General features: G+C 46.3%; 3 protein-coding genes across 3 annotated transcripts; 1 reads left to right on the top strand and 2 right to left on the bottom strand.

Moving 5' to 3' along the window:
- Positions 1-6,732: 6,732 nt before the first annotated feature.
- LOC149466109 (uncharacterized) lies at positions 6,733-10,691 on the top strand. The gene is made up of 5 exons (XM_089672831.1): positions 6,733-6,872; positions 7,278-7,373; positions 7,729-7,899; positions 8,115-8,193; positions 8,617-10,691. Exons 1-5 carry the CDS (start codon positions 6,855-6,857, stop codon positions 9,729-9,731), a joined length of 1,479 nt encoding a protein of 492 aa, XP_089528957.1. The 5' UTR covers positions 6,733-6,854; the 3' UTR covers positions 9,732-10,691.
- A 15,729-nt stretch (positions 10,692-26,420) lies between these two features.
- Positions 26,421-47,511, bottom strand: LOC149466108 (uncharacterized). The gene is made up of 9 exons (XM_089672763.1): positions 47,461-47,511; positions 42,717-42,843; positions 41,835-42,020; positions 41,625-41,748; positions 41,270-41,508; positions 38,886-39,003; positions 37,827-37,921; positions 34,111-34,210; positions 26,421-31,106 (listed from the first exon to the last, which is right to left on the bottom strand). The coding sequence occupies exons 2-9, from the start codon at positions 42,792-42,794 to the stop codon at positions 29,965-29,967; spliced, it is 2,082 nt and encodes a 693-aa protein (XP_089528889.1). The 5' UTR covers positions 42,795-42,843; positions 47,461-47,511; the 3' UTR covers positions 26,421-29,964.
- Positions 47,512-67,057: 19,546 nt separating this feature from the next.
- On the bottom strand, positions 67,058-86,137 carry LOC149466107 (uncharacterized). Its single transcript, XM_089672849.1, has 9 exons — positions 86,049-86,137; positions 83,057-83,125; positions 81,236-81,327; positions 81,058-81,148; positions 78,657-78,751; positions 77,470-77,521; positions 76,003-76,082; positions 75,496-75,604; positions 67,058-72,969 (listed from the first exon to the last, which is right to left on the bottom strand). Exons 2-9 carry the CDS (start codon positions 83,079-83,081, stop codon positions 72,128-72,130), a joined length of 1,386 nt encoding a protein of 461 aa, XP_089528975.1. The 5' UTR covers positions 83,082-83,125; positions 86,049-86,137; the 3' UTR covers positions 67,058-72,127.
- Between the last annotated feature and the right edge of the window lie 37,703 nt (positions 86,138-123,840).

The following is a 123,840-nucleotide window of genomic DNA, read 5'->3' as shown; positions in this document are numbered from 1 at the left end:
GACTTCTGGAAAAATCAGTGAGCCAATCACACCATCAGTAAATTACATTTCAGGGGGACATTCTGGTATATATTTGTGATTTTGCAGTGACAGGTAGGAGGCACATACATACCCTCCCCGTGCCGCCATTCGCGACCTTGGCTGTCAATCACCGGGTCCCAGCTGGTGATTCCCCGCTGCCACCTGGCTATCTCCAAAGATTTCTGACGGGGGAGAGACCTGTGTGTAAACAATACAAATCTCTCCCGTCAGCTCCTACACGCTGCTTTGTATGGCTCTGCATAGCAGCATGCGTGCAGTGAAACGCACACAGTTAACCCTTTGATCGCCCCAGATGTTAACCCTGTCCTGCCCAGTGTCATTAGTACAGTGTCAGTGCTTTTTATTAGCCCTGATCACTGTATTGGTGTCACTGGGGATGTCAGTGACACCCAGTGAGTTCCGCCGCAGTGTCAGAATGCTGCCTCAGTCCCGCTATAAGTCGCTGATCGCCGCCATTACTAGCAAAAAAAAAATCCCAGTATCTATACCGCCATTTGTACACGCTATAACTTTCACGGAAGTGGAGGGGAATGCTTCGGCCCGCTTTGGTCCACTGCAGGTGATGGCGTTCCTGGTGTGATCGTGCTGGTGGATTCGGAATAGGATCTGAACATCTCTGAGCTCATCCCTACACAGGATTTGAAAGTTAGTGACGATCACCGTAGTAGTGCCAACTACTAAACTGATTACTGGCTTCCATAGCGGTCTTTGGTGTATGGAATATGTATACTTACCTTGGTTCAAGCTGGTTTAATGTAAGTTTACAAATAGGATCACCTATAGTTCAGTTTTAAAGAGTGACTCCACTTTTGTTGGGAAAAAAACCTCTGTACATTGGGGGGGACCCTTCTGGGTGATCTCTGTACATTGGGGGGGACCTCTCTGGGTGATCTCTGTACATTGGGGTGACCCCTCTTGGTGATGTCTGTACATTGGGGGGACCTCTCTGGGTGATCTCTGTACATTGGGGGGACCCCTTTTTGTCATCTCTGTACATTGGGGGGACCCCTCTGGGTGATCCCTGTACATTGGGGTGACCCCTCTGGGTGATCTCTGTACATTGCAGGGACCCCTCTGGGTGATCTCTGTACATTGGGGGGACGCCTCTGGGTGATCTCTGTACATTGGAGGGGACCCCTCTGGGTGATCTCTGTACATTAGGGGGATCCCTCTGGGTAATCTCTGTACATTGGGGGGGACCCCTCTAGGTGATCTCTGTACATTGGGGGGGACCCCTCTGGGTGATCTCTGTACATTGGGGGGAGCCCTCTTGGTGATCTCTACATTGTGTGGACCCCTCTGGGTGATCTCTGTACATTGGGGGGACCCCACTGGGTGATCTCTGTACATTGGGGGAACCCCTCTGGGTGATCTCTGTACATTGGGGGGACCCCTCTTGGTGATCTCTGTACATTGCGGGGACCCCTCTGGGTGATCTTTGTACATTGGGGGGACCCCTCTGGGTGATCTCTGTACATGGGGGGACCCCTCTGGGTGATCTCTGTTCATTACAGGGACTCTTCTGGGTGATCTCTGTACATAGGGGGGGACCCCTCTGGGTGATCTCTGTACATTGCAGGGACCCCTCTAGGTGATCTCTGTACATGGGGGGACCCCTCTGGGTGATCTCTGTTCATTACAGGGACTCTTCTGGGTGATCTCTGTACATTGGGGGGACCCCTCTTGGTGATCTCTGTACATTGCGGGGGACCCCTCTGGGTGATCTCTGTACATTGGGGGGGACCCCTCTGGGTGATCTCTGTACATTGCGGGGACCCCTCTTGGTGATCTCTGTACATTGCGGGGACCTCCTGGGTGATCTCTGTACATTGGGGGGACCCCTCTTGGTGATCTCTGTACATTGCGGGGGACCCCTCATGGTGATCTCTACATTGCAGGGACCCCTCTGGGTGATCTCTGTACATTGCGGGGACCATTCTGGGTAATCTCTGTACATTGGGGGGGACCCCTCTAGGTGATCTTTATACATTGCGGGGACCCCTCATGGTGATCTCTGTACATTGCAGGGATCCCTCTGGGTGATCTCTGTACATTGGGGGGACCCCCTAGGTGATCTCTGTACATTGGGGGGGACCCCTCATGGTGATCTCTGTACATTGGGGGGACCCCTCTTGGTGATCTCTGTACATTGCAGGGACCCCTCTGGGGATCTCTGTACATTGGGGGACCCCTCTGGGTGATCTCTGTTCATTACAGGGACTCTTCTGGGTGATCTCTGTACATTACGGGGACCCCTCTGCATAATCTTTGTACATTGGGGGGGACCCCTCTGGGTGATCTCTGTACATTGGGGGGACCCCTCTGGGTGATCTCTGTACATTGGGGGGACCCCTCTAGGTGATCTCTGTACATTGCAGGGACCCCTCTGGGTGATCTCTGTACATTGGGGGGGACCCTCTGGGTGATCTCTCTACATTGCGGGGACCCCCTGGGTGATCTCTGTACATTGGGGGGTACCCCTCATGGTGATCTCTGTACATTGCGGGGACCCCTCTGGGTAATCTCTGTACATTGCGGAGGACCCCTCTGGGTGATCTCTGTACATTGGGGGGGACCCCTCTGGGTGATCTCTGTACATTGCGGGGACCCCTCTGGGTAATCTCTGTACATTGGGGGGACCGCTCTAGGTGATTTCTGTACATTGTGGGGACCCCCTGGGTGATTTCTGTACATTGGGGGGGACCCCTCATGGTGATCTCTGTACATTGCGGGGACCCCTCTGGGTGATGTCTGTACATTGTGGGGACCCCTTTGGGTGATCTCTGTACATTGTGGGGACCTCCTGGGTGATCTCTGTACATTGGGGGGGGCCCCTCATGGTGATCTCTGTACATTGCGGTGACCCCTCTGGGTGATCTCTGTACATTGGGGGGACCCCTCTTGGTGACCTCTGTACATTGCAGGGACCCCTCTGGGTAATCTCTGTACATTGCGGAGGACCCCTTTGGGTGATCTCTGTACATTGGGGGGGACCCCTCAGGGTGATCTCTGTACATTGCGGGGACCCCGCTTGGTGATCTCTGTACATTGGGGGGACCCCTCTGGGTGATCTCTGTACATTAGGGGGACCCCTCTGCATAATCTTTGTACATTGGGGGGGACCCCTCTGGGTGATCTCTGTACATTGGGGGGACCCCTCTGGGTGATCTCTGTACATTGGGGGGACCCCTCTAGGTGATCTCTGTACATTGCGGGACCCCCTTGGTGATCTCTGTACATTGGGGGGACCCCTCATGGTGATCTCTGTACATTGCGGGGACCCCTCTGGGTAATCTCTGTACATTGCGGAGGACCCCTCTGGGTGATCTCTGTACATTGGGGGGGACCCCTCTGGGTGATCTCTGTACATTGCGGGGACCCCTCTGGGTAATCTCTGTACATTGGGGGGACCGCTCTAGGTGATTTCTGTACATTGCGGGGACCCCCTGGGTGATTTCTGTACATTGGGGGGCAACCCCTCATGGTGATCTCTACATTGCAGGGACCCCCTGGGTGATCTCTGTACATTGGGGGGGGACCCCTCATGGTGATCTCTGTACATTGCGGGGACCCCTCTGGGTGATGTCTGTACATTGTGGGGACCCCTTTGGGTGATCTCTGTACATTGTGGGGACCTCCTGGGTGATCTCTGTACATTGGGGGGGCCCTCATGGTGATCTCTGTACATTGCGGTGACCCCTCTGGGTGATCTCTGTACATTGGGGGGACCCCTCTTGGTGACCTCTGTACATTGCAGGGACCCCTCTGGGTAATCTCTGTACATTGCGGAGGACCCCTCTGGGTGATCTCTGTACATTGGGGGGGACCCCTCTGGGTGATCTCTCTACATTGCGGGGACCCCTCTGGGTGATCTCTGTACATTACGGGGACCCCTCTGCATAATCTTTGTACATTGGGGGGGACCCCTCTGGGTGATCTCTGTACATTGGGGGGACCCCTCTGGGTGATCTCTGTACATTGGGGGGACCCCTCTAGGTGATCTCTGTACATTGCGGGACCCCCTTGGTGATCTCTGTACATTGGGGGGGAACCCCTCATGGTGATCTCTGTACATTGCGGGGACCCCTCTGGGTAATCTCTGTACATTGCGGAGGACCCCTCTGGGGGATCTCTGTACATTGGGGGGGACCCTTCTGGGTGATCTCTGTACATTGGGGGGGACCCCTCTGGGTAATCTCTGTACATTGCGGGGACCCCTCTTGGTGATCTCTGTACATTGCAGGAACCCCTATTGGTGATCTCTGTACATTGGGGGGACCCCTCTGGGTGATGTCTGTACATTGCGGGGACCCCTCTGGGTGGTCTCTGTACATTGCGGGGACCCCTATTGGTGATCTCTGTACATTGGGGGGACCCCTCTGGGTGATCTCTGTACATTGGGGGGACCCCTCTTGGTGATCTCTGTACATTGGGGGGACCCCTCTGGGTGATCTCTGTACATTGCGGGGACCCCTATTGGTGATCTCTGTACATTTGGGGGACCCCTCTGCGTAATCTCTGTACATTGGGGGGACCCCTCTGGGTGATCTCTGTACATTGCGGGAACCCCTCTGGGTGATCTCTTTACATGGGGGGACCCCTCTTGGTGATCTCTGTACATTGGGGGGACCCCTCTGGGTGATCTCTATACATTGCGGGGACCCCTATTGGTGATCTCTGTACATTAGGGGGACCCCTCTGCATAATCTCTGTACATTGGGGGGGACCCCTCTGGGTGATCTCTGTACATTGGGGGGACCCCTCTGGGTGATCTCTGTACATTGGGGGGACCCCTATTGGTGATCTCTGTACATTGCGGCGACCCCTATTGGTGATCTCTGTACATTAGGGTGATCCCTCTGGGTAATCTCTGTACATTGGGGGGGACCCCTCTGGGTGATCTCTGTACATTGCGGGGACCCCTCTGGGTGATCTCTGTACATTGCAGGGACCCCTCATGGTGATCTCTGTACACTGGGGGGACCCCTATTGGTGATATCTGTACATTGCAGGCATTTAGCAAACTTTGTTGCAGATTCCTACCCTTTGTTATTGTGAAGAAAGCTGTTTGTGTCTCTGTGTCCATTTGCGGAGTGAATCTGTATGGGAGTCATTTCATAATTATCAATCATCTGCTGCACCTGCAGGGCTCTGAGGAAAGCGGCAAGGTCTGCATCCCTTTAGACATGATTTTTCCTTTGGCAGTATCTCACCTAAAATGTATATTTTTATTGCAGGGGATGCCCCAAATCTGACTTGTATCTTGGTACAGACTTCTGGAAAAATCAGTGAGCCAATCACAATATCAGTAAATTACATTTCAGGGGGACATTCTGGTATATATTTGTGATTTTTCAGTGACAGGTACATGCATACCCTCCCCGCGCCACCATTCGCAGCCTTGGATGTCAATCACCGGGTCCCAGCTGGTGATTCCTCGCTGCCACCTGACTATCTCCGAAGATTTCTGACGGGGGAGAGACCTGTGTGTAAACCATACAAATCTCTCCCGTCAGCTCCTGCACGCTGCTTTGTATGGCTCTGCATAGCAGCATGCATACAGTGAAACGCACACAGTTAAACCCTTTGATTGCCCCAGATGTTAACCCCTTCCTGCCCAGTGTCATTAGTACAGTGTCAGTGCTTTTTATTAGCCCTGATCACTGTATTGGTGTCACTGGGGATGTCAGTGACACCCAGTCAGTTCCCCCCCAGTGTTAGAATGCTGCCGCAGTCCCGCTATAAGTCGCTGATCGCCGCCATTACTAGCAAAAAAAAAAAAAATCCCAGTATCTATACCGCCATTTAGAGACGCTATAACTTTCACATAAACCAATTCATTTACAGGTATGGGGATTTTTTTTTAGCAAAGACAGTTTGGCCGAAATTTATGACAAAATTAAATTTTTAATTTTTTTTTACTGGACATGTTGAATAGCAAAAAGTCCAAAATATTGTTTTTTTTTTCTAAATTGTCGGTCTTTTTTATAGAGCAGAAAATAAAAAACGCACAGGCGATCAAATACCACCGAAAGCTCAATTCGTGGGGAAAAAAGACTTAAATTTCATTTGGGTGCAGCGTTGCATGATCGCGCAATTGTCAGTTAAAGTACCGCAGCGCCGTATTACAAAACATGTCCTGATCAGGAAGGGGGGGGAAATCCTCTGGGGGGGGGGGAATCCTCTAGAGGGGGAGGGGGGAAATCCTCTGGAGGGGGAGGTGGGGGGAATCCTATAGAGGGGGAGGGGGGAAATCCTCTAGAGGGAGGAATCCTCTAGAGGGGGAGGGGGGAAATCCTCTGGAGGGAGGAATCCTCTAGAGGGGGAGGGGGGAAATCCTCTGGAGGGTGGGGAAATCCTCTAGAGGGGGAAATCCACTGGGGGGGGGATCCTCTAGAGGGGGAGGGGAGAAATCCTCTGGAGGGGGGGAATCCTCAGAAGGGCGAGTTTTTAATTAAGAATAAACTTTTATGTTGAAATTCACAATATTATAAATTTGCCTGCAATATGCAGATTGCCCACTAGATCTCAGTAAAACAAATCAGACTCAGAGCATTACAGGCAAACCTGTTAATTGGTGCTGCCCTGCCACCTGCTGGCTAGCGTGGGAGTGGCAACGCAAGCAGGAAAGCCGGCTGGAACGCAGATCCCGGAAGTCTGATGGACCGCAGAACCCGGAAGTCGGATGGAACGCAGAAACCGGAAACCGGCAGGAACACGGAAGCCTGATGGAACACAGGACTAACACGTGATATGTGCTCTTCATTGCATTCAGCAGCCTGTTTCCGGTGCCTTGCAGCCCTGGGAAGTGAATGAAGGGAGATTTTCATGTAAGATCTCGGTTTTCTTTGCCACCTAAAAAAAAGAATGTTAACATTTTTTATGAAGGTTTTTTTTTTTAAGGAGTATCTCAATATAGGTGTACATGGGGGAGGAGAAAAAGGGTAGCGGGTGATTGGTAGGGGCCCTATTATAGATTATAATTAATTTTGATTAGTAGGATGGGCCGCAATTGTGGGAGGTCACAGTTCGACAACCAGGAGCCACATGGGGTCAGTTTTTGCCCCGCCATTGCCCACAATGCATTGGTGCCACCTCTTTGGAGGAGATAGGCAGATGTTTCTTCATTGAGGCGTTGCTGAAAAATTGTATCCAAAGTCCGATAGAGAAGACGTCTACCCGGTTTGTAAAATATGTTTTTACTGTCACCATTCTTATCTGATGTTTCTGTATAGGTGGAGAACCTACGAATGCCAGAGATGGACAAAGAGAACTTTTCAGAGAGGATGCTAAGCCAGACAGTGGAGGTCATTCACCTGCTGACCGGAGAGGTGAGGAGGATTCTGGGAGGTCACATGACATCACTCTTATCTCCCAATAATAAAACACAGACCTGACCGGAGAGGTGAGGAGGATTCTGGGAGGTCACATGACGTCACTCTTATCTCTATTAATAAAACACAGACCTGACCGGAGAGGTGAGGAGGATTCTGGGAGGTCACATGACGTCACTCTTATCTCTATTAATAAAACACAGACCTGACCGGAGAGGTGAGAAGAATTCTGGGAGGTCACATGACGTCACGCTTATCTCTGTTAATAAAACACAGACCTGACCGGAGAGGTGAGGAGGATTCTGGGAGGTCACATGACAATAATCAGGTAACATTGTCTCTGGATATACAGGAGTACATAGCAGTGAGGAAATCCAGCAGCCTTCCCTGTGTATCGAGTGGATGGAGCAGGACTCAGAGCCCCATCATGGGTCCTCAGCCACCCTCTCTGACACCTGAGACGAGAAACGTCAAGAAGATCCTCCAAGTTGCCAATAACATTATTCATCTGCTGACAGGAGAGGTGAGCAGTGCCGAGATTTACATTACGAACAGCAAAGGATAGGCTAGTAGCTTCCTGACTGTTTACCACGAGGCGTTCTGGAGGCTTGCCTTTCATGCCAGCTGCTTTTATATTTTGCTCTAAAACTATCCAGCGCTCGTTATACCCTTTTTTCTATTTAAACGTAGTAGCTTCCTATATGGTGTCAAATTGTCCTTGTCTGTATATTTATGTAGGTTTTGGGTTGTTTAGAAGACCAGGAGAATCTTTGTGAAGATGTGGTGATAGTGGAACAGCAGCCCTCAGCCTCGCTTGGTAAGAAAATTGTTGCTTTTGCTTGTATTAAAGACATTGCTTCCTTGACAGAATGGAAATTGTCTTCCTGGCTTTTCCTTCAACATTCATAGACAGTTAAGGCAGCTTCCATAGGTTAGCTTGGAGACCAAGCTCTTTACATGGAATACAACGCTTCCTCTCCTTTGATGGATTTTGATGTTCCCAAAAATGCAATGTCACCATAGTTATTATCTATCTCTATTCCGAGTTCTGTGATGCTAGGTCAGAATTCGGAGATGTTATTTTTTAGCTCTGAGTTGAGCGACTTTTGGCTTTTCCTCACAAACCATTTAAGAATTTGTATTGGTTTTAGGTGGCCCCAGGACTGTCGTGACTTCTTGAAACCCAAGTTTTTCTATGTATGGAATTTCCCTCTAACTGGTCTTTATTTCCTTTCCACAGATCATCCCAAGAGCAGACATAAACTCGACGGACTGCACATTCAGGTTAAGCTACCTCATGTCCATAAGCAGAGTGAATGCATTAACCGACCCCACCGAGGATCTAAATCACCGGAACAGAATGAGAGATCTACATTTTCACAACAGAGTGGTCAAAAGAAAGACTCCTCTCCAGGCTTGGACCCCAGCAAATTCCAACGCCATGAATTATGTGCTCCGGAGCTTTGTGATGTAGGGACAGAGGCCTCAGCTGATGATTGTGAGGACCTAGAGTTCACCATGGTTCAGATTAAGGAGGAGCTGCAATTGTGGGAAAATAGGGAAGGACTTGAAGACCACCTTGCCAAAGCTGAAACCTCAGTGCCCAAAGGCATTCCTCGATGCCAGTCTTCTGAAAATGGACCAACAGGTGTAGACTGTGCCAATGTAAATAGTCAATCTCTCTCAGATACAGAGGTTGAAGATTTTGGAGGTCAGTGTAACCCTATATCTTCTCCAACCATACCCAATGCCAAGACCTATAACTGCCCCGAGTGCCCAGAAGTATTCAGTTGTCGCTCAGAACTTTTCAAACACCAGAGCCACCATCGAGGGTCACCGTTGTTCACTTGTCCGCTGTGTGGGAAAAACTTCACCAGCAAATCCAACCTTGCCAAGCACCAAAAAATTCACACCGGGGAAAAACCCTACTCTTGTCTAGAGTGCGGCAAGTGCTTCCGAGAGAAGCACTACCTCGCCTCACACCAAGCCGTTCACAGGGGGTCACAGTTGATCGTGTGCCCCCAGTGTGGCAAAGGTTATACATCAAAGTCAAACCTTGCCAAGCACCAGCGAATCCACACGGGGCAGAAACCCTTCGGCTGCTCAATCTGCGGCAAGTCCTTCAACCAGCGCTCTGTGCTTCTTGCGCACCAGCGGACGCACACCGGGGAGAAACCATTCTCATGTAACCTGTGTGCACAACGGTTTACTGACAAACTGCAACTGGTGCGTCACCAAGCCACACACTCAGAAGAGAAACCATTTTGCTGCAATGAGTGTGGCAGAAGTTTTATCCGGAAGGACCTCCTTATCAAGCACCTGGCCGCCCACTCAGTGGACGATTTAGCTGATTAATGTTTTGAAAACAATTTTTTTTGTTCAAAAACTTTTAAGGCCATATACATTTTGCCACATTTAAAGCCATTTCAGTGTTCAACTACTTGTGCACGCTATTGCCTATGATGTAACCATTTGGGTCTGAATCAGGAAAAAAATACCCGGTGGTCTACAGGGAGCGTCTGCTGTTCAGTGGATTGTGCCATCGAACATTGATGCAGCAAAGGGAAAAGGGCACAGACACATCACTTGTTGGGATATCAGACCCTGGATTTGTCTCCATTGCAACAAAAAGATGTAAAGAAAAAACAATTTTGGATGTGTATGGGTACTTCAGCCAATTCCCGATATACAACTTCCACAAATTTCCCTTTTTATGTTGGACAAGATCTTACACAAGAACTCTCATGAGCATTAACAAATTTAGTACAGGTTTACACGTTCCTGTGGACATACCCTGAAGGAAACAGTATTGAAATGTGAAGAAAATAAATCCCTTCTTTATTTCTTGCTCCCCAGCTTCTGTGCTCCTCCCTCTGATAGAAGCCTGATTTGTGGGCGTTACTAATGTTGAGGCCAGTTTCTACCTCTCTCTATTCAGTGAACGTGCCTGGCGGAAGAGGTTGTGTCAGCTTAGAGGACTCCCACCCAGTTTCCCTTTTCCATCCCATGGTTGCTCGGACCCAGGCAGCCGGACGGCACAGGGTAAAGGAACAGTGTTGCTAGGACACAGGCATCATTGGTTGTTATGGTGCAGGCAGCTGGACAAGCATGACGCTGCATCCTAGAAACTAATGGTGCTGTTGTGCCTTGCTGCCTGTGTCCTAGCAACCAGGGAAAGACAGTGGGGGTAGAACAGGTGAGCTGAAGCCCCATTCCTTGCATACCTAGTGATGGCGCTTGTCTCAAGGAAGGGGCAATATATAAAATGTTTGGTGAGATTCTTTTAATTGAAAAAATAAATATTTCTGGAAAATGTTTTTTTGTTTGCTAGCTGTGTGCCAGTGTTATGATGAAACGTAGCAGTGCTGGAGGACCTGTAAAGCTAGCGTTACTAAAGTTCCATCATCCTACACTTGCTATCTTGAGTTTTTACACAGCATGCAGAATTCAGACATAATTCAAGATGGCTCTACTGCTATACATCGAACTGTAGTAGTCACCAGTCTTTGGGCTGTGGAATGACTGGAGACATTTTTGCTCATGTTGCCCATGCCGTTGGCTCCAGGTTGGTGGACGTTGGAGAGAATTCCATTGCCGTCCTCTATACTGTGGTTGCTGCCATGCCAGGCCAACATAAGTAATCTCAGTATGGTATATGTCCTAAAGCCTCAAGCTTCTATCCCTCGAGGCTTCCACCGCCAACATCTGCCTACAAAAACAGTCCTCCTCCTGCAGGAAAGCAGAACCCTCGTGTAATGGCTGCATTGCATGGGTGGAGCTCAAAATTCCAAAACTGGAGTACTTAGTATTGGTGCCTTGACCTGACGCAATGGTCATTTTTTTGGGAAGACTAACCCCTCTAAGCGAGCCAGTCCAAGCAATTACATTGCCAATTCAAAGTTGTGTCCCTTAAAGCTTTATTGTTCCTCTTGTAACCGAAAATCCAACTTTGAACAGCCATTAAACAAAATTTGAGTTTATTTTTGCTAAATAATTTTTGTTAATAATGAGTCAATTTGTTTGCTGACCCACCAAATATTCAACATGGAACTGATTTGGTGGCACAGTCGACTTCCTGTTTAGGAATTCCATGGCTAAACGTACGCCAATGTCACGTGTTCGTCCAATATTGGAGCCACTGTGCATGTCTGATATCTAATGGTGGGGGGGGGGAGCATGAGATACATATTTTGCATATTAATTTTAGTTCTTTTATATAAGATAATGACGTCTCTGTAAATTAACAGATTCCTTCCTGGCTCCTCATATCTCCCGGGGCCCCCTCGAGGTGAGATTTCACCAACAGTATTCACAGTTATGCCTGTCTACTTTGGCTGTTACAAAAAGTAAACGATCATGTCGCTCTTCCCTAATGGATTGAGTAGGGTGGTGAGAGCAGCCTAGGAGTGACACCTTCAATTCAAATGTGAGAGGGGCGTTGACACAAAGTACCACTGGGAAAACTCCACTGAGAGATGTTTGTGAGAGATGTAAGAAGGAAAACTCCACCGTGTTTCTGAGAGATGTAAAAGGGAAACTCCACCGTGTTTCCGAGAGATGTAAGAAGAAAATCTCCACCGTGTTTCCGAGAGATGTAAGAAGGAAAACTCCACCGTGTTTCCGAAAGATGTAAGAAGGAAATCTCCACCGTGTTTCCGAAAGATGTAAGAAGGAAACCTCCACCGTGTTTCCGAGAGATGTAAGAAGGAAACCTCCACCGTGTTTCCGAGAGATGTAAGAAGGAAACCTCCACCGTGTTTCCGAGAGATGTAAACCGGAAAACTCCACCGTGTTTCCGAGAGATGTAAGAAGGAAAACTCCACCGTGTTTCCGAGAGATGTAAGAACGAAACCTCCACCGTGTTACCGAGAGATGTAAGAACGAAACCTCCATCGTGTTTCCGAGAGATGTAAGAAGGAAAACTCCACCGTGTTTCTGAAAGATGTAAGAAGGAAAACTCCACCGTGTTTCCGAGAGATGTAAGAAGGAAAACTCCACCGTGTTTCCGAGAGATGTAAGAAGGAAACCTCCACCGTGTTTCCGAGAGATGTAAGAAGGAAAACTCCACCGTGTTTCTCAGAGATGTAAGAACGAAACCTCCACCGTGTTACCGAGAGATGTAAGAACGAAACCTCCACCGTGTTTCCGAGAGATGTAAGAAGGAAAACTCCACCGTGTTTCCGAAAGATGTAAGAAGGAAAACTCCACCGTGTTTCTGAGAGATGTAAGAAGGAAAACTCTGTGTTTCCGAGAGATGTAAGAACGAAACCTCCACTGTGTTTCTGTCAAGGTGCTACCTTTTCCCTGAGGTTATGTTACTCCATGTGCTGGCGTTCATCTTGGATTCTGCTGTGCATGATGGGAGTCCTTTTTATGCCTTCAGGTCTCTGAGGTCCACCCCCCAGAGGGGCGTGGCTGATGACATATAAGCCTGTGGCCCGCACATGCTCTTTGCACTTGTGTCTTTGTGTTACTATTACTCTGTTCTGACTCTCGTGACTCTCCTGGTATTCTGATTCGGCTTGTGACTTGACTATTCTTTGTATTCTCCTTTGATCTGACCCTCTGTTGCTGAACCCGGCTTGTGACCTGTGATTCTCGTCTGCTGTCCTGTACTGTTTTGTCCTGTTGTTGTTGACCCCGGCTTGTCTGACTACTCTTTTGTTTCTTCCACCAGCTACACGCCATTGGCGGCGGCCATTACCGCAGCTGAGGTGTCTCGGGGGCCACGACCTGGTTCCTGGCTGCGTCAAGTCCATCCCCACCATCAGGGGCCCTGGTGAAGGGCAGCCTGGGACTTAGACTCCGCGTCCTGAGGGACTCCGGTCTGTGGGTGGTGGTTGTCGTCAGCCAGTGCGTTACATTGTTAGGCCTGCCTGTCCGTTCCTCGGCTCCTGCCCTGACATTACACAAGTGCCATGAACCCTGACGGTGCAGGCACGCCTTCGCTCCCAACGCTAGTCGCCAGACTCGATCAACAGGATCACCTGTTGGATCAGATCGCTCAGGCGTTGCAAACTCTGCTTGCACGCACTGCACACCTTGCTCCTGGTGCTATTAGGCCGGTAGTCACTCCAGTGGTCTCTCCCGCTGCTTCTCCGCCTATTGCGTCCACCACCTCGGTGGCTGCATCAGCGGCACCCAGAGGTATGACTGGCTCTGCCCCTCTTCCACAGCGCTTTGGGGGTGAGCCGAGTCAGTGTCGTGGGTTCCTCAACCAGGTGGGTATTTATTTTGAATTAATACCCCACGCCTTCCCGTCTGAGAGGTCAAAGGTTGGGTTCCTAATTTCACTCCTCTCAGACAAGGCCTTGGCCTGGGCAAATCCCTTATGGGAGAGGAACGACCCGGTGATTCAAGGTTTTTCCGGTTTTGTCGATGCCTTCCGTAGGGTATTCGACGTACCGGCTCGTTCCGCCTCGGCGGCCAAGCTGCTCATGACCATGCATCAGGGTTCACGGACCGTGGCCGAGTACGCCATAGAGTTTCGTACCCTGGCGGCAGAGGTCGGTTGGAACAATGAGGCTCTGGTGGCTGCGTTTTCCCATGGTCTTTCTGACACACTGAAGGACGAGATTGCAGCCAAGGAACTGCCTGTGGTGTTGGAGGAGCTCATCTCTTTCCTGATCCTGATTGACACCAGGCTCAGGGAGAGGCCTTCACTCAAGGAACGCCTGCGGGGGCCTTCCAATCGACTGGCACCTGTGTTTTCTGTCCCACCCGTTCCTCCCTCTCCTCTTACGCCTCCTGGAAATGGATTGTCTGGTGGTGAGCCCATGCAGCTGGGGTTTGCTCGCCTTTCCGAGGGGGAGCGGGCCGCTCGGCGTCGGGAGGGTCGCTGCCTGTACTGTGGTCTTGGTGGGCACTTTCGGCAGTCCTGTCCGGTCCGTCCGGGAAACGCTCGCACCTGAGATCCTGTCGGGGACAGATCTTGGGTGGAGTCTCCTCGTCCCCGGCGTTCCGCAGAGATAAGCCACTGATCACCGTTGTCCTCTCTTGGGCGCAGGGCTCGGTGACGGCCCAGGCGTTGGTAGATTCTGGGGCCAGCGGGTTGTTTATGGACAGCTCGTTTGCTGCCCAGCACTCCATTCCCCTGCAGGCTCGAGTTACCCCATTGGTTCTCGAGGCGATAGATGGCAGGCCCCTGCAACCACCGCAGGTTACCCACGAGACTGTGCCAGTGGAAGTAGCTATTTGGGCTGTTCACAGGGAGTTGGCCTGTTTCCAGGTGATTTCTTCTCCGCACTATTCGGTGGTTTTGGGGTATCCCTGGCTCCAGATGCACAATCCAACCTTCAATTGGCAAACAGCCGAGATTCTCTCATGGTCTCCACAGTGTGGGGCCGGGTGCATCCGTGGGCCGGTTAAGGTGTTGTGTGCCTCCTCGGACTCTGCGTTGCCCTCTGATTATGGGGAGTACCAGGACGTGTTTGATAAGGTACGCGCTGGTGCCTTACCTGCTCATCGTCCTTACGACTGCGCCATATCCTTGCAACCCGGTGCCACTCCTCCGCGTGGCAGGGTGTATCCTCTCTCGGTTGCGGAGAATAAGGCCATGGAGGAATACGTTGCGGATGCGCTTTCCCGGGGGCACATTCGTAAGTCTACTTCACCAGCAGGAGCGGGCTTTTTCTTTGTAAAGAAGAAGGGTGGTGAATTGAGGCCTTGCATCGATTATAGGGGTCTTAATCGAATCACCACTAAGAATGCCTACCCGATTCCCTTGATTACTGAGTTATTCGACCGCCTTAAGGGGGCAACAGTCTTTACCAAACTTGACCTTAGGGCGGCGTACAACCTCGTACGGATCAAACGGGGATGAGTGGAAGACCGCGTTCAACACCAGAACCGGTCACTACGAATACCTGGTGATGCCCTTCGGGTTGTGTAACGCGCCCGCAGTTTTTCAGGAATTCATAAACGATGTCTTTCGTGATTTGTTGCAGCAATGCGTGGTAGTTTACTTGGATGACATCCTGGTTTACTCTGCCTCCATGGAGTCCCATATCCAGGATGTCAAGCAGGTGCTGCAACGATTACGTGAGAACGAACTTTTTTTGTAAACTTGAGAAGTGCGAATTCCATCGATCCCAAGTTGCCTTTTTAGGCTACATCATTTCTGCGGAGGGATTCTCCATGGACCCTCAGAAGGTTTCGGCGGTTCTGCAGTGGCCTCGTCCCAATGGTCTTCGGCCCATTCAGCGCTTTTTGGGTTTTGCCAACTACTATCGGAAGTTCATCCGGAACTTCTCCACGCTGGCAAAGCCTCTCTCAGACCTAACCAAGAAGGGCAGTAATCCTCACGAGTGGCCACCCGAGGCCATCGTAGCGTTCGAGGCTCTGAAATCCGCCTTCGCGTCGGCTCAGATACTGTCTCATCCCAATCCTGGATTGCCCTTTGTCCTTGAGGTTGATGCATCCGAGACGGGAGTAGGCGCTCTCCTGTCTCAACGTCGGTCGCCCGATGGACCCCTACTTCCCTGTGGGTTCTACTCCAGGAAGCTTTCCTCTGCAGAGTGCAACTACCAGATTGGAGATCGGGAGTTGTTGACAATCATTCTGGCTCTCAAGGAATGGAGGCACCTGCTCGAGGGCTCCGCGGTTCCGGTCCTCATTCTTACCAATCATAAGAACCTGACTTATCTTTCGGAGGCCAAAAGATTGACACCCCGCCAGGCCAGATGGGCTCTGTTCTTGTCACGCTTCAACTATGTGGTTTCATATTTGCCTGGTTCCAAGAATGTCAGGGCTGATGCGTTATCACGGCAATACTCTGAGTTGTCCAGGGAAGACTCTGAGCCAATCTCGGTTATTCCTCCAGATCAGATCCTGGCTGCCATTCGCACCAGTCTGACCTCTCCTCTTGGGGAGCAGATTTTGGCGGCCCAATCTGATGCTCCCCCCGGGAGGCCGGAGGGTAGATGTTTTGTACCCGAGGGATTGCGCACCCGCCTGCTGCGTACCTACCATAACGCCAAAACTGCTGGGCATCCGGGGAAGAACCAGCTGTGTTGGGTCGTCTCTCGCTTATTCTGGTGGCCAACCCTCCGACATTGCCTCTTATGTAGCGGCATGTTCGATCTGTGCCCAGAATAAGTCTCCACGGCATCTCCCTTTGGGTCTTCTGCAACCCATTCCCAATGGGGAGCGTCCTTGGTCACATCTAGGGATGGACTTTATTGTAGACCTCCCGGTGTCTGGGGGTCATACGGTCATCCTCATGATCGTCGATCGGTTTTCCAAGATGTGCCATTGCATTCCACTCAGGAAATTACCCACAGCGCAAGAACTGGCCACGGTCTTTTCCAGGGAGATTTTTCGCCTGCATGGGTTGCCTAAGGTGATTGTCTCGGACCGCGGGAGTCAGTTCGTGTCCAGATTCTGGCGCGCCTTCTGCTCCCAGTTGGGTATTAGTCTCTCCTTTTCCTCAGCCTACCACCCGCAGTCCAATGCGGCTGCGGAGCATTCCAATCAGGCCTTAGAACAATTCCTTCGATGTTATATTTCAGACCATCAGGACGATTGGGCCGATCTCCTGCCTTGGGCAGAGTTTGCCAGGAACTCGGCGGTCAACTCCTCCTCCGGGATGTCGCCCTTCATGGTCAACTATGGGTTCCAACCCGTAGTATTACCTGAGAGGTTCTCACCACAGGACATTCCGGCTGTGGAGAACCATCTTGCTGCCCTGCGTTCTTCATGGGGGCAGATCCAGAGGGCCTTGAGGGACTCAGCTCAGTGCCAAAAGTTCCAGGCTGATCGCAGACGGTTGCCCGCTCCTTCATACCAGGTCGGCGATCGGGTGTGGTTGTCTACTCGCAACCTCAATCTTCGGGTGCCCACACCCAAACTAGCTCCCCGTTTTGTCGGTCCTTTCCGCATTCTCCGCAAAGTGAATCCGGTGGCCTATGCCCTTGCCCTGCCGTCTGGGATGCGGATCTCCAATGTCTTTCATGTTTCCCTGTTGAAACCTCTGATCTGCAATCGCTTCACTACCTCTCGGCCCCGTCCTGTCCGGGTTGACGGTCATGAGGAGTATGAGGTGAGCCGGATCCTGGACTCTCGATTGGTGCGTGGTCGATTACAGTTCCTGGTTCATTGGCGCGGTTATGGTCCTGAGGAGCGTTCCTGGGTTCCTTCCGCGGATGTCCATGCTCCTGCCCTCCTCCGCGCTTTTCATACACACTTTCCTCAGAAACCTTTTGTTGAGCCGCGGAGGGGTCCTTGAGGAGGAGGTACTGTCAAGGTCCTACCTTTTCCCTGAGGTTATGTTACTCCATGTGCTGGCGTCCATCTTGGATTCTGCTGTGCATGATGGGAGTCCTTTTTATGCCTTCAGGTCTCTGAGGTCCACCCCCCAGAGGGGCATGGCTGATGACATACAAGCCTGTGGCCCGCACATGCTCTTTGCACTTGTGTCTTGTGTCTTTGTGTTACTATTACTCTGTTCTGACTCTCGTGACTCTCCTGGTATTCTGATTCGGCTTGTGACTTGACTATTCTTTGTATTCTCCTTTGATCTGACCCTCTGTTGCTGAACCCGGCTTGTGACCTGTGATTCTCGTCTGCTGTCCTGTACTGTTTTGTCCTGTTGTTGTTGACCCTGGCTTGTCTGACTACTCTTTTGTTTCTTCCACCAGCTACACGCCATTGGCGGCGGCCATTACCGCAGCTGAGGTGTCTCGGGGGCCGCGACCTGGTTCCTGGCTGCGTCAAGTCCATCCCCACCATCAGGGGCCCTGGTGAAGGGCAGCCTGGGACTTAGACTCCGCGCCCTGAGGGACTCCGGTCTGTGGGTGGTGGTTGTCGTCAGCCAGTGCGTTACATTGTTAGGCCTGCCTGTCCGTTCCTCGGCTCCTGCCCTGACAGTTTCCGAGAGATGTAAGAAGGAAAACTCCACCGTGTTTCCGAGAGATGTAAGAACGAAACCTCCACTGTGTTTCTGAGAGATGTAAGAAGGAAACCTCCACCGTGTTTCCGAAAGATGTAAGAAGGAAAACACCGTGTTTCCGAGAGATGTAAGAAGGAAAACTCTGTGTTTCCGAGAGATGTAAGAAGGAAACCTCCACCGTGTTTCCGAGAGATGTAAGAAGGAAAACTGCACCGTGTTTCCGAGAGATGTAAGAAGGAAAACTCCACCGTGTTTCTGAGAGATGTAAGAAGGAAAACTCAACCGTGTTTCCGAGAGATGTAAGAAGGAAAACTCCACCGTGTTTCCGAAAGATGTAAGAAGGAAAACTCCGTGTTTCCAAGAGATGTAAGAAGGAAAACTTCACGGTGTTTCCGAGAGATGTAAGAAGGAAACCTCCACCGCGTTTCCGAAAGATGTAAGAAGGAAAACTCCACCGCGTTTCCGAGAGATGTAAGAAGGAAAACTCCACCTTGTTTCCAAGAGATGTAAGAAGGAAAACTCCACCTTGTTTCCGAGAGATGTAAGAAGGAAACCTCCACCGTGTTTCCGAGAGATGTAAGAAGTTGCATTAAAAAAATTGCACTGCAATTTTTTATATGAGCGGAACTAGGTCAGTCCAATGTAAGAATTTCTAAAATTCTTGGGCAGTGCAGGATACAACCCAACCAGATGGAGAGCTCATTTGTAAAAAAATTATTCCCATGTCTTCTTCACCCCATCACTGTGGAGTCTATAGATGACATAATGTAGAGAGATGAAGCCCCCAGGAACAGAGGTGTGAATAACTGGCAAGAGGCTGTAGTGCTGCTCGAAGGCATTCTGAAAAGTCCTGCTTGATTCAGATCAAAGGAAAAAGAGGCTATACAAAAATGTTTGCTATTGCTTAGGCTCACTTATAAAAAATATGTATTTGCCCGCTTTACTGAGGACAGCTCTGGTGCTAGAATAACATGTAAAAGTTAGTGACCTGCCCTCAGCCCCAGCTCCTGAGTGCACCTAACAGCATCAACTATCAGAGGCACATATAGTAGCTGGTTCCATCCCTTGTAATTAGAAGCTGGTAGACAAGAGTTGTCAGTAGTATTGCCCTGGTGGCATTGGGGTGGGACTCAAATTTCGAACTGGTGTTGTTCTCAAAGTATGTCAATCCCAATAATGGGCCAACAATATTTCACACAGGAGCCTGTCCAATAATAACGATAGAAAACATTGAAATAATCATGCCCAGTCCCAACAGGTTCAGGAAATAAAACGGCTCATACGTGTAAATAGAATTTAATAACCGCCAAGTTCATATATAACACTTCATAGTAACACCATCAGGGAGGTCAATATATTCAGGAACGCTTCCACAGAGTCGGATTTTGGCCACCAGTGGCGGTTCCTCAAGGGAAGTCAAGATTTCAGCCGCTATGGCTGCTCACAGTAAGCTGGAAAGTCTGTGCGTCCATGTGTGGGTCTAGAAAAATATAGTTCCCGTCCTTTGAACAGTAAAAAATTCCTTCCTTTAAAGGGTAACTCCTTGGTCTAGTAAATCGTACCGTAAGGCGTGGCAGCAAAATCAACTTGATAAATACATTTTATTACCTATTTTGATCCTGATTGCCCATGTAGGCTGTTGATGTAACATTTATGTGTTGCTAAAGTCATGTAGTGTAAACAGTGGGGAATGGTAGACAGCCACGCCCCCTCCACAAACAGTAGGGAACAGTAGACAGACACGCCCCCCCACACACAGTAGGGAACGGAAAACAGACACACCACCTCAACAAACACTAGGAAATGGTATACAGACATGTCCATCCACAAATACCAAGCAACGGTAGACACGCCCCTTCCACAAACAGTAGGGAACTGTACACAGACAGGTCCCCGGCACAAACACTAGGAAAGGGTAGACAGACACGCCCCCTCCACACAGTAGGGAAGGGTACACAGACACATCCATCCACAAATATCAAGCAATTGTAGAAACGCCCCCTCCACAAACAGTAGGGAACGGTAGACAGACACTCCCCCACCACAAACAGTAGGAAAGGGTAGACAGACATGCCCCCTCCACACACAGTAGGGAACAGTACACAGGCATGTCCATCCACAAATACCAAGCAATTGTAGACACGCCCCCTACGCAAACAGTAGGGAATGGTAGAGAGACACACCCCCCGCCACCAACACTAGGAAATGGTAGACACACGCCCCCTCCACACACAGTAGGGAACGGTACACAGACACGTCCATGCACAAATACCAAGCAACGGTAGACACGCCCCCTCCACAAACAGTAGGGAAGGGTACACAGATACGTCCATCCACAAATACCAAGCAAAGGTAGACACGTCCCCTCTACAAACAGTAGGGAACAGTAGACAGACATGCCCCCTCCACACACAGTAGGGAAGGGTAGACAGACACGCCCCCTTCACAAACTCTAAGAAACTACATAGTCACACCCCCTCCACAAATACTAGAAGCCAGTAGACAGACACGCCCCCTTCACAAACTGTAGCGAGGCAGACCATGACTACCAAACCCTGAACAACAGTCACATGGGGCATTTGTAATTGATATGGGTGACAATTTCACTGCCGCCACCTTACGATTGGCCCTCCTACTTCCAAAGGCAAGTTGGAAAGGAAACAAAACCACAAAATATTCATTTGCAACAATTACTTTAGAGAAAAAAAAAGGGTGGGGTATGTCCAGAGTAACAAAATGCTCCTGCTATACTGGAATGGGTTAACATTATGACCAGAACCATGTGTTTTCTAAACGTTCTCCGTCTGGCAATCGCTGTGCGAATTTCTCGGACCAGAGGGGCCAGAGGGCAACATCATGATCTGAGGGAAGTGCTGTAAAAATGAGCCAAGAGCATGTGGAGAGGAGGGGAATGGTGGCTTCTCGGGCACATACTGCTTGTTCATTCTGTTAGGTTCTCCTACGGAGTACTTTAGTGGAGTGAAATGATTTGGTAGGCAGAAAAGGAATTCCTGACTTCAGGTGTAAGGAGGAGAAGACCCTAGCCTCAAGGACGAGAAGGTGGGGAATTCCGTCCTCGTGTGTGAGTAGAAGGAGAATTTCCCAAGCCTCAGGTGTGAGGAAAAAGAAGTGAATTGTCTACAGTCAGGTGTTGGGAGAAGTAGAGGGATTTTCTAGCCTCAGGTATGAGGGGAAGGAGGGGGTTTCCCTGGTCTAAGGTGTGAAACGGATAAGGGGGATCCCCAACTCCCAGGTGTGAGGAGGGGGCTCAGGAGTTAGTAGAAGGAGGTGATTTCCCTAGCCTTAGATGTGAGGAGAAAGGGATTCCTTCTCCTCACACCTCTTTGTAGGGAATTCCCTTCTTTATTCTCACATCGGGGGCTAGGGAATTCCCCTCCTCCCAACACCTGAGGCTATGGAATTCTCCTCCTCCCAACACCTGAGGCTACGGAATTCCCCTCCTCCCAACACCTGAGGCTAGGGAATTTCCCTCCTTCTTCTCACACCTGAGGATAGGGAATTCCCCTCCTTCTCCTCACACCTGAGGCTAGGGAATTCCCTTCCTTCTTCTGACATCGGAGGCTATGGAATTCTCCTCTTCCCAACACCTGAGGCTAGGGAATTTCCCTCCTTCTTCTCACACCTGGGGATAAGGAATTTGCCCTCTTCTCATCACACCTGAGGCTAAGGAATTCCCCTCCTTCTCCCAACACCTGAGGCTAGGGAATTCCATTTCTCACACCTGAGGCTAAGGAATTCCATTTCTTGTTCTCACACGTGTGGTTAGGAAACAATCCTCCTTCTCCTCACACCTGTGACTAGGGAATTCCCCTCCTCACACCTGAGGCTAGGGAACTCCCCTCCTTCTCCTAACATCTAAGAATCTACTCCTTCTCCTCACAACTGAGGCTAGGGAATTTGCCTCTTTCTGCTCACACCTGTGGCTAGGGAATCCCCTCCCCCCTTGTCACAACACCTAAGGCTAGGGAATTCCCTTCCTTCTTCTCACACCTGTGGATAAGGAACTCCCCTTTTTCGACTCACACCTGAGGCTAGGGAATTCCATTCCTTCTTCTCACACCTATGGATAGGGAATTCCCCTCCTCCCAACACCTGTGTCTAGGGAAGTCCCCTCCTCCCAACAACTGTGGCTAGGGAAGTCTCCTCCTGCTCACACCTGTGGCTAGGGCATTTCTCGCCTTCTCACACCAGGGGATAGGTAATTCGTCTTCTTCTCATCACATCTGAGGCTAGGGAATTCCATTCCTTCTCACACCTGAGGCTAGGGAATTCCATTCCTTCTTCTCAGACCTGTGGTTAGGAAATAATCCTCATTCTCCTCACACCTGAGACTAGGGAACTCCCCCTTCTTCTCACACCTGTGGATAGGGAACTCCCTTTCTTTGACTCACACCTGAGGCTAGGGAATTCCATTCCTTCTCCTCACACCTGAGGCTAGAGAAGTCCCCTCCTCCCAACACCTATGGCTAGGGACCTATGGCTAGGGAAGTCCCCTCCTCCTGCTCACACCTGTGGCTAGGGAATTCCCCTCCTTCTCACAACACCTGAAGCTAGGAATTCCCTTCCATCTGTTCTGTTCACATCTGTGGCTGGGGAATTTCCCTCCTCCTCATACCTGTGACTAGGGAACACCCCTCCTTCTCTGCACACATGTGGCTAGGGAATTCCCCTCTTTCGCTCACCACCTGAGGCTAGGGCATTCCCTTCCTTCTTCTCCACCTGTGGATAGGTAATTCCCCTCCTTCTCCTCACACTTGAGGCTAGGTAATTCCCCTCCTTCTCCTCACACCTGTGACTTAGGAATTCCCTTCCTCCTAACACCTGTGGCTAGAGATGTCCCCTCCTTCTTCTCACATCTGTGTGTAGAGAATTCCCCTCCTCCCAACACCTGAGGCTATGGAGCGCCTCTCCTCACACTTGTGGATAGGGAATTCCCCACCTTCTCCAGACACCCTTCTCCAGATTCCCTTCTGTCTTCTCACACCTAAGGCTAGGGAATTCCCTTCCTTCTTCTCACACCTGTGGCTAGGGAATTCCCCTCCTTCTCCTCACACCTGAGGCTAGGGAATTCCATTCCTTCCTGTCACACCTGTGGCTAGGGTGATCCCCTCCTTTTCCTCACACCTGTGGCTAGGGAATTCCCCTCCTCACACCCGAGGCTAGGGAATTGCCCTCCTTCTCCTCACACCTGAGGCTAGGGAATTCCCCTCTTTTTCCTCACACCTGTGGCTAGGGAATTCCCTTTCCTGTGCCAACACCTGTGGCTAGGGAATTCTCTGCTTCTCCTCACACCTAAGGCTAGGGAATTCCCTTCCTTCTTCTCACACCTGTGGCTAGGGAATTCCCCTCCTTCTCCTCACACCTGAGGCTAGGGAATTCCATTCCTTCCTGTCACACCTGTGGCTAGGGTGATCCCCTCCTTTTCCTCACACCTGTGGCTAGGGAATTCCCCTCCTCACACCCAAGGCTAGGGAATTGCCCTCCTTCTCCTCACACCTAAGGCTAGGGAATTCCCCTCTTTTTCCTCACACCTGTGGCTAGGGAATTCCCTTTCCTGTGCCAACACCTGTGGCTAGGGAATTCTCTGCTTCTCCTCACATCTGAGGCTAGGGAATTCCCCTCCTTCTAACACCTGAGGCTAGGGAATTCCTCTTCTTCGCCCAGAAACTGAGGCTAGGGAATTCCCTCCTTCTCCTCATACCTGTGACTAGGGAATTCTCTGCACACGTGGCTAGGGAATTCCCCTCTTTCTCCCACCACCTGAAGCTAGGGAATTCCACTCCTGCTCCCATACATGAGGCTAGGGAGATCCCCTCCTCACACCTGAGGCTAAGGAATTTCCCTCCCTCTCACAACACCTGAGGCTAGAGAATTCCCTTCCTTCTCCTCACAGCTGAGGCTAGGGAATTACCCTCTTTTTCCTCACACCTGTGACTAGGGAATTCCCCTTCCTCTGCCAACACCTGTGGCTAGGGAATTCCTCTCCTCCTCACACCTGAGCCTAGGGAATTCCCCTTCTCTTCCCAACACTTGAGGCTAGGGAATTCCCTCCTTCTCACACCTGTGGGTAGCAAATTCCCCTCTTCCTCATACCTGTGACTAGGGAATTCCCCTTTTTCTGCCAACACCTGAGGCTAGGGAATTCCCTCCTTCTCACACCTCTGGGTAACGAATTCCCCTTCTCCTCATACCTGTGACTAGGGAATTCTCTCCTTCTCCTCACACCTGAGGCTAGGGAATTCCCCTCCTTCTCCCAGCACCTGTCGGTAGCGAATTCCCCTCCTCCGCATACCTTTGACTAGGGAATTCCCCTCCTTCTCTGCACACGTGGCTAGGGAATTCCTCTCCTGTTCCCAACACATGAGGCTAGGGAGATCCCCTCCTCCCACCTGAGGCTAAGGAATTCCCCTTCCTCTCACAACACCCGAGGCTAGGGAATTCCCTCCTTCTTCTCACACCTGAGGCTAGGGAATTCCCCTCCTTCCCTTCACACCTGAGGATAGGGCATTCCCTTCCTTCTTCTCCACCTGTGGATAGGTACAGTCAGGTCCATAAATATTGGGACATCGACACAATTCTAACATTTTTGGCTCTATACACCACCACAATGGATTTGAAATGAAACGAACAAGATGCGCTTTAACTGCAGACTGTCAGATTAAATTTGAGGGTATTTACATCCAAATCAGGTGAACAGTGTAGGAATTACAACAGTTTGCATATGTGCCTCCCACTTGTTAAGGGACCAAAAGTAATGGGACAATTGGTTTCTCAGCTGTTCCATGGCCAGGTGTGTGTCATTCCCTCATTATCCCAATTACAATGAGCAGATAAAAGGTCCAGAGTTCATTTCAAGTGTGCTATTTGCATTTGGAATCTGTTGCTGTCAACTCTCAAGATGAGATCCAAAGAGCTGTCACTATCAGAGAAGCAAGCCATCATTAGTCTGAAAAAACAAAACAAACCCATCAGAGAGATAGCAAAAACATTAGGCGTGGCCAAAACAACTGTTTGGAACATTCTTAAAAAGAAGGAACGCACCGGTGAGCTCAGCAACACCAAAAGACCCGGAAGACCACGGAAAACAACTGTGGTGGATGACCGAAGAATTCTTTCCCTGGTGAAGAAAACACCCTTCACAACAGTTGGCCAGATCAAGAACACTCTCCAGGAGGTAGGTGTATGTGTGTCAAAGTCAACAATCAAGAGAAGACTTCACTAGAGTGAATACAGAGGGTTCACCACAAGATGCAAACCATTGGTGAGCCTCAAAAACAGGAAGGCCAGATTAGAGTTTGCCAAACGACATCTAAAAAAGCCTTCACAGTTCTGGAACAACATCCTATGGACAGATGAGACCAAGATCAACTTGTACCAGAGTGATGGGAAGAGAAGAGTATGGAGAAGGAAAGGAACTGCTCATGATCCTAAGCATACCACCTCATCAGTGAAGCATGGTGGTGGTAGTGTCATGGCGTGGGCATGTATGGCTGCCAATGGAACTGCTTCTCTTGTATTTATTGATGATGTGACTGCTGACAAAATCAGCAGGATGAATTCTGAAGTGTTTCGGGCAATATCTGCTCATATTCAGCCAAATGCTTCACAACTCATTGGACGCCGCTTCACAGTGTAGATGGACAATGACCCAAAGCATACTGCAAAAGCAACAAAGAGTTTTTTAAGGGAAAGAAGTGGAATGTTATGCAATGGCCAAGTCAATCACCTGACCTGAATCCGATTGAGCATGCATTTCACTTGCTGAAGACAAAACTGAAGGGAAAATGCCCCAAGAACAAGCAGGAACTGAAGACAGTTGCAGTAGAGGCCTGGCAGAGCATCACCAGGGATGAAACCCAGCGTCTGGTGATGTCTATGCGTTCCAGACTTCAGGCTGTAATTGACTGCAAAGGATTTGCAACAAAGTATTAAAAAGTGAAAGTTTGATTTATGATTATTATTCTGTCCCATTACTTTTGGTCCCTTAACAAGTGGGAGGCACATATGCAAACTGTTGTAATTCCTACACTGTTCACCTGATTTGGATGTAAATACCCTCAAATTAAAGTTGACAGTCTTCAGTTAAAGCACATCTTGTTTGTTTCATTTCAAATCCATTGTGGTCGGTGTATAGAGCCAAAAATGTTAGAATTGTGTCGATGTCCCAATATTTATGGACCTGACTGTAATTCCCCTCCTTCTCCTCACACCTGTGACTAAGGAATTCCCTTCCTCCTAACACCTGTGGCTAGAGAAGTCCCCTCCTTCTCACACCTGTGTGTAGAGAACTCCCCTCCTTCTCCCAACACCTGAGGCTGCGGAGCGCCTCTCCTTCTCACACTTGTGGATAGGGAATTCCCCGCCTGCTCCTGACACCTGAGGCTAGGGAATTCCCCTCCTTCTCCTTACACCTGGGGATAGGGAATTCCCCTCCTCTGCACACCTGTGGCTAGGGAATTCCCCTCCTCTCAACACCTGAGCCGAGGGAATTCCCTTCCGTCTTCTCACACCTAAGGCTAGGGAATTCCCTTCCTTCTTCTCACACATGTGGCTAGGGAATTTTCCTACTTCTTACACCTGAGGCTAGGGAATTCCCTTCCTTCTTCTCACACCTGTGGATAAGGAACTCCCCTTCTTCGACTCACACCTGAGGCTAGGGAATTCCCTTCCTTCTCCTCATACCTGTGGCTCTGGAATTCCCCTCCTTCTCCTCACACCTGAGGCTAGGGAATTCCATTCCTTCCTGTCACACCTGTGGCTAGGGAGATCCCCTCCTCACACCTGAGGCTAAGGAATTTCCCTCCCTCTCACAACACCTGAGGATAGGGAATTCCCTCCTTCTCCTCACACCTGAGGCTAGGGAATTCCCCTCCTTCTCCTCACACCTGAGGATAGGGAATTCCCCTCTTTTTCCTCACACCTGTGACTAGGGAATTCCCCTTCCTCTGCCAACACCTGAGGCTAGGGAATGCCCCTCCTTTTCCTCACACCTGAGGCTAGGGAATTCCCCTCCTCCTCCTCACACCTGAGGATAGGGAATTCCCCTCCTAATACCGGAGGCTAGGGAATTCCCCTCCTTCTAATACCTGAGGCTAGTGAATTCCCTCCTTCTTTTCACACCTATTGGTAGGGAATTCCTCTCCTTCTACTCACACCTGAGGCTAAGGAATTCCCCTCCCTCTCACAACACCTGATGCTAGGGAATTCCCACCTTCTCACACCTATGGCTAAGGCATTCCCCTCCTTTTCCAAACACCCGAGGCTAGGGAAATCCCCTTATTGTCACACCTGAGGCTAGGGAATTCCCCTCCTTCTCCTCACACCTGTGGCTAGGGAATTCCCCCCCTTCACACGCCTGAGACTAAGGAATTCTCACCCTTCTACTCACACTTGAGGATAGAGAATTCTCCTCCTTCCCCTCACACGTGCCTAGGGAATTCTCCTCCTATCACCTGTAGCTAGGGATTCTCCTTCCTCTCCTCACCTGAGGCTAGGGAATCCCCTCCTTCTACTCACCTGTGGCTAGGAAATACCCCTTTCTTCCCCTCAAACCTGAGTGTAGGGAACCCCCTCCCATCTTATTCCTGAAGCTAGGTAATTCCCCCCCTTTTCCTCATACCGCAGGCTCGGGGATTTTCATTTTTTCTCACACCTGAAGGTGAGATTACTGGACTCACATGTGAGGAGAAGGGGAATTTCTAAGCCTCAGGAGTGTGGAGAACAAGGGAGGTTCCCTAAGCCTTAGATGAATGAAGGAGGGGGATTCTATAGCCTCAGGAGTAGGAGGGGGATTCCTGAGGATCAAGTAAGAAGTGGAAGGGGAATTCCCTAGATTCAGGTGTGAGGAATAGGAGGGGGATGCTTTACCGTCAGGTGTGAGGAAAGGAAATTCCCTAGTCTCAGGTGACTCTAGGTAAGGTACATGCTACCTGTTCATTCTGTACATGACTCTCTTGTAAATACATGCTGCTTGTTCATTCTGTGTCAGGCTTTCTTGGAGACAGATACTTGCTGCTTGTTCATTCTGTGTCTGGCTTTCTTGGAGATCAGTGCATACTACCTCTTCATTCTGTATCTGGCTCTCTCGTAGATAGGCACATACTGCCTGTTCATTGTGTGTGTGGCTCTCTTGGAGATCAGTACGTACCACCTGTTCATTCTGTGTCTGTCTCAGAGATCGGCACATACTGCCTATTCATTATGTGTCTGGCTCTCTTGGAGATCAGTACATACTACCTGTTCATTCTGTGTCTGGCTCTCTTGGAGATCGGCACATACTGCCTATACATTGTGAGACTGGCTCTCTTGGAGATCAGTAAGTACTACCTGTTCATTCTGTGTCTGGCTCTCTCGGAGATCGGCACATACTGCCTATACATTGTGAGTCTGGCTCTCTTGGAGATCAGTACGTACTACCTGTTCATTCTGTGTCTGGCTCTCTTGGAGATTAGTACGTACTACCTGTTCATTCTGTGTCTGGCTCTCTTGGAGATCAGTACGTATTACCTGTTCATTCTGTGTCTGGTTCTCTTGGAGATCAGTACGTACTACCTGTTCATTCTGTGTCTGGCTCTCTTGGAGATAGGCACATACTGCCTATACATTGTGTGTCTGGCTCTCTTGGAGATCAGTACATACCACCTGTTCATTCTGTGTCAGTCTCAGAGATTGGCACATAGTGCCTATTCATTATGTGTCTGGCCCTCTTGGAGATCAGTACATACTGCTTGTTCATTCTGTGTCTGGCTCTTTTGGAGATCAGTACATACTGCTTGTTCATTCTGTGTCTGGCCCTCTTGGAGATCAGTACATACTGCTTGTTCACACTGCTATTTCGTTCTGTGTCTGGCTCTCTTGGAGATACATACTGCCTGTTTATTCTCCAGACACTCCAGTATTCTTCCTACAAGTAATGTGTGTGCCTGGTTATGAGCTGCTGCTATTTATTTTCTTTCTGGCACTTGTACAGTGCCAAACCCCAAAAGGTATTTTATGCGATTCTTCCCGTGTAATAGGAGGATCGGCAACAAGCTCTACTAAGTCGCACCCTGTTTGTGTTTGTTTTTGTGCAGTGCATATCAGTAAAATGTGTTGTATAAGCCTTAAATGAAATTCTGAACCCTTCAAAGATCCTGTGAATTTCCTACAGCCATTGTAGTGGTGTCAGGTAAGGATCTGCTGCCTGTTCATTCTGTGTTTGGCTCTGCAGCATTGCAGTTCAGTATGTTATAGTATAGAAGAGCCAGAAAAAAAAAATTGTGAGCTTGCCAAGGCTCCTAATCCTCTCCTGGCAGGTTAATGAAAGATATACCTTCTATAGCCAATCACGTGTGGGATAAAGGGGAATGCTCTACTATCGGCCTAAGTGCTTAATAATCATTCTGCTTTTGATTCTCCTACTGTGGAAAACATGCAGTGCATGAAACCCTGTATACAAATATGTCCCTTCCAAAGGCTTCTGCATACTACTACAGCTGCTTGTATGAAAAGTTGGGGACACCCTTGTCTAAGGTGGCATGCAGCCCGTTCATTCTGTGTTTGTTTCTTTTACAGTGCACATTGGTACATTTCAATATATAAAAGCTTGTAAAAAAAAAACAACAATTTCCTGTCACGGCTCCTTGTTTGCTCCTGGCATTGCAAGGATGTGGTCATGAGCTAAAATTGTTCACGGCCTAACTAACCCGTGTGAAGTCTCTGATGGACGACTAGGCCGGAGTTACTGCTAAAGCACTTCCCACACTGCATGCAACTAAATGGCTTCTCTCCCGTGTGCGTCCGGTGGTGCAGGAGGAGGTTGGCCTTGCGGTTGAACACTTTGCCACACTGGAAGCAGGCGTATGGCTTCTCCCCCGTGTGGATCCGCTTGTGGCGGATAAAGTTCGACTTGTCGTTGAAGCTCCTCCCGCACTCCTGACACTCAAAGGGTTTTTCTCCCTTGTGGATGCGCTCGTGCGTCACCAGCTGCGAGTTGTTGGCGAAGCACTTGCCGCATTCGTGACAGGCGTAAGGCCTCTCCCCCCGGTGCGCCATTTGGTGAAGGAGCAGGCTTGACTTGTCCACAAACTTTTCCGGGCACTCCGGGCAGGAGAACTGCTTGCCGCCAGAATGGAAGAGCCGGTGGCGCACCAGCTCGGCCTTGCTGGTGTAGCGCTTGCCACACTCTGCGCAGCAGTACGGCTTCTCGCCCGTGTGCGTGCGCTCGTGGATTAAGAGGTTGGCTTTGCGGTTGAAGCCCCGGCCGCACTGGTCGCAGGTGTACGGCTTCTCGCCGGTGTGTATGCGCTTGTGGCGGCCAAAGTTTGACTTGTCGTTGAAGCTCTTGCCGCACTCGGCGCAGACGAAGGGCTTCTCGCCGCGGTGGATGCGCAGGTGCGTCACCAGGTGGGAGTTGCTCTTGAAACTTTTGCCGCACTCCGTGCAGCCAAAGGGCTTCTCGCCGGCGTGGAGCCTCAGGTGCACCATGAGGTAGGAGTTACTGCTGAAGCACTTGCCGCAGACGGAGCAGACAAACGGCACCTTGCCGCGGTGCAGGCGCTTGTGGATCAGGAGGTCGCTGTTGTGTGCAAAACACTTCCCACACTCGTTGCACACATGTTGCTTGATGGCGGCTCTCGCCGGCACGTTGGCCCCGGGGTCCACGTCTCGTAGGTATTTTCCGTACGGGTTGAGGCTGAGGTTGGGGGTGTACAGTTGGATGCTGGAGTTGACGTTGCTGGGAGCATGGATGCTTTGGTAAAATTCGCTGTGTTTCAGCTGGTAATTGGATGGGAAGGGCGGACGGCGGTAGAAGTCCGAAGGATGAGCCCCGTTTCCAAAATCTGTGCAGGAAAAAAATGAAAGAGAAAACTGTAGATTTTGTAAAAATTGTCCATTGCTGTTTTGAAAGGGGATGCTTTTGTCTCAGGTTACATGCTGCCTGTTCATTCTCTGGTTGTTCCTCACTTAGGACAAGTCAGTACAATGCAATACACCAGGCAACAAAATTTGATTTTCTGATCTCTTTCAGACATCCTGCAGACGTTCACACAAGCGGAGACCTCGACCTACCCCATCCTGCTTGAAATCTGTAGATTAACCACTTCTGACATTTCTCTCACACATTTAACCACTTCCTGTCCGGCCCATGTACAGTTGTGTTCAAAATAATAGCAGTCAGACATCACTAACCTGATCAATCACTGTTTTTGGTAGAAATGATATTTCTACATGGCAAATAATTTACTAACAGGTGTAGTAGAGTAATAGAAATCCAACAGACCCAACAGTCATGACATGCATGCTGCTGATTCTGTGTCATTGAATCGCTCATTGAAAGGGGCATGTTCAAAATAATAGCAGTGTGGAGTTCTATTAGTGAGGTCATTCATTCTATGAAAAACAGGTGGCAATTATTGCCCCTATTTAAGGAAGGAAGGCAGCAAATGTTGTACATGCTGGTTACAGTGCATTTCTCTCTGAAATTCTGAGGAAAATGGGTCGTTCCAGACATTGTTCAGAAGAACAGCGTACCTTGATTAAAAAGTTGATTGGAGAGGGGAAAACATATAAAGAAGTGCAGAAAATGATAGGCTGCTCAGCTAAAAGTAAGATTGTTCTTTTTGGGTCTAGTGGCCGGAGACAGTTTGTCAGACGACCCCCAAACACTGAATTCAAGCCACAGTACACTGTGAAGACAGTGAAGTATGGTTGCGCAAGCATCATGATATGGAGATGTTTCTCATACTATGGTGTTGGGCCTATTTATCGCATACCAGGGATCATGGATCAGTTTGAATACATCAGAATACTTGAAGAGGTCATGCTGCCTTATGCTGAAGAGGAAATGCCCTTGAAATGGGTGTTCCAACAAAACAACGACCCCAAACACACCAGTAAACGTGCAACATCTTGGTTCCAGACCAACAACATTGACGTTATGGAGTGGCCAGCCCAATCCCCGGATCTTAATCCAATAGAAACCTTGTGGGGTGACATCAAAAATGCAGTTTCTGAGGCAAAACCAAGAAATAGAGAAGAACTGTGGAATGTAGTCCAATCATCCTGGGCTGGAATACCTGTTCACGGGTGCCAGAAGTTGGTTGACTCCATGCAACACAGATGTACAGCAGTTCCAGAAACAGTGCTTATACAACGAAATATTCATTAAGTCATTCAAAGGAAAGCAAAATCTTCAAACATTTTTCAGTTTATATAATGAATGTTTGAGTTTGTAAAGAAGAATACAAACACTGCTATTTTTTTGAACAGTCTAATATTCACTTTTCTTCAATTTTTTTAGAGGAACAACACAAATTTGATCTATTTTTCCTCATGTTTTGATTTGGAATAGAATGTGTAGTGTTCCCAATGCATTTGTGTGTATGGAAATAAAAGCTATTAGAAGGATTTGAGCTTTATTCACTTTTTTCAACACACTGCTATTATTTTGAACACAACTGTATATAAACGGCCGGATGGGAGCAGTGCAGGAGCGGGTTGCCATTTATAAATGGCGCCCGCAATTACAGCCTGTGCGTGCTCCCTGTGAGTGCGCGGAACCACGGTCCAGTGCCCACTGTGTCCGGAGAACACCGATCACTGTACGGGACCTCTGTGTGAGGTCCCGTATCATGTGATCCCTGATTGGCCAATCAGTAATCACATGAATAGTAGCAAGCAAGATGTCACTTCCTGACATCATTGCTTACTACGTGTGAAATATTTGAATAATCACAGAGGTCACATGGTACAGGGCTATTCACAACAGCCTTGTACCATGTGACAAGCTGTGACCAATCACAGCTCACACAGTATTTCTCAATGGCTGCAGGAATGCAGCCAGAGAGAAGGTGAAATGATTGCTTTTACAGCCTTTAAGGGTGTAAAAGCAATCAGTGTTAAAAAAAAAATAAAAATCTTCATAACCTCCCACAAGTAGTACAATGTCACTATGTACTGCTAGGGTGACAGTATGTTGAAAAAAAAAAAAAAAAACCAAATAATATAAAAAAAAAATAAAACTGTAAAAAAAAAGTATAAAGTTATAATTTTCGGTTATAAATTTATTTAGGTTATTTTTTTTTACTAAACAGATAACTGAATACATTTTGGCCAATATTTATGAATAAAGATTATTTAGTTGCCAAATTTTATAAGAAAAACACTTTTTTTTCAAAATTTTTGGACTTTTTCATTTATATAGCAAACAAATAAAAATATCAGTGGTGAATAAATAAAAAAAAACTATAATATAAAAAAAATAAAAATGTAAAAATAAATGTATAAAGTTATAATTTTTGGTTATAAATTAATTTGGGTTATTTTTTTTTTTTACTAAACAGATAACTGAATACATTTTGTCCAAGATTTATGAAGAAAGATTATTTATTTAATGTGTTTTAAGAAAAACACATTTTTTTAAAATTTATGGACTTTTTCATTTATATAGCTTCAAAAAATGTTCTGGATTCTTTCTTGAATACACTGAATATAACTGGATATAACATTTATAGGTGAAGTTGATCCAGGGAATATCTGATTGCCTCTCGGAGGATCAGGAAGGAATTTTTTTTTCCCTGCAGGAGCAAATTGGATCGTGCTTTGCTGGGTTTTTTGCCTTCCTCTGGATCAACTGTGGGTGTAGGATTATAACTTTTTTTTTTTTTTTCTATGGTTGAACTGGATGGACTTTTGTTTTTTTTTCAGCCAGACTAACTATGTAACTATAGCAAAAAAAAAAAATCCCAGTGGTGAATAAATACCACCAAAATAAAGTTTTATCTGTAGTGACTGAACAGGGAGAATCTGGGACTGTTTTTCCGGATTTAGTCTTTTTTTCCTCACCTGTGATGATCTCTGTAGGAATTTCCTCCTCCTTACAAAGCCTTTCATCCTCTTCATCCTCCTCTTCAACATCAATCACGACGATGTTCAGGTTTTCCTCCTAGATGTTACACACAAAATAGATACATTGTGAATAAAAAAAAAAAAATGTGCAACTTACCACCAGCAGTACACGTGGGAGCATGATGGTGGGCTTTGGCACATACAGCTGACATCACCATTTTATGTTTAGAGAATGCTCACTTGGTTCCCCCACTGCGGTGTCACTGACAGCTCCCGGTCAATGCTTTTGATCGATAATCTATAGAAGTGGTCTCCAAACTGCGGCCTGGGGGCCAGATGTGGCCCTTTGCTTTGCCTTTATCTGGCCCTTGGAGCACTATTCCACCAACTGACACCAATGATGGGGCACTATTCCACCAACTGACACCAATGATGGGGCACTATTCCACCAACTGACACCAATGATGGGGCACCATTCCTCTTACTGACACCATATATGGGGCACTATAATCTATAGCAGTGGTCTCCAAACTGTGACCTGGGGGTCAGATGTGGCCCTTTGCTTGCCTTTATCTGGCCCTTGGAGCGCTATTCCACCAACTGACACCAATGATGGGGTACCATTCCTCCTACTGACACCATATATGGGGCACTATAATCTATAGCAGTGGTCTCCAAACTGTGGCCTGGGGGCCAGATGTGGCCCTTTGCTTGCCTTTATCTGGCCCTTGGAGCTCTATTCCACCAACTGACACCAATGAAGGAACATTATTCCTCTTATCGACACCATATATGGGGCACTATAATCTATAGCAGTGGTCTCCAAACTGCGGCCCGGGGGTCAGATGTGGCCCTTTGCTTTGCCATTATCTGACCCTTGGAGCACTATTCCACCAACTGACACCATATATGGGGCACTATACAATGGGATATTATTCCTCCCATTAAAAACAATGATGGGGCAGTGTATCAGGGCATTTTCTCCTTCCACTGGCCACAGTCTGACGTCCTCCCAGAAAGCGCCTTCCCGAGCACCCCCAGCGATCTCCTACGGACACAGCTGATCACATGATTAGGTTAAAGGCCAATAACAGCGGCCTTTTACTGCGTGATCCAATGACACAGCAAATCACCCAGTAAATACAGTTGCCGGTTATCTGAAGCACTTTCCTCACGCTGTCACAGAGCAGATCGCCCTGATTAGTGTCCTGCAGTGCTACCCACCAGTGCTGTCAGTCAGCGCCGCCCGTCAGTGTCGCCCATCAGTGCTGCCTATCAGTGCAGAATCATCAGTGCTGCCTATCCGTGCCACCTCATCAGTGCTCATCCGTATTGCCTATCCGTGCCACCTCATCAGTACCCATCAGTGCCACCTCATCAGTGCTCATCCATGTCACCTCATCAGTACGCATCAGTGCTGCCTATCCGTGCCCCCTCATCAGTGCTGCCTATCCATGCCACCTCATCAGTGCCCATCTGTGCTGCCTATCCGTGCCACCTCATCAGTGTCCATCAGTGCTGCCTATCCGTGCCTCCTCATCAGTGCTGCCTATCCGTGCCACCTCATCAGTGCCCATCTGTGCTGCCTATCCGTGCCACCTCATCAGTACCCATCAGTGCTTCCTATCAGTGCCCATCGGTGCCGCCTATCCGTGCCACCTCATCAGTACCTCTCAGTGCTGCCTATCCGTGCCACCTCATCAGTGCCCATCAGTGCCGCCTATCCGTACCACCTCATCAGTACCCATCAGTGCTGCCTATCCATGCCACCTCATCAGTGCCCATCCATACTGCCTATCCATGCCACCTCATCAGTGCCCATCAGTGCCGCCGATCCGTGCCCATCTGTGCTGCCTATCCTTCCACCTCATCAGTGCCCATCAGTGCTGCCTATCCGTGCCACCTCATCAGTACCCATCAGTGCCGCCTATCCGTGCCACCTCATCAGTGCCCATCAGTGTCGCCTATCCATGCCACCTCATCAGTGCCCATCAGTGCTGCCTATCCGTGCCACCTCATCAGTGCCCATCCGTGTTGCCTATCCGTGCCACCTCATCAGTACCTATCAGTGCTGCCTATCCGTGCCACCTCATCAGTGCCCATCCATGCCACCTCATCAGTGCCCATCAGTGCCGCCGATCCGTGCCCATCTGTGCTGCCTATCCGTGCCACCTCATCAGTGCCCATCAGTGCTGCCTATCCGTGCCACCTCATCAGTACCCATCAGTGCCGCCTATCCGTGCCACCTCATCAGTGCCCATTAGTGCTGCCTATCCGTGCCACCTCATCAGTGCCCATCATTGTCGCCTATCCCTTCCACCTCATCAGTACCCATCAGTGCTGCCTATCCGTGCCACCTCGTCAGTGCCCATCAGTGCTGCCTATCCATGCCTCCTCATCAGTGCTGCCTATCCGTGCTACCTCATCAGTGCCCATCTGTGCTTGCTGCCTATCCGTGCCACCTCATCAGTACCCATCAGTGCTGCCTATCCGTGCCACCTCATCAGTGCCGCCTATCCATGCCACCTCATCAGTACCCATCAGTACTGCCTATCCGTGCCACCTCATCAGTGCCCATCCGTGCTGCCTATCCGTGCCACCTCATCAGTACCTATCCGTGCTGCCTATCCATGCCACCTCATCAGTGCCCATCAGTGCCGCCTATCCGTGCCACCTCATCAGTACCCACCAGTGCTGCTTATCCGTGCCACCTCATCAGTGCCCATCCGTGCTGCGTATCCATGCCACCTCATCAGTGCCCATCAGTGCCGCCGATCCGTGCCACCTCATCAGTGCACATCAGTGCTGCCTATCCCTGCCACCTCATCAGTGCCCATCAGTGCTGCCTATTCCTGCCACCTCATCAGTACCCATCAGTGCCGCCTATCCGTGCCACCTCATCAGTGCCCATCAGTGCTGCCTATTCGTGCCACTTCATCAGTACCCATCAGTGCCGCCTATCCGTGCCACCTCATCAGTGCCCATCAGTGCCGTTGATCTGTGCCACCTCATCAGTGCCCATCAGTGCTGCCTATCCGTGCCACCCCATCAGTGCCCATCCGTGCTGCCTATCCATGCCACCTCATCAGTGCCCATCAGTGCCGCCGATCTGTGCCACCTCATCAGTGCCCATCATAATGGGGGGGGGGGAGGAGTACCCGAATTTGACAAGTACCTGCTCCCACTTCTGTCCAAGGCGATCGGAAATGGGAGTTGTCCTCCCTCCCCGTAGTCTTCTGGGACACGTGACAGGTCCCAGAAGACTACAGGGCCATTCACAAAGCGCAGCACTTCTCGCGCATGCTCAGTAGACACCCGGCTGTGAAGCCGCAAGTTGTCACAGCTGGGTGCCCACACTGAAGATGCCGGCTCCGGGGAGAGAAGATGGCCGGTGAAAAGAACCGTGATGAAGACACCGCTGGACCGAGGGTCAGGTAAGTGGCTGTATTTTAAAAGTCAGCAGCTACAGTTTTTGTAGCTGCTGACTTTTTTTTTCTAGGTAGAACTCTGCTTTAAATTAGAGTTTCCTTTGTAAGATTTCTGTGCCTGTGACACGAATCTTGAGGTTGAATCTCCTTGGCAGGGACACAGACAATACAATTCTGACAGGGTGGGGGGTCCTAAAACTTCAATGCTCCGTCTAAAAATTTGAAAAAAATTGACTGGAGATCCACTTTAAGCCCCAATTTACATGTTAAAAAGCAGGGCGGCACCTCTTTATGTCTCTTGTAGGGCGTCTCATTTAGCAAATACTCTTCGGGATAAATAGGGTCAATATATCTCTCTGGGGTATTGCCAGCACTCGAATCTGGAAAAAAAAAAAAGCATTAAACATACATAAAATAGCGGACTCTTATCACATTGATACCCGTCTGTACACTTAAAGTGGTTGCACGAAATATGAACAAAGCACACCCCTCTGAAATGTGTACTTGTCTCAGTCCAGAGCACAAAGTGTCATTTCTGCCTGCTGCCTCCTTTGCTCTGCTATCAGCATGAGTCACTTTCTGACAAGCATTTCTGACACCAAGAGGAAAAAAGGTGACGCAGGAGGGAGCTCCAGCACACAGCCTGTGATTGACAACTTCAATACTGTTCCTGTGTGCTGTGTGAAGGTAAGCGGGGGGTGTCCCTTCAACCAAACAGCTCTCACTGAGCTCTGAAGAGTGTAACTTCAGCTCCCTGCCCCCCGCTTTCTGACAAGCTGTATCCATTCTGCACACTAGCATGGAGAAACGCTGGCAAAAGTGCTGGCTACAAAAATGCTGGTGATAGCATTTTTAGTAGCGTTTAGGAGCCTTAGCGTGTTATTAGCAAGGACTGAAAAAAAAATTTAAAAAAAGCTGTTTAGTAGCGTTTAGCGCATTTTTCTCCCAAAAACTCTACAAAAAACATTTTTTTCTGCTCCTAAATGCTGAAAAACGCTGTTAAGAAGAATGCAGGGGGAGGGGAGCAGAAGTTACACACGGCATAGAACAGCGAAAGCTGATTGGAGAGAAAGGACACCCCCCCTCAACACAGCACACGGGAGCAAAGCTGAGGCTGTCAATCACAGGCTGTGTGCTGGAGCTCCCTCCCGTCACTTTTTTATTTTTCTTTTGGTGTCAGGAAAACCTTTCAGACATGACTCATACAGATAGCAGAGGAATGAGGCAGCAGGCAGAAATGACGCTCAGCGCTCTGGATTGAGAAAAGTACACACTATAGAGGGATGTGCTTTGTTCATATTTCACGTCTGCGGTTTACAACCACGTTAAGTATTCCCTACTCACCTGTGCTGATATAATTCCCAATCTCCTCCTCATTGCCTTGCAGGTTATTTTCGGAGTACGTTTCCTCCTCCTCCATTCCCGGATCGGAGTCAATTGTCCAAATATCAGAATGTTCGTTCTACACGAGGCAAAAAAAGATTTAAGGCCATTTGGACCGGAAATATCACATTAAATTAAGGCGAACTAAGCCACGCCCCCTCAGTTAAAAAAGCCACACACCCTCAGCTATAAATGTATAGCACTGCGTGTCCTGTCTTCTTTCACAGTACACTTTTTGTTTTTTTGTGAATGGGTAGAGGTACCATGTACCCCATACTCATTCCCATAGGGGGGGCCCCCTTATTAACCACTTGCCGTCCGGCCGCTGTATATAAACGGCCGGACGGTGGCAGTCCATTATGGACTGTGCGCGCTCCCTGGGAGTGCGCAGCACCGCAATCCGGTGCCTGCTGTGTCCACCGGACACAGTGGAACACCGATCGTCGTACGGGACCTCTGTGCGAGGTCCCGATTATGTGATCACTGATTGGCCAATCAGAGATCACATGCAGAGTAGTAAGCAAGATATCACTTCTGACATCATTGTTTACTATGTGTGAAATCTGTGAATGATCACAGAGAACACATGGTACAGGGCTATTCACAACAGCCTTGTACCATGTGACAAGCTGTGACCAATCACAGCTCACACAGTAGTTCTCAATGGCTGCAAGAATGCAGCCAGAGAGAAGGAGAAATTATTGCTTTTACAGCCTTTATGGGTGCAAAAGCAATCAGTGTAAAAAAAAAAAAAATCTTCATCACCCCCCACAAGTAGTACAGTGTCACCATGGTGACACTGTACTGCTAGGGTGACGGTATGTAAAAAAAAAAACATAAATAATAATATAGTAAAATAAAAATGTAAAAACAAAATGTTTACAAATGATAATGTTTGGTTATAAACTAATTTTGGTTATTTTTTTTTGTACTAAAAAGATAACGGAATACATTTTGGCCAAGATTTATGATGCTAGACTATTTATTTGAAATTTCATAAGAAAAACACTTTTTTCAAAATTTTTGGACTTTTTCATTTACATAGCAAAAAAAATAAAAATCCCAGCGGTGAATAAATACCACCAAAATAAAGCTTTATCTGTCTAAAAAATTCATATGGGTACAATGTTGCATGACCGCGCAATTGTCATTCAAAGTGTGATAGCGCTGAAAGCTGAAAATTGTCCTGGACAGGAAGGGGGTGAAAGTGTCCAGACTGGAAGTGGTTAAAGGAGGCTTCCAGATTCCCATTAACCCCCTGCCAGCAGACCCCCACAACCACCGGCCAGGGTTGTGGGGAAGAGGTCTTTGTCCCCATCAACATGGGGACAAGGTGCTTTGGGGGGGGGGGCACCCCCCCATGTTGAGAACAGCCTGGTATGGTTCAGGAGGGGGGAGCCCGCTTGCTCGCCCCCCCCCCCCCTTTCCTGACCTGCTTGCATGCTCGGATAAGGGTCTGGTATGGATTTTTGGGGGGGGACCCCCATGCCATTTTTTTTTAATCTTGGCATGGGAGTTCCCCTCAAAATCCATACCAGACCCGAAGGACTTGGTATGGATGGGAGGGGGGGACCCCACGCCGTTTTTTTATTTATTATGGTGCCGGTTTTTAAATGTAATTACTGCTTTTTTTTTTTCTTCACTATAGCTCAGAGATTCAGCTGTCACTTTCCCCCCACCCCAGCTAAAAGAAAGAAAGTTTTTTTTAGTTTATTTTCCGAGTTAAGAGAAACAATGTTTCCTTTTAGTTACTTAAAAGAAACAAAGTTTCCTGTAACTCCGGGGATAGTGACAGCTGATTCTGTGAGCTATAGGGAAGAAACAAAAAAGCCGGCAATTGCATTTAAAAATCGACACACAATTCGTATTGTGAAAAGAATTTGTAAACCGAGGTATTATTTTCAATGGATTTTCATTCGTAAAACCGAGGTACGCCTGTATTGGTAAACAGGACAAATGGAGAGAGGGAATCTCCCTGATGGGGGCACAGACAGCAATAAAAACTAACAGGGGTTCCAATCCCTCTCCACTCTGTCCAAAACTAAAAAGTTTTGCCTTCAGTTAGACTGTAAGGTTTGCTTTTGCTATTAAAAGACAAATCAGGGTCATAAATGGGCAAAACCAGGAATGGAAAAATTGAATACAAATGGCTCACTCCACATTAGCAAAGAACGTGAAGTTACTAAAACTGGAGCAGACAGAATCTGCAGCCGCTCTGCATAGTGACCAATCAGCTTCTCAATTCAGATTGTTCAGTTAAGCTTTGAAAATGAAAGCTGGAAGCCGATTAGTTGTCATACACAGCTGCTCCGGTATTAGGAAAGTCCCCTCATTGTTTGATATACCTCAGAGATCGTTTTTTGAAAGCATGGGTGATGTTCTTCAGCAGAATCCTCAGGGATGATGATTTCCTCCTGTGTGGAGTCCAGGGAATACAGAGGACGGGGACATCTCTCTGGTGGGTTCCCATTACTGGATACATCTACCTGATGGTGGTGGGGGATGGTGTGACCTTCCTGTGTGGAGTCCCGGGAATACAGAGGACGGAGACATCTCTCTGGTGGGTTCCCATGACTGGATCCATCTGTAGGAAACACACACACTGACTGAATCCATTGTTTCTATGTGTTTATCAGATGATGGGGGATCTAGGTGGACCCTCCGTACTGCTCTCTCCTTTACAACAAAGTCTCCTCTTACCCGGTGATGTGAGGGGCGGCTGATCCTCCATCATGACGTCCTTGTAGAGGTCCTTGTGTCCTTCTAGATACTCCCACTCCTCCATGGAGAAATAGACAGTGACATCCTGACACCTTATAGGAACCTGACACACACAATAATACAGTCACCATCCAGACACATCCCTTGTCTGTTACTGGATAACGTCCCAGAATTCCCGGCACCGCTCACCTCTCCTGTCAGCAGATCCATCATCTTCCTGATGAGTTCCAGAATCTTGTCATTGTTCTTCTCAATCATCACAGAGGGAGGGGGAGGGTCCTTGGTGGGGCTCTGGATCCCCCTCCATCCACCTGAGACAAGGTGGTGGCCCTTGGATGTCACACGATCACTGGAATTTGTATCAGGTACATAAACCTATATAAAGACAAACATTATGAAATTTCCTTACAAGTCAAGATCTCACCTCTCCGGTCAGGTCTGTTTTATTAATAAAGATGAGTGACGTCATGTGACCTCCCAGAATCCTCCTCACCTCTCCAATCAGGTCTGTGTTCTATTAATAGAGATAAGAGTGATGTCATGTGACCTCCCAGAATCCTCCTCACCTCTCCGGTCAGGTCTGTGTTTTATTAATAGAGATAAGTGATGTCATGTGACCTCCCAGAATCCTCCTCACCTCTCCGGTCAGGTCTGTGTTTTATTAATAGAGATCAGAGTGGTGTCATGTGATCGTCTAGAATCCTCCTCACCTCTCCGGTCAGCTCTGTGTTTTATTAATAGAGATGAGTGATGTCATGTGACCTCCCAGAATCCTCCTCACCTCTCCGGTCAGGTCTGTGTTTTATTAAATCAGATAAAAGTGATGTCACGTGACCTCCCAGAATCCTCCTCACCTCTCCGGTCAGGTCTGTTTTATTAAATGAGATAAGAGTGATGTCATGTGACCTCCCAGAATCCTCCTCACCTCTCCGGTCAGGTCTGTGGTTTATTAAATGAGATTAGAGTGATGTCTTGTGACCTCCCAGAATCCTCCTCACCTCTCCGGTCAGGTCTGTGGTTTATTAAATGAGATTAGAGTGATGTCATGTGACCTCCCAGAATCCTCCTCACCTCTCCGGTCAGCAGGTAGAGTATCTTCAGGGTGAGTTTAATTATTTGCTCAGTCATGTGACTCCGATCCTTCTCCATCTTGAGACTGGGCCCAAGGCCCGGTAATAAGGACAGGTTTCTGGATAACCTATTTTGGAAGAGGACACATAGTAGGAGTTTTGGAGCATCATTGCTGAAGACTCTTTTGCTAAAAATCACTAACAGAATTAATAAGAAATGGACAGACTTCACACAGTACATTACTGTCTTCATCTACAGTACACTCTGGTGTCACCCTTGACCTGTATATTGGACGTATGTGATTTGCAGTGTAGGGGCTTTGGAGCAATCCAATGTCTAAGCAAGAGACAGATATCCATTCATTCAAGCACAGTGTTCCATCCTCTACCTTGAGTTGGACTTGCCTTGGTCTGGTTCTACCCATAAGGATTGGTGCAGGAAGTTGGCTCTCAGTATGAAGCATCTTGGGAAGGGACTTCAGTGCTGAAGAATGTCTTGGAGAGCGGGGTATAAGCTACGTTCTGGCTGCTCATCCCAGAACAGGGTAGGCAACCTCAGCCCACCAACTACAAATCCCATCATGCTACTGCCTCTAGGAGGCAGGTCTGCGGCGGTTAGGGTCTTGAAGCTCCTCATGGAGCTTGCAGTTTCATCACAGCTGACATGCCAAAGGTGCCTACCCCTGCCTTAGAAGGTACTTGAGCTACCTGGCTAACAGTCTACTAGTTCAGATTGCCAGACTCGGCTTAAAGGTCCACAGCCTGTGCCGATTGTTGATAAAAAGAGAAGTCATTTTGAAAATTTTTGGGCATCCTACACTTTAACTCTTTCTCCTTTTTTTCATTGTGACTGGTGACCAATTTGTTTTCACTCCATAAAAAGTCAAAAATTCCGCCCTAAGGTTTGAAGTATTAGTCCACTGCGGCACCTGGTGTTCCTCCTCATCTTCCATGGGTAAGAGGGTGCAATATATTGTACTGGTGGCAGGAACATTTTCAAGCCTTAACTTTCATCTTCTCCTCACGGATCTCTGGTCAACAAGGACACTCCAAAAGCCTGCACTTCAAATCTTTTCTTTTAGAGCCAACAACATTTGAGCCCCCCAAAAAACTGATCGTTAAAGACACTCTGTCACTTTGCCCATTTGGGTCTCTTTAAAGCCTACCACAGGACACCTTTTATTGACCTTTACATCATTCCGCTGTCCCTGTGGTCCCAAACACCAGATGTGTCAACTTACATGGTGTCAAAGCCTCCAGGATGTGACATTGATAGGGCCATCATCAGATGAGGTCAGGTGCTCGCTTGTACCCAAAGGGTCAGTCAATGGAAGAAAGTCAGCACTTCTTTTTTTGGTTGTTGTTTCAGTTGGTGTGGTGCTCAGTTAGTCATTTTTGAATGATACTAATGATATTTTCTACTACTGAGGTTACTTCTGTTGCTAAAGATTTTGGAGATAAGCACATGTAGGCAACCCCCTAGTGACCATGTCGCAACATTGGAGGGTTCCAGGTGGGTGACCTCCCTAGTGGCCATGTTGCAACATTGGAGGATTCCAGGTGGGTGACCTTCCTAGTGGCCATATCAAACCATCAGAGGGCTGCAGTTGGGTGACTTCTTAGTGGTCAAATCTTCATAGGGATGCAAGTGAGTGACTCCCCCAGTGGACGTGTCATAAAAACGGAGGGCTCCATATGTCTTAACATCAGCCGGTTCAAGGTGGGTGACCCCCTAGTTGCCATCTTGCAACATTGGAGGGTTCCAGGTGGGTGACCCCCTAGTGGTCAAATCATCATAGGGATCCAAATGAGTAACCCCCCATCACCACCACCACCCCCACTAGTGGTCATGTCATAAAAACAAAGGATTACAATTACAGATGTCATAACATCAGCTGGTTCCTGGTGGGTGACCCCCTAGTGACCATATTATACGATCAGAGAGTTCTATGTAGGTGACCCTCAAGCAGCCAAGTCATAACATCACAGGGCTGCAGAAAGGTGACCCCCTTGTGACCATGTAATAACATCAGAGAGTTCCAAGTAGATGACTTCCCAGTGGCCTTTGGAGGGTTCCAGGTGGGTAACCCCCTAGTGATCATGTCATAAAATCAGAGTGTTCCAGGTGGGTGACCCACTAATGGCCATGTCCTAACAGTAGAACTTTTGAGGTGGGTGACCCCTTAGAGTAAATACCACAATATCAAAGGTTTCCAGGTTGGTGGTCCCCTTGTTACCATGTCACAAAACTGAAGGTTTCCAGGTAGGTGACCCACAAGTGGCCATGTCATAAAAGAGTGTTCCAGGTGGATGAACTACTAGTGGCCATATTGTAACATTGAAAGTTTCCAGGTGGGTGACCCCTTAGTGGTAACGTCACAATATCAGAGGACTCCAGGTGGGTGACACCCTGGCAGCCATGACATCACATTGGAGGATTCCAGGTGGGTGACCGCTAGCGATTATGTCATAAAATCAGTGTCCAGGTGGGTGACCCATTAGTGGCCATGTTGTAACATCAAAGGGTTCCAGATGAGTGACCTCTTGTGACCATGTCACAACTTTGAAGGGTTCCATGAGGGTCACCCCCAAGCGGCTATGGCATAACATTGGAGGATTCCAGGTGAGCAACCACCTAGTGACCATATCGAAATATCGGCAAATAACCCCTTACTGGTCATAACACTGAACGCCCTAGGAGCAATATCATAACATTGGATGGTTCCTGGAGGGTGACCGCTTAGTAGCCATGTCACAAAATCAGAGGGTTCCTGGAGGGTGACCACTTAGTGGCCATGTCACAACATCGGAGCGTTCCTGGAGGGTGACCACTTAGTGGCCATATCACAACATCAGAGAGTTCCTTGAGGGTAACCACTTAGTGGCCATGTCATAACATCAGAGGGTTCCTGGAGGTTGATCACTTAGTGGCCATGTCATAACATCAGAGGGTTACTGGAGGGTGACCACTTAGTGGCCATGTCATAACATCAGAGGGTTCCTGGAGGGTGACCACTTAGTGGCCATGTCACAACATCGGAGGGTTCCTGGAGGGTGAACACTTAGTGGCCATGTCACAACATCGGAGGGTTCCTGGAGGGTGACCACTTAGTGGCCATATCACAACATCGGAGCGTTCCTGGAGGGTGACCACTTAGTGGCCATATCACAACATGAGAGGGTTCCTGGAGGGTGACCACTTAGTGGCCATGTCACAACATCAGAGGGTTCCTGGAGGGTGACCACTTAGTGGCCATGTCATAACATCAGAGGGTTCCTGGAGGGTGACCACTTAGTGGCCGTGTCACAACATCGGAGCATTCCTGGAGGGTGACCACTTAGTGGCCATATCACAACATCAGAGAGTTCCTTGAGGGTGACCACTTAGTGGCCATGTCATAACATCAGAGGGTTCCTGGAGGGTGATCACTTAGTGGCCATGTCATAACATCAGAGGGTTCCTGGAGGGTGACCACTTAGTGGCCATGTCACAGCATCGGAGCATTCCTGGAGGGTGACCACTTAGTGGCCATATCACAACATCAGAGGGTTCCTTGAGGGTGACCACTTAGTGGCCATGTCATAACATCAGAGGGTTCCTGGAGGGTGACCACTTAGTGGCCATGTCATAACATCAGAGGGTTCCTGGAGGGTGACCACTTAGTGGCCATGTCACAACATCGGAGGGTTCCTGGATTGTGACCACTTAGTGGCCATGTCACAACATCGGAGGGTTCCTGGAGGGTGACCACTTAGTGGCCATGTCATAACATCAGACGGTTCCTGGAGGGTGACCACTTAGTGGCCATGTCACAACATCGGAGCATTCCTGGAGGGTGACCACTTAGTGGCCATATCACAACATCAGAGAGTTCCTTGAGGGTGACCACTTAGTGGCCATGTCATAACATCAGATGGTTCCTGGAGGGTGATCACTTAGTGGCCATGTCATAACATCAGAGGGTTCCTGGATGGTGACCACTTAGTGGCCATGTCATGAAATCAGACAGCTCCAGGTGGGTGACCCCTTAGTGGCCATGTTATAACATCAGACAGCTCCAGGTGGGTGAACCCTCCTAGCAGCCATGTTGTTACATCAGAGGGTTCCAGTTGGGTTACCCACTAATGGTCATGTCATAACATCAAAGGGATCAGGGTGAGTGACCATCTCATAATATCAGGATTCCTGGTGGATAACCCCTTAGTGGTCAAATAACACCGAAGCTTTCCAGGTGGGTGACCCCCCCCAGTGGCCATGTTCCAGGTGGGTAACCACTAGTGGCCATGTCTTAACATCGTTGGGTTCCATGTGGGTGATGTCACCATGTGAGGGTCTAAGGACCCTTCAGCTGTGTGGGCGGGGCTGAGAACATCTCAGAGAAGGTACGGTGTTCCCGAAATGCCACTTTTGGCCGGCACACCATGGCGCCCCCTCTGGGTGATAAGTGGACACTCCCGACGCGCTTTGTTTTTTTGGGTTCTGAGAAGAGTATCCCTTTAAATGACAAAATGAATGAAATCTCACATAACGCAACAGCCCGGCACAAAGGAAGGGGCTGATAACTGACCACTTGGGGTAATCAAATATAAAGAGGTGAATTTTAAGTCTTTCCAGTGCCCACACAATGTGGCTTAAAGGGATTCAACATCATTCTGATATAAACCCTCCAAAGAGACTCTAGGCAGCCATTCATCTCCTTGGTGTCACACTGAGCCTCCATCTGACACACAAGCCCAGGACTTACCGTAAGGACCCTTTTCTCTGTCCCCTTCAGTCCTATCACACCGGAAGAGGATGGCTCTGCCAGAGGTGTGCTTCCTGGTTTTGCGTTCCATGACGCTTCCGGATTATGCGTTCCACGTGCTGGCTAACTTCCGCCTTCGCTTCAGACGCCGGCTGAGCGTGACTTCCGTGTTTTGCGCTCCAACTCGTTTCCTCGTTATGCGTTCCGGCGAGAACTGTCAGGGTCAGTCCCTTGGAAACAGTGGTAGCGCGTCCTTGGTTCCGGCTTGTAATCTCTGAACAGCATTTGTGAAATAAAGGGTCGCATTTTTTTGCACCCACAGCAGCAAATTGAGGATGAAAGCTGCAAATCATCCCAAATAACCTGTCGTCAGCATGAGAGGGCGGAGATAACACCCCTCTGTGCACTGAGGGATACGCCCAGGAGGATCATATTCCAGTGCCAATCCTCCCTATACGCCAGAGTCCTTCCAATACGCCCAAGTCCTCCCTATACGCCAGAGTCCTCCCTATACGCCAAAGTAATCCCTAGAAAACAGCGTCCTCCCTATATGCCAGAGTGTTCCCTATACAACAGCGTCCTCCCTATACGCCAGGGTCCTCCCAATACGCCCGAGTCCTCCCTATACAACAAAGCCCTTCCTATACATCAGAGTCCTTCCAATACCTCTGTGTCCTCCCTATACAACAGAGCCCTTCCTATATGCCAGAGTCCTTCATCCGAGTCCTCCCTATACAACAGAGCCCTCCCTATTCAACAGAGTCCTCCCTTTACGCCAGCGTCCTCCCTATACATCAGAGTCCTTCCTATACATCAGAGTCCTTCCTATATGCAAGAGTACTCCCTATACGCCAGAGTCCTCCCTATAAATCCCAGTCCTCCCTATACAACAGAGCCCTTCCTATTCGCCAGTCCTTCCTATACATCAGAGCCCTTCCTATACATCAGAGCCCTTCCTGTACATCAGAGTCCTTCCTATTCGCTAGAGTCCCAGCCAGCGTCCTCCCTATACGCCAGAGTCCTTCCAATACCTCTGAGTCCTTCCTATACCTCTGAGTCCTCCCTATACAACAGAGCCCTCCCTATACAACAGAGTCCTCCCTTTGCGCCAGAGTCCTTCCTATACATCAGATTCCTTCCTATATGAAAGAGTCCTCCCTATACATCCCAGTCCTCCCTATACAACAGAGCCCTTCCTATTTGCCAGAGTCCTTCCTATACAGAGTCCTCCCTATACATCAGAGTCCTTCCTATATGCCAGAGCCCTCCCTACACATCAGAGTCTTTTCTATACATCAGAGTCCTTCCTATACATCAGAGTAATCCCTGTTCTGGTGGTGACTGTATCATTGTGTGTCAGGTTCCTATAAGGTGTCAGGGTGTCACTGCCTATTCCTCCATGGAGGAGTGGGAGTATATAGGACACAAGGACCTCTACAAGGACGTCATGAAGGACAATCAGCCGCCCCTCACATCACCGGGTAAGATGAGACTATATTGTAAAGGAGAGAGCAGTACGGAGGGTCCACCTAGATCCCCCATCATCTGATAAACACATAGAAACAATGGATTCAGTCAGTGTGTGTGTTTCCTACAGATGGATCCAGTCATGGGAACCCACCAGAGAGATGTCCCTCTCCTCTGTATTCCCGGGACTCCACACAGGAAGGTCACACCATCTCTCACCACCATCAGGTAGAATGATCCAGTAATGGGAACCTACCACAGAGATGTCCCCATCCCTTTGGAGGTCTTAGCTACTTTAAAGAATAAGGTAATTTGGTTTTATAGACCAAAGCAACAACCCAGAACCTTGTCTTACCTGCATCAGAAACATCAAAGGCTAAATATATATATATATATATATATATATATATATATATATATATATATATATATATATATATATATATATATTGTATGTCGTTATTCAAAATGAAGAACTCAATATGGTCATGGTCAATATTGACCCAGAGGCCCTGGAACGGGAAATGGATACGAATATCAAAGAGGAGAAAAGTCCTCCAGAGATCAGCACAGGTGAGGAATAAACACTAAATCCAGAGAAGAGTCCCAGATCCTTCTTGTTCAGTCACTACAACCATCTCTTCTTCTCCCCCCTCCTCTGTCAGTAGACAGTAATGGGGGGACAGTATGTGCCCAGTGGGGGGGTCAGGAGCCATCAGCCTCTATTAGACTCCGGCTATGAGAAATGGAAGGAGGAGGAGATTCCTCCAGAGATCAGCCCAGGTGAGGAATAAAAACTAAATCCAGAGAAGAATCCCAGATCCTCCTTGTTCAGTCACTACAACCATCTCTTCTTCCACCTTTTCCGACAGTAGAGGGTTGATTTACTAAAACTGGAGAGTGCAAAGTCTGGTGCAGCTCTGCATAGAAACCAATCAGCTTTCAGGTTTTACACCCCGGTCACATCGAGTGCGGTTTGCAAATCGTAGGCCAAGTCGCACCCTACTGTCCGCAATTGGAGCGGTTATATCGGTGCGATTCCTACTTGGATGGAGCCGCACCGATTTTTAAAGTAGTACATGCACTACTTTTGGTGCGATTTGCATAGACATCTGAGGCCACATGCCCTCAACATGGGGGTGCTTTTGGATGGGGGACTTCCCCCCTCCCCCCAAAAGCACCTTGTCCTCAGGTTAATGGGGACAAGGGCCTCTTCCCCACAACCCTGGTGTTAAGAGCCGCCTGGCAGTGTCTCTAGCAGCCCACAGAACGGATTTCCCCAGGGCGCGGGATCTAAGTCCCAGCCTGCTATTCACCAGGGCCCCTGATGGTGGGGATGGACTTGGTGCAGACTGGAACCAGGTCGCGACCCCTGAGAGCGTCCGGTTGTGGTAGAGAGCACCGGCACTGGTCTGCCAGAATGGAGTCTGATGGGAAGAGGCAGGCACACTTACTACTAGTGATCCGTGCGGGATGGATGGATCGGAGGGTGAGTAAGCGTAGTCAGGCAGGCCGGGTCGGTAATGTGCGGGCAGCGCAGTACAAGAGGAGCAGGCAGAGAATGGTCGGGGTCACAAGCCAGGTTCAGCAGTTTGCGGGCAGCGCGGTACCAGGGATCAGGCAGAAGAATCGTCAGGCAAGCCAGGGGTTAATCAGGAGAATCAGGTCAGGTACAAGCAGAGATTTGCAAGAGAAATAACACAGGAACACAATCAGGAACAGAGCAGGTAAGACCAAACGGCAATTTGACATACCTGGTTCCTCGTTTAAATAGCCCGCCCTGCGCTGTCATTGGTGCCAGGCGCGTGTCTGCGATCGCGAGTGCGCATACGCGAACACCGCCGCCGCCGTGCACGCCCAGGTCCCGATGCTCGTCCGCTAGCGAGGACTGGTGTTCTGCGCATGCGCCGCCCCGGCCCGATGCCGCAGAACACTCGCGTCCTGACATTGCCCCCCCCTACGGGCAGCCGCCGGATGCCCACTTGTTCTCTCTTGTGTGGATGGATATCAAAAAATTCCCGGTTCAGCCTAGGGGCATGAACATTCTGGGCAGGTTCCCATGAATTCTCTTCCGGACCATACCCCTTCCATTTAATTAGAAATTGGGTCTGGCCTCCCCTCCTCCTGCAGTCTAGAATTGTCTCAATCTCAAATTCTTCTACCCCATCAACGTTTATGGCCTCCGGGGGCCTAGATCTCCGGTTCGGAAATGGGTCCGGGGCTGCGGGTTTCAACAAGGATACGTGAAATACCGGGTGAATTTTGAAAGACTCAGGAAGTATGAGCTCGTACGCCACCTCGTTAATTTTCCGTTTCACCTTAAATGGGCCCATAAATCTTGGTCCCAATTTCCTTGATGGGCATGTCATTTTTAGGTTTGTGGTGGCCAACCAGACCTGATCCCCCGGGTGCAGAACAAGCTCACCTCTTCTTTTCTTGTCAAAAGCTTTCTTACTGCCATCCTGGGCCTTCCGGATCGCCTCTTGTAGGACCCTATTGTTTGTTGAAAAAAAATGCAGTAAGTCTTGCGTAGCTGGCACCGAAATTTCTGGAATCGTGTCCGGTAAAATAGTCGGGTGGAACCCATAATTGGCAAAAAATGGAGATTGCTGGGTAGCCGCGTGGTTTGCGTTGTTATACGCAAATTCGGCTAGTGGTAAAAGAGCTAGCCAATCATCCTGTAGAAATGACGTATAGCATCGGAGATACTGTTCCAAGGTCTGGTTAGTGCGTTCTGTCTGTCCATTGGTCTGTGAGTGGTATGCTGAGGAGAGTGACAACTTGATTCCCAAGGTTTCGCATAGAGCCTTCCAAAATTTTGAGGTGAACTGAAATCCTCTATCTGAAACAATGTCCTTTGGGATTCCATGGAGTCTCACCACCTCTTTCACAAAAATTTGGGCTGTCTCCGCAGCAGATGGTGTGTTCTTAAGAGGCAAAAAATGGGCCATCTTGGATAGGCGGTCCACAATCACAAAGATGGCGGTATGGTCCTGAGATGGTGGAAGTTCCACGATAAAATCAATAGAAATCATTTCCCACGGTCTGTTAGTTACGGGTAAGGGTCGCAACAGCCCCCAAGCCTTGTTCCTGGAAGGCTTATTCCTTTGACAGACCACGCAGGTCTTCACGTAAGCCTCGCAATCCTTTGACATGCTGGGCCACCAGAACACACGTTGTAGAAGTTCCAATGTCTTCCGGTTCCCGAAGTGGCCAGCCAGAGGATGGTCATGGCAATGACCCAAGACTGCGGTGCAGGATTCTTCCGGTACCAAGATTCGTCCCTCTTTCCACCACAATCCTTCCTTATTCTGTAGTGGCACCCCCGGAACATTCGGAATCCTTACGGACGCTGCCTGTAGTTGGGAACATAGCTCGGTCTGAAGTGCCAGAAAGTTTCCAGACGACAAAATGGTGTCAGGTTTGTGGGGTTCTTTGGATCCTCGAACATACGCGAAAGTGCATCTGGTTTCGTGTTCTTTGACCCAGGCCTATAAGTAATGTGAAACACAAATCGCGAGAAGAAAAGTGCCCACCTAGCCTGACGTGGTCTCAAGCGTTTTGCCGTTCTCAAGTATTCAAGGTTCTTGTGGTCCGTGAAAATTAGTATTGGGTGCACGGCTCCTTCCAGTAAGTACCTCCACTCTTCCAATGCTGCCTTGATGGCCAGAAGTTCTCGATCCCCTATGTCATAATTCCTCTCTGCAGACGACAGTTTTCTGGAGAAAAACGCCACAGGATGCATCAACTCCTTGATGCCCTTCCTTTGGGATAGTACAGCCCCTACCGCGTTTTCGGATGCATCCACCTCCAAGATAAAGGGTAGCGAGGAGTCTGGATGACTCAACACGGGGGCCTCAGTAAACAACTTCTTCAGAGACTCGAAGGCTTCTTACGCCTCAGGTGTCCACCTGAAACACACTCCTTGTTTGGTGAGTTGCGTGATGGGGGATACCAGGCCTGAAAAATTCTTAATAAATTTCCGGTAAAAATTGGCAAAACCAATAAACCGTTGTACACCCTTCTTATCCGTTGGCACCCGCCACTCCAGGACTGCGGAGATCTTTTGGGGATCCATAGCCACTCCGGTGGTAGAAATGATTAGACCTAAAAAGGGAATACTATGCTGCTCGAAGCTGCATTTCTCTGCCTTTGCTTACAGGTCATGCAACCGGAGTCATTCCAGCACACTCTTGACATGACCCCTATGCTCCTCCAGAGATGCAGAAAAAACTAAATTATCATCGAGATATATGACCACAAAAATATCCAGGAAGTCCCTGAACACATCGTTAATGAAGTGCTGGAAGGTCGCGGGGGCGTTACACAGACCGAAGGGCATAACCAAGTACTCGAAGTGCCCAAACCTTGTACGGAAAGCAGTTTTCCATTCATCTCCCTCCCGAATACGGACCAGGTTGTAAGCCCCCCTCAAATCTAACTTCGTAAAAACAGATGCTGCCTTAAGTCGCTGAAATAGTTCCGGTATTAGAGGAAGTGGGTAATGGTTCTTAACCGTGATCTTGTTGAGCTCCCTGTAGTCCACACAGGGTCTCAAGGATTTGTCTTTCTTCTCAACAAAGAAAATACCTGCCCCGGCCGGAGACGTGGAGGGGCGTATGAACCCCTTCTGGAGGTTCTCCTCAATATATTCCTTGAGTACCCCCAATTCCTTTTCCGACAAGGGAAAAATTCGCCCGAACGGTACCTCAGATCCCGGGAGTAGATCGATTGGACAGTCATAGGCCCGGTGCGGGGGAAGGTTGTCAGCTCCGCGCTTGCTAAATACGTCAAGGTATTGGTGATAAGCTGGGGGAATAAGTTGTGTCAGCTCTGTGTCAGAATCTACACATAATAGTGCGCGTGGAGCCTCCGGCTCAGGTGAACAACAGTGCTCCTGGCAGTATGGCGAGTTGAACTGGAGGGTACCAGCTTTCCAATTAATCTGGGGGTCGTGGGCCCGCAGCCACGGAAGCCCCAGAATAATTGGAAACAGAGGGGATGTAATAGCATCCAACCGAAGAAATTCCCGATGAGCCCCGGAGATAGTTACACAGAGGGGTGTGGTCTCCCGGTCCACCACCCCTGACTTGATCCGGGACCCATCGGCCAAAAAGATGTTAAACCCGCATTCCTTAACCTGTAGGGGGATCTGGAATCGAGCCGCGAAGTCCAAATCCACAAAACAGCTATATGCCCCGGAGTCAACGATCGCTGTTGCCGTCACGACTCTGGGTTGCGATCTCCTGTAGGGCTACTGACCTGCCCTGAAACACGGGGTGACTGACCGGGGTTTTGGCAGGACTGCCGGCCCCGGGTGAGGGACCCGGATCTTGAGGTGCCGAAATGGCGGTGGCCAAGGTCTGGATCCGACCGTCCAGATGGGTGTAGCCCTCCTGCAGTGTCTTTACCGCCTGAGTTAGAGCCGCCAGGTGCTGACACATTTCCTGCAGCGGGGATGGTCCTCTTCCAGGCTCCGACATTTGGCCGTTTGGTACTGTTAAGAACCGCCTGGCAGTGTCTCTAGCAGCCCACAGCACGGATTTCCCCAGGGCGCGGGGTCTAAGTCCCAGCCTGCTATTCACCAGGGCCCCTGATGGTGGGGATGGACTTGGTGCAGACTGGAACCAGGTCGCGACCCCTGAGAGCGTCCGGCTGTGGTAGAGAGTACCGGCAGGGGTCTACCGGAATGGAGTCTGATGGGAAGAGGCAGGCACACTTACTACTAGTGATCCGTGCGGGATGGATGGATCGGAGGGTGAGTAAGCGTAGTCAGGCAGGCCGGGTCATTAATGTGCGGGCAGCGCGGTACAAGAGGAGCAGGCAGAGAATGGTCGGGGTCACAAGCCAGGTTCAGCAGTTTGCGGGCAGCGCGGTACCAGGGATCAGGCAGAAGAATCGTCAGGCAAGCCAGGGGTTAATCAAGAGAATCAGGTCAGGTACAAGCAGAGATCGGCAACGGAAATAACACAGGAACACAATCAGGAACAGAGCAGGTAAGACCAAACGGCAATTTGACATACCTGGTTCCTCGTTTAAATAGCCCGCCCTGCGCTGTCATTGGTGCCAGGCGTGTGTCCGCGATCGCGAGTGCGCATGCGCGAACACCGCCGCTGCCGTGCACGCCCAGGTCCCGATGCTCATCCGCTAGCGAGGACTGGTGTTCTGCGCATACACCGCCCGGCGCGATGCCGCAGAACATTTGCGTCCTGACACCTGGGCTATGGTTCTGGGGGGTCTGCGGACCTGGGGCTTATCGGAACCTGTAAGCCCCCTTTATCAATTTGTACCTCGTCATATATCAAATAATTCACACAGTAAAAAAGCCCTTCACTTGTCCAAAAAAATGCGGCAAAAGTTGGAGCTGACCGTTCACATGAGACTTCACACAGGCTAGAAGCCGTTTTCTTGCTTCGATTGTGGCAAGTTCTTCCGGCAAAAATCCTACCTCATCGTGCATCAGAGAGAGGAACCCTATTCCTCGCCGAGAGAATGTCTTTGTCTGGTCACAGTGTGGCAAAGGCTTTTGCCATCGGGCTGGGCCCGTGTCTCATCAGATCACTCATACAGGGCAAAAATCCTTTGGGTGCCCTCAGTGCGAAAAGATTTTTCGTCAGTGGTCGGGGTTGGTGGCCCACCAGAAGACACACTTGGGTTTAAAGTGATTTGTCTACAAAACATGCGAGACGTTTTTCTACAGTCAGGCCAAAATGAATGAGCACTACAAAATTCACACGGAACACAAGCCCTGCAAATGCTTGGACTGTGCCAAATGTTTTAGCCAGCCATCGTAGCTCATCTCCCATTAGAAGATTCACAGCCACGAGAAACCTTAAGCATGCTCACATTGCGAGAAGTGTTTCAAGAGGTCCACTCATCTTAAGTACCAGAGTTCATAGTAAGGAAGTTTTGGTGGTGACTTAACAGGGGCAATGAAATAAAAATAATACGGTTTACAAAGCAAAAGGGAAAATCTGATGCTCAACAGATTATTTTAAAGAAATTCCAGAAAAAAATTTTGGTAAGATTTGTCAAAATTTTGTCTTTTTACATAAGAGGCTGCTTTGGTGGTTCTCCATTTTTTTACCAAAGTTTGCCATGTTGACTGTTTTCAGGGTCGGATTTTAGAACCTAGATTTGAAGACCTTCCTCTGAATCTTTATGACCTATGGGACTTCACAATTGGAGTCATCCCAACAGTGGGGTGGAATATGTGTCCTAAAGAGTTGACTTTTTGCTTCAACTGTCTTTAAAGACTCAAGAATGATTCTGAAGGATTCCACAGAAGTCTTTTTTATGGGCTTGAGCAAGTGGGTAAACGTTCTAAATCTTGGCAAATATTATTTTATCTCAACTTGAACCCGACCTCAGGTTTCAGGTTGATCTAAAATAATATTGAATCAGATTTCGATACTCTCTACATACATTTATCTTCCTTTGAATAACAGACTCAAAATAGATCACCACCATCTTCATGTTTCATGTGCATGTCAACAAAAAAGGGACATTTCTTAGCTGTACAGTACTGGACACAGGAACATTAGTCTTTACCAGGGCTTCTTTTCTCAGAGAATAGGTGCAGGAACTCCCCACCTCTGAGTCACTCCTTGTCTACACCCCCTACCCACTTCCGAGCACTGTCCCTTGGTTCTACCCTCTACCCACCTCCCAGTACTGCCCCTTTTAGAGAATACAGGGAGCAGTTTGGCATATTTGCCCTGAGCGCTGGATGACCTTGCTCCAGCACTGCCTTCCAGATCCAGTTAGCCTCAGTTTTCTATTAGTGTCCTTAGGTGATGGACTTCTTTGCTTACCTTCATCCTCTTTCTCTCTGTCTTTGATGATTCTCTTATCAAGATTTCTGGCTGCACCATAGCCACCATGGCTCCTACTGCATCTTCCAGATCAGATGACTCCTCGCCTTTGCCTTGGGGGACTGTACCTAGACGTCGCTGGAATACTGAAGCGAGGCTGGCCTGTATTGTTGATGGAAAACATTAGATCCTACCCCAGGAAAAACCTCTGTCTTTCCACTCTCATACCCAACCTTGTTGATCCGAGGGAGATCATCACTTCGTGCTTGCATGAGGGTCTTGGGTCTAACTGTTGCCTCCTTCAAGGCTGTGCCATATGCCCAGCTTCACTCCAGATTGTTGCAACTCACCATTCTGGAAGCTCGGGATAAACAGACTTAGTCCTTGGCCCACACCATGCATCTGACTCACAAAGCCAGACTTTTTTTTTGTGAAGGCAAGCAATCCAGAAAACATTAGTGAATCTCGAAGCAATTAACCTCTGGATCTTTATAGAAGTGTCAAAGTAGTAAAGAAAATTAAAAGAACGGTTTAGAAAACGTTTCCATAGCTATACATCACCTAAGGACACTAGCAAGAATACTGGAGTCCCACAGAGTGGATGGGGATAAATTCTGCAGTGTTTACAGATATACTGTCAGCCCAGATTCAGCTAAATGCAGCAAAGTTGATTGGAAGGCGCTTCACAGTACAAATGGACAATGATCTAAAACACACTGCAAAAGCAACCCAAGAGTTTTTGATGGAAAAGAAGTAGAATCTTCTGCAATGGCCGAGTCAATCACCTTATCTCAACCCAATTGAGCATACATTTCACTTGCTGAAGGCAAAACTAAAGGCAGAAAGACCCACAAACAAAGAACAACTGAAGATAGCTGCAGTTAGAGCCTGGCAAAGCATCAGAAAGGAGGAAACCCAGTCTTTGGTCATGTCCATGGGTTCTAGACTTCACGCAAAGCATCAGAAAGGAGGAAACCCAGTCTTTGGTCATGTCCATGGGTTCCAGACTTCAGGCAAAGCATCGGAACGGGGGAAACCCAGTCTTTGGTGATGTCCATGGGTTCCAGACTTCAGGCAAAGCATCGGAACGGGGGAAACCCAGTCTTTGGTGATGTCCATGGGTTGCAGACTTCAGGCAAAGCATCAGAACGGAGGAAACCCAGTCTTTGGTGATGTCCATGGGTTGCAGACTTCAGGCAAAGCATCAGAACGGAGGAAACCCAGTCTTTGGTGATGTCCATGGGTTCCAGACTTCAGGCAAAGCATCAGAACGGAGGAAACCCAATCTTTGGTAATGTCCATGGGTTCCAGACTTCAGGCAGTCATTGTCAGCAAAGGATTCTCAACAAAATATTACAAATGAACATTTTATGAAGGATTATATTCAATTGTCCAATTACTTTTGGTCCCTTGAAAATGGGGGGTGGCTACTCTTAAGGGCTGTAATTCATAAACCCTTCCTCCAATTTGGCTTTCAGCCCATATTCAATATATAACTATAGCTTGAATATGTTTTGGTAAATACCTGAAAAAACTAAAATTGTGCCTGTGTCCTAATATATATGGACCTAACTGTACATCGCCAATCTGTTCTCTCAAATCTTTCCACTCACCTACAGCTGTGTTCAAAATAATAGCAGTGTGTTGAAAAAAGTGAATAAAGCTCAAAATCCTTCTAATAGCTTTTATTTCCATACACACAAATGCATTGGGAACACTACACATTCTATTCCAAATCAAAACATGAAGAAAAATATATCAAATGTGTGTTGTTCCTCTAAAAAAATTGAAGAAAAGTGAATATTAGACTGTTTTAAAAAATAGCAGTGTTTGTATTCTTCTTTACAAACTCAAACATTCATTATATAAACTGAAAAATGTTTGAAGATTTTGCTTTCCTTTGAATCACTTAATTAATATTTAGCTGTATAAGCACTGTTTCTGAGAACTGCTGTACATCTGTGTTGCATGGAGTCAACCAACTTCTGGCACCTGTGAACAGGTATTCCAGCCCAGGATGATTGGACTACATTCCACAGTTCTTCTCTATTTCTTGGTTTTGCCTCAGAAACTGCATGTTTGATGTCACCCCATAAGGTTTCTATTGGATTAAGATCCGGGGATTGGGCTGGCCACTCCATAACGTCAATCTTGTTGGTCTGGAACCAAGATGTTGAACGTTTACTGGTGTGTTTGGGGTCGTTGTTTTGTTGGAACACCCATTTCAAGGGCATTTCCTCTTCAGCATAAGGCAGTATGACCTCTTCAAGTATTCTGATGTATTCAAACTGATCCATGATCCCTGGTATGCGATACATAGGCCAAACACCGTAGTATGAGAAACATCCCCATATCATGATGCTTTCGCAACCATGCTTCACTGTCTTCACAGTGTACTTTGGCTTGAATTCAGTGCTTGGGGGTCGTCTGACAAACTCTCCGGCTACTAGATCCAAAAGGATCAATCTTACTTTCATCAGTCCACAAAATGTTGCGCCATTTCTCTTTAGGCCAGTCAATGTGCTCTTTGGCAAATTGTAACCTCTTCAGCATGTCTTTTTTTCAACAGTGTGACTTTGCGGGGGCTTCTTGCAGATAGCTTGGCTTCACATAGGCCAATTGTAACAGTACTCACAGGTAACTTTAGACCTTCTTTTGATCTTCCTGGAGCTGATTGTTGGCTGAGTCCTTGCCATTTTGGCTTTCTTCTATCCATTAGAATGGTAGTTTTTTGCTTTCTTCCACGTCTTTCAGGTTTTGGTTGCCATTTTAAAGCATTTGCGATCATTTTAGCTGAGCAGCCTATCATTTTCCGCACTTCTTTATATGTTTTCCCCTCTCCAATCAACATTTTAATCAAGGTATGCTGTTCTTCTGAACAATGTCTGGAACGACCCATTTTCCTCAGAATTTCATAGAGAAATGCACTGTAACCAGCATGTACAACATTTGGTGCCTTCCTTCCTTAAATAAGGGCAATAATTGCCACCTGTTTTTCAAAGAATGAATGACCTCACTAATAGAACTCCACACTGCTATTATTTTGAACATGCCCCTTTCAATGAGCGATTCAATGACACAGAATCAGTAGCATGCATGTCATGACTGTTGGGTCTGTTGGATTTCTATTACTCTACTACACCTGCTAGTAAATTATTTGCCATGTAGAAATATCATTTCTACCAAAAACAGTGATTGATCAGGTTAGTGATGTCTGACTGCTATTATTTTGAACACAACTGTATATGTTGTCCCATCCTGTCCCTCTATCATCTCCTAAATCTATGCACATTATCTTACCAACTCCTAAATCAGTGTTTCTCAACCAGGATTCCATGAAACTCTAGGGTTCCTCCAGAAGTTACCAAGGGTTCTTTGAGCAATTTCTGCCTCCCAGATAAGTACCCACTGACACCATTGATCTTTTTAGCGCTTTATAAGGGGGTAATTCTTCCCAATGACCACAAGTCTAAGGAGCATTCTTCCCACTGACCATCACACTAATGTAGATATAGTAATTTTTAGTAGGGGTTCCCTGGAAGTAGAAAGTTATTTCAAGGGTTCCTCTGTGTTGACAAGGTTGAGAAAGGCTGTCCTAAATATATCTTAAATAAAGGAATGCGCTAAAACCACAAACTATTCCCAATTTAGTGTAGAAACATTAGTGCAAAATATATATATATCTATTCTCAGTTAATATCAAAAAATATCAAAATTATGTGCAAAACTATTTTTTAGTGCATAAGTAATTAAATTTGTGAATATAAAAATTGTCCAATTTTGAATTTCTTCAAATGTCCAAACAAATCCTTTTCAAATTCAAGCGCTCTCAAAGAAATTGTGCCAAAATCCACCACCAAAGTAAAGTTGAGTAACTCACCAGAGCTCCATGCTGATCAATCTCTAGATCAGCAAAAAATGCTTTTTGCTCTGGGAGCAGATGCAATAAATCAACTTCTCAGGTGTGATGATCAATAGCTACACAATCATCCATAAGGTAGGTATCCACCACTCAATATAACAGTTCCAGGAGCATTATATCACTCTCTCTTTTTATATCTCTCCACCGAGGTCATGTTTGGGAATGAAAGAAAAAATCATGGTGCAGCCAGTTTTTTTATAAAAGTATCCAACAATTTAATAAAGATTTACACTCACAAAAAGGGTGTCTTCACCGACACCAGTATAACAGCATAAAACAGCAAATGGTATAACAGTCTCCTGCTCCCCGCACACGCACTACAGCGCTCGTGACTCAATCCTCTCCACAGACGTCAGCATCCAGCAAGCCAATATATATATACAAGTGAAACTCGAAAAATTAGAATATCGTGAAAAAGTTCATTTATTTCAGTAATCCAACTTAAAAGGTGAAACTAATATATGATATAGACTCATTACATGCAAAGCAAGATAGTTCAAGCCGTGATTTGTCATAATTGTGATGATTATGGCTTACAGCTCATGAAAACCCCAAATCCACAATCTCAGAAAATTAGAATATTACAGGCAACCAATAAAACAAGGATTGTACATAGAACAATATTGGACCTCTGAAAAGTATAAGCATGCATATGTACTCAGTTCTTGGTTTGGGCCCCTTTTGCAGCAATTACTGCTTCAATGCGGTGTGGCATGGAAGCTATCAGCCTGTGGCACTGCTGAGGTGTTATGGAAGACCAGGATGCTTCAATAGCGGCCTTCAGCTCTTCTGCATTGTTCGGTCTCATGTCTCTCATCTTTCTCTTGGCAATGCCCCATAGATTCTCTATTGGGTTCAGGTCAGGCGAGTTTGCTGGCCAATCAAGCACAGTAATCCCACGGTCATTAAACAAGGTTTTGGTGCTTTTGGCAGTGTGGGCAGGTGCTAAGTCCTGCTGGAAAATGAAGTCAGCATCCCCATAAAGCTCGTCTGCGGAAGGAAGCATGAAGTGCTCCAAAATCTCCTAGTAGACGGCTGCGTTGACCCAGGACTTAATGAAGCACAGTGGACCAACACCAGCAGATGACATGGCTCCCCAAATCAACACAGACTGTGGAAACTTCACACTGGACTTCAAGCATCTTGCAGTGTGTGCCTCTCCATTCTTCCTCCATACTCTGGGTCCTTGGTTTCCAAATGAGATGCAAAAGTTGCTCTCATCAGAAAAGAGGACTTTGGACCACTGAGCAACAAACCAGGTCTGTTTTTCTTTAGCCCAGGAAAGACGCTTGACAAGAGGAATACAACATTTGAAGCCCATGTCCAGGATCCGTGTTTTTGTGGTGGCTCTTGATGCACTGACTCCAGCCTCAGTCCACTCCTTGTGAAAGTCCCCAACACTTTTGAATGGCCTTTTCCTGACAATCCTCTCCAGGCTGCGGTCATCCCTGCTGCTTGTGCTAACACACTTTTCCCTTCCACATAACTTTCTATTAATGTGCTTTGATACAGCACTTTGGGAACATCCAACTTCTTTTGCAGTTACCTTTTGAGGCTTTCCCTCCTTATGGAGGGTGTCAATGATGGTTTTCTGCAGAACCGTCAGGTCAGCAGTCTTTCCCATGATTGTGATTCCTACTGAACCAGACTGAGAGACCATTTAAAAGGTTCAGGAACCCTTTGCAGGTGTTATGGCTTAATTAGCTGATTAGAGTGGGACAATTTGAGTCGAGAATATTGCACCTTTTCACAATATTCTAATTTTCTGAGATTGTGGATTTGGGGTTTTCATGAGCTGTAAGCCATAATCATCACAATTATGAAAAATTACGGCTTGAACTATCTTGCTTTGCATGTAATGAGTCTATCTCATATATTAGTTTCACCTTTTAAGTTGCATTACTGAAATAAATGAACTTTTGCACAATATTCTAATTTTTCGAGTTTCACCTGTATGTGAGGCGTTCAAGTCAAACCAGGACTCTTGAGTTTCTATAATAAAAGAACAAATTTCAAGGAGTGGAAACTGCATTTATTTTTCAACATAGTCCCCTGCTACATCTATACACTTATCCCAATGTTTAAATAATGCTTGGAAAGCTTTGTCATAGAAAGATTTGTCAGTACGCCTGAACCATCTTAGCATAGCTGGCTTCTCTTCCTCATCGTGTTCACCAATCCCACAGGAAAATGCATCTCTTGTGCAATTTCTCGACAGGATGTGTGTCGATTTTCCAGGATCAGGCGCTCCACGCGCTGAATGTTCATAGGAATGACTGCTGTGGGCTGGGAACCACCATGGCCGGGATCGTCACTGAGGGACGTATGACAATCTTTGAAACGTTTACAGCATTCGAATGTCTTACTGCGGCTGAGCATCTCATCACCGTACTGTGCTCGAAGTCTTCTGTTGATATTCACGGGTTTTATGCCATCGTTCACAAGAAACTTTATCACCACATGCTGTTCCATGTACGTTCCATGTTGTCTGCCTGCTTGATTAACAGTCTCTGGACTGGCCCACAACATATGTGCTGCCTATCAGTAATAGGACACCCTTGCCCCTTATTACTGCATGTAGTACCGCCACGCTAGCATCTCTTTTTAGAACTGTAAAATTAAAAGTCCCGGTTTGACTTGAATGCCCTTTACACTATATTGCCAAAAGTTTGGGGCCGCCTGCCTTTCCACACACATGACCTTTAATGGCCTCCCAGTCTTAGCCCGTAGCGTTCAATATTGAGTTGGCCCCGCCCTTTGCAGATATAACAGCTTCAACTCTTCCGGGAAGGCCATCCACAAGGTTTAGGAGTGTCTATGGGAAGGTTGGACCATTCTTCCAGAAGCACATTTGTCAGGTCAGGCAATGATGTCGGAGGAGGAGGCCTGGCTTGCAGTCTCCGCTCTAATTCATCCCAAAGGTGTTCTATGGGGTTGAGGTCAGGACTCAAGTTCCTCCACCCCAAACTGGCTCCTCCATGTCTTTATGGACCTTACTTTGTGCACTGGTGTGCAGTCATGTTGGAACAGGAAGGGGCCATCCCCAAACTCTTCCCACAAAGTTGGGAGCATGAAATTGTCCAAAATGTCTTGGTATGTTGACACAGAGCTCACTTCACTGGAACTAGGGGGCCAAGCACAATCCTTGAATAACAACCCCACGCCATAATCCCCCCCCTCCACCAGACTTTACACTTGGCACAATGCATCCAAATACTGTTCTCCTGGCAACCGCCAAACCCAGACACATCTATCGGATTGCCAGACAGAAGCGTGATTGGTCACTCCAGAGAACACGTCTCCACTGCTGTCCAGTGGCGGCGTGCTTTACATCACAGCATTCGATGCTTTGCATTGCACTTGGTGATGTAAAGCTTGGATGCAGTTGCTCGGCCATGGAAACCCATTCCATGAATCTCTCTACACACTGTTGTTGGGCTCATCTGGAGGCCACACCAAGTTTGGAGGTCTTTAGCTATTGACTCTGCAGACAGTTGGTGACTTCTGCGCACTGTGCGCTGACCCCGCTCTGTCATGTTACGTGGCCTACAACATGAGTTGCTGTTGTTCCCAGTTGCTTCCACTTTGTTATAATCCCACTAACAGTTGAGCGTGGAATATTTAGTAGCCAGGAAATGTCACAGATGGATTTATTGCACAGGTGGCAACCTATCACGGGACCACGCTTGGAGTCACTGAGCTCCTGAGAGTGACCCATTCTTTCACCATTGTTTTTAGAAGCAGTCTGCATGCCTAGGGGCTTGATTGTATACACCTGTTGCCATGGAGGTGATTGAAACACCTGAATCACATGTTTTGGAGGGCGGGGCTAATACTTTTGGCACTATATTGTATACAGTGCATCCAGAAAATATTCACAGCACTTAACTTTTGCCACATTTTGTTGTTACAGCCTTATTCCAAAAGGGATTGAATTCATTTCTTTCCTCAACATTCTAAAAACAATACCCCATAATGACAACATTTAAGAAGTTAGTTTTGAAATCTTTGCAATTTATTAAAAATAAAAAACAAAAAAAAGACACATGTACATAAGTATTCACAGCCTTTGCCGACACTCAAAATTGAGCTCTGGTGCATCCTGTTCCCACTGATCATCCTTGAGATGTTTCCACAACTTGATTGGAGTCCACTTGTGGGAAATTCAGTTGATTGGACATGATTAGGAAAGGCATAAACCTGTCTATATAAGGTCCCACAGGTAACAGTGCATGTCAGAGCACAAACCAAGCCATGAAGTCCAAGGAATTGTCTGTAGACCTCTGAGACAGGATCGTATCAAGGCACAGATCTGGTGAAAGGTACAGAAAATTTTCTGCAGGATTGAAGGTCCCAATGAGCACAGTGGCCTCTATCATCTGTAAATGGAAGACGTTTAGAACCACCAGGAATCTTCCTAGAGTGGGCCGCCTGGCCAAAATGTGCGATCGAGGGAGAAGGGCCTTAGCCAGGGAGGTAACCAAGCACCCGATGGTCACTCTGAAAGAGCTCCAGCATTTCTCTGTGGAGAGAGGAGAACCTTCCAGAAGAACAACCATCTCTGAAGCACTCCACCAATCAGGCCTGTATGGCAGAGTTAAGGAAAACATGGCACCTGCCTCGCTCTATGACTGACTATAATGCAAGGATTACGTGAACCGGGCGACGCATGTCAAAGAAAAAAATTAAAAAGTGTTCATAAATCAACTCGCGAGCCAGCTTGCCAACAACCAAATTGACCTGTCTAACAGTATGCGTTAAAAGCAGGGGTTTAGTTAGCACACATTTGCAAATACATACGTAAGCCACAGAGCCACATCAAGGCACCCTGGTAATCGGTGGTTCCTAACTCAATAAATGAGTCCCCATAGTAGAGGCACATGCATTCAATGGATAGACCAGGGGCAGGTGCACATTAGGGAGCCCACCCCTCTTAAAGGCACAGGATCAAAAAGAACACCCGGCATGTAGCACAATGGCAGCCAGGGTGCTCAGTGCACCACGGGCCTAAAAACTAATGGTGAAGGAAAACATGGCACCTGCCCCGGTCTGACTGGCTATAATGCAAGGATTACGTGAACCGGGCGACGCATGTCAATAAAGAAAAAAAATGTGCACCTGTCCCTGGTCTATCCATTGAATGTATGTGCCTCTACTATGGGGACTCATTTATTGAGTTAGGAACCACAGATTACCAGCGTGCCTTGATGTGGCTCTGTGGCTTACGTATGTATTTGCAAATGTGTGCTAACTAAACTCCTGCTTTAACGCATACTGTTAGACAGGTCAATTTGGTTGTCGGCAAGCTGGCTCGCGAGTTGATTTATGAACACTTTTTTATTATTTTTTTCTTTATTGACATGCGTCACCCAGTTCACGTAATCCTTGCATTATAGCCAGTCATAGACAGGGGCAGGTGCCATTAGTTTTTAGGCCCGTGGGTGCACGGAACACCCATGTCTGGAGGAAACCAGGCACCGCTCACCACCTGGCCAATACCATCCCAACAGTGAAGCATGGTGGTGGCAGTATCATGCTGTGGGGATGTTTTTCAGCGGCAGGAACTGGGAGACTAGTCAGGATCGAAGGAAGATGAATATAGCAATATACAGAGACATCCTTGATGAAAACATGTTCCAGAGCGCTCTGGACCTTAGACTGGGGCAACAGTTCATCTTTCAACAGGACAACGTCCCTGAGCACACAGCCCACATAACAAAGGAGTGGCTACGGGCCAACTCTGTGAATGTCCTGGAGTGGCCCAGCCAGAGCCCAGACTTGAACCCGAGTGAACATCTTTGGAGAGATCTGAAAATGGCTGTGCATCCAACCTGATGGAGCTTGAGAGGTATTGAACAGAAAATGGGAGAAATTGCCCAAAAATAGGTGTGCCGAGCTTGTAGCATCATACTCCAAACGACTTGAGACTGTAATTGGTACTAAATGGGCTTCAACAAAGTATTGAGCAAAGGCTGGGAATACTTATGTACATGAGGTTTTTTTAGTTTTAATAAATTGCAAAGATTTCAAAACAAACTTCTTTCACGTTATCATTATGGGGTATTGTTTGTAGAATGTTGAGTAAAAAAATCAATTTAATCCGTTTTGGAATAAGGCCATAACATAAAATGTGGCAAAAGTTCAGCGCTGGGAATACTTTCTGGATGCACTGTAAATGGTTGATTTAGGTGCAATCTTAGTAGCAGCAATATCCTTGTCTGTGAATCCCTTTTTGTGGAAAGCAATGATGACTGCATGTGTTTCCTTGCAGGTAACCAAGGTTAACAGAACAATGATTTCAAGCACCACCCTCCTTTTAATATAGAGATTATTGAGATATATATCTCAAGCTACCTACCTCTCAGGTAAGTCTAGTAAAGCACACATATTCCAATTCAGACTATATACATTTTTATTGAATAAAAGAATATTTTAGACTGAACAAATGCATTTCTTTGTATGAAAATGAGGCGGGGGTCCAGTATTGCTGTACAATAATTCCATATACAACCAGACACAATCCAGGACGAGTACCTGTCCAAGCATAGGCACCTCACCGGCCACCTGGAGTCTCTACAGTGAGTTCTACATCAACTGTATATCACACTTCTGATATGGAAGGGGGGACAAGCAAATGGCTACAGGAAACACTGCAGCCGTGGTAAAGTCAGAACATGCACCCTTCTTCAGCTTTGCTTCCCAGTTCCTCATGATTCATACCAGATCCATCCAAGCTGGCTTTTCTCGGTGCTTCCACTTAGGACGGCAGTTTTGTCATGTGATTCCGTGCAGGCACCCTCTGTGAGGACTACAGAAGGCGGAGCTTGGAACCTGGGAACATGCAGTGTCCTCCCAGGCTGATTCCAAGGTGTTGAGAAAATGAAGGCCAGGTCGTCTGCATTAGACCAGAAAGTTCCTTTTTTTTTTTTTTACCCCATGTAATTCATTTTTTTTATACTGAAAAATCTTATGCACAAACTGATGTTTTTTTTTAGTTACGGGCAAATGTTGGCTGCTTTGATACCCTCGACTGCTTAGATTTCTCAAAAAAGCCAGTAGTTGGAAGCTAGACCCAAGTTTCTGGCTCCGTTCTCCAATCGCTGATGGAACAATGATGTTGTAGTCCCTTCCCAACACTGTGGAACACTTGCAATCAGTGATGGAGCCCTCTATGCATGATGGTAAAAAAACGTTCTGTGTGCAGCAGCCCCCACCCCCTCATATACTTACCTGAGCCCCATCTTGATCCAACAATGTGCACGAGAGCCTCAGCTCTCCGGGGACTTTCCTTCCTCATTGGCTGTCAATCACAGAGAGCCAGAGGAGAAAGAGGGGGCCGATCTGCAGCTCTAATGGACATGCAGAGTAGAGGCTTGGGAGTGAGCCTGCTTGGGCACCCCCATAGCAGGCTGCTGGCTGTGGGGGGCACTTGGCAGGAGGGAAGGGCCAGGAGCTCTGGTGGAGGGATCCAAGAAGAGGAAGATCAGGGCTGCTCTGTGCAAAACCACTGCACAGAGCAGGTAAGTATGGACACGCAGAGTAGAGGCTTGGGAGTGAGCCTGCTTGGATACCCCCATAGCAGGTTGCTGGCCCTGGGGGGCACTTGGCAGGAGGGAAGGGCCAGGAGCCCTGGCAGGGGGATCCAAGAAGAGAAAGATCAGGGCTGCTCTGTGCAAAACCACTGCACAGAGCAGGTAAGTATGGACATGCAGAGTAGAGGCTTGGGAGAGAGCCTGCTTGGGTACCCCCATAGCAGGCTGTTGGCTGTGGGGGCACTTGGCAGGAGGATCCAAGAGGAGGAAGATCGGGGCTGCTCTGTGCAATACCACTCCACAGAGCAGGTATGTTTTTAATTTTTTTTAATTGTCTTTAATTTCACTTTAATTGGTACACTGTAGTTAAAGCCCATTGTAAAGCGGCAGTAAAGTCCACTTTGTGATTTTTACGTACAGGCGAGCTTACATGTAGGTGAAATGAATATCTCCTAAATGTGCTCCATTTAGGAGATATTCGCTCCTTTTGAGAGCCGGCGCATGAGCTCTGAAGGAATGGCATACCTGTGGCGTTCCTTCAGAGCCCTGTGCCGTAAAGAGTGACTCTTGCACGCATGCGTGGAAGAGACATCATCGTGGCTCGGCCACTCAGACAGCTGGAGCTCACAAACCCGGAAGGAAGACCGAGTGAAGATGGAAGCCCGGTCAATGGAGACAGAGCACTGCTCGAGGGATTCATTCGAAGGCAAGTCTTTCATAATGTGCTAGCATGCGATGCATACTAGCAAATTATGACATTACCTTGCAGGGGACTTTTTTTATTAAGCTGCGGTTTACTACCGCTTTAAGGCAACCCAGGACACTTGAGAACCCCATCTTATGTACACGTAAGAGGATAGAAGTACAAGCGAACCTTGGTTTACGAACTCCTCGGTTAACGAATGAAAATCCACTGAAAATAATGCCTCGGTTTATAAATTTTTTTCGCAATATGAACGGATTAATTGGTTTTCAATGCATTTACAAGTTTTTAAAAAAAAAAATCATGTCCCTGTGCAGTATTTATGCCTTTAAAGTGCACTTTATAAAGAGTTTTGAACAGATAAGACTTTTTTTTTTAACCTTTTTCTGACCTCCAGAAAATTAAATTTTTTTTCAATCACGTCCCTGTACAGTATTTATGCCTTTACAGAGCACTTTATAAAGAGTTTTGAACAGATAAGACTTTTTTTTTTTTTTACTTCCTTCTGACCTCCAGAACGGATTAATTGATTTTCAATGCATTTACAAATTATATTGTACTCATGTCCCTGTACAGTATTTATGCCTTTAAAGTGCACTTTATAAAGAGTTTTGAACAGATAAGACTTTTTTTTTAACTTTCTTCTGACCTCCGGAACAGATTAATTGGTTTTCAATGCATTTAGGAATTTTTTTTGTCCCTGTACAGTATTTATGCCTTTACAGTGCATTTTGTAAAGAGTTTTGAACAGATAAGACTTTTTTTTTTTTTTTTACTTTTTTCTGACCTCCAGAACAGATTCATTTTCAATGCATTTACGAATTTTTTTTTAATCATGTCCCTGTACAGTATTTATGCCTTTACAGTGCATTTTGTAAAGAGATTTGAACAGATAAGACTTTTTTTTTTTTACTTTTTTCTGACCTCCGGAATGGATTAATTGGTTATCAAAGCATCTTTTTTTTTTACTTTCTTCTGACCTCCAGAACAGGTTGGTTTTCAATGCATTTACAAAATTAATTTTTTTAATCATGTCCCTGTACAGTATTTATGCCTTTAAAGTGCACTTTATAAACAGTTTTGAACAGATAAGACTTTTTTTTACTTTTTTGTGACCTCCAGAACAGATTAATTGGTTTTCAATGCATTAAAGAATTTTTTTTTATCATGTCCCTGTACGGTATTTATGCCTTTACAGTGCACTTTGTAAAGAGTTTTGAACAGATAAGACTTTTTTTTTTTACTTTTTTCTGACCTCTGGAACAAATTAATTGGTTTTCAATGCATTTACAAATTTTTTTTAATCATGTCCCTGTACAGTATTTATGTTTTTAAAGTGCACGTTATAAAGTTTTGAAGATCTTGACTTTTCTCTTTTTTTTTTTTTTTTTTTTTTACTTCTTTCTTTCCTCCGGAACGGATTAATTTTTTTTCAATGCATTCCTATGGGAAACCACGTTTCGGTTTACAAATTCTTTGCAATACGAAAAGTCCCGCAGAACGCATTAAATTCGTAAACCGAGATACGCCTGTATTGGGACTGGAGCATCAAGTGATTCCAGCTTTAGGGGGGGGAAGGGAGAGTGGGAGGTGGTCTATATTTTCCAGAGATGGGCAGATGCCTAATTTGGTGGGTTTGGCATCTATTGGTTTGTAGACTACTTGCTCTAAGGAGAATCTCCCACTCATACGAGGAATATTTTTTCATTATAGCCTTCAGACTCCATGTCACTGCCCCACCTCCACTTTGGAACAGTAGTGACATCATCACCTGGAGACCTCTCCCTTCCATACGCTCAGCTAAGTTCCTCTAGCACACGTACCCATCAATTAGAAGCACAGGGATTTTGTAAAAGATGGGAAAAGATGATGTGGTTTCTCACCGAAAGGCACCTTGTTCCTCTAACATGATATCAGGTGTTTTATGACCCGTCCATTCGAATACATTTTGTAGAGTTCCTTTGATTGAACGTAGTGCTACTATAACTACCAAAGGTCGGTTGGGCAAATAGGCAAAGTCCATGCCATCCATTTTCCAAAAAAGGTATCAAGTTTGGTAAATGACCCGCCCCTCCATTTGTATAAGCAGTTATTGTGAAGAGGTCCTTCACAAAGTTCTAGAACCATGGAAGCACCACCCCATCTTCGAGAAGGGCCTTTGTGAGGAGGAGACCAGAGTACTCTTGGTTTGTTGGGTGATCTTAGCAATGTCCTGCGTCACGGATATCACAAGTCCAATAGCCGAAATGAATGATGTAAACCCTCCTCAAAAGTGGTAGACTAAGGGGAGTTCGCACATGCCTCCTTGTAGAAGCCCATTCAGGGGAACGCCTGCCCTCCGACTGGGGTAGTCCAATAGCAACTGCGAGAGACCAAATGAAAGAGGGCGCACCAGTCTAGTGTATTATCCACAGGGTACATTATTACTGGAAAAAGGTAAAAAACACATTCATCAGAGGGCTATGATGAAGAGGGATTACCCTAGAAACGCATACATTTCTGGATCCCAGACGGCGTCATCTTGGCGTTACATCACTTTGGGTCCCACCATTCATGGAGCCACGAGATGGCAGCTTGACGTACTGTATATCTTCACCGCTTGTATGTTTTTGATATTTTTCCAGTAATAAAGTACCACTAGGCTGGCACCTCCTCTTTTGTTTGGTCTATCACAAGAACGGAACTATTTTGGATGAAGCAGGAACTCACGAGAGCTACCTTTGGTTTAAGCCCGTCTCCAAAGCAGTAGGATCCTTCAGAAGCTGGAGGAAGATATGAAGGATCTTTCCACCATCAGCTATCTTCTGAGGATCTCTGTAGAACCTTTCTAGCTTCACCCTCCTCCCAAAGGATATTATAGGTCTCACACACTGGCCTTCAGAAATACATGGCCAATGATGTGACCAAAGCCTTCAATCGCCTACCAGTAAGCTTTTTTTTTTTTTTAATCGATCAAAAAAATCATAAAGGGCAACCTTCATACTTGTGTTCATGGCTCTTCCTACCCACAGGGTCTCGCATGCTCTCTCCAACTTAAATGTGAGGTTGGTGGTCAGTGAACTCCTAAAAACCAAATGGGTTTGGCTGCCCGTGGGTCTCCAAACTTCGCCAGACCTTGCTATAATTTCCAGCCTAAGGCTTTCTGGGCAAGGCACAGAACTGAGGGTGCTAAGCTACTGCCTGCACAACTCATGGGGGGAAGGGTATGGTAATCCAGACTGAAGTCCTCTTAAAAATTCACAGGTTCAGGTGACTGGAGAACACGTTTGGTCTTCTCATGGATCCTCAGCCGATGTTTGTCTAGGCTACCCTTCCGGGTGAAGAATTTTCCGCACTCCATGCAGAGAAACGGCTTCTCTTCGGTATGGATGATTTTGTGCTTCGCCAGGTTGGACTGGTTGGCAAAGCCTTTGCCGCATTCAATGCAGGTGTAGGGCTTCTCGCCAGTGTGGATGATACGGTGGGAGATGAGGTTGGACTGGTTGGCGAAGGACTTGCCACATTCGGAACACATAAAGGGCTTCTCACCCGTGTGGAGTATGAGGTGGGCATTCAGGCCGGAGCGGCTCGAGAAAAACTTGCCGCACTGGTTGCAGGAGAAGGGCTTCTCGCCCGTGTGGATCCGCAGGTGCTTTACCAGCGCCGGGTTGTTGCTGAAACACTTGCCGCATACTGGACAGACCACCGGCTTGTCTCCGGAGTGGATCTTCTCGTGGGTCTTCAAGTTAAACTTGCTGGCAAACAGTTTCCCGCACTCTGAGCAGGCGTAGGGCTTCTCTCCAGTGTGCACCCTCTGGTGGGCTGCCAGGCTGGGCTTGTAGGTGAACCGCTTCCCACATTCGGAACAGGAAAACGGCTTCTCCCCGGAATGGGAGCGTTGGTGCTTGGTGAGGTAGGAGAAATGGCTAAAGCTCTTCCCACACTCGCTGCAGATAAAATGTTTCTCCCCTCCAGCGGGTGGGTTCTCCCCGACAACGACCTGGTCATATTCCTCCGAGAGCTTCTTGAGGTTGATGTCTCCGGGAAACGAGTGGTAATGGTCAAATTCCTGGTCGTAATCGATTTCATAACCTAGAGAGAGAAGACACATTTAAATACTTTTTTCAATTTTATTTTTTTTTTTTTACAGTTTTTTATACTGTCACTCTTTAAAATTAACTTTATTGCCATCACAAGGAATGAACAACATCCCTTTGTGAAAGCAAGGGCCGTGACAGGTCCTCTTTATAGAGATATCTGCGGTCAATTAAACCCATGATTCCTCCTCTGGCCTCCAATGCAGCTGATCAGACAAAAGATCAATTTGATCGGCTGCTTCACTGGCCCGTAACAGACCAGTAATCAAAGAACCGGAACAGCAAAGTGACAGAATCCAGTTTCTGATCTCTCGGAGAGGGAGGGACAATGTCAGTTCCCACCTCTGTGAAGTCAGAGTGGTCCCAGGCTCTCCCATCCCATCGGGGAAAGGCGACGGCGGGAAAGGGGGTGCACCCTCTTCCGCCGCCTGTAGAAGTGATCAAGTGGCTATATAGCCCCTCAAATCTCTTCTACAATAACCCCTCGCCTACCAGGCCCTTTCACCCCCTTCCTGTCCAGGCCAATTTTCAGCTGTCAGCGCTGTTGCACTATGACAATTGTGCGGTCATGCAACACTGCACCCCTGTGAAACTTTTAGAATTTTTTTCACACAAATAGAGCTTTCTTTTGGTGGTATTTAATCGCCGCTGGGTGGTTTACGCTCCACGCACGTGGGGCGGTTTAATAACGCTGGAAACGTTAGCTGTGTAAAGTCACGTTAAAAACGTGAGTTTTTCAGTGTTTTTGTATTAGCGTTTAGCCGCGTTTTTTCGAGGTATTTTTTTTTACCAAACAAAAACATCCAAAAGCGCCTGTTTGCACTATAAACAAAAAAAGAGCAAAATTTGAAAAAAAAAAAGTTTTTCTTTGTTTCTATTATAAAATTTTGCAAACGGGTAGGTTTTCTCAACTGATGGGCACTGATGAGGCTGCACTGGTGGGAATGGATGAGAAGGCACTGATGATGCTGCACTGATTGGCTGCACTATTGGGAATTGATGATGCGTCACTGATATGCAGCATGGATGGACACTGATGAGGCGGCACTGGTGGGAATGGATGAGGAGGTACTGATGATGCTGAACTGATATGCAGCACTGATTGGCGGCACTGGTGGGAATTGATGACGCGGCACTGATATGCGGCACTGGTGGGAATGGATGAGGAGGCACTGATATGCAGCACGGATGGGCACTGATGAGGTGGCACTGGTGGGAATGGATGAGGAGGCACTGATGATGCTGCACTGATATGCAGCACTGATTGGCGGCACTGGTGGGAATTGATGATGCTGCACTGATATGCAGCACTGATGAAGCGGCACTGGTGGGAATGGATGAGGAGGCACTGATATGCAGCACAGATGGGCACTGATAAGGTGGCACTGGTGGGAATTTATGGAGGCACTGATATGCAGCACTGATGGGAAATGATGAGGTGGCACTGGTGGGAATTGATGCTGCACTGATATGCAGCACTGATGAGGCGGCACTCGTGGGAATGGATGAGGAGGCACTGATATGCAGCACGGATAGTCACTGATGAGGAGGCACTGGTGGGCTGGTGGGAATTGATGGAGTCACTGATGATGCTGCACCGATATGCAGCACTGATGAGGCGGCACTGGTGGGAATGGATGAGGAGGCACTGATATGCAGCATGGATGGGCACTGATGAGGTGGCACTGGTGGGCTGGTGGGAATTGATGGAGTCACTGATGATGCTGCACTGATATGCAGGATTGATGGGCACTGATGAGGCGGCACTGGTGGGAATGGATGAGGAGGCACTGATATGAAGCACAGATGGGCACTGATGAGGCGGCACTGGTGGGAATTGATGGAGTCACTGATGATGCTGCACTGATATGCAGCATTGATGGGGAGACACTGATGAGGCGGCACTGGTGGCAATTCATGAGGAGGCACTGATATGCAGCACTGATGGGCTCTGGTGGGAATGGATGAGGAGGCACTGATGATGCTGCACTGATATGCAGCACTGATAGGCGGCAACGATGGGCACTGACTGTTGGCACTGTTGGGCACTTTTAGGGCTGCACCAATTACCAGAGTAGATGTCCTCTGTGACACTTGCCAGTGATCGGCAGTACTTTACTCACGCTGTGACAGCGTGAGGAAAGTGCGGCCAATAACCGGCAACCGTATTTACAAACACAGCAATCACAGACAGTACCAGTTGTGTGCCGCAGGGGACATGCGGGTGGGCGCGTTCTGGGACAACATCATACAACGCCCTCCCAGAACTGGACGACCGCGTAGTTGCCGTCATTCCGCCGTCGCCCCAGTCGTCAAGCGGTTAAACAGCATCGTCCGCTTAAAAACTTGATCCCGTGATGATACCTTTGGCTGCCGGCATCCTCCCGGTACAACCGCTTAAATCCGGCGACGTCATAGGACACCCATCCAGGGGGGAGTGGTTAACGTCTCCTCATTTGCCACCCCCCACCATCCTTGCAGAGAATCAGGGATATAGCCTGCTGTCAATCAGTGCGCTCACCCGTGTCAAAGTCCAGAGAAGACCCCTCCTCCCTCATCTCCTGCTCATCGGTCAGGTACAAATCTTCCTCCTGTAACATGACACCATTTGCCCCGCCTCCTGGAGACTCCTACACGTCACATAGGAAAGAGGAAAAAAAAAATTTTTTTTTTTCAGTGAAATTTTAGCACACTTTGGAAACGAGAGGATCAGCCATTTCAGCTTTGGACAGCAACCAGAACAGCAGTTGGGTTTTCTGTGTCCCCATTAGGGAGAGTCACCTTCTCTAGTTTACCGAAAGGGAGAGAAAATCCCAAATTTCGGGTTGCCACCAGAACAGGAAGAGAAAGTTGATCTTCCAATGGGGACACTGGTTCTGGTGATCCCGTCACTTTGGAGGGACTTCCTGTCACTTCCTGTTGTGGCTATGGGACAGGAAGCAAAGAGAAATCTCTCCAACGGGGGCAGAAATATGACAGGGGTTACAACCCCTCCCATACTCTAAAATCTATCCCCTCCCCCGATTACCTGGCTATAATCTGCATCAGAATTGTCCGAGAGAACTGGGCTGGGAAATCTCTCCAGTGGATCTCTGGTAATGGGTCCGTCTGCAGGAAACACAATTTATTAAAAAATATTATGTGACTGCGGTTACCGCAAAGAACAGACATTTGTTATCTGACAGAAATCCCTAGCAGTCTCCGGGAACATGGAGGAGTCTCCCGCACTCTCCGGGAACATGGAGGAGTCTCCCGCACTCTCCGGGAACATGGAGGAGTCTCCCGCACTCTCCGGGAACATGGAGGAGTCTCCCGCACTCTCCGGGAACATGGAGGAGTCTCCCGCACTCTCCGGGAACATGGAGGAGTCTCCCGCACTCTCCGGGAACATGGTAACAATCTATATGGCGTCTCATAACATGGAGCATGTAAGCTGCCTGATGTCTCTAACAGTCTCCTATAACTTGGAAGCAATACATAAAGCCCAACTTCAGCAAAAAGTTTTCCCATGCAGTCCTGCTGTGCCGGCACTGCAGGGGTCAATTTCTTGTTTGGTCTAGGTGTGAGAAGAAAGCTTTGTTCCACCAGAAAAAGGAGGCTCCTTCCCCCCACGGTCCAGCAGTAGACTGTTCCTGGTCTATGGAGCCTGCTCTGTCAGGAATAGTCCACAGCTCAAGACGGCCTTAGTGCGTGGGTGCTGGGCTGGTCTTGCGCTGGGAGGATCGGAGGATTAGGTAGGTATATCTCCTTTTTTTGCCCGCAGATGAGATTTAACCACTTCCTGTCTGGCCCATGTACATAAATGGCCAGACGGGAGCAGTGCAGGAGCGGATTGCCATTCATAAACGGCGCCCGCTCTTTCAGCCTGTGCGCGCTCCGGACACAGCAGAACACCGATCACTGTATGGGATCTCTCTGCGAGGTCCCGATCATGTGATCACTGATTGGCCAATCAGTAATCACATGAATAGTAGTAAGCAAGATGTCACTTCCTGACATCATTGCTTACTACTTGTGAAATCTGTGAATGATCACAGAGATCACATGGTACAGGGCTATTCACAACAGCCTTGTACCATGTGACAAGCTGTGACCAATCACAGCTCTCACAGTATTTCTCAATGGCTGCAAGAATGCAGGAGTTCCTGTGAATACGGGTCTTTCGATCAACCGCAAGAGAGAAGTCGATGCAGTAAAACCATCCGAGTCAGAGCTTCAATCTCTCTAACTTTCCTATACAACATGGAATTCCACAAAGACCGAATAGAGACAGAAGGCACGAGGAAGGAAGTGTACATTTGCAGGAGGTGGATACGAATTGACGTAAATGAATATGTGCCTCTACCACAGACAAGACAAAGAATTCAAAATTTAAAAAAGGAAAAAAAAAAGAAAGGAAAAAAAGAAAGGAAAGAAAGGAAAAAAAAGAAAAGGAAAGAAAGGAAAAAAAAGAAAGAAAAAAGGATGATATCCAATGTCATATGTTGGTTGCTACCTTTCTGTTCTTCCATTGTGTCTTCCTCCCGGACCTCCAAATTTATTTCACTCTGAGGGTTAAATACAAAAAAAAAAAAAAAAAAAAAAGAAGGGTAAGCAATAGTGACAACTACATGACGCAAAAGTAAGAGCGCCACTCAAATGTTTACAATCCGAGGATGCCACACCTACTGGCGGGTGCAGCTCCAAAGGGGTCTGTCTTGCTCAAACGGATGGACGAGCGGCAAAAGGAGCCGTCCGGCTCTAAGACTTCAAAACAGGTTTTGACTCCTCTCAGACACCGCCCTCTCACGCGTTTCACTCACTCCTGGACTTACGTACATTGGGTGCACAATTATTAGGCCGGTTGTATTTCTGAGGATTAATTGCTTCCCTGCCGCCCTATAGCAGAAATACTGCTACCCCTGTATATACATGTACATATGTGATTGTGTATTTCTGGGTAGGGGGCACGCACGAGTGGCGCGTCAATCACTGGGTCCCGGCCGGTGATTACCGAGGATCTCCTACGAGGAGGAGGGCTGATTTGTTTACTAACAGTCGTCCACCCTGTCAGCTCCAGCACACTGCACAGTACAGCCATCCTGATCAGTGTGATTACAGTGAAGCACACAGACCCCGCCCCCTAGCAAAATATTCCCAGCACACAGTTAATCCTTTGATCGCCCCAGATGTTAACCCCTCCCTGCCCAGAGCCATTAGTACAGTGTCAGTGCTTTTTATTAGCACTGACCACTGTATTAATCAGTTCCCCCCCCCCAGTGTCAGTATGCCCACCGCAGTCCCGCTATAAGTTGCTGATTGTCACCATTACTAGTAAAAAAAAAAAAATAATAATTCCAGTATACAAAAAAACATTTGTAGTCGCTATAACTTTCATGTAAACCAATTGACTTACACGTATTGGGAAAGCTCTATTTGTAGGAGAAAAAGGACGTAAATTTCATTTGGGTGCGGTGTTGCACAACCGCGCTATTGTCAGTTAAAGCAACCTAGAAAAAATGCAGTCTGTTCTACTTTTTTTTTCTGGAACCGGAACACACTGGAACTGCAAGCGCCGATGTGAACTATGACATTGACCACCATGTCACCTACTTTCTGTGCGATTTGGATGCAGGAAAAAAAGCAACTGAAACGCATGGAGTGTGAACCGGCCCTAGGTACAGAGCACCTCCTTATGCTTACCCGAATACGTATCCTCTGCCATTTCCTTCCATCTCGTTTCAGTGAGAAAATTGGAAGGGGGCGCCTCTCCACCGTATTTCTCTTCACGGATCTGGCTGTGAAAGGGGGGGGGGGGGGGGGGGGAGAACAAAAAACACATAGTGAATCTTTGCTGTATTTAGTGGTTATTGCTCACCTTTGCAGACCTCCGATGCAGAAGCAGGCAAGAATCCCATTCTCAGTCATTTCAGGTTGGGGTTCAGAGAGAACACAACTCTCCATGGAGAGTCTGGAAAGAGGAGCCGCAGTCTAACCCCAGGTTCACACCAGCATTTTGCAGAAACGCAGTACAGGCCATTTAACATGATTTCCTATGGGACACGCTAACATCTCTGCGTTTTATCCGGTGCGTTTTTTTGGAAAGGGTCGGGGACTTTTTTGAACGCAATAAGTTGTGTTTTTTGTTCTATAGACTTAAATGGAAACGCTGCAGAAAAGCATATATTGCGTTTTTGCTGCGTTTTAAATCTGCATAGCAACAAGAAAAATGAAAAAAAAAAAAAAAAAAAAAAGAAAGATGCATCAAAAACGCAATGCAGAAACAGATCAAATGCAACCTGCATAAATGTGAACCTAGACTTATTCTAGGTTCACACCTAAGCATTTTCTGCTGCGTTTTCCAGAAACGCAGTACAGTCCATTTAACATGATTTCCTATGGGACATGTTCACATCTCCGCGTTTCACCCGATGCGTTTTTTTGGAAAGGGTCGGGGACTTTTTTGAACGCAAAAAAGTTTGGTTTTTGGTTCTATAGACTTCAATGGAAACACTGATGAAAAGCATGTATTGAGTTTTTGCTGCATTTTAAATCTGCCTAGCAACAAGAAAATTAAAAAAAAAGAAAAACATCAAAAACGCATGTGCAAAAACACAAAACGCAACGCAGAAACGGGGCAAACGCAACCTGCATAGATGTGCACCTAGCCTTACCCCAGGTTCACATCTAAGCGTTTTCCGCAGTGTTTTGCAGAAACGCACTACAGTCCATTTAACATGATTTCCTATGGGACACGTTCACATCTCTGCGTTTTACTCGGCGCATTTTTCTTTGGAAAGGATCGGGGAATTTATTGAACGCAAAAAAGTTTGGTTTTTGGTTCTATAGACTTCAATGGAAACACTGATGAAAAGCATGTATTGAGTTTTTGCTGCGTTTTAAATTCAAATTTTTTGAACGCAAAAAGTTGTGTTTTTCAGTTCTATAGACTTCAATGGAAACACTACAGAAAAGCATGTATTGCATTTTTACTGCGTTTCTGATGCGTCTTAAATCTGCCTAGCAACAAGAAAAATGAAAAAAAAAATGCAAAACGCAATGCAGAGACGGGTCAAACACAACCTGCACAGATGTGAACCTAGCCCTACTCTAGGTTCACACCTAAGTGTTTTCCGTTGCGTTTTGCAGAACCGCAATACAGTCTATTTAACATGAATTCCTATGGGACACGTTCACATCTCTGCGTTTTACCCGGTGCGTTTTTTTGGAAAGGGTCGGGGACTTTTTTGAACGCAAAAAAGTTGCGTTTTTGGTTCTATAGACTTCAATGGAAGCGCTACAGAAATGCATGTATTGCATTTTTGCTGCATTTTTGATGCTTTTTAAATCTGCCTAGCAACAAGAAAAATGAAAAAAAAATGAAGAAAAAAATGCATCAAAAACACGTAAAAAAAACGTAGCACAAATGCAAAACGCATTACAGAAACGGGTCATACGCAACCTGCATAGATGTGAACTGAGCCTTATGCAGGCCATACATGGTTCAAATTCCGAATGACTTTTCGTCCGAAAATCGAAAACGTCGTTCGCTCTGTAATCCGATGGCACCATCAATGATTTCGAAAATCGGCCGACCAAGTCATAAAGTTCACGCACTGGAACGCACAGACTGCATTTTCCTGCACATAACTGTACTGGAACGCATAAAAAATGCACTGGAACACCTCAAAAACACACTGAAACGCACATTTCCCTAATTAAATTGAATAAAAAAGGGGGGTGGGGTACTGCCCGGGTTCACATACATGCGGTGCAGTATATCGCATGTGATTCGCACAGGAACCGCACCGCCTTCCTGTGCGAATCACATGCGATTTGCGTGTGGTGCGATTTGAGCCGTATATTTAATATGGCTCTAATCCCACCGCACCAAAAACGGGAAAAACCCCTTCTTTTTGGGTCCGCACTAGAATCGTATCACATGGGTTTTCACACCTATGCGATCCGATTCTGCACATCGCACTGCGTTTTGTGGACCGCTTTCGGGGTGTTGCTAACATGCACGCCCGCAGTGGTTCGCATGAACGGGGTGCGGTTCTGATGCGGTGCGGAATTCCGCACCGGATCAGTGTTTCACCCTCACCTGTGCCAATCTCTGGAGGGATCTCCTCTTCCTTACACGATTCCTCGCTCTGCACAGTCTGATCCTCTTCCTCGTTTATTTGATCTTCGCCCTAAAAAAACACAAATGGATCGGTCACAGACAATGCCAGTCTGCCATCAATTTTGCAGCCACCATACCGAGCAGTCATGTCCGTCACCTGGTGGGGGTTGCGGAGATCCTTCAGTTTGGAATTCTGGGAATACAATGATCGGGAACATCTGTCCGACGCATCTTTGCTGCTGGATCCACCTGCAGGGAAAACGGGATATTGAGCGGGAATGTTTCTTCTTCAGGTGTCCTGGAGCGGGAGTCATGTACACAAGGAAGCAACTTTATTAGGTCCAATCAATGCAAGCAAGCTGACAACTACAGACATTCAACGTTTCCACTGCTCCTGCTGTCTCCGGAGAGCTTAGTAGGAATCTCCAGTGGCCATGTTGGAAATTCCTTGCCATCTCAGAGGTAAACATGCAACCCGCGGCATGTACGTGTAGAATGGTGGTGTGCAGCTCTGCTGATATAGGGGGATTCAAGTGCGGCCCCGGTCATCGCCAAAGGGCCACTCATAATACTTGGTCAATGTAACACTACCTAAGTCTTTCAGAGAGTGCGGACATGCTCCAAGACATGGTCAGAGTGCGCGGACATGCTCCAAGACATGGTCAGAGAGCGCGGACATGCTCCAAGACATGGTCAGAGAGCGCGGACATGCTCCAAGACATGGTCAGAGAGTGCGGACATGCTCCAAGACATGGTCAGAGAGCGCGGACATGCTCCAAGACATGGTCAGAGAGTGCGGACATGCTCCAAGACATGGTCAGAGAGTGCGGACATGCTACAAGAGACGGTCAGAGAGTGCGGACATGCTACAAGAGACAGTCAGAGAGTGCGGACATGCTACAAGAGACCCAAGACCCAATACTAACTATATCCGCTCTCCCCGGACCCTGCATTCACTATATCCGCTCTCCCCGGACCCCGCATTCACTATATCCGCTCTCCCCGGACCCCGCTTTCACTATATCCGCTTTCCCCGGACCCCGCTTTCACTATATCCGCTCTCCCCGGACCCTGCATTCACTATATCCGCTCTCCCCAGACCCTGCATTCACTATATCCGCTCTCCCCAGACCCTGCATTCACTATATCCGCTCTCCCCGGACCCTGCATTCATTATATCCGCTCTCCCCGGACCCTGCATTCATTATATCTGCTCTCCCCGTACCCTGCATTCACTATATCCGCTCTCCCCGGACCCTGCATTCACTATATCCGCTCTCCCCAGACCCTGCATTCACTATATCCGCTCTCCCTGGACCCTGCATTCACTTTATCTGCTCTCCCCGGACCCCGCATTCACTATATCCGCTCTCCCCGGACCCCGCATTCACTATATCCGCTCTCCCCGGACCCCGCATTCATTATATCCGCTCTCCCCGGACCATTCACTATATCCGCTCTCCCACAGTACACAGAACATGGAAATGCAATTATTTTAGTAAATATAAACAGTCAAATCACTTTTCCCATCAGCAGTATATAGCAGTCTTGCGACTTCTATCAGTGTCCGGCCAAGCACTGGTTAATCTTGCAGGAGAAGTTTTCCTTCTCCCCTAATTGTCCTATGAGGCTGCAGGACCCCTGACCCTCTGTCTGGACACTGCCGATTGGCCCTGTGCTGATCACATGCACCCTCCCAAAAAGAAAAAGAAAAACAACAACTCTCTAGCAATACATACCAAACTGAGCATGTGCAGAGTACCTCCTAGAGCTCTGTACTACTAGCAGATGGAATGAGGACCATAGATGAAGGGGAGGATCAGAGAAGACAGGAGCAAACAGCCTTTTTACACAATGCGGAGGATTAACCCCTTAGGTCCCACACTGAGTATACCCAGCATGCTTCACTGCATCTACAGACTGATTGTACTGTTGTGGGTTCAGTAACACTTTATCTGATAATACAGAGTAATCCTACCTAACATAATCAGGGGGTCCTCCATGGTCACCTTGACAACAGCTGGCAGCAGAGATCCTCCAGTGACCTCTGCAGGGAAGAGAAGGAAAGTTAAAGGAATTTTCCTTAGATAAGAAGATCTTCAATATTACTCTGTTACCCATTAAAAGTAGAACTTTTTTTTTTACATTTCTTCAGTTATTTCCTGGTTTCCTGCCTAGGCAAAATGATGTCATACATCCCAGGGGTCTTCAGGAGCGGAGAGAGGGTTGTCACCTCAGCCAATGCCTGAGCTAAGGGCAGATGGATGCCAGGAAGTAATGCTAGGCAAATGTCAGAAATCCAGGAAGTCAGGCATCCTGGAATAATGTCGCATGAGGGTTGTCAGCTCAGCCAATGCCTGAACTAAGGGCAGATGGATTCCAGGAAGTAAATGCTAGGCAAATGTCAGAAATCCAGGAAGTCAGGCATCCTGGAATAATGTCACATGATGGTTGTTAGCTCAGCCAATGCCTGAGCTAAGGGCAGATGGATTCCAGGAAATGCTAGGCAAATGATGTCAGAAATCCAGGAAGTCAAGCGTCCTGGAATAATGTCACATGAGGGTTGTCAGCTCAGCCAATGCCTGAGCTAAGGGCAGATGTATTCTAGAAAGTAAATGCTAGGCAAATGATGTCAGAAATCCAGGAAGTCAGGCGTCCTAGAATAATATCACATGAGGGTTGTCAGCTCAGCCAATGCCTGAACTAAGGGCAGATGGATTCCAGGAAGTAAAGGCTACATGAATCATCTGCCCTTAAGATGGCCACTGCCAGACATGCCGGGGTTTTTATTTTCAAAATTAATTCTCGTCAAAATAAAGCATGGAGACATGGATGGATGGGCGGAGCTTGTTTTGGTTTGTGGTTCTCAGATGCCGTGCAGTTCCACTTTACCCCGGGTTCCCACCAAAGCGTTTTGTGAAACGTTTTGCGAAAACGCACGGCAGTCCATTGAACACGATTTCCTATGGGATGCGTTTACATCTTGGCGTTTTTACCCGCTGCGGTTTTTTGGGGAAGAGTAGGGGCTTTTTTTTTTAAAAAAAAAACAAAATTTTGCATTTTGGTTCAATAGACTTCAATGGAGACGCCGCGAAAATGCATGGAGTGCATTTTTGATGCGTTTTTGACGCATTTTAATCTGCCCGGCAACAAACTGGCAAAAATAAACATGCGATCTGCTGCGGGTGTCAATTTTAAATTGGCGACACCCCTATTCAAATCACTTGGAACGAGTTTCATCACTTGGGTTAAAAAAAAAAGGCTGCCATGATTTTCACTGCTTGCGATGCGATTCAGGTGCAGGAAAAAAAAGCGTCATTTTGGTGCGATGCGGCAAAAATGTGCGGCTCAAATCGCATCGCATGTGATGGTTCTGGTTCACACTGATACGAAGCGGAAAATGCAACCAATCCTGTGTAACTACCCATGCGATGCGATTAAAAGAAAAAAAAAAAAAGGGTACTGCGTCATTTTAATGCGCGTGCAATACAATTCAGGTGCAGAAAAAAAAGGGTCCTGCGCCATTTTGATGCGATTTGAGCCACACAAAAATGTACGGCTTAAATCGCATTGCATGTGATGGTTCTGGTTCGCGCTGATGCGATGCGGAAAACGCAGCCAATCCTGTGCGTTTCCCGCGCCACGATTGCGCGGCGGCCGTGCGATCTTCTGCGGGTGTCGATTTTAAATTAACGACACCCCGATTCAAATCACTTGGGATGCGATTCAGGTGCAGAAAAAAAAAGGGTCCTGCGCCATTTTGGTGCGATGCGATTTGAGCCACACAAAAATCTACGGCTCAGATCGCATGTGATGGTTCTGGTTCACGCTGATGCGTTGTGGAAAAGCGCAGCCAATCCTGTGCGTTGTCCGTGCAATCTGCTGTGGGTGTCAGTTTTAAATTATTGACAACCTGATTCAAATCACATGGGATGATTTTCATCACTTGGGTGTGACAAAAAAAAAAAAAAGGTACTGCGCCATTTTGATGCGATTTGAGCCACACAAAAATGTACGGCTCAAATCGCATCGCATGTGATGGTTCTGGTTCGCACTGATGCGATGTGGAAAATGCAGCCAATCCTGTACGTTTCCCACGCCGCGATTGTGCGGCGTCCATGCGATCTGCTGCGGGTGTCGATTTTAAATTAACGACAACCCGATTCAAATCGCTTGCCATGATTTTTATTGCTTGCGATGCGATTCAGGTGAAAAAAAAGGGTCCTGCGCCATTTTGATGCAATGAGATTTGAGCCACACAAAAATATACAGCGCAAACATCGCATGTGACGCGCGCAGGAATACATTGCGATGTCCCGCACAAGTCTAAACCTTCCCCTCCTCTGAAGAGTGATCCACGGTCAAATCGCTTTGACGACGCCTCCTCGCTGTCTCTTTTAACCCTGTGTTCGCTGACCGAGGTGTGGCGACGGTGTACGTGGCACACGGTCCCGGGGCAATCGTGGCGCTACAAGCTCGCCGCCCGCCGATTGCCGCGTCGGGTAGTTTATGGCGCCTCCATTGGCTACCCATTGCAGCTTAAAGGGGAGGGGGGCGCTAAAGACTCGGCTCAACCGCAAATTTTGTTTTACCGTTTCCTATGGTTACCCGGTTACCGCCCAGTATTCTGCGTTTCCTTCACATTTTATGGGTTTTATTTTGCCTTCCAGATGCGCGGTGGGATCTGCGGTGAGACGGCAGTTTTGTTCCCCCCCCCAAAGTTTGGTGGCCGGGCGTCCCCCTCTGCGTTGATCGGGGGTCTGGTTATAAAATCACCCCGGGGTAGGGGATTTTCTCCCTGAGGTGCACTTTGTCTAGGAGAAGCTCACAGCCCCCCCAGGTGTGTGATGACCACCCCAAGCACCACCCTGCCTACCCAGCATTCCCTGGGGCTGGACCCCCCCTCTCCTTCTCCCCCCTGCACAGGACCAGGGACCCCCCAACACACACAACGTACACACAGCTCTCACCCTCTCTGCTGTCCACTCTCTCCCCACCAAGTCAGCCAGGCGGCGCCATTGTGACGTCACCGCCCCTTCCTCTCCTCCACCCCGCTGCATCTCGGGAGTCGTAGTTTCAAATCAGGCCGGGCTCTGCGCTTCTCTCCTCTTACCGCCAGAGGGAGCTCAATGTCGCGTCACGGGCGCACTCCAAACCACAGGCGGGAAGAAGCAGAGCGCGCTCTCGAGTCCAGTCAGCTCAAGGCTGAGGGAATCCTGTCAGGAGCCGAGTCGGGTGTCTGTGGTCTCATTACCTGTCTATATATATTATTGGTGTTATATGGAGGTTTTGTAGCCAGGATTGGCCCTGTGTGTGTTGTTTTAGCTATATGTATATTTTTTTTATATTGATAACTGGTTTGTATTATAACATTTATTATATTTTGACTATTATTGCCAGTTATTAATACTATTGTGACTTTTATTGCTAATATTATATGATGACTATTGTTACTGATATTAGTTATATATTGTGACTATAATTACTGATATTAGTTTATTGGGATTATTATTACTAATATTATGAATGTTCTCTCATGACAGGGTTTCTTTAGATTTGGCAAGCCAGCCACCCAGTCATGACAGGAGTCAGTAAATGCCTATTTATTATTATATTGTGACTATTATTACCAATATTCGTACTCATTATATCTATTATTACCGATATTAGTACTTATATCTATTATTACCAATATTAGTACTTAGTATATTATTACCGATATTAGTACTTAGTATATCTATTATTACAGAAATTAGTAATATATCGCTGCTTAAACTCCCTCCAACCCCCTTCCCCCTCATCACCCCTCTCCCACGGCCCCACCACTGCTCTGACCTCCTCTTCCACCCCACCCTACATTCCTCATACTGAAGCTCCCCCAACACTCCGCACCTTTGACCTTACTATCATCGAGGAAGTCTCCAAGATCCTCTCTGATGCCCGCCTCACCACCTGCCCCCTCGACCCTATCCCCTCACAACTCCTACAACCTCCCTCCCCCTCCATCCTACGCTCCCTCACCCACATCTTCTATTTCTACCTCTCCTCCGGCACTTTCCCCTCCCCTCTGAAACATGCACACATCACCCCCATACTTAGAAAGCCCTCCCTGGACCCCAATGACCCGAACAACCTCAGACCCATCTCCCTGCTCCCATTTACATCTAAACTCCTCGAGCGCCTAGTCTACACCCGCCTATGCGCTCACCTCAACGACAACAACCTCCTTGATCCCCTACAGTCCGGCTTCCGTCCCCTACACTCCACCGAAACTGCCTTACTCAAACTCTCCAACGACCTGCTAACCGCCAAAGCTAATGGCCACTATTCAGTGCTCCTACTCCTTGACCTCTCTGCGGCCTTCAACACAGTCGACCACCCCCTCCTCCTCAAAAAACTACACTCCCTCGGCCTCAGAGATTCTGCTCTCTCCTGGCTCTCATCCTACCTGTCACAACGCTCTTTCAGCGTTACCTATAATGCTACCACCTCCCTCTCATTCCCCCTCTCTGTTGGGGTCCCTCAAGGCTCTGTTCTCGGGACCCTTCTCTTCTCCATCTACACCTCCTCCCTTGGCCAACTCATACACTCTCACGACTTCAACTACCACCTCTATGCCGACGACACACAAATCTATCTCTCAACCCCCCACCTCACCCCCTCGGTCTCCGCCCGAATCAAACACCTGCTGAGCAACATATCAGACTGGATGTTGCTCCACTTCCTTAAACTGAACCTCTCCAAAACCGAGTTTCTTGTCTTCCCCCCAGCCCGGACACCACCCCCCATTGACTTCTCTATCACATCCAACAACGCTACCGTCAAACCCACCCCGCAGGCCAGAGTACTTGGTGTCATTCTGGACTCCAACCTATCCTTCCAGCCCCAAGTCCAATCTTTAACAAACTCGTGCAGACTCCACCTCTGCAACATCGCCAAAATACGCACGTTCCTAACCCCAGAAACCACTAAACAGCTCATCCACTCCCTCATCATATCACGACTCGACTACTGCAACTCCCTCCTCACTGGCCTGCCTTGCCGATCCTGAATATGGCTGCCAGACTCATTCACCTTTCCAACTACTCCGTCTCCGCCACCCCCCTCTGCCAATCCCTCCACTGGCTTCCGATTGCGCAATGGATCAAATTTAAAATCCTAACGCTGACGTACAAAGCTGTCCACCATACTGCCCCGAACTACATCACTGACCTAATATCTAAGTACCACCCAGCACGCATACTCCGCTCCTCACAAGACCTCCTTCTCTCTAGGTCCCTGGTCTCCTCCTCCTATGCTCGCCTCCAGGACTTCTCCAGGGTGTCACCCATCCTCTGGAACTCCCTGCCCCAACCCATCAGATTATCACCTACTCTCCTCTCCTTTAGGCGCACCCTGAAAACCCATCTCTTCAGGGAAGCCTACCCCACCCCCTGCTAACTTGCCGACCTCCACTCTTCCTACCACTCCATCCCCCACAGCTATCTCCTCCTGTGCCACCATCCCCTCCCTCCTAGATTGTAAGCTCGAAAGAGCAGGGCCCTCAATCCCCTCTTGTTTTGCATTGTATTGGTATTGTTCTGTCACATGTTCTGTCCCCCTCTGTAATGTACAGCGCTGAGCGAACTATTGGCGCTTTTTAAATACTGTATAATAATAATTAATATGAATATTAGTATTGTATTATCTGGTGACTATTATTTCTAATATATTTTTCATGACCGGTTACCTTTACTGCTGGCGAGCCGGCTGCCCAGAGTCGCCCGGTCATGGCACATCAGTACATGCCCATAAATATTATATTGGGACTATTATTACTGCTATCAGTATTATATTGGGACTTTATTGATAATGTTCTCTCATGACAGGTTTTCTTTAGATTTGGCGAGCCCGCCTCCCGGTCGTGACGCGTCAGTACATGCCTATTATTAATATTATATTGACTATTATTACTATTATATTGACTATTATGGCTGATATTAGTACTCATATCTATTATTACTAATATTAGTACTTATTATATCTATTATTACCGATATTAGTAATATATGATTATTACCGATATTAGTAATATATGATGATGATTATTACCGATATTAGTATTGTATTGTGCCTATTATTTCTAATGTTATTTCATGACCAGTTACCTTTACTACTGGCGAGCCGACCGCCCAGATTCACCGATCATGGCACATGTCAGTACATGCCCATAAATATTATATTGGGAATATTATTACTGTTATCAGTATTATATTGTGACTTTATTGATAATGTTCTCTCATGACAGGTTTTCTTTAGCGATCGAGTTGGCGAGCTAGCCACCCGGTCGTGACACGTGTCAGTACGTGCCTGTTATTTAATATTATAATGTGACTATAATTACTGATATTAGTATTGTATTGTGACTATTATTACCAATATTAGTACTCATTATATCTATTATTACCGATATTAGTATTCTATTATGTTGTGACTATTATTTCTAATGTTTTTTCATGAACGGTTACATTTACTACTGGCGAGCCGGCCGCCCAGAGTCGCCCAGTCATGGCACGTCAGTACATGCCCATAAATATTATATTGTGACTATTATTACTACTATCAGTATTATATTGTGACTATTATCACTACTATTAGTATTATATTGTGACTTTATTGATAATGTTCTCTCATGATAGGTTTTCTTTAGAGTTGGCGAGCCAGCCACCCGGTCCGAACATGCTTATTAATATTATATTGTGACTATTATTACTAACCTCTCATGTCAGGTTTCCTTTAGTGCTGGAGGGCCAGCCACCCAGTCGTGTCACGTGTCAGTATGTTCTCCATTATTATTTTACTGTGGCTATTATTACTGCTATCAGTATTATAATATGACTTTACTGATAATGTTCTCTCATGAGAGGTTTCCTTTAGCGTTGGCGAGCCAGCCTCCCGGTCATGACACACGTCAGTACATGTCCATTAGTAATATATTGTGACTATTATTACTTTTATTCTTTCATCAGGATCCCTTTAGTGCTGGCAAGCCAGCCGTCAAGCGCTAACCTGATAGTGGCACATGTCAGTACAGCCCCGCCTGAAAGTTTTGGAATGACAAAAAATAATAATTTTCACAAAGTCTTGCCTCACTTTGACATGAATCATGGCTCCAACACAAGAGGTGTCCGTTGAAACAAAAGAGAGGATTATAAACCTTCTTCAAGGAGGTAAATCATCACAGAATGTTGCAAAAGATGTTGGTTGTAATTGTTCCCAGTCAGCTGTGTCTAAACTCTGGTCTGGACCAACTACAAATCAAATGGGAAGGTTGTAAAAGGAAGCGTACTGGTAAACCAAGGAAATTGTGCCTTGAAAATAGAAAATGCACGACAAAACAAATGGGCGGAAACTGGAGTCAATGTTTGTGACCGAACTGTAAGACATCACCTAAAGGAAATGGGATTTTCATACAGAAAAGCCAAAGGAAAACCATCATTAACACCTAAACAGAAAAAAAAACAGGTTACAGTGAGCTAAAGAAAAGCAATAATGGATTGTGCAGGACTGGATGAAAGTGATATTCAGTGATGGATCACGAATCTGCATTGGGCAGGGTGATGATGCTTGAACTTTTGTTTGGTGCCATTCCAATGAAATGTACAAAGACGACTGCCTGAAGAAAATATGTAAATTCTCACAATCATTGATGATATGGGGGTTTCATGTCAGGTAAAGGTACGGGGGAGATGATGGTCATTAAATCTTCATCAATAAATGCACGAGTTTATGATTTTGGTTTCTTATTCCATCAATAGAAAGGGTGTTTAGTGATGATGACATCATTTTTCAAAATGATAACTCGTCTTGCCATAGGGCAAAAGCCGTGGAAACTTTCCTTCAAGAAAGACATATGGACCCTGATTTACTATTGAGCTTGGGCGCATTTTCGTGGGCGAACGTCTAATTTTTATGAGCGATCGTCTACTTTTACCCCGCTAAGAGATTTATTATTGAGCAGCGTCAACAAGGAGACGCCCAATCGAATTTACTAACCAGACACACACCAGGAATCAGGCTCACAAAGCAGACTTGGTAAGAGGTATGTCTAACACCATGAAAAATCACCGCAGAAACATGTTCACTTTGAAATTTGCTTTGCCAAATATCAGGACTTCACTTTAAACAATATCTACCATTTAAAAAAAAAATTAAAATGTGTTAAAGTTTTTTTTTTTAAGCAAAACGACACAGTGAAAAATTGGACGCTCGGGCAGTTTATTTGGCTGATACAAATGCACATATGCAGAACACATTTTAGACGTCCTCTGTGGGCGCTTGCTTTTTAGCCACTGCTCAATAGTAAATCTCAGTGTGGATTCCTCTGACAGCCGACACTCGGTCGCGTCTACTGTGTTTAACAAACAGCACTAGGCATATCTTTATGTATTCTAATTTGATTTCCTTAGTTTTAGTGATTCTGTTTTTGTTTCTTATCCTTTATAATTCTGTAATGATTTTACTTATTTCGAAGGTCTAGATAATATTTATTTTGACAGCTGAATGTAAAAATAAAGGTCCGCAATAAAAAAACAAAAAAAAACAGCGTGGGTCCCCCTCTCATCCATACCAAGCCCTTCAGGTCTGGTATGGATATTAAGGGAGAACTCCACGCCGAAATTAAAAAAAAAAAAAAAACCCGCATGGAGTACCCCCCAATATCCATACCAGACCCTTATCCGAGCATGCAGGTCAGGAAAGGGGAGGGGGGGGCGAGCGAGCGCCCCCCCTCCTGAACCATACCAGGCCACATGCCCTCAACATGGGGGGTGCTCTGGGGCAGGGGGGGCTCCCACCCCCCCCCCCCCCAAAGCACCTTGTCCCCATGTTGATGGGGACAAGGGCCTCTTCCCCACAACCCTGGCCGGTGGTTGTGAGGGTGTGCGGGCGGGGGGCTTATCAGAATCTGGAAGCCCCCTTTAACAAGGGCCCCCCCTACGTGAATGAGTCTGCAGTACATGGTCCCGCTACTCATTCACAAAAAAACAGTGTTGTGTAAAAAAAAAAAACACAGTACAGGGTCTTTGACAAGTCCTTTATTAAAACAATGTCCTCCGAAGTAGATCCAACGTCATTCACGGCGGCGATCCGAAAAAAGAAAAAAAAAAATTCCGGACCCGTCGGAGGCTTCCAGCCTTCTGAAAAAGTCTTGCAGAGAGTTCTTAAATAGGTTAGGGGTGGGGCCAGCCGGGGACATCATCCGAGTGACCCCGCCCCAGGTCACATGCTTGCTGGCCCTGCCCCTTACCTATTTAAGAACTGTCACCCTGTCTCTCCACTGAGGCTAACTAGCTGTATGCAGGAGACAGTCTGACAGTTCTTTTATAGGTAAGGGGCGGGGCCATCCGGGGACAGCAAGCATGTGACATGGGGCGGGGTCACTCGGATGATGTCCCCGGCTGGCCCCGCCCCTAACCTATTGAAGAACTGTCAGCGAGACTTTTTTTCAGAAGGCTGGAAGCCTCCGAAGGGACCGGAACTTTTTATTTTTCTTTTTTCGGATCGCCGCCGCCATGATTGACATTGGATCCACTTCGGGGGACATTGTTTTAATAAAGGACTTGTCAAAGACCCTGTACTGTGTTTTTTTTACACAACACTTTGTTTTTTTGTGAATGAGTAGTGGGACCATGTATGGCAGACTCATTCACGTGGGGGGGGGGCGGGATCTGGGGGCCCCCTTGTTAAAGGGGGCTTCCAGATTCTGATAAGCCCCCCCGCCTGCAGACCCCCACAACCACCGGCCAGGGTTGTGGGAAAGAGGTCCTTGTCCCCATCAACATGGGGACAAGGTGCTTTGCGGGGGGAGGCCCCCCTGCCCAAAAGCACCCCCCATGTTGAGGGCATGTGGCTTGGTATGGTTCAAGAGGGGGGGGCGCTCGCTCGTTTCCCCCCCCCCTTTCCTGACCTGCTGGGCTGCATGCTCAGATAAGGGTCTGGTATGGATATTGGGGGGTACTCCACGCTGGGTTTTTTTTTTTTTTTTAATTTTCGGCGTAGAGTTACCCCTTAACATCCATACCAGACCCGTAGGGCTTGGTATGGATGGGAGGGGGGACCCCACGCTGTTTTTTTTATTATTTATTTAATTCACGGAAATAATTTAAAATTCAGCTGTCGGTGGGAAACCCCGATGACAGCTGAAACATTCCTTCTGTCCCTGCAGAGAGCTTTGCTATTATATTTGACATTAAAAAAAAGACTGCAACACTGTATCTATTTGTATCTAATTCGGATACATATAGATACAATGTTGCAACCTTTTATACTTTTTAAAGTCAAATATAATAGCGCAGCTCTCTGCAGGGCCGTAGATGGGGTGAAAATCGGACAATTATTTTTACCGTTGGTGGTAACGTCGGCCCATTGAACAACCGATTTTGGGGGGGGGGGAGGGGGGTTTGTTTTTTTAAAAACGGCCAGTTTTTGCCCCATCTATGGCCTGCATTTTCTTTCTTATTCTTTTTCATTTTCTTCTTCTTTCTCTTCTTTTTCTTGCAGGTCATGGCTCATGCGCAGATTTTTTATCTGTAAAAAGATCAGCCAATTTGCCGATCATTGCCACTAAAATCTGCCAATCTGCAAAATCGGCCGATTTTTATCCAAATTTACCGATTAAAAAAGTGGCAAAATCCTAAAAAATGGCTGACCAATTAACCCACTAACAGCCCGAAAATCAGCCGATTTTTTTTTTTTTTTTTTTTTTTTTTTCGGTCGATTTTAGACCCATCTAAAGCAGGCCATAGATGGATCTAAAATCGGCTGATTTTTCTGCCGAAAAAAAAAATCTAACGATTTTCGGGCCATTAGTAGGTTAATTGGTCGGCCGTTTTTCGGGATTTTGGCACATTTTTTTATCAGTAAATTTTGGAAAAATTTTTCCAACTTTACTGATAAACAAAATGTGCCAAAATCCCGAAAAACGGCCGATCAATTATCCCACTAACTGGAGAGGCCTTTGTCCCCATTAACATGCATGATCTCCGTGGGACTACCCTAACATACATGTGCTGGTGGCAGCATCTTTGCTTTCTGTTTAAATGATCCCTAGAATGTGAATTAGAATGAGGCCTTGTCTGTTCAAACACCTTTAAAGTAGCACCTTATGTGAATGTCAAAGGATGGGATGAGATAAGGGCCTGGACTAATGATTGGATAATGCTGGTTTGCACTCCACCTCCTTTTGGGAAAGTTTGTCAAACCATGAGAAGAGTGAGCGATAGAAAAGGATTAAAAAAAATAAAATAATGGCATGGAGTCCCCCCCCCCCCCCCCAAATCCATAACAGACCCTTACCTGAGCATGCAGATGCCGCCTGCATGCCTTCAGAGATTTATTTCCTTTGTTGAATTGCCTGCTTGGTTCACACTAGATGTGATTTAAAATTGTGCTTTTTGTTGGCAATTTCACGGTGTTTTCTGTAGATTTACCAATGAGTTATTGCGTTTTCAATTGTGTTTTGCATTGCGATTTCTATTGTAGTCTATATGTGAAATCACTACAAAATGCTGAAAAAGACGAGAACTACTTTTGAAATTTGTGCTGCAGCAAATCGCTTATGTTAAGACACTCACATCCACATTCATTAGATCGGATATTTGGTACAATTTCAATTCCCAAATCGCACCTGAAATCGTGCACCCTGGATGCGACTTGGCATGCGATTTGCATTGCATGCGACTTGCAAATCGTACGCCAAGTCGCACCCTATTGTCTGCTATTAGAGCAGTCACATGGGTGAGTTTCCGACACTGCTTTCTAAAGTAGAAATTTTGTGACGATTTGCATAGATATGTGTCAGATGTCTTGCAAATCGTAAGGAAATCAGCATCTTCACTGTACGTCGCACAATTTCTAAATCGGTTTTGATGTGACCGTGGTGTAAGGCCTTTTTATGTTTGATTTCCTGAGTGTTTTTCCGATATATGGAAAATGCCGCATACTAGCAAAAGTGAGTTGACATTTTTAGTATTGCATGCAAGATGTGGTCATGTGACTGCTTTAACTCATGCGATAATCTGGAGTGAATTGTGCCCATAGGGACAAGAAATATTGCCAATAGGGTTCCCTTTCACATCCCTGTTCAATGTCCTGTTGTATGCTGCACAGGTACACTTCACTGTGGCTTTCTTTCTGACTCTGATTTGTGGGGCCTGTATACCAAGGGTTAACACAGGTGGGAAGAGGATTCATCAGGTGCAAACACTTTCTCTGGCCAAATGAATGACAGTGGTGGGTGTGGCCTACCTTTATATAAAGAGATGCAGTAGCAGCCGATTTTTTGCCTTGTACAGGCACATTATTTCTGCATGTCCTTGTCTGTGGTGGTTTGGGGAGGAAGAGATATTGTGGTGAATTGCCCCAGGCCACACTCACGCTGTGTTTTGATGTGGGCTGTAAATGTTGTGCATGTTCTTCCTTCTAAGGTGTGTTTGTGTGTTATTGTACAATGATTGTGTTTATTATCTTTGCATTGTAATCCTAACACATGTCCATTGCTCTGCTCTTCCAAGTTTGCTTTATTTAGAATGAAATGCAGTTTTCAAACATGGTGAGAAATGTATGTGTGGGGGATTTGGGGAGGTGGGAGGTGTTTTTATTTTGGCATGTATGTATTTTTATAATGATATTTCGATCTGCAGCTTGTTTTGTGAATAAGCCCAAGTGATATTAACCGTTTTGTTTCCTGCTGTAACCTGTGAAAGCACAGTTCATTATAAGTATAATCTTTTAGATTGTAAGCTCTTATGAGCAGGACCGTTCTATTTTAGCAACATCAATCCTGGTTTTTTTTTTTGTTTTGTTTTTTTTCTTCACACCAAGATATTGAATGTAGCTTTTTGTTGCTGTCCAAATAAATGCGGAATGTGTATTTGATCAATAAATACACCACTCCATCCCCCACAGCTATCTCCTCCTGTGCCACCACCCCCTCCCTCCTAGATTGTAAGCTCGAAAGAGCAGGGCCCTCGATCCCCTCATGTTTGCATTGTATTGGTATTGTTCTGTCACATGTTCTGTCTCCCTTTGTAATGTACAGCGCTGAGCGAACTATTGGCGCTTTATAAATACTGTATAATAATAATAATAATAATAGTTGAATGTTGCACAGTGGCTACATGGTTAGCACTTCCACCTGGCAGTACTAGGGTCGTTGGTTTGAATATCATATACACAGTATAGCTGCAAGCATACATTCACCAATGCCAAATCTACAATAGAACTGCAAACATATATTTGCGAATGTCATATACACAATGGAGCCGCATGTAAAATTGCTATGGTGCACAAATAAACGCCAAGACGGCTGTTGGAGGAGGCGCTAGAGCAGCTGTCATACCGGAAATACGTCATGATGTTGGCGGAAGGATGTCTGCACACACCCGGAAGTGGGGAGTGTGAGTGGATGGGAGTGTAGTTAGGAGAGTTTAGTGGTAATTTGCAAGTCTATTTTTTAGTTTTGTGAATTGTTCTTTTGTGGAATTCAAGACCACATCTGGACATGGCGAGATCACTGTTCTCCACCGAGGAGCTGATCCTCAGTTGCTGGGGAAACATTACTAATAATTGTTGTATTTTCAGTTGAAAACATGTCCAATTCCTAGATCCATTGAGGTACATAGCAGAGGTTCAAGGTTCTTCCTAACTATACAGGTGGCACAGACACAAGCATACACCCAGGGCCACTGTTAGATATCATGGGGCCCCGTACAGCATACCTGACAGCCCCCCACCGCCAGAGAAAATATCCAAATTATATTTATGGTAAAAATACACTAAAAACATTATTAATGGACATAATCCCAACCATATTCCTGTGAAATCTAAATGATAAAACTGTACTGAGTTCATAAAGCTGTGTGTGTAATTGAGGTTTTGGGGCTCATGGGTGCTGTGGCCTGTAGAGTGGGAATCGGTGGTTTGTTTTTGTGGCTATCGCCGTTTGCAGGCAACCTATGTTACACTATGGAATTGCTGCAGGTCATAATTTGACAAGCATTTGGGTGCAGGTGTACAGCCCTGAACACAGACAGTGAGCATTCAGGGCCACTTCCCCACACCTGTCAGATTAAAACCTGTGTTCATACAGCTGCTGTGTCACCATAGTGTAACGAGGCTCTAGCCACATAAACAACCCACTCATTCATGCTGTACAGGCCAGAGGACCTGTGTGAATGGGGCATTTTTTACTTTTTTTTTTTTTTTTCCTCAGCTCGTTAATTTCAATGGCCTGCCTAATGTGTGGGAACATGCAAAAATACTGCAGGCATATTATTTTAAAAGTGTGTTGCACCTAACTGCACACATCTGCAAAGGGCATTGCATTTCTTTGCTGTGCTAGAAAATGTGTTCTTGCATGCGTTTCTGCACCACCAATGGTGTGAACAAGTCCTAAGGGCCAGTTCACACTATAGAAACAGTCTAGATGTGTTCCTGATGCGTTTTTGCATGCCCTTTTGGCATGCATGTTTAGTGTGTTCCAGTACATTTTGGATGCGTTTTGGACACGTTGCATTGCATTTTTGTATCCCTTCCAGTTAGTTTTTTTTCTACTTTTTATTCAATTTAATTAGGGACATGTGCATTTTAGTACATTCAAGGACGTTTCAATGTGTTCCAGTACAGTTCTGTGCAGAAACAATGCAGCGTGGTCAACTTTGTTTACAGCACCTGCAATGCACTGAAAATGCAAGCGCTGATGTGAACTATAACATTGACAACCATATAACCTTTCTGATATACTCATGAGACTGGCCCCAACTTATATTTTACAGGAGATATATAGACGATATTTTACTATTATGGGAAGGAGATGATTTCACACTTAATAACTTTTTTTTACCACTCTTAATCATAATTCACTTAATATTAAACTAACCTTTCAATATGATTTTTTATCTATCAACTTTTTAGATCTCACCCTTTTTAATGATGGGAATTCTATTTCCACAAAGAGCTATTTCAAACCCACAGACAGAAATAGCTTTATACCAAAAGACAGTTGTCATTTTCCTAAATGGCTTGATAACATACCTAAGGGACAGTTTTTAAGGTTACATAGAAATTGTGCCAATCGCGACGATTTCATCAGACAATCTAACATTCTGAAAGCCAGATTTCAGGAAAAAGGGTATGATGCCTCTGGACTAGACACTGCCATTAAGGAAGTCAGTAGTATGAACAGGAAAGACCTCCTTACTAACAAACCCAAAGTCACAAAAGAAAGGTTTTGTCCTTTCATTACGAATTTCACGACACAATACAAGGACATTGCAAAAATTATTAAGAAGAATTGGGCCATCGTTAACGATTCGGTTCTAGGAAACTCATTACCAGACTTCCCTGAGTTTACCTATCGGAAAGCATCAGCCCTCAGAAATAAACTAGCACCAAATATTGTTAATCCTCCCAAGCAACTATCTTTCTTTTTCGATCGTAAAGGCTTCTACCCTTGCAACAAATGCATGCTATGCGTTCATAACGGCAAACATAAAAACCCTGTAAAATCGTTTAGATCTAATGTTACAGGTGAATCCTTTGATATCTCAACTACTATCACCTGTAACACAATGCATGTTGTCTATCTCCTCGAGTGCTCTTGCGGGAGACAATATGTAGGTAGAACCACTCGCAGATTGAGAGATTACGGGAACATTTGAAAAATATTAAAGGGTTCAAAGAACATTCTTGATGCATTTTAAACAACATCATCATAATGACCCCCGGTGTTTAAAATTCACAGGGATCGACGTTGCTAAAAAACATTGGAGAGGCACACACCTCAAAAGAGCCGTCTCCATGCTTGAAACTAAATGGGTATATTTGCTTCACACGCTCCCACTCCATGGCCTCAATATCGATCTAGATATTAATTGCTTCATCGATACTAGCTAATTATTATGCTCCCAATCTTGATTCCCGTAATCCTACACTCAAATGCCTGGGCTATATTATTTATGTTTTAACAGTGTTTTTTATCCGATTTTATTAATATATATGATGTGTCCCTTACTTTATTTTATCATATCATCTTGATTATTTGTTTCTCAATTTTACTGACACCTGTTTTTATTGAATACCATGTATTATATATTATTTATCAATTACTCCCTTTTTATGCTCATTTGCTACAATAGACATGCATCTTTTATGTATTAATTATTTTAACCCTATTATTAGATGGGAGTTTATATATTGTTTATGTGGACTATTTATTATTTGTATGTCCCTTTCTCTGACATCCTTTTATATCGCTTATATCCATATACATATAATAGAGAATATCTCTATAATCTAAGGTGAATCATTTACCATTTTGTCAACGCCCACTAGATGGCAGTGTTATCATGACTCACCCCCATCCACTACCTATTATTCACACTTTATGCAGGCCATAGATGGGTCGAAAATCAGCCGATTTTTCGGCCGAAAATAAAATTGGCCGATTTTCGGATAGTTAGTGGGCTATTTGTTCGGCCGTTTTTCGGTATTTTGGCCGTTTTTTTTTATCGGTAAAGTTGGAAAAAAAATCGGCCGATTTTGCCGATCGGCCGATTTTCGCGGCAATGATGGGCAAATCGGCAGATTTTTTTACCGATAAAAAATCTGCGCATGAGCAGTGACCTGCAAGAGGAAGACAAAAAGAAGAAGAAGAGGATGATGATGAAGAAGAGGATGATGGTGAAGAAGAAGAGGATGATGATGAAGAGGATGATGGTGAAGAAGAAGAAGAGGATGATGAAGAAGAGGATGATGGTGAGGAAGATGGTGATGAAGAAGAAGCGGATGATGATGAAGAAGAGGATGATGATGAAGAAGTAGGATGAAAAATAAGAGGAATTCCAGTCCAGCAAAAAGTGTCCCTGCAGAGAGCTCCGCTATTTCTGACAGTTCTTTGACAGTTCCTTGACATTTACAGCGGTTGCAACATTGTATCGATTTGTTTCCGAATAAAAACATCTGTATCCTAAAAGGAAACAAATAGATACAATGTTGCAACCGCTGTGAATGTCAAGGAACTGTCAAAGAACTGTCAGAAATAGCGGAGCTCTCTGCAGGGACACTTTTTGCCGGCTGTAGACGGGATGAAAATCGGCCTCCTTTTTTTTTTTTTTTTTTTTTTTTTTACCATTGATGGTAACGTCAGCCGCTTGAACGACCGATTTTTCGTTTTTAAAAAGAAAAATCTGCCGTTTTTCTCCCCGTCTATGGCCTGCATTAGAGTATCTCTTTATTCCCCCATTTAATACCCTGGGGCTAGTGAAGGTTCTTCATGACCTGTATTCATGGCTTAAATATGTATATTGGCATCGATCCCGCACATGACACAGAGCCCACTGCTTGGATCATTGGTTTTCCTGTGAGCTCGAGATCCACAGTAAAATGGCCGATTTAAGACCCAACTGCACATGCGCGACTCGTAATCGCGCTCTAGTTACTATAACCGGCAAAATGGCCGCCGCGAACTCTCAGTGCGCATGCGCGGGGAGCCTGTGATGACGCGGGACCGCAAAAGAGCGCATGCGCGCCTATTTACCTGCATTATAAATAAATGACCAACACCCACAGGGCCCACTCCCTTTGAAAATGAGCATGTGCTCGAAACGCATCTGGGAGACCCCCCTGCACAAAGACTTATGACCTATATACTACCCCATTACTTCTGGATGTAAGTGTTAGTTGTTTTTTGTACTTTTTATTTTGCTTGCAATTGTAACTCCTGTTGTTATAATAAATACTACACTACTGGAGTTTTCCTTTTTCTCTGGGCTCATTTTTTGGAAACCGTGAGCCCCCCTCCCCATCAAGGTGCTCCATGGTAGGAGACGTACACCCATGGACATGATCCTCCCCGGTGGCTGAAATCCATACTGCATGATGTACCCTATGTGATGATTACACATTATACTGGAATAATGGAATCTGCTTTGGTCTGATGACATCTGGTGACTCAACCCCACCTGACGACCTCACCTGTTTGCAGAGTTCCGGTTCCCAGAGTACCTTTGGAGTAGGTCTTATTTACCCCAACGCACATAACCATGTGCTATCTGGTTAGTACATTATATACTCACTCCGCATGAACCACGGAAGTCACGTTATTTTAACAAGCATGTAAGGAATCACGATTGCCACGTTGCACTTTTTAAAGACTTTTACTCATTATTTTATTTTATGTCATTTTTACCTTCAATATGAAGCGCTGCATTCTTTTCAATTATTATATAACCTTTCTGTGCGTTTGTGATGCCGAAAAAGCAACTGAAACACATGTAGTGTGAACTGTTCATAAAGATTATTAGAGGTAAGGGAACGGGACTGACCAGGGATTGTGATTTCAGTCAGACTAGTGGTGATATACAATCAGCAATCGTATAATAATGTAAGATCTGAGCTGTAGCTGATAGAAAATGAGACACATTCACTTGATCAGTAAATAGTTAAAAAGAGTGGGGCGGTGATCCATAGATTTGCATATGGGACAGGTGATGGTGGGGGAGGGGGTCAAGTTGTATAAGGAGACAGATTTAGAAGAAGAGAAAAAAGTTACAATGAAATATACACAGCATGAAACTTGCACACTTCCTAATTGGTAGAAGAACAGGACGCAGGTAACATTCATCCACTTTCTAGTCATTAGGCAAAATCATAATTGATTGATCAATATTCCTGGCACTGACACAACCCAGAAAATTGATCTCCATTTTTTTTAACGTTCATAAATGTCAAGGAGCTTAAAAATCTAAGGGCAGAAACTCAGCCATGTAACTAGGTCCAATGAACCTAACAGCATGTCTTTTGAGTGTTGGCAGAAACACATCCATACAGGGAAAGCATGCAAACTGGGATGCAGCCATGACTGGGATTAGAACCCATGATCCAAGTGCTGTAAGTTCTGAGCTCTAACCACTAAACCACTGTGGGAGACACAGTTTGAGCTACAATGTAGAATAGTTACATTGTTTAAAAATGATAAAGCGAGCGCTGGTAAAATTATATAGACTACTAAAATGGTATTTCACAAGATAAATATAACCATGAACAGTAGTGCATGAACTCGTGAAAGGTCATCGACCCTTGTGACAGTGTACTACACTATTAAGCACCTTTCTGGCTCCTATGGCTGAGCTAATTCCTCCCCAGGACCATTTGGGCACCCACCCGCATGGATGGATGGCTGGAGCTGGATGACTAACCCATAGCTGCCAGCATACCGCTGCACCCCCAGATGTGTAATGTGTATAACCCATGCGCATTAATACTTTTGTTCTGGTGAGTGTAGACCAGTCCCAACGAGTTCATGCACTACTGCCCGTCATGGAGAAACCACACGTGCCATTCATAGGCACTCTCTGAGTTGGTACTCTCACACGAAGGACATTCCATTGTTCAGGAATGATTATATGAACTTATGTTAGCACCATTTACCATTTTACATCATTATTGCAATTCTTTGCACTTTTTGGTTTTTACATGCGTTCATTATTGATCACATGCATTTATAGCGCTGCACTTGACTTTAACATAGAATAGTTACATGATTAAAGAGAATGAAGATATATCATTATATTGGGAAACTAGAACTAGACATTCCAAATTATTTGAGATATAAGTGTGAAAATGTTTAACATTTGAAAATAGAATGCATGACATTCATTAGTAAATGCATTAGTTGTCTGATCATTTTGGAGAAACAGCAACAAAAAAAAAATACAGGTATACTAATTATGTTACATTCTAAGTATTCTCTTTTGCTAACAGAAAAACGCCAACGGGACAAAGCCCGCGCTTGTTCGCCATCTAGCGAACATATCCGGTATTGCACCTAAAAATGTGCCAGACGCGATTTCATATTTACTAATAGTAAAGTAGACGTTTGTCAATGAGATTGCTAGACGCCGCTCAGAAGACTGACAGGTCCTGGAACTCTGGTAAAAACAAGCCTACAGGGGGAGGAGCCTAACCATGGCGGCGCCGGAGAGCACGATGTGAGTGCTCTCCGACAGCCTCCAAGCCAGACCACCACGGAAACCCCCGTTTGCTTAGTCCTGTGGAGACCTACCTGAGCAAGGAGGTCTCCAGGGGGAGAGATGCCGGTGCTCTGAAGGGACGGGAGCCGAGCTAAGGGAGGAGAGCGTGCTGCGGAGATCCGCGATCAGCTGCTCGGTTGCCGGGGAGATGCAGTAAGGAGGAGTGAGCACGTGGGTTGGCCGCAAGGGAGCTCTGGGAAGCTGAGACGCCGGCCGGTTCCCTGTCAAGTGCCGGGACCCAAACAGGAGAGCGGAGATGCCGGTTCAAACCCCAATCCTACCATACAGGAGAGGAAAGAGGAACAGGACCCACAGTTCATAGGAGACCCTGCAGGAATCCCCCAGAGACATTGGCCAGATGTAACGAGTGGACGACTGAGGATCTATGTCGACCCACTGGGTGAGTGGGTGAAGAAGGGTGAGTCCACACGCAAATAATTGTTTAAGCTTGCTGACCTGTGGGAAAGGACTTTGAAATTGCCTATAAAGAAAAAAGGGGGATTCCCAGGGGATTTGGAAAGTGAACAGTGGGAAAAGAAAATGAAGTGTTAAATTGACAGAGCCTGTCTGACATCATTACCCCAATATACAGTTTAAAATTTCCCCCTGATTAAAGAGCACAGTCAGTGCAGAAGATATGAAGAATAAAAGTGTTAAAGGTAGTGGGCTTAAAGGGTCCCAGACGGGTACAATTAAAAAATATACCTCCCAGGGGAATGCGACTCCAGAAAGGGCCAACAGTGGAAATGAAAAAGGGGAAATGGAAACCTCCTTGGAGAACAGTCCTAGATTGTCATTGGGCCCGGAAAATAGTAACCAACAGTGGCAAGAAAATTCCGTGAGGATAGACCTGGTAAAAGATCTACAAGTGCCAAATAAAAGAGAGATGGCTGAAATGTTTAAGGATCTGGAAAAAACTATTAAACAAGAAATGACAAATATACGTCAGGATCTAGGGCACCTGCTAATGAGAACGGAAGAAAAGGAGGAAAAAATTAACAAACATACCCAAGACATAACAGACTTAGAAAAAAAGTCCGCTATGATGAGGAATATGCAGAAACAACTGCAGTATAAAATAGAAGTACAGGAGAACAGGTCCAGGAGAAGCAACCTGAGGATAAGAGGAATCCCAGATATCCTGAAAGGGGGAGAATTACAAGAAATAGTCTGCAAAATGTTAAATTCCATCATGGACAGACCTGTAACAGAGGAACTTAAACTAGATGGAGTTTTTAGAGCAGGAAAGCCCCAACAAGGTAACGCGAAGGAAAAATCAAGAGATGTGATTGTTCAGTTGCAAAAATATGGAGATAAGGAAGAGATTTGGAGAAGGACTAAAGGAAGAACAACTATTCAGTATGGAGATATAAATTTCCAGATTTTTGCGGATTTATCGCACGAGACTTTGTGGAGAAGAAGAGCTTTGAGGCCCCTGTTAGAGCAGATGAGATCAAGGAATGTGCAATATAGATGGGGTAACCCAGAGTGTTTAATCGGATGGAAGAACGGTGTTACAGCATTTTTGAGATTTCCTGAGGACTTAAGCGACTTCTGTGACAGACTGGAATTGCAGAGAATGAGGATCAGTGAGTGGGAAACAGAGATAGAAATAGGCTTTGGGGGAAAAGAAGTATGGCAGGAAGTAGGTAGGGAAGGGGTAGCGAGGAGTTAGTTGGGAGAGTGTGAGTTTGTTTTTTGTTTTTTTTTTTCTTCTCTCCCTAACTTTCTCACTAAACTGCACCGCTAAGGTTAAAGAAATAAAACAGGCGTGGGAAACCGTGGTGGTTGGAGAGGGGGTAAGTCGTACATGGGAGGAGTTCAATCCCCAGGTATAAAAATCAAAGGTGGGTTCATTACCACAAATGATTGATAGGCGGCTTGAAGGCCTAAATAGGGGGGGGCGGGGGGAGGTGGAGTGAGTAGGAGGGGTGAGAGTGGGAGGGTGATTAGGGGGAGCGGGGGGGAGGGATATGATAAGAGGGTTAGGGGGGGCCTTAGGGTTAAGTCTCTGCATGCTAGAGCGGGGAATAAGAATAAATTGATACAAGACTGATGGAAAACTTGTGATTTTTAACATATAATGTAAAAGGTTTGAACTGCCCAGGGAAGAGGTTTAAAGTTTTCAAGGAGTTACAGCACAGAGAGGCTTCAGTGGTTTTTCTGCAGGAGACTCACTTAGAAATTAAATCAAATGTAAAGCTGTACTCAAGAAATTATCCAACATGGTTCTGTTCTGATTCCCCGATTAAAAGAGCTAAGGGTGTAGCAATAGGGTTTGCAAAGAATATAAGGTGGGAGATTGAAGATAGAGTAACAGACCCGGAGGGGAGATTTCTATTTTTGAAGGGTAGATTACAAGAACAGAAATGTACTATTGTGAATATTTATTGCCCAAATAAGAGACCGGAGGTATACCTGAAGGGAGTTCTGAGAAAATTGATGGCATTTAAGGAGGGTCTTCTGATAGTGGCGGGGATTTGAATTTTTGCATGGACCCACAAACGGACACGACTTCATCTGTGCAGAGAGAGGGAGGTAGAGCTTTGAAAAATCTGAAGGGCGTGTTGTATGAGTGTCAATTGGTGGATATTTGGAGGGTGACACATGGAAAAGAGAGAAATTACACTTACTTTTCTAATGCCCACGGGATGTATTCCAGACTAGACTACATATTAGTTGACCACCAACTCATAGATAGGGTGGACAAAATAGAAATTGAAGAGATTTCTATCTCTGACCATGCTCCGGTTACATTGAAACTGAGGTGGGGGAGATGTTTGTCAGGAGGGACAGGATGGAAGTTGAATGAAGCCCTCCTTCTAGATCCCGAGGTCGACCGGAAAATTAGAGTAGAAATCGAAAGATTTTTTCAGGAGAATGAGACAGGGGAGGTGTCGGTGGCCACAGTGTGGGAGACCCATAAGGCCTATATAAGAGGTATACTGATTGCGATCAGGGCAAAAAAGAAAAGGGAAAGAAGAGAGAAACTCACTGGACTGTTAAGAGAAATAAATGAATTGGAGCAGATACATAAAATTAAAAGAACAGATGAGATAAGACAGAAGATGGTAAAAAAGAGAGAAGAACTAGGGTTTTTGATGGAGGAGGAGAAGAGAAGAATCTTTAATAAAGTTGCTAGTGAGAGATATAGATGGGCAGATAGGCCAGGTAGATACCTGATGAGAGCTTTGAGGGAAAAGAAAAATAGAAATTATGTAGAAAAAATAAGGACCCCTAACGGAGAAATGGTTTATTCTACCAAAGAGATCACTAGAGTGTTCAGAGAATACTATAGTAAGTTGTATAATATTGCCCCTCAAGACCCAGTCAATATAGGTGGGAAAGAGAGTAGAGAAAAAAGAAGAGCGTATCTTAAAAACGCAGGATTACCAAAGTTAAGTGAGGATCTATTGAATTCCCTAGATATGGAAATAACACAGGAAGAAATAAAAAGTGCATTAAAAAGTACCATAAAGGGGAAAAGTCCAGGCCCAGATGGTTATACAGTGAGGTACTATAAAAAATATAGCGACTTGTTACTACCAAAAATGGAGGAATATATGAATGCCCTGGGAGGAGAGATGGAGATGAGACGGGAATCTTTACAGGCCCATGTGGTATTAATTCAAAAGGAGGGGAAGGATGCTTCTCAATGCTCTAGTTATAGACCAATATCACTTCTGAACATCGACACAAAGTTATATGCAAAGGTCTTAGCAAATAGATTAAAAGATCTAATGCCAGATTGGATCCAGCCAGATCAGGTGGGATTTGTGCCAGGAAGAGAGGGTAGAGACAACGGTTTAAGATCTCTGTTGGGCTAAGAAGGGGAAAACGCCAGTAGTGGTGCTTTTGATTGATGCTGAAAAAGCATTTGATAGAGTAAACTGGAGCTTTATGATGGATACCCTGGAGACTTTAGGAGTGGGAGCAAGAATGAGAGAGTGGATAGGAAAGCTGTACAGAGAGCCTTCCGCGGTTATAGTGGTTAATGGGGAGAAGTCGGATACTATAGGAATGTCAAATGGAACTAGACAGGGATGTCCATTGTCCCCATTGCTGTATGTTCTGTCGCTGGAACCTTTGCTGGCAACAATTAGGAAGAATATAGATATAACAGGGGTGAAGATAGGAGGCGAAGAACATAAAGTGGCAGCTTTCGCTGACAACCTGCTGTTTTATGTGGGAAATCCGAGGATAACACTTCCCAACGTAATGAAGAGCTTAAAGGAATATGGGGAGCTAGCAAACCTGAAAATTAATCCATCAAAAACTGAGATCTTAAATGTTAATCTCCCAAGTAGCGAAAAAGAAAAAATACAAAAAGAATTCTCTTTTATATGGAAAAATAGAGAGATAAAGTATTTAGGGGTTAAATTATCTGCTTCTTATACGAATTTATATAAGTTAAACTATATTCCACTCTTAAATGAGATCAAGGAGGAATTAAGGAAAATGGGAAGAGGTAACCCGTCTTGGATAGGGCGTATAAACCTTATAAAAATGGTAATTGTACCTAAAATCTTATATAAATTTCAGATGGTCCCAGTTAAAATCCCGGAGGCATTCTTTAAAGTAATAAAAAAGATGTTAACAAGATATATATGGAAAAATAAAAAACCTAGAATATCGTATGACCTACTGAGTAGAAATAAGGAGAAGGGAGGATTGGGAATGCCAGACATAAAGAGGTACTATAGAGCTGTAATCTTAGCGAGAATGTACGATTGGACACATAACCCAGAGGGAAAAAGGTGGGTTAAGATCGAAAATGATTTAAGCGGATCTACCTTGAGTAAAAATATATGGGTCCCAGCAAAGTATAGAGGTTTAAAAGATTCCACGAGTGTTTTCACAGTAAATGTTTTTAAGGTGTGGGATAATTTGCACAAATATATGAAATGGGATTTCAATTCACAATTAATATCACTTAGGAACACAGATTTTTTTCCCTCAGGTAGGGAAGAGAGTATAGGAAAATGGTTCAAAAAAGAGGATATTCAACTGAGAGATATAATGGATGGACAGCAGCTGAGAACACTTAAGGACTTGAAAACAGATAAAAGAGAACTTTTTATTAAAATAGATGAATGGAGATATCACCAATTAAAACTCTGTTAAAAATCTTCCGAAACCTTTGAGAATGAGAAGGGATTGGAATCCATTTGAGAGGTTGTTAGATGCACGCGGAGATGGGAAACGGGGCACAGCTAAGGTATATAAAATTCTCATCGAGTTAGTTACACACACACAAAGCCATTGTATATAGCAAAATGGGAAAGAGACTTGGAACTAGAGATAGATGAGGAAAAACAAGGGAAAATATATAGGTTGATACACGAAAATATAAGCATGAGAGAGGTGGAGGTAATTTATAAATGTTTATCGAGATGGCACATTGCACCAAACGTGGAACACAAGATGAATGGGGGAAAGGTTTTAGAGTGTTGGAGGGGATGTGGAAGAATAGGTACCTTATATCATCTATGGTGGGAGTGCCCAATGATACAAACCTTCTGGGAGAAAATAGTCCAATTAATTTCGATAATCACTGGGATAAAAATAGGATTGAACCCTGAGGTGTGTCTATTACATAGTACAGATCTACCAGTAAATAGATATAAAGACTCCGGTGTATGGCATTACTTGAATGCGGCTAAAGGTCTGATTCCTAGGTTTTGGCATAGACCAGAGATACCGAGAGAGGAGGACTGGGTAGAAAGAACAAATCAGATATGTAAGATGGAGAAATTATACTACATGCAAGTAGACAAGATGGGGTTATTTTTTAAGAAGTGGAGAAAATGGGAAGATTTTGTAGCAAGATCTACGAAGTAATATCTTAGGAGGAAGTTCTTGTATATTTAGTTAGGGAAAAGTCATTAGAAGTATGCAGAGTGGGAGGGTTTATTAATTGGGAAAATGGAGGCATTGTAGGGGGGGGTGGGTTTTTGGGTGGGGGTTCGGGGGTGGCAGAGGGAAGAAAATAGGGGTTGTAAAGTAATAATAGGGTTTTGGAAAATGATCTTTTTGTATATGAAACTGATGAAGAAATGTGTATATTATATTGAAAATAAATAAATATTTAAATTAAAAAAAAAAAAAGAAGACTGACAGGTCTTGATTGATTTAACTGAGTCTGCCTGATTGCTCAGAGTCTGCTGGTAGACTCAAGTCTTAGTAAATCAGGGCCAAAATGTCAATGGCGAGGCCTGCAAATAGGCGGACCTCAATCCAAATGAAAATCTATGGTGGAAATGAAAGAAAATAGTCCGTGACAAGGCTCCAACCTGAAAAGCTGATCTGGCAACTGCAATAAGAGAAAGTTGGAGCCGGACTGATGAAGAATACTGTTTGTTGATAGTTAAATCCATACCTCAGAGAATTCAAGATGTTATAAAAGCCAGAGGTGGTGCTAATGGTGTACTGTAGTGTTTTTTTTTTCATGATTTCATAATATTTTTCTCAGAATTGAGTGATTCCATATTTTTTTTTCCTCCGCAAAACCTGTTGCAACTGACTATAGTTTTCTTTTTTATTTAAGTGTTTCTTAAAGCCAGAAGGTTGGAATGTTAAATGAAAATAGTTTTGAGTCGTGTCTGTGATTATTTTTTTTTCTACACAATTACATGAGCATTTTCCAAGAGTGGTGATTCCATACTTTTTGTAATTGCAGTCCATTTTTACCAAGAAAATTAACTTAATCCCTCCAAAAAAGTTTGTGACGGAGGTGTAGGTGGGACAGAACACACGCGGAGAGCAGTGGGACACACAAGGCTTTTAATGAGTGATATGGAGGGCACATGATGAGTATAGCAAGGTTCTGGCTAAATAGATGTTAAGTCCGTACCACAGAGTGGGACACACTACAAGGATCAGCAAGTTTGGGTAGGCAACAAAGGGTTAAGTCCGAGTGGCACACAACGGCAGCAGGCTGGCAGGCAATGGGTTAAGTCTGAGTGGCACACAGCAGGGTGGCAGCCTGGCAGGCAACGGGTTAAGTCCAAGTGGCACACAGCAGAAGGCAGGCTCTGGCAGGCAATGGGTTAAGTCTGGGAGGCACACAGCAGAAGGCAGGTAATGGGTTAAGTCCGGGAGGCTCACAGCAGAAGGCAGGCAATGGGTTAAGTCCAGGAGGCTCACAGCAGAAGGCAGGCAATAGGTTGTCTGGGAGGCTCACAGCAAAAGGCAGGCTCTGGCAGGCAATAGGTTATGTCTGGTAGGCACACAGCAGAAGGCAGGCAATGGGTTAAGTCTGGCTTGACTGTAGACTCTGGCCACAGCACAGGGAGATTCTGTGTGCCCGGGTCCTGCTCCAGAATTTATCTCTTGAGCAGGGCGCTCTCTGGTTGCCAGGCAACTGCTGCCCTGACGTTGGGTTGCTGTGGCGGCATGCCCTGCCCCCTCACTCCAGCTGCACACAGGGAGCATGGCCTTTGTATCCGGTGGGTGCAGAGTGCGGGAACATCGGGGCCACGCTGTGCCCTCCGAGACAAGGGGAGGGGATCGCATAGCGGCATCCAGGTGGCCTGCATGTGGGGAATCCAGATGCAGGCACAGTGGGGAGGCAGACTCTTCAGTGCTCGGCTGGGGGGATGATGCGGGGTCTGCAGCAGGAGGCAGCTCCCTGGAGCCCAGCACACCACTTGTGTGGGTGCAGGAATGCAGGGGGGAAGTGTTTGACAGTCCCTCCCTCTTTTATTTCACAAGTGCCGACAAGGGGACCTCGGCGGGTCTCCTTGGAGGCACTTGGGGGGGGTAAGCTCACCTAGTGAGGGTCCTGGTGTCGGGATACCCCATCTGCATTTTGGTGTTGGCTTCCCCGTTGCTATTGGACGGTGAAGTTGGAGGGTTGGAGAGTGAGGCTCCATCTCAGGAGGTGCCCGTTATCCCTGGACACCCTATTCAGCCATGTGAGCGGGTTGTGATCCATGAGGATGGTGAGTTCTCGGCCATACAGATAGGGTTGAAGCTTTTTTAAGGCCCAGAGTATGGCCAGACATTCCTTTTCAATGGTGGCGTAGGCGATATTCCTGTCCAGAAGCTTCCGGCTAATGAAAGGGTGTTTCATAGGGTGTTCCTCTCCAGCTTCGTTCACTTGGCTAAGGACAGCCCCTAGGCTGTAGGTGGAAGCATTAGTTTGTACCAGAAAATGTCTGTTAGGGGCAGCCAGAACAGGGTTAACTGCAAGGGCAGATTTGAGCTTGTGGAAAGCAGAGTCACAGGCCATGGTCTCGTTCACCATCCTAGGGCTGTTTTACCGGGTAAGGTCAGTCGGGGGCTCTGCCACAGTGCTGAAATTTGGAACAAATTTGCAATAGTACCTTGCAGTGCCCAGAAAAGACATTACTTGTTTGTTTGTTTTTTGGTCTGAGGGGTAGGTCAGCCTTGGATGGCTTGGACTTTTGCGGATAGGTACTGCACCTCAGCCATTCCCAGCTGACATTTGTTTGGTTTTACTGTCAACCCAGCCCCGCATATGCGGTCCAAGATGGTTCTCACGTGCAGAAGGTGTTCCTCCTAGGTGTCACTAAAGATGGCTATGTCGTCTAAGCAGGCTCAAGCAAATCCCTCGTATCCCTCCAACAGTTGGTCTACGACTCACTGAAAGGTGGCGGGTGCATTTTTCATCCCGAAGGGCATCACCAGGAATTCAAACAGTCCGAAAGGGATAATGAAGACAGAGCGGTCTATGCCCTCCTTGGTAAGGGCAATTTGCCAGTAGTCCTTACTGAGGTCCAGGGTGCTGACGTATTGGGCTTCGGCCAGTTGGTCCAGTAGTTCGTCTATGCCTGGCATGGGGTAAGCGTTGCTAACAGTGTATCTACATCCTTTATAGGCACTAGCACCATTGAGAAAGCCCAGGGGCTGCACGAGGGCCTGATAATACCCAGCTGGAGTATCTCTGTGAACTCTGCTCGGATGGCTGTTTTTTTACAGACTCGGGGACTTGGTAGGGGGCCTGTTGGATAGGTTTTTGTCCGTGGGTCTCTACATGGTGAAGGGCTAGGTTAGTACGTCCCGGGGCTGCTGAGAATGCGACAGCCCATCCCTTTAGTACAGCCAGCATCTGACTTATTTGCTGAGAGCTTAGCCGGGCCCCAGTGGGAATTTGATCAAGGGAGTGGGCGGCTTTGGTGGCTTGCTGGAGGTCAGGCAGGGTTCCTTCATCGGCCTCACCTGTTGGTGTAGGGCAGATGGCCAGTGTCCTGTCATGGTACTCTTTAAGCTTTTTTACATGGACTGTGCGCTACCGCTGGTCACGATCGTCCAGGCTAATCACATACAGTTGTGTTCAAAATAATAGTGTGTTGAAAAAAGTGAATAAAGCTCAAAATCCTTCTAATAGCTTTTATTTCCATACACACAAATGCATTGGGAACACTACACATTCTATTCCAAATCAAAGCATGAAGAAAAATATATAAAATTTGTGTTGCTCCTCTAAAAAAAATGAAGAAAAGTGAATATTAGACTGTTCAAAAAAATAGCAGTGTTTTGTATTCTTCTTTACAAACTCAAACATTCACTATATAAACTGAAAAATTCCAACACTTCAAAAAAAAAAATAGGTTGCGCTTAACCACCTTCCGCCTGCCATATAGTACAATGACGGGCGCAAGGTGGTTCTCTCGTTCTGATAGGACGTTATATGACGTCCTTCCATTCTCACCGCGCATGGAGCTCAGGGAGCGTTCAGCGCGGCGATCGCCGCTGCGCTGTGTCCCTCGGACACAGCGGATCACGGAAAGAGCCGAAGATGTCGGCTTGGTCATGTGATCAGCTGTGTCCAATCACAGCTGATCACATGTAAACACGGAAATGCCGGTTATCAGCATTTCTCTCCTCTCGAGCTGTCAGCGTGACAGCTCGAGAGGAGAGCCGGTAATCGGCATTCCGCGGAGGGGACATGTACACTGATCATCAGGGCACTGATGATCAGTGTGCCCTGATGATCAGTGTGGCCCCAGAAGTGCCACCTGTCAGTGTCCATAAGTGCCAGCAGTCAGTGCCATGTGCCAGTGCCACATATCAGTGCATACCAGTGCACATCAGTGCCACATATCAGTGCCCATCTCAGCTTCCTTTCAATGTCACCCATCAGTGCCAGTCAGTGCTGCCTAACAGTGCCATGTATCAGTGCTGCCTAACAGTGCCCATCAGTGATGCCTGTCAATGCCTATCAGTATCCATCAGTGCAGCCTATCAGTGCCCATCACTGCACCCTCATTAGCGCACATCAGTGAAGGAGAAAAATCACTTATTTACAAAATTGTATAGCAAAAACTAAGAAAAATGTTTTTTTTTTAAATTTTCAGTGGTATTTGTTTTTTTGGTTTGTTTAAGAAAAAATAAAAAACCATGAGGTGATTAAATACCACCAAATAAAGCTCTATCTGTCTCAAAAAAAATGATACAAAAATTCATATGGGTACAGTGTTGCATGACCGCACAATTGTCATTCAAAGTGTGACAGCGCTGAAAGCTGGAAATTGGCCGGGGCAGGAAGGGGGTATAAGTGCCCTGTAGATTAGTGGTTAAATACATACAAAAGTGTAACAAAAAATGTGACAAAACAATATTTTAAATCAAAGTGAATTCCAGCAAAAAAGAAAAAAGTTCAAATAATAATGTCCAAAATAATTAATCACCAAGTGAATCCACCACCAAAAATGGTTAAATAAAATTCAACAGAGTATTATTATTATTATTATTATACAGTATTTATAAAGCGCCAATAGTTCGCTCAGCGCTGTACATTACAAAGGGAGACAATTGAGTGTCTGTCAATTTGTTGCTTCAATAAAGTTTTGTGTGTTCCCCGTCTTCTCCGTGTGCTCTGTTCTGCCTACGCTTCCGTTACACTGGTAATATGCTGATTGTTGAAAAAACCAGCATATAGTACTTGTTACTCTGGGAGCAATAATTAATATGGTGACAGCAACACCGAAGAAATGAGGGATGAACTCCAACAGATGATGTTCTGCAAAGCTGAAAATCCACTCCAAAGGTGATTTAGTATCCAAACTGAGAGATGATCAGACCGTCACTCGAAAGAAAAAAGTGAACAATCATGGTGCAGTATGTTTTAAAAAAACATCAAACTTTAATGAAGAAATGCACGTACAAGCAAGGTGTCCAGACTGACACCAGTATAGACAGCGTGTGTAATGAATAAAAGCGACTCAGACCCAGGACTTTTTTCTTTTTTGATGGATTTCACTTTGATTTAAAATATTGTTTTTTATTGTTTTGTCACATTTTTTGTTACACTTTTGTATGTATTTAAGCGCAACTTATTTTTTTGAAGTTTTGTATATCCTATAAGTTTATAGGCTAGGTTCTGCAGCTTACTTTTGTCTTATACAATTTCCGTGGCACTGGTTCTATACTTATATATATATATATATATATATATATATCTGAAAAATGTTTGAAGATTTTGCTTTCCTTTGAATCACTTAATATTTAGTTGTATAACCACTGTTTCTGAGAACTGCTGTACATCTGTGTTGCATGGAGTCAACCAACATCCGCCACCTGTGAACAGGTATTCCAGCCCAGGATGATTGGACTACATTCCACAGTTCTTCTCTATTTCTTGGTTTTGCCTCAGAAACTGCATTTTTGATGTCACCCCACAAGTTTTCTATTGGATTAAGATCTGGGGATTGGGCTGGCCACTCCATAACGTCAATGTTGTTGGTCTGGAACCAAGATGTTGCACGCTTACTGGTGTGTTTGGGGTTGTTGTCTTGTTTGAACACCCATTTCAAGGGCATTTCCTCTTCAGCATAAGGCAGCATGACCTCTTCAAGTATTCTGATGTATGCAAACTGATCCATGATCCCTGGTATGCGATAAATAGGCTCAACATCGTAGTATGAGAAACATCCCCATATCATGATGCTTGCGCAACCATGCTTCACAACCATGTCTTCACAGTGTACTGTGGCTTGAATTCAGTATTTGGGGGTCGTCTGACAAACTGGCTCCGGCCACTAGACCCAAAAAGAACAATCTTACTTTCATCAGTCCACAAAATGTTTCTCTTTAGGCCAGTCAATGTGCTCTTTGGCAAATTGTAACCTCTTCAGCACATGTCTTTTTTTCAACAGTGGGACTTTGCCGGAGCTTCTTGCAGATAGCTTGGCTTCACATAGGCGTCTTCTAATTGTAACAGTACTCACAGGTAACTTTAGACCTTCTTTGATCTTCCTGGAGCTGATTGTTGGCATTTTGGCTATTCTTCTATCCATTTGAATGGTAGTTTTTCGCTTTCTTCCATGTCTTTCAGGTTTTGGTCACCATTTTAAAGCATTTGCGATCATTTTAGCTGAGCAGCCTATCATTTTATGCACTTCTTTATATGGTTTCCCCTCTCCAATCAACTTTTTAATCAATGTACGCTGTTCTTCTGAACAATGTCTAAAACGACCCATTTTCCTCAGAATTTCAGAGAGAAATGCACTGTAACCAGCATGTACAACATTTGCTGCCTTCTTTCCTTAAATAAGGGCAATAATTGCCACCTGTTTTTCAAAGAATGAATGACCTCACTAATAGAACTCCACCATGCTATTATTTTGAACATGCCCCTTTCAATTAGTGATTCAATTACACAGAATCAGCAGCATGCATGTCATGACTGTTGGGTCTGTTGGATTTCTATTACTCTTCTACACCTGCTAGTAAATTATTTGCCATGTAGAAATATCATTTCTACCAAAAATAGTGATTGATCAGGTTAGTGATATCTGCTATTATTTTGAACACAACTGTAACTAGTCTCGTCAATTTTGTAGAGGATCTTTTAGGGTCTTTCCCAGGTGTGCTGCAGTTTGTTCTGAGGGTGGGGGACTATCAGGAGAGCTTGTTGGCCCTCAGGGAACTCCCGTCTGAGAACCCTATGGTTGTACCACATATTCTGCCGTGTCTGAGCCATTTTGAGGTGGCTGTGGGCTACGGCAGCAAGTCGGGTTAGCTGATCTCGCAGTTCCCGTACATAAGATACAACTGGAGTGCTAGTATCTTCAACCTTCCCAGTGTTCCCGCAGTAAAGTCAGAAGGCCTTGGACTTTCTGCCCGTATAGGAGTTTAAAGGGGAGAACCCCTGTGGATTCCTGCAGCACTACCCAATATGCAAACAGAAGATGGGGAAGGAGTTTTTCCCCAGTCTCCCTCACTGTCTACAAAGGATTTCAGCATGCTTTTTAGGGTCCCGTTAAAGCATTCAGAGGCCATTGGTCTAGAAGTGGTATGAGGTGGTCCGGATAGCCCTTACTCCGCAGGTGCGCCACAGGGATTGTATTACATCTGACATAAACTGGGTGCCTTTATCAGTTAGGATCTCACTGGGGAATCCCACGTGGAAAAAAACGGTGACGAGGGCTTCTGCTACCTTGGGTGCCAAAATCCTGGACAGGGTTACAGCCTCCAGGTAGCGGGTCGCGTAGTCCACTATAGTAAGGATATATAGTTTTGATGACTTACTGGGGCGGGCCAGAGGGCCAATGAGATCTACCGCCACCCTCTGAAAGAGCTCCTCGATGATGGGCAGGGGGCAGATTCCTGTGGCGGTACCCCAGGTGCCCTTTCCTTTGACACACATCACAGGTCTGGCAGAAGTTAGTAACGAACTGGGAGATGCCCGGTCAGTAAAATGCTTGGGTCAGTCTTTTTTGTTCTACTTTTCCCCAGGTGTCCAGCTAAGGGAATGTCGTGGGCAATTTTGAGCAGCGGGAACCTAAACCATTGGGGAACTATCAGCTGCATAGATGCAGTCCAAGGTTGGCCTGGGCGGCTCGAGTCTGTCAGGTGGTACAGTAGTCCTTGCTCTGAAAGGAATTGCTCCCCGCACTCCTCTAATGATCCAGCATCTGCCTGGGACCTAAATCTCAGTGTGGGCTCAGAGTCCAGTTCCCCTTCAAATTTTTCCTGGTCCCAGGTCAGAGTGGTATTTAGGTCATGGTTGGGAGCACTCAATGGATGCATGGCGGGAGGGGGTTCCAGATGGGCTTCTTCAGCTGGATGACCTTGCCTGGCTTGGCTCCTGGTCACAGCCCCGATGTAATGACACCTCAATTCCCCTAAATCATTTCCAAAGAGGACATCTGCGGGGAGCCCGCTCATAACTCCAATCTGGCAGAACCTTTCCCCAAATCCATAGTCGAGATGGACTGAAACCCTTGTGTGCTGCCTGGCATCACCTGCTAGTTTGATGGAGAAGAGAAAAAGGAGAGAAGCGCCTCTAAGTGCAATAAGTCTTTTAATTCAAGTCTAAATGTAGAAACACTCACATGTGTGAAGTAATCATAAGCTTAAAAACCGTGGTTAACAATAGTTAACGGTGGGGTGGTAACCCGGGTGAAGAGCCGTCATCTTTCTGCGATGTGGGGAGGTCAGCTCTCGGCTGGAACAGCGTGGTGGCTGGAGGGGGAACAGCGGTGAGGCCAGCCTTCATGCACGTCCTCCCTCAAAGCCGGATGGAACGCACGCTGGAACGCAGCGGCGCCGTGGCCGTGATGACGTCAGATCCCAGGGTGCACTGCGACGCGTTTCGGAGCATGCACTGGCCATGGAAGGCGGAAGTGCACTCCTTTTTCAAGCAGGGGGAAGTGGATGAACAGGGGTGAATATATAGGGAACGTGAGTCTAATTGATCAATTAACCAATTAACCAGTGATTGACCATTGCTGTCAGGTGAATAGTGTCATGGATGTTAACTGGGGGGTAAAAGGAAACCAAATGGAAAAAAGAGAGGATGTAATAAATAAGAAAACGGAAGACGAAAGAAAAAAAAAAAAAAATTATGTTCTGGGAGATTAGTGGGGTAAAATGTTCACCTTGCAGCACTGGCACATCAATTATGTAACAGTAGTGAGCAGATATTTAGTGGTAATACAGCATGATTGCAAGATGATACAGCATGATTGCAAGATGATAAACATATTGGTAATAATACATGCAGATGACATTATAAAAAGTAAATTACATTGTAAAAAATTATAAAAAATAGAATAAAATATAAATAATGAACAAAAGGTTATAAATAATAAACTAAAAATTGGATTAAAAAAAAAAAAAAAAAATTCGATTAAAAAATTTGATTAAAAAATTCGATAAAAAAAAAATAAATAAATAATAATTTTATAAAGAAAGGGGGGGGGGGAAGTATCATTGTGAGTGTTGAGTGACTGTGAATGGGAGATTGTAGTGTTTATAGTATAGTGTTAATGTCTAATTCCTCGTTGAGTCTGCCTGGGGACAATGTAAATATCCAATAAGTTTCTTGTGAACAGAGTTTTTTGAAACGATCAGACTCAGAGAGATTGTTGTGTATGGATTCTAAGACCCATACTTGTAGGCCATCAGTGGATTTTTAGTGTTGGGGCGAGACTCCTCCAACACCTCCCAATAACACTTCCACAAACCAACAACAAAAAAACCCTATAAATATACCTCAGACCATCACCACCCCTATACCCATAACTGGTGACACCACACCTAATGGCACTCAGATTCCCATCACCCACACAAACACCCCTCAACCCATATCCCCATCCACCGATGCCCATACTGTCATCACCCTTGGCCTTCCGATTTCGAACAATCATCTTAACCCCACTCTCATTTCTGCTCACCACTCCCCCACCAACACCTCACCGTCTTTTTTAGGTCAAAATCCCCCCCACGGAAAAAGAAAACACACAGAGGCTGTAGGGGGGTACGAAATAAACACCGCAACACACACCAAACACAAACACCGCAAACTGTAAAAATCTTCAACTTATCCAACCATCAACTATCACAAACTGAAATCTCTCTGCTCAATCACGGTCTAAACTTTGCCCCAACTTCCCCACCCAACTTATTCACACTATTCAAAGACCTGAATAAATTTATACGCAATCTCACCTTAAAAAGATTCTTTCACATTCAATCCAAAAAAACTCAGCCTACAGCCATTTCACCTGACACAGACAATATCAACCCCTCAACCCCATCTGACTCAGACGCCTTAGACATATTAGAACAATTATTTGCTGAGTCTCACCCTGATGATGGCCCACCTTTAGATTTTACACTCACTTCACAACTTTTATACCCCCCACCTGTGGCCCACACTACGCTCAGACCCAAATCAGTATTCAATCCCACACATTCTAAGGGCCCCTACCTGGAAAGTTTTTATAGAGTAGTCTACTCGGAATTCATCAAATTGTGCAATCCCAACCAGCACCATTCCGCCTCTAATCTACCAAACACTGTAAAAAAATCCATTACCACTTTATCAAACAATAAGGACATTATTATCAAGCCCGCCGATAAAGGCGGCGGCATTGTACTTCTTAATACCACTGACTACATAGACGAAGCCCTCAGACTCCTCTCAGACACATTCACGTATACCAAATTAACTAAAGACCCACTACCCGAATTCAAACAGGACGCACTACTACTAACGAACACAGCCTTACTTGATGGTGTCATCACCAAGCAGGAAGCCTCTTTTCTATCTAAAGACTTCTACAACACCCCGTATTTTTACTTTCTCCCCAAAGTACACAAAAATCCAAATAATCCACCAGGAAGACCAATCGTAGCGGCCACAGGGACCATTACCAGCGGTTTCTCCCAATATATCGACCACTTCCTACAACCCCTTGCACAGGCTCAACACTCATATATCCGGGACAGCGGACACTTGCTAGAATTACTCCAAACATACTCCTAGGAACCCGACTATTGTTGGGTCTCGTTAGATGTCTGCTCCCTATACACCTCGATTACCTCATGATGTAGGCATCACCGCCATCCAGCATTATCTATCCTTGGATCCATCACTCAACCCCAAACAATCTTCCTTTATAGTAGACGCCACCTCATTTTGCCTCAAACACAATTACTTCACATTCAACCACGATTTCTACTTACAAACTCAAGGTACAGCCATGGGAGCCAACTTTGCACCCTCATATGCCAACTTGACTATGAGTTTCTGGGAGGACAAACACATATGGCACAACAATCCCTTTGCCGCCCACATCATCTTTTACGGCCGTTACATAGATGACATTTTCGTCATCTGGGATGGACCAATATCACACGTAGACCAGTTCGTAACCCATTGCAATTCAAATCCTTTTGGACTGTCCTTCACCTCCACTCACCACAAACATACTCTTGTATTCCTAGATCTCGAATTATACCATGACAATCTCCAAATATTAACAAAAAACCACTTCAAACCCGTATCTGGCAACTCATACCTCCACTTCAACAGCTGCCACCACCCCAAATGGATCCAAAATATACCTAAAGGACAATTCTGTCGTCTCAGACAAAACTGCACCACAGATTCAGATTACAATCTCCAGAGTGACATTCTAATAAAGAAATTCCTAGACAAAGGTTACCCACACAAGCTAGTAGATGAGGCCCACTCCTTCTACCACAAGGGTAGACCTCAAACACACAATAACACACAGCCTCCCAACCAGGTCAGATTTATAACCAAATTCCACAACAACTTTCACAAAATGGAGTCTATCATCAATAGACATTGGCCGATACTACTACAGGATCCACATTTAATAGACATCTTCGATAAAAAACCAAAATACACCTACCGCAAAGCCATCAACCTTAAAAACAAGATTGCCCCCAGCAAATACAACCCACCCACCAACACACTCAACACAATCTGCCTCATACCCATTGTCGGCATGTATAGATGCAACAAAGCGCTATGCAAAACTTGCCAATTCGTTAAACACGAACAAAAAAACTTCACCACAAAAGGAAAAACCTATTCATTCAAAGAATTTTACAACTGCTCCACTGATCATGTGATCTATTGTATATCCTGCCCTTGCGGCCTCCTATATGTGGGACGAACCATCAGACCCCTCCGCGCCAGGTTTGGCGAGCACAGACGTCTTATTGAAGATGGTAAAGACAAACATAGCGTCCCCCGCCACTTCCTTGAATATCACCAAAAATCCACTGATGGCCTACAAGTATGGGTCTTAGAATCCATACACAACAATCTCTCTGAGTCTGATCGTTTCAAAAAACTCTGTTCACAAGAAACGTATTGGATATTTACATTAGATACATTGTCCCCAGGCGGACTCAACGAGGAATTAGACATTAACACTATACTATAAACACTACAATCTCCCATTCACAGTCACTCAACACTCACAATGATACTTCCCCCCCCCCCCCCCCTTTCTTTATAAAATTATTTATTTTTTTTATCGAATTTTTTAATCAAATTTTTTATCGAATTTCTTTTTTTTTTTAATCCAATTTTTAGTTTATTATTTATAACCTTTTGTTCATTATTTATATTTTATTCTATTTTTTATAATTTTTTACAATGTAATTTACTTTTTATAATGTCATCTGCATGTATTATTACCAATATGTTTATCATCTTGCAATCATGCTGTATCATCTTGCAATCATGCTGTATTACCACTAAATATCTGCTCACTACTGTTACATAATTGATGTGCCAGTGCTGCAAGGTGAACATTTTACCCCACTAATCTCCCAGAACATAATTTTTTTTTTTTTTTTTTTTCTTTCGTCTTCCATTTTCTTATTTATTACATCCTCTCTTTTTTCCATTTGGTTTCCTTTTACCCCCCAGTTAACATCCATGACTTTACACTATTCACCTGACAGCAATGGTCAATCACTGGTTAATTGGTTAATTGATCAATTAGACTCACGTTCCCTATATATTCACCCCTGTTCATCCACTTCCCCCTGCTTGAAAAAGGAGTGCACTTCCGCCTTCCATGGCCAGTGCATGCTCTGAAACGCGTCGCAGTGCACCCTGGGATCTGACGTCATCACGGCCACGCCGCCGCAACGTTCCAGCGTGCGTTCCATCCGGCTTTGAGGGAGGACGTGCATGAAGGCTGGCCTCACCGCTGTTCCCCCTCCAGCTACCACGCTGTTCCAGCCGAGAGCTGACCTCCCCACATCGCAGAGAGATGACGGCTCTTCACCCGGGTTACCACCCCACCGTTAACTATTGTTAACCACGGTTTTTAAGCTTATGATTACTTCACACATGTGAGTGTTTCTACATTTAGACTTGAATTAAAAGACTTATTGCACTTAGAGGCGCTTCTCTCCTTTTTCTCATCTACAGAAGTTGCTACAGCTTATTTGGAAGCCTTGCCCTCAGTGCCACACGGAATCCTACGCTCTTCATACAGTAGCCACTAATACCACCATCACCCATACTACCATTTCCCAGGACTTTGCAGTGTTTGCGCTGTTACAACCCTTCCTCACTTTAGTTTGATGGAGAACCCAGGGCCTGGTTCGATGGCTTCTGGTTTTACCACACGGGAGTCGGCGATGGTGAGGAAGGCCCCGATGTCTTGGAATCCCGTGGTACTTGGCCCATCGATCAGGACTACTTGCAAGTGGCGCTGCCTCTGCTCCGTGTAGGCAGGGACAAGTGGGTGAACACTGTAGAATCCCCGGGGTGTACTGGCCTTTTGTGGAGGTCACCCATTCACTGGGCGGTGGGGGAAGCAGCTCATCCTCTGGTGGTAGTTCAATGTAGTTGACTGGGCAGTTGGGGCAGCGGTTCCTGGGACAGCAGGCCTGGAGGTGCCTGGTCTGGTTGCATCCATAACACCAATGGTCCAGGGGTGGCCCCAGAGGTCGGGGGGGTAGGAAGGCATTGGAGAGGGACCCGAAGCTGGCATGATGGGCCGCCAAAAGGGTGGTGTGGGGAGGCCAAGGCGCGGTCGGGCAGAGCTCTGGGCCTTAGGTGGTTCAGTCACACGTTTTTTCCAATGTGGCTTGATGGTGAGAACCTCGTCTGCCAGTGCAGCAGCCCGCTCGGGTGGCAGGGTTTCTCTTCTTCACCCACTCGTGCACCTATGAGGGGCATTGGGTATAGAACTGTTCCTTCAGGAAGGCCTGGATAACGTGTTCAAAGGTGAGGGCCTGTTCCCCTTCCAGCCAGTGCCGGCAGGGCCGCAGCATCTTGTGTGCATACATTTTGGAAGGACAGTTCAGCGTGACAAGAAAGATCCTGGAAGTGGATCCAGTGGGTTTCCGGTGTTACAGCATAGTGTTCCCGCACAGTCTGTTTGCCCGTCGTCTAGTCTTGATTCTACTGGGTGGCCATTGTCCAGCAGCTGCACCCAGTCTGCATGGGATCCATTCAGGGGGAACCGTGACACATTTGTTGACATAATGTCAGTGATTCTCTCATTAATGCAGGTGTCAATGTTGCCGAGGAAAAAGGACAAGGCTGAAGATCAATCTGTCATGCCAATTGAGTTAGAATAACCGGAAGCTTTAAAAGGAGGGTGGTGCTTGAAATCATTGTTCTGTTAACCGTGGTTACCTGCAAGGAAACAAATGCAGTCATCATTGCTTTCCACAAAAAGGGATTCATAGACAAGGATATTGCTGCTACTAAGACTGCACCTAAATCAAACATTTACAGTGCACCCAGAAAGTATTTCCAGCGCTTAACTTTTGCCACATTTTGTTATGTTACAGCGTTATTCCAAAACGGATTAAATTAATTTTTTCCCTCCACATTCTACAAACAATACCCCATAATGACAACGTGAAAAGAGTTAATTTTGAAATCTTTGCAATTTATTAAAAATAAAAAACCCCATGTACATGAGTATTC

Source organism: Staurois parvus, unplaced genomic scaffold, assembly GCF_062004578.1.
Source record: "Staurois parvus isolate SC_StPar_1 unplaced genomic scaffold, SC_StPar_1.0 ptg000132l, whole genome shotgun sequence".
NCBI classification, from domain to species: domain Eukaryota; kingdom Metazoa; phylum Chordata; class Amphibia; order Anura; family Ranidae; genus Staurois; species Staurois parvus.
Note: the sequence above shows the minus strand (reverse complement) of the source record. Positions and strands in the feature narration are given on the sequence as shown.

Coding starts and splice junctions, on each gene's coding strand:
- LOC149466109 (XM_089672831.1), top strand. Junction 7,374..7,728: donor TTCACCTGCTGACCGGAGAG/GTGAGGAGGATT, acceptor CTGGATATACAG/GAGTACATAGCAGTGAGGAA. Junction 7,900..8,114: donor TTCATCTGCTGACAGGAGAG/GTGAGCAGTGCC, acceptor ATATTTATGTAG/GTTTTGGGTTGTTTAGAAGA.
- LOC149466108 (XM_089672763.1), bottom strand. CDS start 42,794: ATGGAGAAGGATCGGAGTCACATGACTGAGCAAATAATTAAACTCACC. Junction 42,021..42,716: donor TCTACCTGCTGACCGGAGAG/GTGAGGAGGATT, acceptor GTCTTTATATAG/GTTTATGTACCTGATACAAA. Junction 31,107..34,110: donor TCCTACAGAGATCATCACAG/GTGAGGAAAAAA, acceptor TTTCCTGCACAG/ATTTTGGAAACGGGGCTCAT.
- LOC149466107 (XM_089672849.1), bottom strand. CDS start 83,081: ATGGAGGACCCCCTGATTATGTTAG. Junction 81,328..83,056: donor GGACCCCCTGATTATGTTAG/GTAGGATTACTC, acceptor TTTTCCCTGCAG/GTGGATCCAGCAGCAAAGAT. Junction 75,605..76,002: donor CTGATGCAGATTATAGCCAG/GTAATCGGGGGA, acceptor TGTGACGTGTAG/GAGTCTCCAGGAGGCGGGGC.